A 144,179-nucleotide genomic window follows, 5' to 3' on the forward strand; every position below is an offset into this window, starting at 1 on the left:
AGAAACATAAACTATTAATTCTTCCAGTAAAACAAGCATGTTTATGTACAGGGTGTGTTACACAGATGTGTTCAGTGAAGCACTCATACACAGCTACTGACCAATCGTCTCATAAGTGTATGATGGGACGATCCTAAAGTTAACCATGTGATGGTGTGACCGCAGTGAGCTGAGAGTCTGCTGTATGAGCACAGCTCTCTCTCTCAGTTTTCATCTGTACGTGTATTATACAGAAACACGTGTTCCTCAGCCTCTGTTTGCTGTAGATCACAGTGTCTGCAGACCTTCTGCTCTCTCTGTCCATGTTCATCTACGAGATCATGGTCACTTCATCTGTGATCACAGAGGATCTGTCTTTGTTTAATTGTTTAATTAGTATGAATGTGCTCGTTTAAAGGTTCTGTTTAAGGTAGAGTGACATTGGAGTTTATTTTGGAGGTCAGATAGTTTTTGTGTTGCTCATCATGAGAGTCTTTGATGTTTGTGTCCGAGTGGTGATGGCAGAACTGATGGTACAAGCCTAACTCAGACGTCCTGATTGTAGCTTTTCTACTGAAGCTTTATCCAAATTTTTACAAGTTAGTACTGATCCCCAAATTTCACATCCATATAAAAAAATGGTTTTATTATTGAATAATATAATTTGATCTAAGTTTTAATGGGTCATTTTAAGTGACTTTATAGCATCCCTGGCTTTAGCTCAGTTTTGACTGAAGCGTCCCGAAGCGCTGCTGTAGTAGTGCTGTGCTGCAGGAGCTCTCCTCTGTTCCTGATCCTGGTCTGTTCCAGCAGGGGGCTCTCTCTCTCTCTCTCTCTCTCTCTCTCTCTCTCTCTCTAATGTTAGTGGCAAGTGCATTGCATTCTTTGAAATAGTAAGACAGAATGATGATATGATATTCTGAACACAGTTTTATTTTATTTCCAGGATTTGAAGTTTTTCAGATATAGGATGATTCAGAGAATGTAAACATGTCTATTCAGTAATGTGTCCATTGTTTTTTTTTTTTTTTTTTTTTTTTTTTTTTTTTTTTTAATTATTATTATTAAAAAAGTTGCTATTCTGCTCAATTTTTCTGAAGAGCAACTATATACTGTACATATGCAAAAGTAAAATATACAGTATCTGAAAATGAGCCATGTCACTGTGGTTCTGTGCTGTAGTTATGGTAAAACCACAGCACTAGAGAGTGTTACTGTAGTAACCTTGTTTTAAAGTCATGATGAACTGTAAGTAACAGATCTTTTCTACTGTATTCTGTCATATAACCTAGTGCAGTGGAGTATGAAAAAGAAAGAATGGTGCTACTGTATGTACAGTATCAGTTGTTGACTGGATGTTGAGATAATAATGTATGCAGATGATGGTGAGAGTAACAGCACTCAGTGATTGGAGAAGTCTAACATTTCACTGGAAAATCCAGTTATGATATTTTGATTAAATATTACACTCACAAGGTCAAAAATAACAAAATGAAACATGCACAGATTAATTGTTCACTCAAAGATATATAACATGCATTTAGAAAATAAACTTTAATTTCCCACGAAGTGCTTTGAAACCCAGTGTTATTCAGTGTGGAGGTAACACTGAAGCGTCCCGTGCCCCGCTGGTGTTGGGTGACGAGAGATCATGTTCTGTTTAAATCTCTGAAATCACTTCTGTCTGTCAGCTCCACTGAACTGTCTGAGAGAGACACACAAACTTTACTGCTATCTCTGCATGCATCCAGTGTTCATGTAAATATTTGTGACAGACTGACAGTAGCTACATTTCCTTTTGTGATATTTATTCATTTTTGCTAATATCACACAATTTAAATTAAACATTTTACATAATGTTTACCACAGTTTTTAAAGCAAAAATATCATTTGGGTAACACTTTAGTATAGGGACCATTTCTCACTTTTAACTAGCTGCTTATACACATGCCTATTATTAACACATTGCTGATTATTAGCACTTTATAAAGCACATGTTCTGCATGACCATCAGCCGATTATTGTAATAAACCTTCTTTCTATTGTATCCAGTCATAAGAATGAAGCTGCAGCCATCTCCAGTATCACTGTGTGAGCTCGAGGACAGCGTTGTGTGATCTCCTGGCTGTTGTGTGTGATCTGCCCAGTCCTCAGTTCACCAGAGACACTCTGAAGGGTCACAGTCATCCAGAGACCAGCAATAAATCAGCCCTCCTGGACCAGAGAGACACGCTGTGGAGCCTGGTGAGAACATCCAGCACACGTATCACATGACTTATACATTAAATACATACATACATACATATATACACACACACACACACACACATATATATATATATATATATATATATATATATATATATTAAAAAAAACAATGGCTAGCCCGGCAAAGCTGCATTTGTTAGCCGCAGTGGTCAAAAACACTGCCTTGTAGACTTAACATGAAACTGTTACTACTTTTTATCAATGGTTATGTGTATTTTGAAGTGTTGTATTTAATTTATTGCATATATTTATATATAATTATATTTACTTGTTTTTCATGAATGTATTTTATAACAACACAAAGAGCAATGTGTAAATTTTTCCAGATTTAGCCCTACACTTGTTCACTTTCATTTGTTCCCCACTAAATGTATTTTTTTTTTCACTTAATGTTTAGATTTTATTACATTATTGTGCACTCATGATTTTTCTAGAGCAACTTTCACTACAGAATTATCCACTAACCTTGTTAATAATAGTATTTTTGTCATAGATTATGATTATATATTTAGTCATTTGTTGTTTAATGAAGTTGTCTGTATTTAGTAGATTGTGTTTAACACATATAATTGTGATGATCAGGTCAACACGTTGAGGTATAGAAATTCTACACTGATTTAAAAACTGTGCTGGTATCGGTATCAGATACTCAGGATTTCTGATATCGGATCAGGATCGGTTCTGAGCCAGAACTATATTATTTCTGCTCTTTTTTGCTGGCCACTGGATCAGCTTCACCCTTATGTCAAACATGATCAACAATGCGTCTGAAATCACTCCCTATTCATACAGCAGGCCTTACTCAGTTAGCCTTCTGTTATAGTGGAGGGAGCGAATCAGATTCTAGAGAGCAGGAAATCAAAAGTGACAAATGTGTTCTTAATTTATTATTTGTACTGGCAACAGAAAAAGAGGGTGAATATCAAATGCATATGTTTTCTAAATGTGAATGTCTTTAATGTACATTTAACTACATGTCAGTTTGAATGTGTGGAACAGAGTGTCATCAATAACTCTGATCCTCACACAAAGCTTCCCGAGGGCGTCAGAAGACAGTGTCGCACACGGGTCACATGGACTGTGTCATGACACTCCCATGGGGTTTTCTGACCGTTCTGAATCTGAACCTGTTGAAGAAAAAGAAAAAGCTCAGCATGTTTCCTGCTGAACTGAATCCTTTCTCCTCAAGTGTTTGTTCCTGATGCAGATCACGATGCTCAGTAGATTTAAGTGCTTGTATTAATGCTATTCGATTTGATTACTAGCATGTGTACGGTGTGTACGGCCCTTAAGGCTGCAACAAAATCAAAATGATAAAAAGTGGATTTGAATAGTTTCTAGTGTTGTATAAAATCGACATCACGCAGACAGACGTGCTGATATCAGTCACAGCACTCCTGATCTTGTGATGTTTGACGGCTCAGCTCATTAAGAGTTTTCTAGTTTAGTTGCATTACTTCCCATGCTTTGGAAGACCAGTTGTAGCACCTGATTTACTGAGGAGTAATTCGATGTAAATGTTAACTGAAATGAATAATTGCAGTTTCAGTGTGAAGGGGAATCAGTGTGTGTAACTGCAGTGCATATGTTGCTCTTAGGCCCCAACACTAAGGATTTTTACTATCGGCCCAGTCAGGCGAGTGGTTCAGGTTGTTATTTGCCATGCTACATTTTTCCCTGAAGCTCAGGAAATACAGTCTCTGCTGCAGAGCGATGCCCTCTCTGTCTGAGAGCGTCACCTTCAAACTACACTCTGTGAGTCTGTCCAGTGCTCAGTGCTAGTGAGTGTGAATAATGCTCCTCTCATTAGCAGCTGTTCAGAGGTGGTACTAGGAATAGTTCAGTCATCAGACATTTCTGTGTTTATTTTTTTACAGTGGTCATCCATGAAGAAAAAGAGCTCTTCTCCTCCATAACTAGCTAATGCTTCTGGGTCCTCCGGTCACTCTCTGGGATCCAGCATGCTGTCTGGACGACATTTCTGCAGGCTGGCCATCACTGCGTTCAGGAGCTCTGGTTTCAGTCCAAGGCACACAATATAACACAACTATTTTGCAAAGGGAATCTTTTTTCCCTCTGCCATGTTTGTTGAAACTGGAAAGCTGCACTGGCTGGACGCTGTGTTGCAGGAGAAGCTCTGGCTCTTCCAGCGTTGGCACGTCTGAGCAGATCCTGCTGGAGTGTGAGGCTGACACTGCACAGAAAGTGTGATCCAAACCAGACTCCACACAGTGTCGAAACACTCAAACCGGAGCAGTCACCGCCGGTTCCACACTAGGTGGTGCTATGGGTCATTTTTGTTGCAAGATAGTCCACAAAGGCATTTTGATTCAAACTTTGATTTTTCTATTTAATTTTTTAAATCTATTATCTATATAATTAAGTGCTATTCTGTAGTGCTATTATAGATTACACTATTAGAAGAACAGTCTTAATCTTTTGAGAGTGTACACCATTCAGATCACAGAAACTGTGTACAACTTGTACAAATAGAAGGAACAATAAAGTGTTGTTAGCTTCAAATACAACAGAAGAGAAAGCGGGAGAAACAGTGAGCTGACGGAGTCTGTCTCTCTCTCTCTCAGGCTGTGCGCAGGTCTCGTAACATATGTTTGTGTGATTGAGAGAAGTGATGTAATTCTCAAAACAATGTTCAGAATGTTTCCAGAGTCAAGTCTATGGCCTCACTGCAGTGCCACCTCGTGTCAGACGGAGTGAAGCGCTGCATGTTTGGGTCAGCTGGATATATATATATCAGCTACAGTATGTCAGTTTTTTTAAGGAAAGAAATTTACATATGTAAGGTTTTTTTTAAGTTCTGTACATTTTAGGACTTTTTATATGGAAAACAAAAAGGTTCTGTCTACAAAGTAAAACTCTCACTTGGTTAATTTCTTAAAGTCAGAGATCAACCTTCTTATATTTTCCAATCTATTCATTATAAACAATATAACTATATATATATATATATATATATATATATATATATATATATATATATATATATATATATATAAATATTTGTGTGTGTGTGTGTGTGTGTGTGTGTGTGTGTGTAAAGTGTATAGGGTCACTAGTGACCTGAGGAATGGAATAATATTATTTTTCTTCCACAACAATAATTAAATATCTGATGTCTCAATAAGTGCAATTATTCCTCAGAGTGGAAATGTTTGATAGACAACGATGACATGATGTTTCACTTATAATTACTGCAAAAATGAACTGTCTTGAATGACTTTACTGTAGAGCAGCTACTGTACGCAGTGAAATCTAAGTCTTGCTGTCATGTGATGGTGAATAGTGAGCAGAATGTGGTTTTTGAGGATGAAAACGATAGTTTTGAGAATATGAGGCAGATGCTGAATGTACTGGAGAAGTGTGCTCTGACGATGACATCATCTGCTCAAACTGAACCCAACTTTTAAAAGGTACCGAAATATGCCTTATTTTATTCTTTTGTACTTGTTATTAAAATATCAGGAGAGTTTTATGCTATTATGCTTAAACTGTTCCTGCAATAATGTGTTTAATTACCCTTCATATTTCTACCTAAATTTAACATCTGCACTGTACTAAATATTTAGCTCTGGCTTTTATGCTTAACTTCAACTAGAAAAAATAAATATGTGTCCTAAAATATGAAATAAATGTCATAGAAAGCATTAAATTTAGCTTTCTCATACATGTCGACTCATTGTTAAAAACAACACCAAACATCGAGTTCTCATAGGAGACCATAGTATTCTATGTAGAGATTATAAACAAATTATTTTGAGTTTTAGTTAGTTTTGAGCATCAACTAAATAAACAATAATAAAGTTCTTTTTAAAATGAGAGTACACTGAAAGCTTTGAAAAGAATTATAAAAACATCAGTCACTGTTGTTGTTTTCAGACAGATGCACTTGTGGATTTAACATCTGTAGATGACCTAAAGCAAAAGAGCTTTTTCATATTTTAGAGCTCCTTGTATTTAACTGTTCATAATCTGTTTGAAAAAAAAATGACACATTATGTGTGTACATAAAATTATGTATTTTACAAGTGTCTTGTTTGTGATTTTTATTCATGTAAGCCACAGCTTCTGACCTTTAAATCAAAACAGACTCGTGATTTTATGACATCAATTTTCATCTTATCGGCATCATTTTTCATATAACGTACTGATAATATTGTGCATCCCTCCTATTCACTACTAGTTACAGCAGCAAATGAGCATCAGAAGAAACAGAACAACTTACTGAAATGAATCATGTCATGGATCAATCAGTATAAGAACAATAATGTCACATTTACCTCAGGGAAGACATTCAGTGTCCAAAAACTTGATTGGCCTTATAAAACATACTGTTTTTATACTTTGTTGATATGAAATTTACACCAAATTATAGAATGAGACTTATTTCAACAAACTGAAGTAGAAACATAATTATGTAATTCAAAAGTTGATGTAAACTGCCATTTATGTGAGTAAATGCAATAATTCCCTGTGGCTTGAATCTGAAAATGATGAGATAACAGTGGAGAAATCAGTGTTGTCACCTCTAGAACTAACAGACTTTGCTTATGGAGTGGATGGAGAGTGATGTCACTCGACCCCCCCGACATCATCTATCACACTACACTACTGCAGCGCAGATGAATAGTGCAGTTTAGATGATGATAATGATGGGGTTTTATACAGTGGCGTCCAAAGATCTGAGAGCACGTGTGAAAATGCTTGTTTTCTGATGGACTTGCAGAAAAAAAGTGTGCAGACCTGCAGCTCCCCGCTCATTCAGTCTGACGGCACCGTTTCTGAGTCCAGATCCTAACCTGTGACTCTATGGCTCAACCTCAGATGGCCAGACAGGGATGTGACACATTTCACTAAGAATTCTAATCACTAAAAACATTGATGGACAATAAGAATCCATGCAACTCCACCATTTAAAGAGGCAGATGACAAAACTGCAGCACGCGTTTGGTCTGGTGTGGACGCTAATTTAGTTAATGCTGTTAAGGCCCGCTGCATCGCCCATGTTTTTCCTGTGTTTGTGTCTGAGGGTGTCCTGACGGTGGCTGTCTGCTGCAGAGTATTCAGGGAGAGAGGCTCATCTATGTGCTCACGTTCTCCGAACCACACCACACACAGTCCTCCGATCATCTGTGTCTTCAAAGCCATGTTTGTCGGTTATTACTACGATTCTGAAGGATGTGAACCTTTGGGTAGATAGTGATTCACTTTGATTCATAATTCAGCTTCTCTGTTCAACTCTAAAGAGGTTTATGCGAGTTCAGAAGCATTTGATTCACAATGAAATTTGATTAGAAATTCTAGAACCAAAGCAAAAAACATCATTGGTTATTTGAAACGATACATTTTCACGCTTGCAGTGTACAGTAGATGATGTAACACCCAGTCCTGCAATTTACACTTCAAGTGAGCCATGCCACAAAACCAGACCCCCCTCTCTTATTCCCTGCAAAGCTTGCATGGTGAGAAGTGCTGACAGCTTTGATTAATACAAGACACTAAAGTGTGATCCTGTAACTTCATCTGATCCTGATCCTGTTTTCCTATACATATGCAGAATATACCAGAGCCACTGAAGAGTTCACATGACCTCATAATCGCATCAAACACTGTAAATCTGCAGTGACTTTCAACAATCTTTCAACATTGTTGTAGAATTGCTTGATTTTTGTATATTATATGTTTTCATAATTGGAATAACAGTGGTGTTTTTCATGCTGTCAAAAGGGCTAGTGAGAGTTTATCGTTTAGTCACTGTCTTGATTTGCTGATGTATAATCTAGCAATAAAGTAAACAAAGCACATGATATTAAGTTTGTTGTCATAAAGACAAATGGCAGGCAGTTTCTCTGCACACGCAAAACGTATACTCATTTAAATTCTATTAATGTCAATGAATCAGTAATGATAACAATTCTGATTTGTCCTCATTGCATATCTGATTATAAGTTCATACTGGCTTTAGAAGTTTAAAATGAACAATGCAATGCGAATAGTGCTGGTATTTCCTCACTCTCATGCTGTTTCAAACCTGTTTAACTTTCTTCTGTTGAACACACCCAGAGAGTGTCTCTCTCAGACAGCATGCCTTCGCAAATGCAGATCTCTTTCAAGGCTTATTGCGCTTGAATGCTCAAATACACACACGGTTGTGAGGGTTTTAAAATTAAACAAATGGCCAGAAGGGAAGGAGGTCTCCTGCACCTCTACTCTGTGGGGTGTCTCGAAGATGCCCGTGTGTGTTTGTATTGTCTGTTTCTCAGGAGATCAAAGTATCTGAGGTTCTTTCATCCTTACAAGCATATAAAAAATATGTATTGTTATCGTGAAATAACATTTGTCATACCATGAAATTAGATTTTGGTCATATTGCCCACCCCTCATTGTTCTCAAAAATATCTTCTTTTGTGTTCCACAGACGAAAGAGAGTCATAGAGGTTCAATGTAGGGCTGGGACAATAAATAGATGCATTGCAAATCGAGAAATGATTCTGCATCGATTCTGAGATCAGTGTTGGGGGAGAGGTGTGCTCTCTTTCACGGGATCCAAGAGGTGAAATCATTCATCAGTCATTCTGTCAGGAGCAGAGCAATTGCCAGGAAAAGACCAGAAACACTAATGATAGTAGTAATAAATGAAAAAAAAATCATACAAGAGGAAAGCAACATAAAATAACAAATATATAATTAAGTTAAACCGTTTGAGGCACCCAGTAATATCATTCCGGTCCATGTAATGCCACACAGTCCGTTCTTCAACATCTGACTCAAACCGTCTCCCAAGTGGGAGAGAAAAAGGGTCCCAAGTTTTGAAAAACTGAAATGGTTTGTTTTTAAGGAAGAAACTCAAGGCTTCCAATGGCATGATGTCCAGTACACTCTTAGTCCACTGTGTCTTTGTAGGCGGCTTTTCAGAAATCCACTGCAGTGTCTGGCAGTAAATAACTCAATTATGATGAGCTGGACCTTGGAAGAAGAGCTCCAGCTGTTATAGGAGAGAATACCTACAATACAGACCAGTGGCTCAGGCTCCTGAGAGATTCCCAGTATGTTGTTCATTCCTGTTCACAGCTTCAGGGAGATATCTGCATCATTTCTCTGAAGCTGCTAAATATATACAGTACACCGTCGTGCTCCGCCATCAGACATCAGTGTGTTAAGTGACTCATATTACGCTTTAGGTTCTGTAGCATCCACAGATACACTGGGGATCCCTTCTGCCAGGACAGTGATATAGCTGACCTCTGCACAATCACAATCTGTAGAGTGCTTTTCACAACACATGTTTCAAAGCAGCTTTACAGAAAACGACTGTTTCAGTGCTCTGTCTTCAGCTTTGATCTCTCTATGGTCAGAATAGGTTTAAGAGCAGGTGTGGCACAGATCTGTCCACTGTGATTTAGAGATCAGGGGCCGGCCGTATTCATGAAACACCTTAAGGCTAAAAGTAAAACTTGATGATTTAAGAGAAACTCTCAGGGGGTTTTCACACTAGCACTTTTGGTGGCAGCCGTGCTTGTTTGACATCAGAGTTTGGTTCGTTTAGATAATGTGAACGCTGTTTTCTGTACTCAGGTGTGCACCCACGAGTTCATCCAAACTCCGGTACGGTTCACTTCCGATGTGAATACAATCGTACTAAATCATCATCATCAAAAATTTGGTTCAGAACCCCCCCCCCAAAAAAAAACACCACACAGTATGAATACAAACCAGCAGGGGGAGGGGACCCTTACCAAAAAGTAGTATACTTCAAGTTTATTTAATTAAGTATACTTAAGTATAGTTCAAGTATATTTAGACTTTTTGTAAGTATAAGTCAAGTATACTTAAATGTCATTTTAAGTATATTTCTGAGAAGTACATAAAGCCCATTTCTGAGAAGTACATAAAAAGTAAACTAAAAGCATACTTTCCTATTTTTTAGTTTAAAAGAAGTATACTAATAGCACACTTGAATAAACTTCTTTTTCATAAGGGGAAGCACTCGAACTCGGTTTCAGACCAATCAAACCAAGTGTGAAAGCACCCTTAAAAATAATGGGCGTCAGTCCTAACTTTAGGACTCCTAAATTTGTGCTCTAAGAGTATTTCACAAAGCACTAAAAGCAGCTCCTAAATCTGCTAAAAGTTAGGAGTAGTTAAGAGGACTCTTAAGTCACTAAGACCAAATCACAAACCATTGCTGTCGACAATCCACCTATACATTTTAAACATTTTAGAAACATTTCATGAATAATTTGTCTTTAATAAAATTATGTCCTCCTTTTCATGTACAAGTTTGGCAAGAAGTAAACCATAATGAGTCTTTATAGCCTATTCCACACACATAAAGCTTGTGCATATGGGGTGCCGTCAAGCAGCAACCTCCCGCTCTCTCTCGTGAAGCCTACACGGAAGTGACTAAAACTGTAATTCATCGACTGGCCTCTTGAGGCTGGCTGCAAAAGGGAGTCAGTCCCATAGACTCTCCATGTTAAAATGCCCAACTTTACAGCAGAAAAAAAACTATGATTTTGGTCTATAAAGCTAATTTTGCATGAGGGGGGTGATTTTTTTTTTTTATAACTCATCCGTTTAAATTATATTAAGCCTTAAAGTTCTGCATAATTAAGGGCGTGGCCACTTGAGTGACAGTTGGATTGCCGCTGCTGACAATGCCGTCGCGCTAGGTGGGTGTAGCTTCATCAACCAGCTCCCGCCTTTTTGCCCATTTTCGATTATCCGGGAGAGTCGCACAGCCAAGATGGCGAAGGCCGGCTCCGCCCACTTTATACTTCAAAAACGCTCGTAGTTTTTGACGTGGTTGTGGGTGACACTACGTCCATGTTTTATACAGTCTATGGGTGCGTTTGTAAAATAAAATTAAAACTGGCCAAATTTTGTCAGATTTAACTACCATAACAAATACATTTAGCAAGATTTAACTAAATAAGCTTTTTGCAATATTTTTTATTACTATATTACTAAATTAAAATGTTAATGGTGTAAATGTTTTTTCTTATCTTTAATCTTGTATTTAAATCTAAATGTAAATTATATATATATATATATATATATATATATATATATATATATATATAATGCTGTTCTTCTGAACTTTCTAATATATATACAGTGATGGGCAGTAGCGTCGCTACAAGTAGTGACGCTAGTAGTTTAACTACATTTCTTAGTAGCGTGGTGCTAGCGTCGCTGCTTTCTTAATCAAATAACTTTTCAGTAGCTAAGCTCTTTTTTTTGATCAAGTAGCGTGGTAGCGTCAACAAAAGCTGACGTTACATTATCCAAAGCATTTCTGAAACTCAAGCTCAAATCGGAAATATAACTGCTAAGGATCACTGATCCTGGACCAGTAAAAGTGACGCCACCGCCACTAAACCTCGTAACGTCATTGGCTCCTCAAACTGTCAGTCAAACCTCATTATTCTTCCCGCCTCTCTCGTGAATGAAGTGCGGCGCGCAGTTTGGAGGATCTTAGTTTGTTTGCAGTATGCAGGTAAATAAAATAACTGTTGATTGAATAAGTACAGCGTTCAATAAGTACAGCGTTCTCTTTACTCAAGAAACACTATATTTATAAAGGCTAATGTTTTTTTTGTATTTGAGGAGCGGAGAAGAGTGTCTTAGCATTTGTTGTGAAGTCACAGTCAGATAGCTTGTGAGAAGCGCTGAATCTTTTATAATGTGATACTTTGGCCAAATAACAGAAAAAAACTGAGCGCCCACATAGCGACAGAAAACTGTACAACCTGCAAATTCATGATGCCCGTAGATGCCCGTACTGCCTTCGAATGTGTCCTTAATGACGGGGGAAAACATTCGAAACATTCCAAAACTTAGTATTTAAACTTGATTTTGGTGAAACGTTAATAATATAATGAATGACACATGCAACGATGCAAATAAATGTAGCCTAAGTTATTTGTAGGCCTATACATCTGTACAGTAAGATTTCATTAATGTTAGCTAATGTAACTAACATGAACGTACAATGAACAATACATTTATTACAGCATTTATTCATCTTTGATTATGAAAATACAGTCGTTCATTTGTAGTTCATGTTAGTTCACAGTGCATTAATTAATGACAACAAACACATCTTGATTTTAATAATGCATTAGGTAAATGTTGAAAGTATTGTTCATTCTTAGTTCGTGTTACCTACACTAGTTAACTAATGTTAACTAATGAACCTTATTGTGAAGGGTTACCATTTACATTTAGTCCTTTAGCAGACACTTTTATCCAAAGCAACTTACAAATGAGCACAATGGAAGAAATCAAAATCAACAAAACAGCAATGATATATAAGTGCTATAAAAAGTCTCAGTTAGCTTAACGCAGTACATGTAGCAAGGTTTTTTTTTTTATTATTTAGTGGCCTTTTTTGCTTTTGTTAATTGTATAATAAATAAAAAGAAAACAAAGATAGAATACAAAAAGATTAGAGAAGCAAGTTTTTTTGTTGTTGTTGTTGTTTTAAGAAAACAAGCAGTTAGTAAATAAATAGTTTTTAGAGTGCAAGTCTTTTATTTCTTGATTCTTGAAGATGGTTAAGACTGATTTTTGTTGCCAAATTGATTTGGAACAGCTGTTTAATAAACAACTAAACTGAACTATTATGCCTGTCTATCTGCTTGACTGACAGTTGTATTGATCACTGAGAGAGCATTGACTTGGTATGATGTTGGTTCAATATAAAAATGATTTTTTTTTTTTTAAATAGCTTAGATGTAGTAAACTACTTTTGCTGTGTTGCTGTAGCTTAGCTTGCTACATTTCACAGGGCTGTAGCTTTAGTGTAGTGAAGCTTCATTTAATGAAGAGTAACTGTTAGCTTAGCTTACTAAATTTTCCAAGTAGCTTGCCCAACACTGTATATATATATATATATATTAAATGTTCTAAAAACCAAACCAAATCCTGGCTAACCAAAAACAAACCATAAAAACTAGTGTTGTGGGAACCAAAAATTGTTAGCTTGGTTAGTGTTTGGATTATATCCACAAATTGAAAATGAAATCGCAAATATAATTTACAATTCCTTTTGAATATTGTCCTAAATATCATTCCATACATGTTTACTTTAAAGGTGTTGTTAAGACTGACGTGAACTTTCACAACCCACTAAAATTCTGATCCCAAAAATAACTTCACGGCTTTAAGTTGCATATTTTTAATAGTTCGTATGATTTTGGAATGATTATTGTTGCTGACTGTTTTACAGTAAACTCGTCATCAATCATTCATCGAAAAGAGGCGGAACTTAGCTGGAAACAGCAGCAGAGGTTCAATTAAAAATGAGCACGATATTGGTACAGAGAAGATCAGCGAGCCTCTAAAATATCTTTTTAATATCATCTAGCCTATTTTTAATGTCATGCTGAACTATTAGGAATACTCTCACAGATTTCTAAAGGCGCATATGTGCACGTTGGCGTATGAAGAGGGGTGATTCCGATACGGGATGTTTACGGTAACGCACATCAGCGCGAGCTTCATCACGGAGGAGAGGGCAACGCGGTCACGTGATCACGAGGAGTCCCGGACAGAGAAATCCGTGCATCTGTTCAGCGGAGACTGAGCTCGAGCACTTGAAACATTCACGCAGGCACAGTGCAGCTGTTCTTCAGTCGGATGTGAACGTGACGCGCTCTCCTGCAGTGCGCGGTGTCCCTGAAAGCGCCTGTGTCAGCACTGAACGCTCGCGTCGCGTCTCGCCGCAGGTAGGCTACTGTACGACCCGCTGCGGCGGTTTCCTCGTGACCACGGATCTATTATGCTTTACATGTTAGTTCAGTTATGAACTTTGAGTAGAGTTAGTGCTGATTTAGCCCGTGTTTGCGGTATCTCACTGAGCCTGTGCATTAATGCACGATTTCTCCGTGATTAAAGCGTGCTGTCGTGCACTGTTTGGCATGCACTGATTTCAGCATATGTGCGACGGACTGAAATGACGCATATGTTTCAGCCTGGGCCAGGGGGTCAAAATGTTAATGTACAGAGAGTTGCTTTAAGAGATGTGCTTATATCATTTAAAGAGACAGTTCACCGTTCCCTAAACATGACTTTCTTTTTTTAGATGGAACACAGTATGAGAAATTCTGAAGAATGTTCTCGCTGCTCTTTTACACACAATAGCTGTGTCTGAAATCACTCTCTCCTTCACTGTTCCCTATATAGTGTATGGCAGTTTAGTGCACTATATCAGAAAGGTAATTATCGCATATTTTATAATCATTCCCCAAATTATCATCACATCTCCATCATCTCTTGTAAGTGAACAACAACGCCACCTCAGTAAATCAGTAAAACATGGAACTGAGTTAATGCCTAAATAATATATTTCGTTTTAATAATGCATGTAATAGCCCAACCTTGAAAGAAGAAATAATAAAGATGTAAACGGCATCTCTCATTCAATCTCGCTCGCTCCCGCTCTCTCCTCCGTCCTCTCCGCATTGGATTGTGGGAAATAGTGCTTCAGCGAGTGTACATCAGTTGTACATAGAGAGGACTGTGGGTAAAAAGTAGTGAATGAATGTAGGGAATGAACTCGTTCAAAATGGCCGACACCCGATCTAGTGCACTATATAGGGGATAGGGAGCGGTTTTGCACACAGGTAATGAAAGAGTGAGACAGTAAGCAGGTAGGGAGGGGCTACTAGAATACAGAGCTATTGTTTACAAACAAACAACAAAGTTTAAACAGCTTTATGTCGCCGTCATAACCTCTGGCATGCACACTGATTCCAACAGATTGTGTTTTAGGATTTCTGAGCAAATATGCAAATAGTTTTTCTGCAGAACTATTTGTTAAATCTACTGGACAGTACAGCTTAGACCAGCATTTACATTCCACATCCACATAGATCTGGCCTTGCTTTACAAAACTAGCATTTTACAGTCCAGTCCTGTTGGGGAACCAGCATAGTTTTCACCACACATACAAAATGTTTGAGAAGCACTAGTGTAGGGTACTTGTTGTCAACGACAAAACAGTGTCAGTGAAGACCACACATGATATATATGACACATGTGATGTGTAAAAAAGAATAGAAGTGTAGAAGAAAACAAGAACAATGTGCAAGACCCCACAGCTGGGACAAGAAGCCCCTGGCGAAACTTTTGCAGAATGTATAAATGACTTTTGATGTCATATAGTTCACTCCATGTAACCCTATCATATTGCCCTTGGGGCTTCTTACCCCATCTTACCATCACTATATTCTTAACGTGCATCATCAGAAAAATGTGAAAACTATGGTTCAGTGGGTCTAGAACTGTTGCCTGTTGCACAGCAAGAAGGAGACAGATTTGAGTCCTGACTCAGCCGAAACTATCCTGTAGGGTTCACATGTTCTCCCCTTGTCTGCATGTTTCTCTGAGTGCTTCAGTTTCCCCCACAATCCAAAGACATGCAGCATAAGTGAGCTGTATGTGTGATTGTATGTTCTGGAGTGGACTGACATCTGTCCAGGGTTTTTATCTGCCTTTGGCCTGAAATGCTGGGATGGGCTCTGGCTCTTTCATGAGCCTACAGATGTGTGGAAATGGATGGATGTATGGACGGTTGTGTGTATTGGGGGCACATGGTAGTATCCCTACCCTTACCCCTATCAAGACATTTTATTCCGAACATGTTAGCAATGTAATTTTTTTTACATGACCACAAATTATTTGAATTTTATTGTGAAAAATTACAGTTCCTGTGTGACATTTATGATGATTTTTCGGAGCTTGGCAGTATTAATCACTGTTCACTTGAACTGTATCAAATCACGATATAGACTAGTATCTGTAAATATTAAGCCACAAAAGTCAATTTAAATAGGAATCCTGCTAGTTCTGTGTCTGTTAATGAATGACGCAGATGCATGGTTTCATGTAGACTACTACACACATAATGCACACACCTGACTCTCACAGTGATTTCTGCTCTGAGAATCTCTTCATGAGCATTTGTCCGTTTGATTTGAGTAAAACTAGCATCATATCACGTACACAGAACTGTAAAGGTGTTCACGGCAACCTGTCAAAATAAAAGTGTGGTTTGATTTGAAGACATTTTTCAGTAGAATGTACAATAGGTGACCAACCAAAATGAGCTTTCTACCGCCGCGAGTGCATTTACAGCTTTTGACCGCTGAGTGGTTAACCACAAGTTTTCAAACAAGCGCATCAAAGCACATTTTCGCGAATAGCTGTCAGCTTCGCCTCACCGATGTGTTACATTTGACGGCTGCAGTCAGGAAAAATGAAACTTTAGTTGAAATATTTAATATTCACAGATGAAAGTTTAGTCCTTATGAAGTCTTATATAAGTTATATTTTAAAAATCCTTTAAAGGAGCCATGTGTAATGTCTGGCAAAAAAATCAAGTCATACTCCACATTCCATACCAGATGGGGGCAGTATGCCTCAATAAAGTGAATTGGTCTACTCTAGAGTAACAAACGAGAAACGGCATAGTCTCTATGCTCCGCCCCTACCTTCACAACAACCCTAGAGCCATAGCCGAAGCCTAAAAGGACGTTTGCCTCCAGAGGAACGTTGGGTGATGTCAAGTGATTTTGAAACATGACATCTTCAAGCTACTCCCCTTCACCTTTACCAGTGAATATGTTCATATTCATTTTGTTCATATTACAATTTGAATTGTATATACACATTATTATAATTAAATTAATTTGACAGACAGCATTCTGTCAACATCATTGGTCAACATCAGACAGCTGATGTTGACCAAGCTAGCACCAACCAACGTAACCAGAGCTGCCAACTCTCAAGCATTCACCGTGAGACACACGCAATTGACTCTTTTCACACGCTTTCAAAAACTTGACCGCTCTGAATATAGTGAGTGAGTGCGCGCGCGGCCGGGGCGCTCTCTCTCTCTCTCTCTCGGTTTCATTATCATCGAAGACATTTCAAGCTTCTTAGGTAATGTTACACTTTTAGCATCAGCTTGGTAGAGACGGGCTTTGGTAGATAACAGGTGAAAACCGGATCGGATCTGTGGGTAAGTTATAGCTAGCTTACTATCAAACGCAGCTACGGTTAGCCATCGCTAACATTAGCACGTTTATCGAACAGCCTTCGATACATTTCTATGTTATAACTTCCCGAAAAAAATACGCAAACATATAAAACAAACTTCTAGCGAAATACTAACAGCATCTTACTTACCAATCCAAAAGAAATGTTGCAAGTTCGGAGTCAAAGCTCATTTCTTTCAAGTCCATCAGTTGTCTCCAGCGATGGAAAGCAGTGCCGATGTTTACTCTGTTTCGGCTCCTTTTCTTATCGGATTTGATTTGTGATTCCGAGCGCGGTTGCTTGACATCAGCTTCAAGTACGCCCACAACCTGTGCGAGTTATTCGTGTATTGCAGGTTGGCTGGTGGTTATGTTGCCCACATACCGCCTCCCATGGCCGAAACTGGTATTACGACACCTGTCGGGCCGTGGCTAGTAATGCTAATGCTAATTAAGGTTGATATCTCTGCAGCACTATAACTTGACATTTTTTTAATGACATCATCGCCCTTATTTCTTCTCATTCTTTTGATGCGTGTAGGTCATTTTTTGGATATTTTTACCTCAATTTTTACACATGGCACCTTTAATAAAACAGCATGCATTTTTGTCACACACATACTTTGTTATTCGTTACCTGTTCTTTATTTTGACAGATAACTTCTTGGGAAAAAGACATCTGTCTGTACACTGATTAAGAAATTGTTGCGTGTTTTATAAATTATTTTCTTTATTTTAGTAAAACGTGAGGCACTGTATAATTTAGCTCCCATTATTTAGGCCTATTTAAAACAAGAAACGAATAAATTAAACCTGAACGATTTAGCTAAATCACTGAAACGGATTAATAAAACGTCCTCACGTTTAAACTCAAGTTCTCTCATTATAATCAACGAAATACACACAATGTAAAAAAGAGCTTCATTAATTGACAACTTCAGTGATTTTAAAGAGAGCCTTCTTTTCTTGCTTTCATACAATTTAAGTAAAGTAAAAAAAAAAAAATGCAGCTGTATTTAAATGCAGGTGTGTATCATTTTCCTTAAAATATCAGAGTGCAAGATTTGCGTTGCGCGAATGATGTTGAGTGCGACTCGCAGCATTTATTCTTATTTGTTTACATGTTTTATCTTCATTACAAATCTTGTTTGGTTTTATTTTGGATAATTGCATGTAAAAAATTATTTACTTTGTAATGCATATGCAAAATGTGAAACTTCCATCTTATTCGCAGTCTATAGCATTTTATAATTATTTGTACAATAATATTTTACTTAACCTGCTTTATATCTTTATTATTTAATGCAAAAGATTTATTAAAACAAGTGTATAAGAGTCATTAATCCATTTGATCTTGATCAAGAACAACTAATGATCAACGAATTGGAGCAGCATCAGCCGTTAGATCATTTTAAAACATCAAATAGCCTTCAATTTACAGGTTATAACTGCATCTGTCTCGGCTGTAGACTTGTGAAGATTTGTTTTTAATGCTGATCCCATACTGTAACCTAAAAGAAATGTGCTCTGTTACTATTCATATTCAAGTGTTTGTGTGAAAATTATCAATGCGCATGCAGGACAGGGAGGGGCCCTCTAGATCACTTTAATTTTTTCCTGATAATGAAATAACTTAAAATTGGGGTGCCTCACATACATGAGAAATATATCTATTCTATCTATATATATTAGGGGTTGCACGACTACTGATTTCTGCTAGTCGATTTCTTATTTAAAAAATACTCGAGTTACTCGACTACTCGTGGTTCATGCTGTAAATGAAAAGACATGAAATAGTTCTTATCAATAAATGCTTATTAATTCATAGCAAAATGCAACAGTTACATATGTAAACTGTCAAAACTTTATAATTGTGACATTACATATTTAAATTTCACAGTAACAGCCAGTATTTGTATCTGTATTTGTATCTGTAACAATCACAAAATTATTTGTATCTACAGTCGTATAAAACCAGGTGGAACGTAGGCCTATAATTACTTGATAAGACCGTTATGACTATCTTTTTTTTTTCATGGTTATCACTGAACAAGTATGCCGTGTTAAACTAAAATAATTATTAATTTCTAAAATAATATTTATAATGCAAGCAGAGAGATGTCTTGACAAATGTTTAGTGATCATTTGAACACGACTGAATTAATTCAGTGCGCACATTTTCATTACGCAGAACTCTTTAAGTGAGTCTTTTTTTTTTTTACTTCACTAAACAAATGTGCACGTGCCACGCAAACCAGCAAAAGATAAAGATGCAAACATGTAGATCAAGTAGAAAATGTATCTTTATCTAAGTTGATTATTAGCCTACTCTTGAGAGAGAACTGGTTTGGTTTTTGAGAGACTGAGGCGTGCAACGCGGCTGTTTGATTGGTGAGCGCACTGTGCTTATTACATTCATTCGTATCATATCATAGCCTAAGGTTTAAATCATTGCCTTTTAAATATCTACAAATAATAGAACGTGTATGATGTATTATTTTATAGGTGATATTACTCTTGCCAAGCTCTGATTTCTGAGAGATGCACAGAGAGGCAACAGCAATGCGGTGTTTGAACTGCGCTCTTTTCGTTCATAAAGTTTACATTCATTCACTTCACACTCTATTGCGTGACTTTAGAGGTCTGTATATACTATTGCGCTGATCCCCTGGCTCAACTGTTATCTAGCAAACACCAGACTGTGCCAGCTTCAGCCGAATATTCAGGCAGAATTATTCCTTGTCCGTTATTCGTTTTTGAAGCCATTATCTGTGCCTTTCCTAATAAGATATTCGCCTTCGGGCACACCCCTAACTATTACATTACATATTTTAATTTTACATGCAACATAGATAAAGTCATAGAAAGTAACAGCTACACGAAATATTGTAATCCTAAAATTCACGTCGTACTTGCAAACTCTGTGCATGAATTATGGTTAATGCATGCTCTCAAGTAGTCGATCGTGTCCGACAGCGCCGACTAGTGGTTAAAGTAGTCGATCACTCGACTACTCGACTAGTCTATGCAAGCCCTAATATATATATACATATATATCTACAGAAAGCTTGAAATGTCTACTTTAAAATGAACAAATTAAAAACGAAAGCATTATGTAATCTGTGAAGGTTGCATTTCTCTTTAAAGGCACGTACAGTATACTGTGGAGATGAGAGTCAGCACTGTGAATTATTAATAAATAATTAGAATGTCTCCTTTTTCACAATTATTAGGCTACTTCTGCCTGTGCTTTGTGGCAAACTTAATGCATGTGCTTGAGCGCGGAATATATTAAGGCTCATTATGGATTATAGATGTAAATTTGATATAAATGTGTGATTAGTTGAATAATGACTTATATGAATGACTACTAGTAACTAGAAAAATCTAACGTGGGGGCAGACCTATTAAATACCCTCTAGACATCTCTGTTAAAGTTTTTAAAGCATTTTATACACGTTTGCATAAATTCTTCTTTCAGAACGGTCTGTAATGGAGAGATGCCTTAACATTGATTTTTCCTCTGAAACACAAAAATTAAAATTTAAATAAAACACATAAGCTTTTATCACTGGAGCTATGCAATCTGGACAATGGACCGTTCGACCACTGAATCCAGCAGTGTCTGACATAATATCGAAGTAAGTGTGCATCATTGATCATTGTTCTCACTACAATATTTTCTCATAGCATGATATCTGCAGTTTAGTTTAAAGATGAATTAGCATGCACCTATAGCACTCCTCGCTGTCATTAAAACACCATGCCACAGGAAAAGTGATCAAGCGCATCCACTAAATATGTACAGTAGGTGGACAACCAAAATGGGTATTACCGCCACAATTACAAAATCCTCATTTCCAAACAAATAACAATAAGTCAGTTGCGTGTTAAAATCATTTGTGAAACTACCACCAGGTGGCGCAAAGGGACGGATTGCGAACTGAATGTAATTGTAAAATGTTGGTTTGTAAACAGAGATGAAAGGACGAAGTAAAAAAACAATAACATTATAATATAACATTGTAATATCCTTAAAAACCATTCAAAAATTTACAGTGAGGTCATTTCAAGACATGGCTACAGTCTACGCATCAAAAATTAAAAGAAAGACCTTTACACAAAGGCTCTTATGCATGCTATTGTTATTTAACAGTCATAACATATATAAGCCTTTATATATATATATATATATAATATATTAGTGCTGTCAATCGATTAAAAAAAATTAACTAATTAATCGCACAATCTTTTGAAATTAATCGCGATTGATCGCAATTTAAAGACAAACTTTTTGGATATGTAAATGTAAAATGTAAATAATTAATGTAAACTCAAGACAAAGAAACTATTTAAATTCAAAATATGATTGTTTATTGGAATTTTTGTTTAACTTGTAACACAGATTTTCTCATGTAAACAACATACCTGCAATAAAACCATCAATATCCTCCAAATTAACTGTTGGCTTGAAAGCCATATTTATTACAGAAATAAAAAAACAGGCATGTAAGTGCCATTTGAATTTCAAAACAATCAATGCCAATAAAAAACAAAAATGATTTCCATGTTGAATTCTAAGTGGACTGCAAAAAAATTCCAAAGTGTAGTCATTGCAAATATGGAAATTGGAAAATAATAATAATAAAGGAATGAATACAAACACAATTGTACTCATTGTAACGTTGTATTGCTGAGAGTTGAGAACATTAATTATGAAGTAGAAACTATTTTGCTTAGTCCTCCTTTACATTCAGCCAGTTGCTGAGACAGACCAGTCTGTTGACATTATCAGGGGACAATGTGGCCCTTTTCTTTTGAATGATGTGACCTGAGAGTGAGAACAGTCTCTCACAAGGCACCGTTGTAGCAGGGGTTGACAGATACTTGCATGCTATTGGTGCCAGCCTTGCATGTGTTGCTTCTCTCTTTTTCCACCACTGTAGTGGACAACCCTTCATGTGCAATTTGGGCTCTGCTTTGTAGTGGTTAAGACACTGTTCTATGGACTCTTCCTCTTCATCTGACTCTGAATCAGAAGAAACCAGCAAGACGGAGATCCTTCTCTTCTTTGGTGGCTGTTGGTCTGTTGTCTCTTTAGACTCTTGTTTTCCAGGACTCTGTCCCATTAACAGCTTGCTTAGTGAAGCCCACACCTCATTCCTTTCATCTTTGGGAAGACACTTTAGGTCTTTAAACCTTGGGTCAATTGCAGTAGCGATCTTCAGCCATGTGAGATTAGTGCTGTCCTTCCTTTTAGATAGGTCTGAAGTAAAATCATTTTTGAATTTAACTACATAGGCTGGATCATCCTCTGTGGACTCCATAATTTTGAACAAGTGGCACAAGGCTGGCAATACCACTGAGCAGGAGATGTACTGCTCTCCTCCCAGCAGTTCAGTTACATATCTGCAATGGAAAGCACAAGATGTTGCTATTAAATGCAAAGAAACTAATTTTGTGCCAGTATGTAACATGTACACTTACACTCTCACACTCACTCATTCTCTCTCTCTCTCTCTCTCTCTCTCTCACACACACACACACACAAACACACACAAACACACACAATTGTATTTTATTTACATTACATTGTTCAACACCATATTTATTTCTTCTTCACCTTTTTAATAATGTTTTACACTAATCTTAACTTATTTTTATTTTACGCAGCATGCCTTGGCAGCGGGCACACAGGCACACACAGATTGGGGGATAGTGAAAACAGACAAGAGACGGAGAAAATAATATTAATCTACCTGCAAGGTTCAAGTAGTTCCTCCAGCTTTTGCAGTTTGGCGAGCTCCTGTGTGGTCAACATGGCAACATTGCTCTTTTGCTGAGCCAGGGTAGTGGTCAGTGGAGATTTGTTTCGCTGAATTCGCTTGACCATCTCTAGGGTAGAATTCCATCTAGTCGTAACGTCCTGAACGAGAGATTCTTGTTTCTGTCCACATGCAACTTGCTGTTCCATTAGTTCGTGAGCGTTGGATGGACTATGCTTAAAGTGCCCAACAATCTTACGACATTTAGCTAGGACACTTTCAAATCCACTGCCGTGAATGGAAACTGTGACAGTTCGTTGCAAAATGTTGGCCGTGCAGGGCAGGTGTTCAAATGGAAGTAGTCTCGCGGCAGCAACCATATTACGAGCACTGTCAGTGCCAAGTGTGCTTAACTTGTCCTCGATTTTCCATTCTCTTGCCACATCGAGAAAATGATCCGCACATGCCTCAGCGTACTGTCGTTCCTCAGTTTTAGACACGGTTAGTGCGAATGAATGCAATTTCCATTCTTTATCAACGAAGTGCGCTGTGATGCCTACGTAGTTGTCATTGCTCACAGAAGTCCAGTGGTCCCCTGTCAGTGCGATGTGTGTCGCTTGCTGTAACATGTTCATCCTCCGTGCCTTCTCATCGTCATACAAAGTGTGTATTTTTGACATGATGGTTCCTCTTGAGGGCATATTGTATGAGGCGTCTCCGGATGCAGTTCTAATGATGTCCCGCAGTCCATCGTCATCTACTATGTTGACGGGTCGGCAGTTTTTAGCTATCCAAATAACCAACGCATTCATTACCTTATCACTTACAGATCTTGTCATTTTACCACGAACGCACTCCTGCAATTTACATTGGCGAGGCCCCGTAGAGATGGTTTCGGTGGGGTGTTTTGCTTTTAAGTGATATGCCAAAGACGAATTACTTCTGTGGTAATTAAATTCGGCTTTGCAAAATGCACAGATTACTTTTGTTTTATCCACAGAACCATCCGGCAGAGTTTTATACTGAAACTTTCCGTCTAAAAGTCTTTCCTTGGTCTTATCCACATTTCTTTGCACGTTGAACACACATGGGCCACAACCGGAAATAAAAAAAACTGCAACCGTGTTAATTGCGTAAATTTTTTTTAACGCGTTAAATATTTCAAATTAATCGCATGCGTTAACGCGCTAATTTTGACAGCACTAATATATATATATATATATATATATATATATATGCGTATTAAGAGCTAAATGTTTTCATTTTGGTTCATTCTTGGTAAAAAAAAAAAATATTTAAATTTGCAGAGCGAAATGAGAACGGTCCAGTATTTAGAAATAATTCTTATTAACTCTGCTATTATTCTTGATTTTTCAAACTGCTAACACATTTTCGAATTATGCCTTTACTGTGTGACCAATAATTGAGTATTATCTGTTTAAGCTGTTTGATCACGCTGGTGCCTCACGCGCACATATTTATTGGAAACAGTCTTTCACCGTGCCATTCGGTGTGAGCAGCGGTCCACTTTGGCATATTTTTTTTCATTATGATTTTTTTCTGTCGATACTGAAACACGTGTGAACTACAACGTCTATTTTTCCTAATGAATAATAGTTTAGCTTCAAATGGGCAACATCATGAATATGGAAACGTTTGGATTTTTTTTTTTTTTTATTTGTTTATATCTAAGCCTATATTATTATATACTGCAATTATATTTATCCATTAGAATTATATATTTTTAATTCTTGTTCTGTTCTGAATTTTAAGGATTTGTTGTAAAGTGAAGGGAACTAAAAATATCCTGTTGGCACATTATAACATTATTAGGCCTGCCGTTATTATTTCTGAATGTAATAAAATGTGACTTATACATGACTTATATTTTTTCCTCTCAAAAACGTAATTTATTTTTAGCGTGTTTCTAAAAAACATGCAGCAAATGAAAATAGCCGATTAATTGGTTAAAATGTGTTACTGTGGGTTAACAAATTTACATTATAGTATACTTAGCAACAGAGTCTGGGCCTAATCTAGGCTATGTTGTTAACTATTTACAAGTTTCGTGTATGTTTTTGTCCAGCTTTTTTTTCCCATTGCATCTGAAAATTACTTTAAGAAACAAAAAAAGGCTCCTCCCCCCTAAAAATTGTGCATGCACATTCACTTTGTGTGCTCTGGCACTGAACCTGCCTCCCACGTTGCTCAGCTGCAGACGATTTAAAAATGTTTGATATTAAGGTTGTTGTCCCATTTTATACAGGAATTGTTAATTAAAAAAAAAAACTAATTATATTGTTAGTTTCACGGTAACATGCAATCAAGGTCTTCAGATACAATGTAAGACACAAGTTCATTTAGGCTATTTAACATGCACTGTGACATTTTCACTCGTTTCAACTTATAAACTCCTTAAGATTTTAAAGTCAGTTTAATAGTATTGAGATTCAAGTTGAATCTAGTATAAAAAGGTTTTAATTGCTTAAATTATTTCTATGAATTAAAGTAGCCTAACTTAAAAATATGTTATCATGACTTTTTCATCATATCATTTTTTTCAGTGTGATATGATATGATTCACTGAGCTGTATTCATTTTCCATTTCGGAAACCACTTTTTTCTTTTTTAAATCTATTAATCGCTCACATATCTCCTACAACTGAGGTTTTTTTTTTTTTTTTGAGGAAGGTGTCACTGTTTGGGGGGGGGGGGGGGGGGTTGTCAAAAGATAATTATATCATCATTAGGCGAATTAACTTCAGAAATGGAAAATAATTTTTTTATGTCATACAAAAAGTGCCATCGGCCTGAGTAAATTTTACCATTATAGAATTGGGACTTTACAAGGGTAGTACATTAGGAGGTGAAAATACTGAACAGTATTTATTACAACTGAAGGTCTATGAAACATTAGTCAATAAAGCATTTTTTTAAACAATGGCACTTAAAGTTTTGAACTAAACTATTATTTCAACCATATAGCCTGTGAATAAATAAAATGCATACTTTTCAATGAAAGAACACTTAGAGAGTGTAGGTTGCTTCTGGTGTTTGGATTTGTACTTCAATATAATGAGCTCCAAGTTTAAGGATAGCCTACACTAGAGTTTTTTTTTTCTCTCTCTCTCTATTTAACAGCATTAACTTACAATGAAATATGTCTTGCTTCAGGTAGACTGAATGTTTTCCTGCCTTGCTAAATGTTGGGCTCATGATCAATGAGTTGTATTCGCTCAAACTGATTTTATAAAAACAAACCGCTGAAGGTGAACCTGGCTGCAGTTAGCGCGAGTCACGCTCGCTGTGAAGCGGGAGCAGCTGACGGAGGATTCCGTTTGGTCTTAAAGCCTTCACAAATAACAATGATTTTCGCAAAAAGAATGATTAATTATCAAATAAGAATTTTTTATTATTGTGGTCTGGTGAAAATAATAATATGGGCTGCGAGAAAATAATGAATAAAAAGAGTAGGGCTGCTGTGAGTGCAGGCAGCGCATTTCAACCCAGTAACATGAGAACACACCGTTCCTCGCAGCCAAAAACAGACCGAGTTCAGTCCAGCTGGAGGGGGCTGGGGTTTGTTCTGGGGTGCATTTCCCAAAACCATAGTTGCTAACCTGTTAGCAACTTAGTTGGTTGGCAATGGGAAATTGCATTGCAACCAACAAAGTTTCTAACTTAGTTAGCAACTATGGTTTTTGGAAACGCACCCCTGTATAGCTTGTGGGGGTTGAAATACAGGTGTGAATCTCTTGTTCTTTCATATGAACAGTGTCTTATAAGGGTTTCAAACTTGCAGAGAAGGTTTAGGCAAAGTAGGACAAATGCATCGTTTGGTTTGGCTTTTGTAATTTTTGCAACTGCATACAGAGTATTACATACAATATTATATGGCGTCTCAGAGAGAGAGACAAAGAAACTGGTGAAAGAGACGCGCATCTGCCAAAGAGACAAAAACTTCTGTTCTTAATGTATATGTTTCTTTGTAGCTACTATTTTCAGTTTTGAACTGTTTTAATTGTACGGGGCAACGCTGCAGTCGTTTTGGCAATACAAACGTAAAAATATATTGTATATAAAAATATATAAAAATATATAATTTAATATAAAGTAATAAGAAACTGTCCCGAGACGTCATGTAGGTCTAATTATTTTTAGTTTCATTATTGGGCAATTCGTTACTGATGTGACATTCGCAGTGAAAACCTGGGGCCGGATTCACAAAAATCTTGAAAAACTCTTAAGTTCTCAAATATATTCTTAAGAACATCTTATTTTTTTCTTATCTGAATGAATACATGACACACATAAACTCACACTTTATTGTCTTTTTGCACTTCCTGCAGATTACCCTAACAATCGTAAACAAGCACACTATTTTGTCGTGTTTTTGACTGGCGCTTAGCTTCATGTTTTTAATGCGGCGTGTTTTTGAACAGTTACTTTTAAAATAGTCTGTCTCAAGCTGCAGCAATATGTTTCATTCATTTTTGTGCTGTTTTTGTGCTCTCATCTGAGTGAACGCTTCCGCTATGTGTGTCCGTGCTTCTACAGCAAATGTGTCCTGCTCATTCATATGTGCTGTATACTGCCAAAGATTATGTTTTATTTATAAACTAAAATTAAAAACGTTCAATTAAAGCTCCCTATCTGACTCGTTTTAGAGTTGCTACTGAGTTTTAAAGTCAAGGAAAAGTAGCATCACACACAGGCTAATCATGACTGATCATTGTTTATATTATCAGTCATCGCTGTCACTTCAGAAAACTCATGCACATCCCTATTAATAGTCCTACTATGTATAGCTAGTGTTGTAATGCTTAAATGTAACACTTATTGAAATAACCCAATAAATTCATTAAATAATTCTTACTGTTTGGGATTTAAGACAAGTCTGGGGCTGTCCTAAATTTACGAAGTTATTTACAATGATTTGAAGAAGATTCTTTTCAAGAATTTTAATTCTTCTAAAGTTTTGTCTTAACAACAACTTTAAGAAAAAAGATGAGAATATTCTTAAGATGAATTTTTCGGAATACAAAATATTCTTAACTTTTTTCTAAAGTTCAAAAATAAGAAGAAAATGGCAGTTAAGAAGAAATTTCTTCTTAAGAATGTTTTGTGAATCCAGCCCCTGCTTAATTATTTTTGGTATTGAAGTTTTAATCAGGCTTTTTGTCCAGACGGGCAAGTAAAATTCTCTCTCACTTGCTCCTTTAAGAAAATTTACTTGTTTATCGAGTCCTGTGGTTCCCCACAGTTTACTTTGGCCCTACACATATTATAAACTGAGAATTCACTCATAGTGAAGAACTTCCAGGCAGACTACACGTTATGCAGATGTGAGCGTAGCTGTGATGTGTTTGAATGAATATATATGTATTGCGGAAATTCCCTCACCGCGACGCCCTATCCAGAACAATAAACTGCAATGTCTGTAATATACACTGAACAAAATTATAAACGCAACACTTTTGTTAGTGAGCACTTCTCCTTTGCTGAGATAATCCATCCACATCACAGGTGTGGCATATCAAGATGCTGATTAGACAGCATGATTATTGCACAGGTGTGCCTTAGGCTGGCCACAATAAAAGGCCACTCTAAAATATTTGTGAACAATATTTAAGAGGAATAGGCCTTTACGTGTACATAGAAAAAGTCTTAGATCTTTGAGTTCAGCTCATGAAAAAAAGTCCAGGTGGAAGAAGGTGATGATGAGGGAGGGAAGGAAGGCCAAGGCCACAGAATGGGAGATCATGTCATCAGTACCTGATTTTCTGTAAGGTCCTACAATTTAAACTTTTCTTGTGACCATGAGAAAATAATGTTATTCCTGTTATTCCTGTAACATAGATGACATTGTAAGGACACATGATCAATAAAAATTACTTAACTGTAAACATCAGACTGCAAAATATATACTTAGAGGACAAAAAATAATAAAGACAGCGGGGATTGTGGGTCAGGAAAAAATATGATGGTGATGGATTCAAAAAGTCACAGATGATTTTTGCAGTGGTAAGAATACCTGAAGTATTAAAGTGCACATAGCAATTTTTGTTATAGTAATTTACTGACACAGTACGTAGTAAGAAGTATTAATTAAATATCATATTTTACTGATGAAAATAGCGTTGTGGTGCCCAGTACTGGCTGTAGTGTAAATGCTTCTGTAGTTATTGCAGTTAGCCTAAGTGCAACAGTCTTTCTCCCTAAGGTGGATGGTGTTAGGGAACTGAGGAGCCTGAGGAAAAAAACTATTGCACAATCTTTTTGTCCTGATCTGTATGGTATGGAATTATTGTGGGATGGGAGAAGAGCAAAGAGTTTGTGGGAGGATATTTTGTGATGCTGTGGACCTTGAACACACAGCACATTTGATAAATGTCTGAAATTGTAGGGAGAGATGTTCCAGTTATTCTCTCTGCAGTTCTTACAATGCATAGCAGGGCCTTGCGAAGCATGAAGTTAATATGCTCTCAATGGTTCCTCTGTAAGACATTCAGAATGGAAGGAGGCTTGCCCTTCTTAGCCACTGCAGAAAGTGGAGACATTTCTGTGCTCTCTTGGCCAGTGAAGAGGTACTGAGGGACCAAGTTAGATTGTCTGTGATGTGCAGACCCAGAACCTTGTTGCACCTGACTGTCTCTATAGGAGACACATTGATGTGCAGTGGAAGGTCGATGCTGTGGGACTTCCTGAAATTAATGGATTATTTTTTTTTGTTTTGTTAACATTCAAGAGACAGATTGTTGTACAGGATACAGTTACAGAGGGAGGTGCTGATGTCGAGTGAGCTCAGTTTCTCTGTGAGGTTCTGAGGATTGATTGTTTTGACTGCTGAACTAAAGTCTATGAACAGCATTCTGACATAACTGTCCCTCTCCAGGTGTGAAAAGACCAGGTGAAGGGCAAAGAACACTGCAGTGTCAGTAGAGCAGTTGGGTCGGTATGCAAACTGGAGAGAGTCCAGAGAGGTGGTCAGCGTGGACAGCGTGTTTCTCATTATTAGACCCTTGAAACACTTCATAATTATTGTTATGAGTGCCACAGGGCACTAGACATTGATGTGGGTCACAGTGAACTTTTTTGGAACCTGTATGATGGTGGTGGACTTGAAGCAGACGGGAATGACAGAAAAGCTCAGGGAGTTGTTAAAGATGTTTTAGAACATCAAACCCATTAATCTGCACATTGTCTCAGCACACTGACAGGATCTTGAGGCCATGACTTCACACTGTGTGGACATGATAAAGCCTTGTGGCCTTAAAATAAAATCTTAGAGCCACAACATATTAAATTGTGATACAGCAAAACTTCAAACATCAAAAGAATCAAACATGTCTGTTGAAACTTCAGTTCTGCTAAAAGTCAAATGGTCTTTGCACTTTGCTTGATTTCACAAACGCTCTTATGCCTAAGATTTAGCATATACTTGCTCCAAAATCCCAAACCTCTTTAGCCCTGCTCAGTGACATTACATATATGATTTTTTGCATAGTATTGCATTTAAACGCTTATAAAATAGCACCCATGATGTTTTATAAGATGCAGCTATTGAATGTGCATATGTGACCTGAACTCAAAGTATCCTTTAGGTCGCGGGCAGAGTGAAGTTTTGATGGACCGCATGAAGATAATAAAAAAGCGCCTGTCCATGAGCTTGCAAAGTGTACGGCGTGTGGACGAGAGTCTCTCAGAGCTTCCTGAACATACCGGACTGGATGAGCCTCCCTTGTCACAAGACAGTGGTGAGAACAAGCTTTTACATAAACTATGCATACAAACACATTCACACACTCATTTAAAGGAAGCATTTGTACACTGAATATTGTTCACAGATATGCATGAATGCTCTTAGAAAGGATGTGTTAAAAAAGACACAAAGTGTGTTGAATTCTTACAGTTTAAGGACAACATTTAATTTGGGCAGATTCACTGTGTTAATGATTTTGCAAATATAACAATAAAAACCAGAAGTAAATAAGTAAATATCCAACACTGGACAGAACTGTTCTTTTTCCATTTCATCATTAGGCATCATGGTGGCACATAACTCCACCTTCTTATAATTTACTTATTTCCAAACTTTGTATCTTGGAGTGATGTTGATCTGGTCATCCCAAAAAAAAAAAACTGTCATCTGTCATCTTCCTTAGCATTCAGTGTTGTCTTCTTCTTCTTTAATAAATATTTTAACAAAATTATCTGAAAATGCAATCAAAAATATTTTAATGCATACCCCTAGTATCTAATAATTTTACAGAGATTTATTTAAACTGTCCTTATGATTCACTGAGGTAGTTACCTAACTGATAATAAATGATCCATTAGTGCTCTTCATGCCCCCTAAACTTTAAAAGGGACAACGTTACCTGATTTCAAGCTGGAAATAGAATAGCATTAATCCTTTACTTTGGTGGTTAAAGTGCCTCATTTTAAATATTGGCTTTCATGCAGTGTGTAATGTAGGTGTATGTTAACGTAAAGGATCTGCAAAGTTGTAAAGTTGAAAGAGCACAATAAATAAAGTTATTTTCTCCCAAAAGAAAGAAAAGACTCTGAACAGCTGAAACGATTCGTCATTACTTCGAATCACACTTCCGTTATGGCTACACGTCACAGGTAGGGATGTAACAATTCACTCAACTCACGATTCAATTCGATTCACGATTTTAATTTCTTGTTTAGAATCACGTTTTTTTTTTTTTTTTTTTTCAAAATGAGATTTAAGACAAATTATAAATTAAATGTGTAATTTTAATTGCTTGGACAAAATGCTGCACATTTCTTTGTAAAATTGAAATATAACATTATAATAATATACTAATATAGCACTTGCATATTATTGCTCTTATGTTGGTTTTGATTGCTTCTATTGTCCTTATTTGTAAGTCACTTTGGATAAATTACTAAATTTAAATATAATGTAAATGTAAATAACAAAACTAAACTGACATTTTAAAACAAACTCAAAATCAAATAAGTAAGTAACACAAATAAAATAAATCTCTACATATAAACAAAATAAGGCTTTGTCTGTGCTCTTTTCATTTAAAATTAGAGGCAACCGCTACATTTTAATCATCATCCAAACAAAGATGCAGCACACATGCACCATGAGAAGTTTTTAATCTAAATTAGATTGTATGGTTGGTTTCTGCTGTAAACGAAGCAGCGCTGCACTTATGAACTTTAATATGCATTATACAGAGGTAAGATGAAAAGAAAAAATACCATCTAAACTTTTCTAAAGACAGTAGGTTCCCCTCAGACACGGATTCATATAAACTCCTACCCCTAACTGAATCGCGATTTGTTTAGCAAACTCAACCGATTTGAATTGTCACATATTTTAATCGATTTTCAACCGGCTCACAGTTAATTGTTACATCCCTAGTCACAGGGTAACACATTTGCATAATACCAGCCTGTGTTCTACGTTGGCCCTCTGCAAACAGTTTGACCCACCCTCAAACACTGCAGCTTGTTTGTGTGGTTAACATCATGTTGAGAAGATGCTGTGTCCTATGCTGTGAAAGTAAATTTGTTTTATGCGCTTGCTCTTGAAAGATAGCTCAGTACTAGGGCTGGGCGATATGGACAAAAAGTCATATCCCGATATATTTAGGCTGAATATCGATATACGATATATATCCCGATATTTTTTCCGCAAAGTGAGAGCAAATGTTCAGTCAAAGTCAAAGCCAAATATGACGTCACAAGTAGTTTTATTGAAACCGGCCATTTCAGTGAACAGTTGCAAAATCAAATGAATAAATAGTAAACAGGTTTCTTCACCTGGTTCATAATTAAATGCTCAGCTGTTCAAATAACAATAAAATGTAAAAAAAAAAATACTGTATAACAATAGGACAGGAGTACCTTTTTTGAAATCAAAGCTCCATAAGGTGCACATTTAAATAAAAAAAAATCTTAAAAATAGCCTATAAAATAAAATAGGCCAATCTTTTTCCGAAATAAATATATTTACATGAGAAAAGTACAATATCAAAAATTTTTAGTTTTACAACTATAAAATGGCTTATTAAAATCCAATAACAGATTTTATTCTCCTTTCTAACAAATCCACAGATGCAAATAATGAACATTACAAAAGAATATGACAAACCCTAGTAACTTAAGGGCAGCATTTACATATAAAGAAAGAACAAAATAAAGTGCTCAGTTTAAGAACATTTTTTTTATTAAACATCAGCTTGAGATTACCTTTTCCTTTTTGTTAACTCAATTTCTTATCTGAACAGTCTCAACCAGTTGCACAAGAAACAGATTATCAACTCAATAAACATTTTCCCCCCTCTTTTTTTACTTTGATAAACAGTAATGCTGTCTTGAGGTAGACATTAGAAGACAGACAAGCGTGTCCTCCTTCGTTTAAAAGATTTTGTGCGAGAAACACCAGCCTGTCAACAGAATCCGGCTTCAGAGATGCTCTGTGGCAGGTCACGATATTGCCACTACAGCTGAAAACCCTTTCGGAGGGTGAACTGGTAGCTGGTACCAAGAATACTTTTTTGCCAGGTGGCTCAGAGATGGAAAAAAAACTTGATGATCCTTCCACCACTTGAGAGGATCAGTGTCACTCTCCACACTTGCGGACTGAAAGTAACTTGACAGTTCATTTTCAATAGCCCCCCTCTTGGTTGGTGCAGTGGTGGTGGCTGTGCGCTTCTTGAAGAAGCTTGCCAGTCTCTTAGCTTTTGGTGCTACTGCTGCTTCTCCATCTGCAGGCTCAGGCACAGTGGGCACACATAGGCAAGGCGGTTGACAGCTGCTCTGATCAGCCAGTAGCATCTCCACCTCCAAGACAGCTCTGTGCTTCAGTGCATCGACTTTTTCACTTGGGATGTAGGTGGCCCTGAACCAAGGATCCACAAATGAAGCCATCTCCAAAAGGTCAGTAGTGGCTGGGTCAGAATATTTGCTGTTGAGGTACTCAACAATGCTGGTCTTGATCGATTTACAAAGCTCGCTATCACCCTCTTCACATGCCAGGAGACTTTCGTTAAAAAGGTGCAGCACAGGTTTCACATATGATAGAGTGACGTACTCCTCACCTGATAAAGCATCAGTAAAGTCCTGGAGAGGTTTCAGGACCTTTTGGACTGCTTCTAGGACCTCTAAGTCCTGCCAGGTAGGGACAAGGTGCCTGGTCTTTTTGTCATTAGACAGGACTTTGGCCAGTGCTCCTTCCTGCTCCAGGACTCTCTCTATCATCTGCTGCCTGGATCCCCAGCGTGTGGCAGACTCGATTATGAGTTGGTGACTTGGCAGACCCAGCTGAATCTGGACTTCAGCAAGATGTCTCCTTTTCTTCCAGCTGTACGAAAATCAGCTTACAATTCTTTTGCACAAAGAAATGGCCCGGGTGACACGCTTGTCATTCATGCCATGTCCTGTCAGAATCATAAAAAACTATTAAACAAATGTGCTTATGCGAGAAATTTGACTCTGGTTTCACTTTAACACATTCATACAACTAATCCAAAATCAAGCTTTAGAAATATTCTACATTAATATTATTTTCTCGTTTCATAGTTTATTTTTTTAATCAACACCAGTACTAATCATAAATATCAAATATTATATTAATTTTTTTCTGAATTTTAATCATGTAAGTGATTTTTATGTAGTATTATTTTTGTATAATTTATAAATGATGACTATACTGTATGTACATTTACTCGTGTTCCGTTCTTGTTGTTGTTCTTAGTATTTAATATTTATGCTATTTTTTTTAATGATACTTCATATTTCTACTCCACTAAAAACTCCACAATGTTTAGGCATCTGTGTCAACATTAGTTTCTAGTTACTTTGCAGTTTGCTATTTTCAATCCAGAGAAAAAAAAATATAGTCTATCATAATAGCTAAATATATGTTACCTTGATGATAACAACAGGCTAACCAGCATTTTAAAGTCATAATTACCTCACCTTTACCAGCTGTAACATTAAAGTGGTAAATACATCAATGCATCACTAATTCTTATCCAATAACGGAAACCTAATAAATATGGTTCTGAAATCTACCATTCTGTATTGTAAATGATTTTACATTTAGCACTTTAAGTTTTGTGTTTTATTAATCTATTTAACCTATATTTAACAATACATACTGCATGTCAACGGACACCTGGCCAAGACAGCAGCATAAAACACAAAGTTGCAGACAGAAACACAAAGGAAAATAAGGAAAAACTAACATTTTAATATGTTTTTGATTAAAGTAAAATATCTGAATACTCCTTACAACACTGCACTCACCAATAGCCAAGTGCAGTCTGTGACCGAAACACTGCATCCTCAGCCACTCGTTCAGCTCAACCGCTTTGACGATGTTGCTCCCGTTGTCGGTTGTTATAGCAACCAGATACTTTTCTTGGAGTTTCCAGCTTGCAATTGCGTCCTGCAGGGCCTCAGCTATGTGCTCACCGGTGTGATCCTGGGGGAAATAACTTGTTTCCAGACACGCTGTTTTCATCTCCCAGTCTTGAATGAAGTGAACTGTCATGCTCATGTAAGGCTCACACGTCCTGCTCGACCACATATCGCTGGTCAACGCAAAATGGGTCACGTTAGCGGGCCGGTCAGCAAGGCTCTGTCTGATTTCAGTGTACATTTGTGGCAGTGCTTCTCGTGCAAAGTAGTTGCGACTGGGAAGCTCATATCTCGGGTCCATAGTTTTCAGTAGCTTTTGGAATCTGACTTGTTCCACAGTTGCAACGGGGACCATATCTTTAGCAATGTGATAGGACACCGCTTTAGTTATAGTACACCACTTGACACTTTTCTTTTCATAAGGCACATTGCGGAAAAATGAAGTTTGCAGTGAGCTTTGTTTCGGGGCTGGAGCTTTTTCGGGTTGTCAATGGCTTGCGGCTTTGGCTTCTGCAGCGCGCAGTTTCAAAGACTCTTTGCACTGCAGTTTGTGCCACTGTTTTAGGTGGTGAAAAAGATTTGTAGTGCTTCCACCCCTGGCTGTAACTTATTTATTGCACTCCCTACAAATAACGTGATGTTGTTGCTCATCTGATACTTTGAATCCAAACCATCTCCAAATTACTGAGCCACTGCTTTTTCTTTTACTAACCAATTCCTCTGCGCGCTCCGCAGACGTAGTTGCTTCCTCCATGTTTGTTGAAGAGTGGCTCTGTGCCCCCCCCCTCTAAGAGGAGGGGCGGTGGCGCGGGGAGCAGCGCAAATTTGAACTATATCGATATATGCGATATGGTGTAATTCCATATCGCGTCTAAAAATATATCGATATATTTTTTTATATCGATATATCGCCCAGCCCTACTCAGTACCCAGTTTATTTGAACCACCTTGCTCCACTGAATTACAGCCTGTAAGGATAATAAATAATAGATATTTATATTTTATATCGGGAGGTCAAAATACAGAACTATGGCAATGGGTGTCAGAGAGTCACAGTCACCGCAATCAACACAGTCATCAGCACCGACCTTTCACAAGATCACAATCACCTGCTTTCTAATTCCCTGCACCTGCGCAGCTCATTAAACCACCCTATATCAGTGCTCACGACTCTCATGCTCATTGTCCGGCCTACCGTTCACAACCTTGAACCTAGCCAAACTCTCTATTGACTTACCTGTGTGTTTCCTTACCTCAGACGTTCCAGTTTCTCCACTGCTCCACAAGATCCGTGCATGAAATCAAAGAACTTTCACAGCAAGCTAAGCCTTCAGAACCTTCTCCTCACGCTTCACTTACCTCTCGTCCTCACCTGGCTCACTCCATAGTCTCCTAAATAAAAATCCTTGTTTGACCTCTACCTCTGTGTTTCCAAGCCTGTGTTTGTGACAGAAGGGGGTGACGTAGTTCAGTGTGTCGGCTTTCTGCTCCAAATCTCTCTCTTCATCGTGATGTAGCCACAGAAGTTTACCACAGAGCGATCAAAGGTAGCATTTCTCATCTCCCTGTTAAGCGGTAACGCGTTGCTGTGGGCAAAAGCGATCTGGAATGGCCACACAGAGCGTGCTCGCCGCCTCGCTAATGACCTGTGTCTGTACTGTGCCTCTCCAGATCACTTCATCAAACACTGCCCCGTGAGACCTTCATGCTCATCAGTGAGTACGATTCAACTAGAGCCAGATATTTCCACATTGTCCCTTCTTCCAGTGCAACTACTTACCCCAGAATCTTTTGTTTTAGTCTCCGCTCTTGTTGACTCGGGCTCCTCTGGGAACTTCATATCCCAAGCCCTAGCTTACACCGTAAGTGGCAGCCCCGGTAGCTCCGAGTCGAAACGTTTCAGGGAAAGCTGCTTGGGCGTGGAAGGGTTAAGTATCGGGCTCCCTCTCTGAAGATGAGAATTGGATGCCTCCACGAGGAAACCATCTCATTTCTGGTACTGGAGGGACCCACGGTGGATATCATCCTGGAACGCCCCTGGCTTAACCAACATTCTCCATAGGTCAGATGGGATCCTTGTGAAATCACTTGTTGGAGCGAGACCTGTTTCGAAAACTGTATGTCCTCAGTCCCCAAGCACTCCAAGAAATCCTCACAGATTCAAGTATGTTCCACCCTCGTTGAAAGCCCTGAGCCTCTAGGGAAGTGTACGATCCCATCTGACTACCAGGCGTTCCAGGATGTGTTCAGTAATCAGGGAGCCACCCGCTTTCCACCGCACTGGCCATGGGACTGTGCAATCGATCTGCTGCCTGGAGCTAAACTCCTCAAGGGTAGAGTTTACCCCTTGTCCATCCCGTAGTGCAAGGTGATTACATCAAGGAGGCTCTCCAGCAAGGTTTCATCCAGCCATCCACATCTCCGCAACGCCACCTCAAACTTCTTCTTCGTGGGCAAAAATGATGGAGGCTTGATACCATGTATCGATTACCATGCCCTGAACTCACATATGGTGAAGCTGCCATATCCACTTCCCCTGGTCCCAGCCGCCCTCGAGGAACTCCGTGGAGCCCACATATTCTCCAGGCTGGACCTGCGGGGCACGTATAACCTCATCAGGATCCGGGCGGGCATTCATCACACCCTCAGGCCACTACAAATATCGGGTCATGCCGTATGGCCTATCAAACTCACCATCCGCTTTCCAATGCTTCATGAATGAGGTGTTCCAGGAGTTCCTCCACCAGTCTGTGATTGTCTATATCAACGACATCCTCATATACTCCTGAAACCTGGCTAAATATCGCCACCACGTTACGCAGGTCCTTCAGCGGCCCAGAGAACATCACCTATATCTGAAGTTGGAGAAATGTGAATTCCATTGCTCCACAGAACAGTTCCTCAGACACAACATCAGCCCCGATGGTATCCAAATGGACCAGGGAAATGTAACTGCCATTCAGCAATGGCCGCTTCCACAGTCAATGAAGGAACAACAGCGTTTCCTAGGATTTGCCAACTTCCATAGATGATTCTTTCACCTGTTCAGTCGAGTCACAGCGCCCCTTACCTCCATGCTATGCGGCAAGCCTAAGTCTCTGTCCTGGAACCCCGATGCCCACGAAGCCTTCCACCACCTGAAGGAAGCGTTCAGCACAGCCCCCATCCTTTGTCAAGCGGATCCTCAAGTCCCCTTTGTAGTCGAAGTGGAAGCCTCGACCACCAGAGTTGGGGCCGTGCTATCACAGTACCATGGTGGGCCTCCATCCTTGCACATACTTCTCCCGGAAGCTGACCGCTGCAGAGCAAAACTATGATATAGGAAACTGGGAATTGCTGCCAATCAAGTTAGCCCTGGAGGAGTGGCATCACTGACTGGAGGGAGCCTCTTTCCCATTCACCATCATAACCGACCACAAGAACCTACAGTACAAAAGAGATGCACAACGCCTAAACTCCCGTCAAGCCCGCTGGGCCCTGTTCTTCACACGCTTCCATTTCATCATCACCTACCGTCCCGGAAACCAAAACCCCAAGGCAGATGCACTCTCCTGTTTACCCTCAGGTCCCTCAAGACCTCATTTTCAGCTCTGTCCAATAGGAGCTCACCGATCTCATCCATGACGCCACCCACAACGAGCCAGCTCCGCAGGGAGGCCCAGAAGGGAAAAAATTTGTTCCATTCTCCCAGCGATTATCCCTTCTGGGCTCAGTTAATGAAGTACTGGGTTCTGGACACCCAGGCAGCCAGCGAACCCTCTCGCTCATTCAAGCTCGGTACTGGTGGCCCAGTATGGCCAAGGATGTCATCAGGTACATCCGCAGCTGCTCAGTCTGTGCCATGTTGAAGTCCCCTCGCAATCTTCCATCTGGCAAACTGGTTCCCCTGCCTTTTCCCCAAAGACCCTGGTCTCACATCGGAGTGGACTTTGATCTCCCAAATTCGGAAGGCCACACGTGTGTGCTTGTGGTCGTGTTTCTCCAAGGCATGCAAGTTGATACCCCTAAAAGGCCTTCCCACTGCCCTTGAGACCACAGAGAGTCTCTTTCACCATGTGTTCCGAAATTACGGCTTACCAGGGGATATTGTCTCAGGCCGGGGTCCCCAGTTCATTTCACATGTGTGGAATGCAGTCTTTCAGCTCCTAGGAATTACAGTCAGCTTATCTTCCAGATACCACCACCAGACAAGTGACCAGACTGAGCGAAAGATCCAAGAACTCAGACGATACCTTCGGTCATACTACTCAGATGGTCAGCACAGCTGGAGCTGCTTCCTCCCCTTGGCCGAATATGCCCAAAATTCCCACAGGCAATCCACACCATTTCAATGCATACTCGGTTACCAGCCCCCGCTTCTCCCCTTGATGGAGCGAGAGAGTATGGGTAGCAGCACACATACATCTCCAGCATGCAGTGCGGAGGCACAAATTTTTTGCAGATGTCCGTCGGTCAGACCCCCCTCATTTCCAGCCAGGTGATCAGGTCTGGCTATTGACCTGAGTCCTCCGCCTCCACCTGCCATGCAAGAAGCAGAGTTCCCACTACATAGGTCCCTTTCCGATACAGAGGCATGTTAATGACGTCACATATCAACTCCAACTCCCGGCAAGTTACAAAATATATCCCACGTTCCACGTCTCACTCCTAAAATCTGTCTCACCTTCCATCACAGGATTCCCCGAAACGGATGCACCTCCTCCCCCAGAGTTTTTGGAAGAGGCTGCAGTCTCTTGCGGCGACGGGGCGGCTGGCTTAAGTACCTGGTGGACTGGGTGGGTTATGGACCAGAGGAAAGATCCTGGGTGGCCCGTCACAATATCCTAGACCCCTTACTTCTGAAGGAATTCAATTGCAATCACCCAAATTGTCCCGCACCCAGAGGCCGTGGCCGTCCCCGTCCCCGTCACCGTGTTAGGGCATCAGGAGCCGCCCCAGGGGGAAGGGGTAATGTCAGAGAGTCACAGTCACCGCAATCAGTCATGAGTAATGATGTTCACAAGATCACAATCACCTGCTTTCTAGGTGCTTAATGAGCACCTGCCGCAGCTTTTTAAGCCTCCCTATTTTAGTGCTCATGACTCTTATGCTCATTGTCCGGTCTACCGTTCACAGCCTTGAACCTAGCCAAACTCTCTATTGACTTACCTGTGTGTTTCCTTACCTCAGATGTTCCAGTTTCTCCACCGCTCCACGAGATCCCTGAACGAAAGCAAAGAACTGTCACAGCAAGCTAAGCCTTCAAAAACCTTCTCCTCACGCTTCACTCACCTCTTGCCCTCAACTGGCTCACGCCATAGTTTCCTAATAATAACCCTTGTTTGACCTCTACCTCTGTTTCCTAGCCTGTGTTTGTGACAATGGGCTTATCATTTCTGAATGCGCTGTACACGGTCGACCAATAACAACAGACCGGGTCATCTGACCAATCAGAGCAGAGTAGGCTCAGGGAAAGGAGGGGTTTAGAGAGACTGAATCTTAGAACTGCTTTGAACTAATTATTTGAGAATCACTGGGAAACAGGATGATATTAAATGCACCCTTTTTTGACCTTGCATGAATGTAAACCTGTTGTAGGAGACTCCCAAAACAATATAAACTAACAAAAAAAAATTAATAACATTAAAAATTAAATAAAACCAACACTTTAAATAATAATAGATTGGCTCTTTCATGGACAGAATCAAACAACAAAGAGGATGGACAAAGTATAGATATTTGCTAAATGTGACATGCATTTTTTAAAATAAATGTAAACCCCTAATACCAGTTATCTGATCAGTTTAGTAGCCTGTGTGATGTTTCCAACACACATAAGACTGGCTAGGAATATTAGACCAACTAGCTTACTTCAGAAGAGGCAGATTACCTCATCAATCTAACTTGGTTAATATATTGTAAGACGATACAACTGTCAGGAGTATGGACTGTTTGTGTTGTGTTTTTCTTCCCATATGCTCCGTGACCTAGTTTTTTCCTCTCGTTTTGATTAGTCATTTGGTTCAGGTGTGTCCTCTTAATTAGGTTTAATAAGGTTTTCGCTTAAAATATGCGATCGGCAATCGGCCGGTTTTTGGTATTTTTTCGGCCGATTTTTCCGGAAATGCGACTGCGTGCACAGACTACATTGTAATCATTCGCTATCATGTCATTTGTGTGGAAGTATTTCGAAATCTGTGCCCAGGACACGGGCAGCCGTTCAGCACTGGAAGTGCAGAGCTACATGTCTGAGGCACAGATAGCAGGAAGTGAACAGCCGCCGATGTACTGGCGCACAAATAAGAGCCCCTTTCCTGCGCTCGCTGAAGCTGCGCGAGCGTACTGTACCTGTCCGCGCCCTACACAAGTGCAGACAGTGAAGGGATGTTCAGCTCAACTTCTCGCATGTTGGATGAGAAACGAAACGGACTAAACTGTGACAAAACTGAAATGCGTTTTTTTTTTTTTTTTGTAAAGTAGAACTTGCATACACGTTTTAAAAGCCAGAAGAAAACGTCAGTTCTGTATAAGATGATTTTTTTTTACCTTAAAATTACATTGACTTAATTTGATTTAAAATTCACCTGCTGTAGCACACTGAAAAAAAGTGTTTCATTCATCCAATTAAAATTTTTTAGGGTAATGATTCACATCTATATTTTTTTAAATTAAGCCAATAGTTATTTATTTTTCATTGGCTCCAGTAAAAAAAAATACAGATGTGAATCATTACCGTATTTTTTTTTTTTTTAATTGGACGAATGAAACACTTTGCATCTTTGTTTTATTCGCACCAACATGATTTTAACATTTTGGAATATTTAATTTATATAGCATACTTTTATTTAGTCTCAATGGTAAAGACCTTTTTTATTTAAAATCAAATTTAAAAATAAAAACAAATACTGAATGCTGATTAAGAAACATCTTCTTGAATGTGTGTTGATTGTGTTGTTGCCTTTAATTTCACATGGTTACCGTTAATCTTTTCATTTAAGTCCAGTTTATGTAGTTTCAACCCAATTCAAAAACAAAAGCTAAATGCTGATGTCTGTACCATCTATGTTTGTATTGAATGTAGGCTACTTACTGTGCAGTCACTGCCGTTAATTTCAGATGGTTACGGTTATTGTTTTCAATAGCCAAAAGCCAGTTTGGCCTATTAAATACCAAATAAACATCTTGTTTATGTATATTTTTTCTTCTTTCTTGTTTGTTACTTAAAAAAAAAAATCGGAAATCGGTATCGGAATCGGCCAGTTTGCTTATAAAAAATCGGTATCGGAATCGGCCATGAAAAATCATGATCGGTGCATCCCTACTCTTAATTACCCTCATTTAGTTCAGTATTTAAAGTGTTGTCTGTTCCTTATTTCCTTTGTCCGGTGTCATCAGTTATACGTCTATTGGTGCTACATGTGTCTCCTGCCTGCCTTGTGTTACCCTTTGGATTGTTAATTAAAGACTGTTATTCCCGCCACTCCTACATCTCTGTGTTCCTTGCTTCTCACAGTAAGCAACCGTGACAAAACACTGGACCAAGCAAAGTATGAACTGGGCTGAGGAATTAATCTGGAACATCCAGTAGGATGTACGGCCTTTGGAGCGAAATGTGGACGAGTTCCTGAGTGTTGTACATCTGGTGAGCTGGAATGATCAACCATTTAACAAATGGTTAAATGCCAGCTTCCGAATGCGACTCAATGATGATAATTTGTTTTGGTTCCTGTCTTCAGATGATTGTTATAGAACCGTAGCTGACTTTATTAATTATGTCCTTGATTTAAATGGCTCTGAGTTCCTTGTTGATGTGGAGAATAGTCTGTCCCCATTCGGTGGGCTCTACAGCTCACCATCTACCAGCACCCTCCACATACCGTTCTAAAGATCCTGCTCCCTCTGTTCCACCCGTGCTTCCCTAAGCCCTTAGGTGGGTATTCAAGAGCACAGGGATGCCCCTGGAAGCCAAAGTGGCGGATCAAGCAGCTATCTCCTTCACATCAGTCCAGAAGAGGAGAAGGAGAAGACTAATGGCTCTAACCCCTGACCAGAGTCGAGAGATGGTTCTAGCCCCTGACCAGTGTCGAGAGAAGGCTTCTGTCCCCATGTCCAGCCCAGAAGGGGCTGTTGTTCCCATGTCCGGCCCATGGAGGACCGCAGATCCTGAGTCAGGCCCAGGGAAGGCTCCTGTTCCCATGTCAAGCCCAGAGAGGGCTCCTGTTCCAACGTCCAGCCCAGAGAGGGCTGCGGTTCCCGCATCCGGCCCAGAAAGGGCCTCAGATCCCGAGTCTTGCCCAGAGAGGGCTGTTGATCCCAACTCTGGCCCAGGGAGGGCCTTAGATCCTGAGTAAAGCCCAGAGAGAGCTGTGGTTCCCTTATATGGTCCAGGGAGGGCCTCAGTTCCCGAGTCCAGCCCGAGAGAGCTTGTGTCCCCAAGTCCAGACCGGAGAGGGCTTGTATTCCCGAAAGCAGCCCAGAGTGGACTTCTGAGCCCAGCCCAGAGCTGCCTGCTCCGCCACGGCCTCCTGAAATGCCTGTTCTGCCATGGCCTCCTGAACTGCCTGCTCCGCCATGGGCCTTTGAGCTGATACCTTCTTGGAGGCCTCCTGTCCCATACAAGCCTGTCTCTAGAGGCCTCCAGAGCACCCACCCCCTTTGTATTTGGCGCGAGGACGCGCCTTCCAGGAGGGGGAGGTAATGTCAGAAGTATGGACTGTTTGTGTTGTTTTTTTTATCCACATGTTCTCCGTGACCTAGTTTTTCCCTCTCGTTTTGAACATTTAAAGCCTTTATAGACATAGTGTTTCTTGAGCACCTTTCAAAACTCGGACTGTATCATTCTCCCACTCTGCTCCCTTGTTTACTTTTGAACTCCATCAGCGAAAAACTAGAGGCCGGTGCTTGGAATGCCTTTATAAACAAACTGGACTTATGGTACATAGAGAGCTGTATAATGGGCAAGTTCATCTTTATAAAGATGCTGTTTTTGCTGTCAAATATGATTTTTATTCACATCTAATTGAGTCTGGAGATGGTAATACTAAAGCTTTGTTCTCCACTGTAAATCGTATTCTGAAACCACCTAACAGCCTTCCTGCACATCTGTTCTGCACTGCTAAATGTGAATTTCTGAATGAGTGATGAATGATGAATTTGATGAATGAGTCTTTTTTTCAGTGACAAAATAAGCACTATACATCAACGAATGGCCTTCTCGCTAAACCCATATTTTAATTCATAATATAGTTTTTCCACGTATTCCCGTCTTATTTTTCTTTCTTCTGTTACCCTTGCCATCTGAATTAGAAATATTATTTACAAATATAATTCTTCCACGTTTACCTATTCCCATACCAACTCATCTAGTAAAAGCTTGCCGGCAGTGCCGGCATTGTTCCATCATCTTATAAAATAGCTGCTATAACCCCAGTTCTTAAAACTTGGTGCAGACCCTAACAATTTAGATAACTTTCTTCCTTCCTTTTATTTCCATAATTCTTGAAAAAGCAGTTGCAGCACAGTTCCATGCTCTCCTTATTAATAATAATATATATGAGTGTTTTCAGTCAGGATTTTGTTCTAAGCACAGTATGGAAACTGCCTTGGTGAAAGTAACTAAAGATCTGTTAATGGCTGCTGATGGTGGGTCTTTATGTATTATTGTTCTGCTTGATTTGAGTGCAGCTTTTGACGCTATTTCACAGAATATTTTGTTGAACCATTTATCTACTATTGGTATCTCTGGTATTCCTCTCGCCTGGTTCACTTCATACCTTTCCACCCTTTTTATGTTAGCTGTGGTGTCCCCCAAGTTTCTGTCCTAAGTCCTCTATTTGTTTCTAATTTATCTTTTCCCACTTTGTAATATCTTTTCAGTTACACTTTATTTTAAAGTGTCCTTGTTACAGCGTAAATATAACTTAATTAGTACTGAATAATATGAATTAACTTAATGTACTTACTAAATGGTTAGGTTTAGGATTAGGGTTTGGCTCAGGGTTACTTGCATGTCATTATGCATAATGAGTTATTATAATAGTAAGTACATGTAACATGTAACAAGGACACCTTAAAATAAAGTGTTACCATCTTTTCTAATTTTGGTATTAAATTTCACTGTTATGGTGATGATACACACCTTTATGTATCACCTAAGCCAGACTCCATTCTTTTCCGCCTGTCTGTCTTACTAACTGTCTTCATGAAATAAAAATGTGGTTCTCTGCCAATTTTTAACAATACAACAAGGCACTGAATTGATAGAAAAGATATTCGTAGTGACATCATTGCTTGATGACATCAGGAAACAATAAATTGGCTTATTGAACCGGTTCAATGAGCCAAACTGTCCGAAAAGAACCGGTTTGCAGAAATGAATCTGACTTTGCATCACTAGAGAGCTGTAAGGCCAATGATTGCACCAAAGTATACAATCCAATATAAGTGTTAATACCAACCCAATAATCTGTTTCGGGAAAGTCCACAGAAAAACAACTCCTCAATCCAGTGAAATCACCTGCATAGTTTTTTCTGTTAGTGGCTGTTCATTTGTTTGTCATGCTGCTCCTTTATACTGGTGTATTTCCTGTTTTCTGTCATGTGAGCAATTTATACCATCAATTTCTTAAAGACATACACACTTAAAATGAGGGATAAAAAGTTAATAAAGGGGTAAATTGAGCTAAGAAAACATAAACCCTTTAAAACTCTAATATAGCTTACATATCCATACAACAATGCACAGATTAAATGGATAGTTCACCCAAAAATGTAAATTTCAGTTTATTTACTCACCCTCAGGCCATCCAAGATGTAGGTCACATTTTTCTTCAGCAGAACAGTAAAGATTTTTACCTGAAGCCATGCTCCTTGGTGATTCTTAAAATGCAAGACTGTGGCCACTGTTTTTAGAGAATAAAAAAAGCATATCATGGAACACAAAAATAAACCTTGTGGCTCCTGGCAATACTTCCACAGACCAAACTTTTTACTTCATAAAACCTCAATATATCATCAGGAGCCACTGTTATGATTTCCTTTAAAATCAGTGGCAAAGTGAAAAAATCATTGAATTCTTTATAAAACATACTTTGTAAAACTCCCATCAGAGCCAGGGGCCTAGCTGCATTTTATTGATTTATGCCTATTTCTGCATTGAGTAAGTCCTAAACTAGGGTGAATAGGTCACAACTATCTAAAAGGATCTTATAAAGTGTTCAACCCAGCTACTCAACTTTGTGATATTTCTAACAGCCTCTGTTGCTCATGTTGCCAACTCTCAGAAATGAATGACATCCAGTTGCTTTGCCATTGCAACTCAGTCATTGTGTGAATGTCCCCTTTTACTCCAGATCAGGGATGGGCAACTTTAGTTCTGGAGGGCCACTGTCCCGCAGAGTTTAGTTCTATCCATAATCAAACACAATTGTCTGCAATTTTCAAGCAATCTTGATGACCAAGGTTAAATTTTTCAGATGTGTTTGATTAAGGATGGAGCTAAACTCTGCAGGACATCTATTGGTAATGACGGAACTTGCTGCCATAGTTGCTTTTGGGAAATGCACTCCAGGACTGGAGTTGTCTATGCCTTGTCAATGCTCCAGATACCTAAACTTTTATGTACCTAATATGTACATGGTTATGTTTGTTATTTTTTTTCACATATATAATGTGCAGTAAAATAAAACAGTAAGACATCAGAGTTAAAAACGTGTGTGTGTGTGTGTGTGTGTGTGTGTGTGTGTGTGTGTGTGTTTACAGGTGTTATCCATCATAAAATGTGGTCAGATGGAGAAAGTGATCAAGCTTCAGGAACCTCTTCTGATGAAGTTCAGAGTCCTGTTAGAGTGCGTATGCGCAACCTTCAGCAGCGCTTCTCTAATGAGGTAATGCATGTACAATCTCAAATTAGTAATAAACAAACATTCCAACAGGTAGACACACACTAAATGTTGTTCCCAAATGATAAATTAAGTTAAGCACATGCTAGATCTCAAACAAGGTGTTCTGCTATTTTCCCTGGAGAAACTTACAGCATGCAAACCTATGGTTCCTTAGTGCCAAAGGGGGTTAAATTTCATTATATTTTTGAATTTCTGTATATTTTTGTTGTATTTTTATATTTTTATTTATATTTATATTATTTATAAATATAAATAATATTTTATTTATATATATATATATATATTTTTTATTTATATTAATAAATATTATATATACACACTAAAAAATCTTGTCGCCTATCCAAGTTGTAGGAACAACAAATAATAACTTCTAGTTGATCATTTGGAATCAGAAGTGGCTTATATGAAAGGCAAAGGCCTCTAGATTACGCTTATTTTACCAAAATAAAATCTTATCACGCCTTGATTTTTAATTATTTAATTAGGATAGAAAGGTCAGACTTTGCTTAGACAAAAGTCTTGTCACTTAACAGAAATAATGTACAGTACAGAGCATAAAGTCATGGTGCAGTGGAAAAAAAATTAATACTGTGTATGACTCCCATGAGGTTGGAGGACTGCATCCATACGTCTCGGCAATGATTCAAATAACTTATTAATAAAGTCATCTGGAATGGCAAAGAAAGCATTCTTGCAGGACTCCCAGAGTTCATTAAGACTCTTTGGTTTCATCTTCAATGCCTCCTCCTTCATTATACCCCAGACATGCTCAATAATGTTCATGTCTGGTGACTGGGCTGGCCAATACTGGAGCACCTTGACCTTTGCTTTCAGGAACTTTGATGTGGAGGCTGAAGTATGAGAAGGAGCGCCATCCTACTGAAGAATTTGCCCTCTCTTGTGGTTTGGAATGTAAATGTCTTGATACCTCAGGCTGTTGATGTTGCCATCCACTCTGCAGATCTCTTTCATGCCCCCATACTGAATGTAACCCCAAACCATGATTTTTCCTCCACCGAACTTGACTGTTTTCTGGTTGAATCTTGGGTTCATGTGGATTCCAATAGGTCTTCTGCAGTATTTGTGACGATTGGGATGCAGTTCAATAGATGATTCCTCAAAAAAAAAAACCCTCCCACACTTCCACAACACACCATCCCTCCAACAAGCTGTCCTTGGCAAATGCAACACGATTTTTTAGTTGTATTCTGTTTAATGCTGGTTTCTGAGCACTAATTCGGGCATTGAGACCACTGCGTGAGAGAATTCGACAAACTGTTCTTGTAGATACAGAGGTTTCTGGTGACAAGTTCTTATATAGCTCTACTGCAGTTGAAAAAGGGCTGGCCTCTCGAACAGTTGTCTTATGGGGCCTGCTTGACCTGGGCCTGTCATGAACTTCACCAGTTTCTTCAAATCTTTTTCTTATCCTCTCCACTTGACGTTTAGATATATTAAAGATGTATGCCACCTCAGCAGGAGACCTGGTCTTCAGGCTCTTGATGATCAGCACTTTGGTCTGTGGTTGAATATGTGGTATGCTGTCAGAGGTCAGGATACATTTCAAATGAAGGTTGGGTGTGCTTGGGTTCTCCTTCTACACACCTGGGAATGTGTTAATTACAGTATTTGTCACAGGTGATGCTCTAATCTGTGATTGGTTCAATCCTTTAAAGATGTAAATAAGTGTAAATAACTTTAAATAAGTGTAATCTAGAGGCCTTTGCCTTTCATATAAGCCACTTCTGATTCCAAATGATCAACTAGAAGTCTAGTTATTATTTGTTGTTCCTACGACTTGGATAGGCGACAAGATTTTTGTCAGGGAGTGTATGTGTGTGTATATATATATATATATATATGTATATATGAATTACTGTTTTAACTGTTTTTTTTTAAGTTTTGAGGTCTGAAGCATACAATATGTTTTTAAAGTACAATGACCTCTTATATGTGAAAAGATCAGGGAAAAGGTGATTTATGAATAAGAAAAGTGGTAATGTTTAATTTTGAACTTTCATTTTAAAAGTATTTTTTCTATATAATTTAAAGGGTAACCCCTGATATTTGGACAGGGTGTTGAGGCCATCAGAACATCATCATCCGCAAACAGCAGCAATGCTACCCTAAGGCCCCCAAACTGGACACCCTCTGACACTTGGCTGCACCTTGAGATCCTGTCCATGAATACAACAAACCGGACCGGAGACAAGGGGCAGCCCTGACAGATTCCAACACTAACTGGGACTTACTGCTGAGAATAAAGACACAGCTCTTGCACTGATTGTATAGTCACCGGATGGCCCGCATAAGCAGTATCCTCAAGACACTCCGAGAAGCATGATCATAGGCCTTCTCCAAGTCTGCAAAACATGTAGACTGGACAAGCAAACTCCCATGCCCCTTTCCAGGATCCAGATATAAGCACGGGGAAGTCGTGGCCTAATGGTTAGAGAGTCGGACTCCCAATCGAAGGGTTGTGAGTTCGAGTCTCGGGCCGGCAGGATGGGGGGAGTGCATGTACAGTTCTCTCCACCTTCAATACCATGACTTAGGTGCCCTGAGCAAAACATCGTAGAACTGGACAAGCATAAAAATGGCTGCCCACCCTCCGGGTGCCCCTGTTGTTCACAGGTGTGTGCCTTTGCAGCACTCTGGCATAGGCTTCTGAGTATGGGTCACCATACTTGGCTGAATGTCACTTTCACTTACTAGGGTAAAGATCTGTTCCACTGTTCTGGGACAGAATGCCTTTGCAGCACTCTGGCATAGGCTTTCCCAAGTAGGCTGAGAAGCATGTTGTCTTGATAATCGGAGCATACCCTCTTTTCACCTTTTTAAAATATAAGAACCACCAAACTGGTCTGCCTTTTGCCAGGTCCTCTCCTGGTTTGATTATGGTTTGCACAATTTGATTATATCCAGAGCCTTCAGTATTTCAGAACAAATCTCATCCACCCTGGTGCTTTGCCACTTTGGATACTTTTAACTACTTCAATGACTTCTTTCTGGAAACAAGGCTATGACCTCCCCAAGTCCTCTAGCCCTCTACTTGTGAGGGGAAGACCTCTGTGTTCAGAAGATATTTATAGTGTTCCGTCCACCTCCAATATATATTGCCAGGTGAGGTCAGCTTCCCCTGCATAAGCCATCAGATGGTTTGCCAGAACCTCTTTGAGGCCAGCCAAAAGTATGGCTTCTCAGAGCTCTTCCTATACCTGATTTTTTGCTTCTGCAGTCCTCCTAGCCTGCTGAAACCACAGGCTAATTAATCCCAAAAGGTCTCCTTTTTTTGCTTAATGGCCTCCCTAATTGTTCATGTCAACTGATGTATTCTTGGGTTGCTGCCATGACAGGCATCAACAACCACCCTCCAGCCAGAGCACAGAGCCGCTGTTGATGACTGTACCCACTCTTACTCCATTTCTCCAGCTTTCCTTGGGATAAGAAGAATAGCTTCTCTTGAGGTGGGAGGTAAAGGACTTTAAAGGTCCCAGTTCACACGCTTGATTTGTTTGTGTTTCCCATTTCGTTTGCCAGCCTTTAGCCTTAGGTGGTCTTCTACCAGGCACACTTGTGAACCACCATATGTTCGAACATGGTGTTTGTTATGACCAATGCCATGCACAAAAGTCCAACAACAAAACACCACTCAGGTTCGATCAGACAAGCTGTTCTTTCTGGTTGTTCCACTCCAGATCCCTCAGTTGTCACCAACATTAGTGTTGAAGTTGCCCATCAATACTATGGATTCAAAAGGCGGTACCCTTTACAGGGCCCCACCCAGGGTCTGAAAGAAGGCCAGATATAAGCACAGAACACAGTAAGAGTCTTCCACTCTTCTTCCACGTTTCACTGTGTCATATTGAGGCAACCCTATCATCCATTGGTCTAAACTCCAAAACAATAGTGTTGAGTTGGAGACTTGTGATTCCCACACCTGTTCGCACCTCTCACTCTGGTCAACTATAGATGGAGAGAGTTCAGCCCCTATCCAGGCATTTACTTAAAGAGCTGTGGCTCTGTGTATAGTGAGGCCGACTATATCCAGCTGGTATTTGTCAACTTCTTGTTCCAACTCCCTCTCCTTCCCCACCAGAAAGGCCACATTATGCATCAATACCTTGTCTGTTAGTGCCCAGTTTTAGTCCTGTGTTTTTGGAGATTTTAGTTTAACCAGTTCAATCAACACTTCATTCCTTAGTGAATGCACTTTTCACACTCTTAAGTGTCTCTCTTTATATGAATGACTTTACAGCAGAATTTACTGATGTTTGTCCCTCTTGAGAACTTCCACACAGAATTGGCTACTGTTTGTTGGCAGCCTTTCATTGTCTTCCTTTGATCATAGTTTTTGCTAATGTTATCTCACAATAAAGTTGTATAAGTGCACTTCCATCAGCATTCCTTTAAGATATATCCATCAAGAGTGCTGCCCCAATCAACTGCTCTTTGGCACATTATTTATTTCCTTCCCTTCCATTTCCTTTTCAGGATATCAATAAACGTCTCTCGCTGCCAGCAGATATTCGTTTGCCAGAAGGTTACCTGAAGAAGTTTGCAAAAAACAGCCCCCCATTTGACAAACCTCTAAGTCGAAGATTTCGCAGAACGTCACTTGTGAGTTTTTCTTTGTCATGATCTATTAATTTGACATCATCAGATGTTTAGAATGTATTTCAGTTCTGTACTATATATATATATCAAGATCTGTTCTGTCTTGTTTTGAACAGCATTATTTGATATGGTAATTTGTCATAATCTTGAATTTTACCTTGAGGATTGAAGAATATTAGTATTGACAACATTGACAAATTGAAATTAATATATTTGTTAATAAATATTTAAAATAAGTGGGAGATGAAAGGCAAGGTGTTTTTTTTAATCATTATGAAATTAAGATTGATCATGGTGTTAATTATTCAGGCAATTTGTATCAAATACACTATATAGAGGTCTGGTCTTCAGAATGGTAGTGAATTATTATCAGTCATTTGTTGCAAAATTAACAATTTGGAAAATAGCAAAGGTTCCTTTCAAATCAAATAAAAACTGACAATAGAAGTACAATCAATGGCTGTTTTGCATAAAATAATTTAAATGAATTTTAAAAATTTTCATACAGTGTCTCCACATAAAGAGTCAGGTGTTGCAGTTGATTGGTCTTAAATTTTGATTTAAAGAAATGCTTTGACCTTAAAGGTAAGATTATGATATGTGGATGTTTAGAGTATTTATTTTTTTAAGTGGATCATAAAACTTGTTTTTTTTTTTTTGCATTAGGCAAGTTACACCAATTTCAAGGTCTGTTCACATGAAGATGAATGATTGGTGCAAAATTCTGTGCGATTAACATTTTAATTTGAAAGAACAGTGTTTTTTTTTTTTTTTTTTTTTTAATGGAGAGGAGTCTTCTCTTTTCCATTGTTATAAAACTGCAAAAACCGGCCAATTAATAAGAGTCATGGTTTTAGTCGTGCCCAGAGGTGCTACATAAGCGGTTACATAAAACTATAACTTGGTGGCACTATGAACAGACTATTTTGCGAAATGACAGTGAATAGCACAGGAAAAATCTGGTACTGGCTCTCTTGTCTTAGTACTCTTGTATTGGGTATTCTCTAATAAATATGAGTCTTCCTGTGGTTACGTGACCAAAGACGGAAAGGACTAATGTTTACCTGTCCACATTTAGAGCTGACATCCTGGGACTCTTTTTTTTTTTTCGTTTCATTTTTGTTGATTGGCGAGAATGGATTATGTTTTCTTTAGCTGGTGTGTAATAGCATGTATCCATTGCTTTGTTGTGGAGTACTGGAAGACACTCCAGGGATTCTTGGTCCCCAGAAAGTATTTGTATATACTGTATAATGGACTTTTGAGAAAGTTTGAATACATGCACACTAGGGATGTACCGATACTGGTATCAGTATCAGGCCCGATACTGCGCTCCTTTACTCATACTCGTACTAGAAAAAGTGCCCCGATACAAAAAGCCGATACCACACAGCGTGTGAACAGAGCTGTGTCCAGAAAAAAAAAAAAACATAGAAAATAGAACAACAGAGAGTAGAATGGAGTTATTAGAGATTAAGGATGTCTATGGAGTACATGTAAGTAATTAATATAATGCTAAAGATTCAATAGCCACCTGTATAGCGGATGTGTGCGTGTTGATAAGCCGAGTGCAGAGTGGATTGAGCGTGCTGCAGCACAGATACGCAAGCTTGTTGAGTGAATATCTGACAGACATTGGAAAGTTTGTAGTTCAGTTGAATAGGTCAAAAGTAAGTAAAACAATGCACAAGTTACTAATGTTATTTGACGGTAAGGAGAGCGAGAGAGAGAGTCCGAGAGCGCACACTTCTGTTGCATGATCTTGATTGCTTTCCGCTCCATTAGCGCATGCATTTGGATTAAAACTAAATCATAAATATAAAACAAACAAAAATTATAGGGGCATTCAATATAAACAACATTTATTTTAAACATCAAGCATACACAACTTTATTTAAAGCAGAAGTGAAACTTGCAGACTGTGTGAAATGCGCTAGGCTGTAAGTCTCTCCCTCACTCTGCACCAATACAAACATGTGCGCTGCGTATGTTTAGCTTGCTTTAAGGCCAAAGTATACTTCGGTTTTTACTCTTACACAAGGATCTGTGTACACTGCGCATAATGCAAATTACATAATCAAAATACTATGCGTGCACTCTTAAAATGTAAACGTTTTGTTATTACAGTATTGAGCTGCTGCTCTAATGTGCCATTAAAATGAACAGTGAAAGTAACTAAAGCTTATTCAATACATTTTAACATGTATAATTACGTGTGGAAATAACTGAAGGTAATATTCGTCTGTTAAATGAAGCCAGCTAACATGATTCATATTATTATTATTATTATTTTGTTTCTGTACCCAATATTTAAAAAAATACAAATGCTGTTAAAATACAGGTATCAGTATCGGCAAGTACCAAAAATGAAAGTATCGGTATCAGACTCGTTCTGAAAAAGTAGTATCGGTGCATCCCTAATACATACACAACAATGTATTGCCTTTTTGTATTTCAGTTGTGATAGCATTCATTTATTGCATTCTATACTGTATTAATTGTATAATACACTTTTAGGTGTTTTCGCTACTAACGTCTGTTTTTACTCATTGTGCTCATTCATTCATATTCACAAATCCCATGATTCGTGTAAACTTTGCAACAACCACACAGAGAGTTACATAGTGGTGGCCTATACAGAGACCTCTTGAGGTTATTTTGTATAAAATAACACACAAAACTATGAAGGTTAAAGATCTGTTGACCAGCCTGTTACGTATGGATACCAGTGATAAAGCCAGAAATTAAAAGGGTTGTTACAAGCAATAGACATGATGTGAATTTTTCTACAGGACCGTTTGTCAGAAGACACAATACTGCAGCAGAAATAATTTCTATTATTAGTTCTATGTATATTTCAGACAGTGAACAATCTTACATATGCACAAGGGGCAAAAATAACATTGTATTTAAATGTTTAAAAATGGTTTGCAGAGCTCCCAACTTATGCGGCTTCACATGGCAGATGCTAAACCAGAATTCAGACAATGAACTATCTGTGGATGATGATAAACGTTTTCGTGATTGTTGGGTATGTCCAAACAATGTAGACAGGGATTGAGCTACTTAAGATATATTTATTGGCCCTTAAAGAACAAATTACAAAAATAGACAGTCTGTACACAGTACCTTTAACTAGGAAACCAGTCTTAGGGAAGTTGTGGATGGTGGCTTGACATGGATCACTGGCTTAGCAAGAATGAAGAATTCCTGGAGAAACTTGAGAGGGCGGTCATAGATTGTTTGCTTCATTGTGATGAGAAATGGAATAGTCAGATGAAGAAAAATCAGACAGACTTGTAGTCGAACACTCTTCAGGTTCTTGCTCTGTTTAAGCAATAAAAAGCACATCCTTGAATAAGTGCTATAGCGTATTTACTAAAACTGCTTTTTTTACTATTTAAAAACAGTCAGAGCTACAACTTGGTATTATGCGTAGGCCACTTTCTATCCGAGATCTTACAAAAGCTCTCATGGGTGCTTTTCTTCCAGATGACAACCTGATGAAGGTAGAGGATAAGTTGAGGGTGCAGGCAGCTGAGAGATTTTGCTTTCGACTACTGGGCCCTCTGATTGAAGTGGAAACCTGATATCTCAGAAGAGGAACTGGTGACCTGCATTCTCAATAACACCCACACTAGGGTTGCTGACACCCAAAGAGGTTCAGTGAACACAGTGGAAGAAGTGTTAAAAATTTAATCCTTGGTGGAGAAGAACTGCATGAGAGCGAAAGGCTACTGACAAGAGGTGGGAAATCCAAAAAGTATAGAGAAGACAAACAAGAAGCCATCTGACCGTAGCTGTTCCAAAAATCTGACCGTGGTCTCCATAGCCCAACATCATGACTTCACAACACTACTCCTGGTGCCCATTATAGTGAAATAAAACGCAATAAAGCAGTGTTGCACACTGAAAGCACCTATAGAGACAGCTAGGTGAGGACCCTCCATCAGTCACTGCTCTTTTTCCACAAATATGTATTATGGTTAATGAAAGACAGGTTTACAAAGCCAGACGCAAGTCCATTATCTACACATGTCATGGGTACAGTCTGTTAGGTGGACACATACATTATGAAGCACACTCACCTGACTCTCCTGCCCATAGCAGGCTTGGATTCCTTGGTACCATGGGTGCTATCCTGAATGTCAGAATCAGCCTCTATGGCCTAAAAACAAAGATAGAGGGTATACGTCTACCACCCTTTCCATTTTACACATTTACTGAACTATAATGAATCAACACTGGACAGACTGGTGCTGAATAATGACACTGTTGTCTTTTTAGAGCTGTTTTACATTTCTAAATCTAGATTCCTTGACTTCAGAAGTTGGTCCAGTCTCCGATTCAGACAACTAGGAGGAGCTAGAGAGATTAATGTCAACTTTCCCTAACATGACATATAATCACTTTGCTAAGATACTAGATCATCCAGAGGAATTGAATGAAGAACAGGTAGACCAGGTGTTAAAAGACATTATCAACATCACTGAGCCTTCTCTCTCCCATGCTCCTCCCTTGTTGTCGTGGTCTCCAAACCTGATGGTTTGTACAGGTTCTGCATGGACTTCCATATGATCAATGGCAAGTCTATCACTGATGCGTACCCAATGCCACTGATACTTGACATCCCTGGATCAATAGAAGGGGCCTCCTGCAATCAGAGTACTGGCAGGTAAACATTGAGGAGATGAGTAAGGAAATTACAGTATTTATAATAAATAATCAGCTATACCAATTCAAGTCTATGCTGTATGGACTCCGCAATGCTGCTGTCACATTCTGGAGGCTTTTGAAAAAGGTTCTAACAGAACTGAGTGGAAAGATTTGCTTTGTTTTTATAAATATATGTACATGAATATATAATATATGAATGCTCTCTAGCAGGATCTTCAAGATCCACTGGTCCTCACCCAGTTCAAGATTTTCCAACCATTCCAGGTCCACATGAACGCTAGTGACTTGAGACGGAGCAATCCTCACTCTGTGGAAGGAGAGAAGGTATTAGCCTAAAGTTAAAAGGCATTATGGGCAACAGAGTGGAATTTTTCCACCTCTGAAAAGTGTTTAGCAGTGGTGTGGACTATGGAGAAATGGAGCCATTAACTGGAAGGAATGGAGTTTGAAGGCTTCATGTTATTACAAACATTCATGCCTCTAAAAATAGAAGCTTCTCCCTGTTTCTCCATCAACCATCCTAAGTGTGCATAAGTGTACATTAGCCAATATTTCTTAAGCCCAAATCGATGACAATACCAAAACTCACCTGTAGTCTACTAACAAGCTGTGGTATCTCCATACCCAGCAGCCTTCCCAGAGCACCAAAGTCACAGAGCCAGGACATGCATTGGGAATTGACTTGATTGGGGTGTTCCATACCAGTTAAAATAAATAAAAAAATAAAATCTAAAAATAACAATGTAAAAATCCTCACATTTCCATACAAAGAGGAAATCTAAACCAAATGAGGGCAATGTTGCTTGGCCTCATAAGGAAAGCAATATTTATTCTGTCTTCTTTAATTCTTCCTTAATTAATGTAAATTAATTGTATTGTTAATTATTGTTATTGTTCTCCCCTTGCTTGTACTTAGTCGTCCCTCATTTTCGTTATATGGTCTTGTTCTTCTGTGTTGCAAGAGCCCCACGACCATTAAGTGTGGTCACTTGACCAAAGATGGATGGAAGGACTAATGTTTACCTGTCCATATATGGAGCCATCATCCTGATACATGGAAGAGTGTTTTCCCCTCTCATCCATCGGTGTTCTCTGTTTTGTTTTAGTACAGATTCAATTTTGTTTTGCTGGTGTTGCCTCGTTGTAGAATACTGGAACTCTGAACTAATTTCAATTACTTTTGATTTTAGACTTTATCCTTGTTCCTTCATCTGACACCCTATTCCCTTTTCTATGTTCTATTTTCTAGGTTCTTTGGTTCATGTGTCATGTTCTGATTGGTTGGTTCTTGTCATGTGACCCTGATTGTTTGCTATAAGTAGCCGTCATGTTGCCTTTGTGCGTTGTCGTGTATTGAATGTATTTATCCTGCTGTCGATGAGTGTTTAAGTCATAGTCAAGTCTAGTCTAGTCTGTTCAAGTTAAGTTAAGTCTTCATTTGTTTCTATTTTAGATTACACTTTATTAAAATCTGCACTTGGATTCACTACGCTCGCCTACAGTGGATTATCATTGCACAGACGAATGCTGCAAGGATTCTTGCTCTAAGAACAATGAACTGAAAGTCACGCAAAACATTACTGGCTGTTTGAAAACATGTAAATGCTGTTTTTTCATAAGATTAGAAAGTTGCAGTGCTGCCCTTGTGTTTTTATTTCAACATTTTGTGTATGAGCAGTCATACACAAATACTGAGACAAAAATAAGAAAATCAATTAAAAAAAATACAAATAGGGTATATTATCATCTTGATAAAGAAATAGCATATTATACTGTTGTCCTTGTGTACTGCTGTATTTCTGAGTGAAATTGCATTTTCATTCAGCCCTTTTTCTTTTTTTTTTTTTTTTTACATTGATTGCATGCGAAAATGGCACCGATATTTCATGCTGGTGTGAACAGGCCTTAATGCTGAAAAATAGTGTAGTATAAAACAATTGTTATATTAATTGTTTCGTATAACTTATTCTACACACCTTCCTTCCTTTTTTCTTGTACATAAATATAATAAATCAATATATAAACACAAAGAACTCTGAAAGTCAGATCTCTTAAGGTGCGTTACACTTTCTTTTAATGTTTACATTATGTCATAGACAAAAAATCATATGCCTTGTCTTTCATTGAAACCCCATTGCTAACAAAGTCCTATTGATGATACATCTCTTTGTCACAACCAGCTAATTACTGAGATTTGTTTTCCTTTCAGTCAGAAATCGGATTTGGCAAATTAGAGTCGTATGTCAAACTGGACAAAGTGGGAGAGGTGAGATACTGACAATCTCAAATCCTCTACACACTACACGATGTTACCACAGTTTGTGATACAGGTTCAAATTAAATGAATTAAATGTGAGAGTGTTTGACATTTCAGTAGACGTGTTTAAAATGTTATAAATGGAGTGATTCTTATGTTGCCTTGTTTCTTTTGATCAAATTGTAAAAAGAAAGTTACTTTTAAAAGCAATGCATTACAATACAGCATTACTCCCTAAAAAAGTAACTAATTGTGTAAAAAGTAACTGGTATTACTTATTTGGAAAATTATATTTTTAAAGATATTTTCTTGGACATTAAAAAGTAATGTTTTAGTTCCTTGAAAAAGTAATCTGGTTGCGTAACTCGCATTACTTGTAATGTGTTACCCCTAACACTGGTTAAGACAGTCTTAGACTGACACTACATTGTTCTTTTCTGATAATTTTACAGCTTGCCTTTTTATATAAATGCAAAGGCCATTACACATCATTAATGCCACTGAACAGCATATTGTATGTGTTTGTCGGTGTGCAGGGCACTTATGCAACAGTGTTTAAGGGTCGTAGTAAACTAACGGATAATCTGGTGGCTCTGAAAGAAATCAGGCTGGAGTATGAAGAAGGCGCACCGTGCACCGCCATACGAGAAGGTACAGTGCTTTTAGGATGCATTAAATAGATTGAAAATAATTAAAAATGTGTTTACAAACGTCTTTAGAAATTTGGATCCGTTTCTAATGAATGCCGTATCATTCATCAAAGAATCCTGCATGCAATCCTGCATAAATTTTTCATCTTTTGCTTTCTGAAGTACTTACCATAGGTATTTGGCTTGTAGGTCACTTCTCACAGACTTTAAGATCTGTTTCCAGAACAGATCAACAACTCAAACTTAGTTCACCCATAATGCTATCTCAGCTTCTGGTTGAATCTTTATTTGGGATATTTACCATGTACAACAACACCTTCCGCTTCACTCACTATGCATTTTCCCTCATATAATCCGTGATGATGGATTGACTCTGATGTACTCCACATCTTCTTGTTGTGCATCAAGTCTGTCCGCTTCTCTCTCTATGCTGGTTAGATCCTTCCTTCCAGATTACAGCCCTCATCCCTCAAATTAACATAAAACTGATTTGTTTGTGGAAAAATTATTGCGTTTGGCTATTATTAAAATCAAAATTTGACTAGATAGCATTTTGTGACTTGGAAGATATACAAGTGTACTCCAGACTCTAGTAATTCTTAATGCATGTATATTGCTATTGGGATTTTTTAACACAATTTTCCAAGTAGACTACAGTAACAGTGCCAGGCTGTAAGTGTAGAGAATGATCACTTCTTATGATGTTTTAATTTATACTGATTTGATATGATGATATTTCTCTCTCTGTTAGTGTCTCTTCTGAAGAACTTGAAACATGCCAACATCGTCACCCTCCACGACATCATTCACACAGAGAAGTGCCTTACTCTAGTCTTCGAGTACGTGGTGGGTGATGTGCATGTCTTTTATTCATCTTCGTATTTCTGTCTTTTTGTCCACCTAATTCTAAGTCATTTGTGCTCTGTGTCTTTTCCAGGAGAAGGACCTCAAACAGTATTTGGATGACTGTGGGAGCATAATGAGCGTTTATAATGTAAAGGTTAGGGGCGAAGACATATATCTGCCAGCTATAGCTGTTTTTTACATTTTAAAGTTTAGTTTAAAATTTGTATGTTTATTATCCTAAACAAATAATACTATAAAAGTAATGCATGAGGGAAAGTCATTAAAAAAGAAAAATGTATTTTGTAGAAGAATTTGGCCACAGAAACAAAGGCATTGATTTAATAAATTAAATAGATAATCAAATGAATTAAAATAATTAATTAAATATATCAAATAAAAACAGGCAACAAAATGGAAGCAAAACAGTGCCTAGTGCATCAGCCTTTTCGCAGTAGCTTTCAAAGTGAAATGATTCTTCACTGCATTCATCACTGCCGTCAATACCAGTGAGGTTTGTCATCATTCACGTCAAACCTTGCACAACACAGCTTCTTCTGAAGAGACTAAGGCTTTCTGTGCATAATTAAAATTTCAGTCTGTTTATCATGCAAATCCATTATATGGCTTCAGAAGATGGAATATAGTGCACAAACATTATAGTGCAAAATATGGTGTACCTTTTAATACTGTAGGTATTACAGCCAGGAGGATACAGAGCGAAACTAGCAAAGAAACAAGAAAACCGGGATAAAGATATAGCAAAAGAAACAAGAAAACAGCGGCTGCCGTGTAGATAAAGGATAAACAAAAGCAAAGCCATATACACACATTAGCCTCTGTGTAGTCTAGTTCATTGTTAAATGCAGATTATTCAAATATTTTGGAAGATAAACACCCAACGGTAAGAACCTGATTTTGAAATTTGCTTTTTTGTACTCTTTGTTGCCACCTTATAGATTTTCCTGTTTCAACTATTGCGAGGTCTAGCTTATTGCCATCGGCAGAAAGTTTTGCACAGAGATCTGAAACCTCAGAACCTTCTCATCAGTGACAGGGGAGAGCTCAAACTTGCTGACTTCGGTAAGCCCAATCACTCACATACACAAATATTTATCTCTTAATTAACAGAAAACATTGAATAACTTACATTAATTGTACAGTGGAGTCTAATGGTTTGTTTGTGTCTACTGTAGGTCTTGCACGTGCAAAGTCAGTGCCCACAAAGACATTCTCTAATGAAGTGGTCACTCTCTGGTACAGACCTCCTGATGTGCTGCTGGGATCAACAGATTACTCCACCTCTCTTGACATCTGGTGAGATGCACATACACACTTACATGTTCAGGCCACGTGTATTGCTCTCATAAACACAAGTGATGAACGTTTGTAGGAAACTTCATACCTTATTTTCAAGTTTGGATAAACTACCGTGATGTATTATTTACATGGTAGTTATTTAGCTCAAAAGGGAAATATGAATAAATAACTGGTTATAATTAATTATAAATAATTAGTTCAGCTGCCAGAAATAACAGTAGCAGAATCATTATTACATCAACTAATCTGTTCAGCGTAATTTTTTATAAGCTCTAAGAAAAGTGATTTTTTTTGTGGCCACAGAAAATTACTTTCTTACAGTACTAATCGATAAGAGCATGTAGCAAGATCACACATACATGGCTAAACTGGAAAGTGAAAGTAAGAGTAAATGAATATAACTGGAACAGAAACAGGAGAATGATCCTTTGAAACATGTAAGACTCAGAGTCAGCACCCTGTTAACAAAGGGATCTACAGCTTATGCTATTAGTTTAGACAAATGCACAATACTTGCATTGCCTTGGCCATAAGGCATGATATATACCATCATTGAGGACTGTTGCACTGCAGCTGTCTTCTAGCCATGTTTCATTTAGAAAATCAGGTTGTTTGTGGTTATTAAGTCATTGATTAGCAATGATTTATTTTTTTAGTGAGCAAATGTTTAAAAATGCTAACTTGATGGCAGTGCTTTGTGTCTCAACAGCAATCTTAGTTTGATGCATAATAGGCTGCAGATTAGATTGGTGAGCCTTAGGAGTCCTTAGACTTCCTATGACGTGATAAAACTGAAATAGAGAAAGCTACAGGCACACTGAGAGCTGCTATCAGTTGTTTTTGGTTCACCTACAGCAGATGGAGGGTTTGGGCCCTGGCGTTGTGGCAGCGGTCGGAGAGCTCTCACAGGAGCAGGGCCCACAGGCTTTGGTGGTTGGGGGGCCCGCCATTTTTTAGTTGATATCTGGGGGCTTGCAGCAAAAGACTGGGAGAGTCTGGTCCCAGCACAGAAGTGGAGATGCTGAAGAGAGGGATAACGTGTCTGGTGTTGTCTCTGGCTCTGGTGTTTCCGGTGGCTGAAATATGTTGTCCTGCCATCCCTGGCTGTTTTCCAGACAGTCGTCCTTGGGTGCTGAGTCTTATAGCTGTTTTAATGCATCACAGTCTGTCTGTGAGGAGCTCTGTGGGCAGGGCTCAGCCGGGATAGTGTCCATCAGCAGTGCTTGTTGTGGCTGCATGGTGTTATCAGTGTCCTTGTGGGATGTCTCAACCACATGATGATTCAGAAGCTGATATGAAGTCCTGTCGTCACTCATACTCTGTCCAGGTGTGTGTGTGTGCCATTCAGGTTGAGTAGATTGGTACATACTACTGAAGGATGACGGAGGGAGAAGTAGATATTGTCCTTTAGCACTCTTGCACCAAATTTATTTTAAACAGGTGTCTATGTCCCCAGAAAAGACTGAAGTTGTCGATGAAATTGACTCCTTTTAAACTGCAGATTCTTTGGAACCATGTGTTCAGCCCAAGCAACCATGAAAACATATTTGTTCCTCTTGCTGGAAGTGGTCCACTGATGAACGACTGAACTTTAAGTGTTTGAAGTGTTTCAAAGAGTTCACTGAAGTCCTTCTTAAGGAGTTCTGACTGCTCTTTCCGAATATCATTCTTCCCCACATGGATGATGATTCGATTTGCAGTCTTGTGCTTCATCAGAATGTTCTGAAGTTCCTTGTTCACATCAGAAACCATTGCTTGAGGAAGGCAGCATGTTGTTGTATTTCTGCTACTAATGTCACCCACTATCAGAGTCCTGGGCTCGTCAGCGCTCAGAGCTGAATGCCGCTGTCTGCTCGACCTTGAGCACCTGTTAGTAGCGGTGTTAGCAGCTGGCTGATCCGATCCATGTTTAATCACATTTGGGGATTCCTCACCCGCATTCATTAATGCTTCAAATCTGTTCTCAAGATGTATAGGGGGTGGCAGAATACCAGTATTCACAAGCCTCGTCATAGTCGAATCTGGGGTAGAGGATGCTACGGCAGCAATACGAGAAACTCGTGACAATCTGATGTCTCGTGTTCCTTTGGGTCTCGCTCCCTGTTTGTGCCATCGATTAGTGTGGCGATCAGTTTCGGCTTGTTCCTCTACACTTGGTATACACTGTTGAGATTCAGAAGATTCATGGGACTCACCGGCTGTATGCTGAGAGGGTCCATGACGATGGTCTGCTGAGTGTTCCGCCTGTTTTGGAAGTCCAGCAAGGAACTTTGTATCAAGAACCACAATCCTTTGTAGAAACTTGCAGCAGTTCATACAACAAGTATATTCAACAGGAGGCATTTTCTCTCTCTTCTGTTTGAATGTAGGCAGTTGTTTTTGTTTTTTTTATAGTATTATTCCAGTCCCAAAGAGTTTTTAGTTTTAGTCTTTGTGCCAAAAATGTGTTGTTTGAGCACTGTGCTGATCTGCTGAAGTAAAAATCTTAGAAAAATCAGAGAAAAGTAGAGAAATAGGGAGCAAAGCGCAGAGCAGTAAGCAAGAATCTCCGAACGGTAGCAAAGAAGTTAAATGAGCGTTAAATGAGCATTCGGATGCAGTCTCAGATGAAAGTCTTGATGGATCAATAGTTAGATGGTGGTGAAGTTCTGATCAAGTTCTTCTGGGTTGAAGATTGACAACTTAAAGCTCCAATATGTAGGAATTTTGTAATAAAATTTCAGAAAATAACTTGCACAGTGTGATATATTTCCTCCAGTTGTGTACTTACAATATCTCAAAAGTCTCCGAAGATTTTTTATTTCAGAGAAATTCCGATTTTTAAATAACTGGCCGTCCCGGAAAAAATATGTCGCCTCTCAGTGACGCAATGTCCGCTCTATACTTTTTTTCCGGTGTAGACCATGTGATGTTCCACCACACCGGAATATCACATGGTCAAATGCGGAAGTGGTGGTTATGTTATAGCCGCGCGTATGGTTTGGTTGTCGTTGTTATGGATCACGATAACTCTTTGGCGAGTAATGAAGTGCCAGTAAAATGTAAGTTATATTGCTCTTTGTACTAAGGTAAGGATTTTTATCACGTGTGGTGACCGAGATTATGGCAGTACAATTAAATACAATCGGATATGTGTTGTTAAAAATATATTTAGTCATTACTTGCAAATGTTCGTTCAAATGGGATAATATAGTATAACATTTCAGGTTCCTTGCAGTTCATTAATTATGATGACATAAAATAATACGATCATATATACAGGTAATACAAAAACGAATAAATTACCTCATCCGTGATCATGATTCGTTTATCCAATTTAGATACATTGCTATGGTGAAAACGCATTAAAAACGACATCTCCCATCGTCACCTGCTTCATAGCGTCATCAAGCTTCGCCTTTGTTATTGTTGGAAATGCGCCCTCTTGTGGTCAATTACAAAAGTCACATACTGGAGCTTTAAGAAATGTAAGTCTGACTCGATTGTGGTCAGGAGAGTTCTCTCCCAAGTAAAAGTTGAAATGTGGCTTGTTGTAACTTTGAGGTCCAGCAGTGTTGAGGTCCTGTCATTCATGAATTGAAATTTCTTAAAAATCTGAAACTGCATTTCATGACCCCTTTATGTATGATGTTTATGTTGTTTTCAACGTTGATTTATAAAATGTGTAGTGTTTTTGCACCAAAAAATGTCCAATACTTTTGTAAAAATTATAATTTTCCATGCCCATTTTCACTCTGACTCTAAAAAAAAAAAAAACCTTCAATTTCAAGTGGCATTACCTCTCGTAGAAATAACTTCATCACACCATATCCACACTCTCCTTTACAGCATGTTGTGCGTTTTCATACTCGAGATGGCAAGCACTGTGATAGAGCCAAATATGTTTGAGCCCAAGAAAGAAGAAATTGAAACAATGTATCCACAATTACAATGTGTTAAGGGCCATTAGATTTGAGTTCTGAAACTTGTAGTATGTTTTATTGTAAAGTAATCTTTTATGTATAATGATATAGACCATTTCTATTCTCCATTTTATGACCACTTAAAAAAAAATAAAAAAATAAAAACAAGCCTTTGTAAAGGCTACAGTAACTGCAGTTTTGTTCTTTGGCCACATAAGTACATCTTGTGTGGACAGCAACCATGCATTTTAGTACTGCAGGTTACATCTTACAGTAAAACGAAATTCCCACACCTTTCATAGCTTTTTCAGCTCTGAGACTCATCACAAAACAATGTGAAGTCATGGTTATCTCATAAAAAGGCCATTTGTGTATAACTTTTGCCAATATTGTCACACACTAACAATGATTTGGTATACTTACATTGTCCTACTTTGTACAAAGAAATATGTCTCCTGACAGTTCCCTCCCAAGTGGTTCCATTGTTGTTAGAATTAAGTCTGAGAGTTCACTTCTAATCATCAGGCAGTTACTCCTATTTAAATAGTTTGGTTCAACTTACTCACCTGGACTTGGACTTTAAATTCAGCTTTACTGTTGGGATGGTATTGTGCAGGTGATGAGCAGTGCCTGGTTTCCTCCAGACATGACACTTAGAATTGAGGTTCATCAGACCAGATAATCTTGTTTCTCACAGTCTGAGAGTCAGGGGGACATGACATCTCTGGGAAACCACCCGGGTGGTGAATGAAGTGATGAAGTTTTGTATCTTCCTAAGTATACACTTACTAAGCTTTTTGTATCTTGTGTCTTATATTTGTCAGCCTTGTGTGCTAGCTGCAGAGTTACCTGTTGATGCACAGCGAAGTTCTTCAACAGTGACTTGAAGACTTGCCGGAGACAAAGACTTGGCAGAGTCCTTCTTCAACTAAGTTTAATGAAATATCAGATAGAACAGGGACTTGAAGGTCACAACTTTTTCTGGCAAGAGTGCTTAGTGATTGAGCAGCAGTTTTTTTTTTTTTTTTTTGTAGTCTCCCCTAGATTTCAGGGGAAGTCATGGCCTAGTGGTTAGAGAGTTTGACTCCTAACCCTAAGGTTGTGGGTTTGAGTCTCGGGCCGGCAATACCGGCAATGAGGTGTCTTTGAGCAAGGCACCGAACCCCCAACTGCTCCCCAGGTGCCGCAGCATAAATGATGCCCACTGCTCCGGGTGTGTGTTCACGGTGTGTGTGTGCACTTTGGATGGGTTAAATACAGAGCACAAATTCTGTATGTCACGTCACTAGATCTGTGCCTCAACACAATCCTGTCTCTAACCTCTGCAGGCAGTTCCTCTGACCTCATGGCTTGGTTTTTGCTCTGACATGCATTTTCAAACTTAATTTAGACAGGTGTAAGAGAAACAGCTCAATTTATGTTTTAATAGGGCGTTTGGACAGAATCACTGTTTTACAGCTGATCACTGAGTCGGCCAGCGATTCATTGAACGAGTCGTATAACATCAACTCTGCACTGGGTATTGAAACACAGGTGAAACACTATCAGTTTGCACAGTAACAAGATCGGCAGTTTTAGACATTAACTTGTAACAAAACACAAGATGCTTCTCTTTTCAATATAAATAAGGCTTTATTGGATAAATCTAAGAGGATATAAACTAATCTAACACATTAACACACATACTCACATATTCACACAAGTTGCCGAAAGAGAGAAAGTGAGGAAAGAATGAGTTTAAGAGAATGAAAATGTGAAATCCCAAGTTCATAGCAATATGTGCAATTGCATAGACATGAACAACCATCAATCACTTAATTAACCCTCGCACTGAGTTCCTCAATGAGGTTAAAATTATATTAAATGCACCAGTTCAGCTCAGCTAGTAAATGGAGGTACTTGTGTTGCCTGTGTAAAGGGGTTGCCTTTGTTGTTGCCGAAAGGGGGTTTCCCGAGGTTGGTGATTGGCTGGAAGTTCAGTAGTCGTTGAAGTGATGTCTTGGTAATCCAGTGGTTGGGCATTGCCTGAAGATGCAGAGTTGTGGGCTGATTGAAGTTTTGAGGTGGTCACAGACTCGAGGCTGGAGTTAGTGCAACCTCCACAAACATAATAATGTACCATGACGATGATAAATTGAAATAAAAATAACTACTGAAAACACACTGACTCACGCCCGCTCAAAGCAGAGCACAGCACACGACTCCCTCTCGTGACGTAATATGACGCAATGTTAGAAAAAAAGCGTTTTTTGAGAAGTGTCAAGGAGACCGTCACTTTTTCTTCTAAATTTGTGCCCTCACGTCTTGTCAATTTTTTTTTTTTAAATCCTGCATTAACAGTTCATATGGCATTTTCATACAAGGTTATATATTAGATATTTTTTTAACCTGCAGTATGCACTTTAAGCTCTTCAGCTCATTCCTTGCTACAGAGAGTTTTGCTGGCATTGGTTAATCTGGAAAACATGTCTGCTCTTCTGAAAGTCAGAGACCCTGTCCACTCTTTTTTTGGCCTGAATTGGGCCTTTTATACATTTCTTAAAAAGACACTTCATTCTTTCTGTCTCTCTGCTTTGTTTTTATTAATATAGGGGTGTAGGTTGTATATTCTATGAAATGATCACAGGACGTCCCCTCTTCCCTGGGTCGACAGTGGAGGATGAGCTTCATCTTATATTCCGTATACTGGGTAAGAGCTCTGGAGTTATGCACTCACTAAGCTTTTCGGTTTTTAGCTCACTTGTCCCAATATTACCAGTGGTTTTGATGCAACGAGTTTGTTTTCTAACTTACTGATTCACAGCTAAACTGTTTGATTATGTTTTTGATTTGTTCCTGTTTTATTTATGTTTTTCACAGTCTATTACTACATACATCCACAATGTATTTTTTTCTTTTAATTTAGCCTTTTTTGTTCATTGTTGGCTTTTCATACTACAAACATGCTATTGCATATTATATGTCAATTTGGACCTACCTAAAGTGGACCTACTTTATATTAGCTGTCTTTAACAAGTATTATAAATACAACTCCCTATTCAGAACACTGTGACAAAGGGTTAAGTAACATAAAAAGGACACGTAAAAACCAGAATGCAGTTTTTTTTTGTTTTTTTTTTCATGATTTAGTACAGTATGTCCAGACCTGTTTCTGGAGGGACACTGTCCTGCAGATTAAACATCCAACCAAAATCAAAAGCACCAAAACCACATAATCAAGCTCTTCAGACTCACTTGAGACGTCCAGGAAAGTGTGTTGAAATTGGTTGACGCTACACTATGAAAGACTTTGGCCCTCCAGGAGCAGGATTGGACACCCATGATTTATTACAAATGTATAATACCAAACTCAAAAGAGAACAGATGTCAGGTAATTTACTTTTCAATCTATAGTGTTTGGTCCGATGGGCTGCACATGCATGACTCAGGCTCTGTTATAATATTGTGTCTGTACTAAGTGTATTGTGTTGTATTTGTATGATTTTTAACTTTTTTGCTTTTTAATGAAATAAAAAGTAAAATATGGTCTACATAATGTCTTAGTAATGATACTGATGTCATAATTGAGTTTTAATTGAAAGTTTAATTTTCTGCCAGTGTAATAAGCTACAAGACCCAATTACAGTAGAATATGGTTTGCAAAGCCACAACTTTTTTATTTAGATCTCAAGCTGACTCTAATGTCCTGGAGTGTAGCTGAGAGTCTATTTTGATTATAATCTTGTATGTCATCTCCAGGTACTCCTACTGAGGAGTCTTGGCCAGGAATCAACACCAATGACAACTTCCTTTCACACAACTTTCCCCATTATGATGGGGAACCTCTGATCACTCATGCACCCAGGTGTGTGTGTCTTTTGTTTTCTGTTTCTGTTTGTGATAATCCTTTCGGTTTGACAACTGTTGTGATATTGTATATTTATGTGGATCTGTAAATGAACTTTATTGTTAAGTCCTAGATAACATTTTAAGTAGGAAATAATTCCTAGTACCCTCAGCTGGAGAAGGTGATACTGAGGAACAGTTAAGATCCATGTGCAGATTAGATTATTTAATTGGTAATCTTTCACGGTCCTTGTACTTTTTACCTGTTTCATATCCTATCTGAAATGGAATAACGAGAAATGGAAATTTGTTTTTGTTTAGTTTAAAGGGGTCATATGATGCTGCTAAAAAGAACATTATTTTGTGTATTTGGTGTAATGCAATGTGTTCATGCAGTTTAAGGTAAAAAAAAACACATTATTTTCCACATACTGTACATTATTATTGTATTATTATGTCCAGCCTTCTGAAATGTGTTGATTTTTACAAGGCTCGTCGTTCTGAAAAGTGAAGTGTGCTCTGATTGGCCAGCTATCCAGTGTGTTGTGATTGGCCGAATACATCAAGCGTGTGATGGAAATGTTACACCCCTCACCATACTGTGATGTGTGTCCCTGCACGACAAGACAAAACCAATTAAACCCATATAAATGAGGCATTTGTTGCATCCAGTGGGGACATAATTACTGATTATAATGACTTATACTGTCTTTTTACACGTTGCATTACGTATTGCACCACGTAAACATAAAACCCATGTTTGCATTTGTGATCGGAGAAACAACAAAAAACAAGTGCTACTCTACACTAGGGGTCGAACGACTTCTGATTTTTTAAAAGTCGACTTTTATATGATGAAAGTCGAGTTGAAGTCGACTAGTCACTGATGACGTCATTAATGAACAAATAAGTCTGGAACTGTGATAAACACCTTGTGCACAGCTATGGCATATGACACAGCACTGCCCACGTGGCTATTGCTCCTATAACAGCTCATGTTTATCAGTTATTTTTTCTTTGGGTTGTTATATTTCTCACAGATTTCTGCTTGTTCTAAATCAGATACAGATAAAGTAGCACAGTGAAGATTGCATTTATACGAATGCATTAGTCAAGTCAAGTTAGTGAGAGCGATTGTGTGTGTGAATTAATTCTACCTGGCAGCATCTCTCTACTAGTAGTGAAGCTGTGGGGTTTAGTTATATTATTTAGTAGAAATATATTCTTTAACTTTTCAGTTTCTAAGCTATTTTATTGAGAAATCACAGAACAGAGCTGACAATACATTTCCGCGCTGAATGATTCTGTGCACGCGCGATGTGTGCGTGATGTACGCGCTACTGTCTGTAGCCTATGTGTGGTCGTTACAGTGCAGCAGCGCATTAGATTAGAACAGCGATTAACTGACCTGTACAATAAGCGGTTTAAAACATGCATGCTCCTGTTCAATTTCGAGCATCCAGTAATATAATCACACGTCTTGTGGAGCTTACAGAGTATGCAATGATTTGTCATTTTAACTGTTTGGAAGTCCTTCAAAAATTTATTATCCTGTTGTGACCTCTATAGGACCAGAGACTAGTCGACGTCTAGCTTAAAGCGTCATGGCAGAGCATTGAAGTCGACTAGTGGATTAGTCTGTGCAACCCCTACTCTACACTGCTCAAAACTCACATCTGAATCATCAGTGGCAAATTCTTTAAATATGTAAATGTACTTACAGGCTGTGAGTCAGAAGCACCAGACTGTCCTTGCAAAGTTGGAATTGCCCCACTTTATAGAAATATGCACACATCTGAATATTTGGGTTGAATTGTTCTGGAACAGTGTTGTAAATACAACTTAACCACTGATTTCTAGTTATGTCCTCTTTTGGAAGACCAAACAAACTAGTTTCGCTTTCACAACGAAACACACAGCGTCTCCACGACATGGCGGCAGCAGCAGCAGCGAGAATTAAAGTTACGCCTTCTTTCTTTGTTTGAACGTTTGGGTGGCGTTATGCAAATCTTCTCACATCGTGACGTAGACATGTGGGGGAGTGTTGGAATGAGCCGTTTTAGGTAGGAGTGGTTGACTCAACTTTTATAAAGAATATCTCTTTGGATTTGAGACTTTAGACTTTGCAACTTTACAGATCTTCTTTATGCACCAAGAGCTTGTAACACTCCAAAGAGAGAGGAAAAATTGAACTCGCATTATATGACCACTTTAACAAATGGACAATGAGATTTGTGCTCAAATTTATTCAGGTTTATCCATCTTTCCATTTCTCATTATTCCATTTGAGAAAGGATATCAAATGGGTAAAAAGTACACAGACCTTTTACACACAGAAAACAGTTAGACAAGAGAGACAAGTGAATAGCAAATGGAAAAAGGAATATGAGAAAAGGAATGACACCAAATTACTCTATTTTTCTATAAGTACTTTTGTTTGCTCTAATGAAATACAATGCAAGTGATTCAATCATAAATGTTAAATCAGTTGAGAATTCAGGTGATATTACTACTAAAATTTGTTATCATTGAGATGGGAAAGCTACAGCTATAATATGTTTTGTGTGATTTTGTTCTACAGGATCACCAATGACGGTCATGATCTACTATGCCAGTTATTACAGGTAAAGTCTGCATTTGATTTTACCCTTGCAAAGAAATACCTGAGACATCAAAAAGTTTTTGATTGATGTCTACTTTAATGATTTACATTTTACTTCACCATTTTAGTATATTCATTATTATGAAAGATGCTCGAGTACTTAATAAATTGAGCCATCTATCCATATTATTTTTTTTACAGTCAGTCAAGACTAATAAAGGAAATTCAGGATTATTATCTGCGCTGTCATTTATACGAAGTTCATCTGCGTATGTTCAGTTTAATGTTCTGTTACGGTTTAGATTTGTGTTCCCAGTTCCTGTGTTTATTTCCCGTCTTCCTTAGTTTACCTAGTTTATAGTAGTTTGTTACCATAGTAATCTATTGTGTCCACCTGCCCCTTGTTAACTCACTCATTTAGTCTCTGTGTATATATTCTCCCTGTACATACTCCCTGTTTTGTTTAGTTTGTTGTCAGTTCTTATGTCAATTTCAAGTGGTTGTTCTGTTCTTTTGTCTTTATTTCTCTCGTGAGTAGGATTGATTTGAATTAATGTGAGTTATTGTTAAACTGCTGTTTCACTGCTGCAACTAGATCCTGCTCAAACTCATCCTTGTCAGACTCTAAATATGGATCTAGCAGCAGTTTTTCTTGGACTAGAAACTATTCTGTGTTCCATTATTCAAGATGGCTGGAAAATTGAGGAGACCATGGAATATTTGGAATATTGTCACCAGACCTTGTGGGATGACTGTACGACTGTTTTTGTAGAGAGTCGGATGGGAACATTGGCCAAAGGATGCCAGGACAAGATTCCAGCAGGCCCCTGACTAAGTATCTGTACATTGTGCTTTGGCTGTGTGGTTCACAATTTACCGTCGATGAGGTGGAGGACAACATCACAACACAGCTATAGCCCACTCCCACCATCTTGACATCATTTACCCAGAGTCAGAGCCATTACCTACCACAGACCCAGAACCAGAGACTATGCCTGCCATGGACCATGTGGTAGAGCCATTTTCTGCCAATCCTCTCCAACTTTTTAGTTACTCCATGTAGATACTCTATTTAAATACTCTTTTTAGATTCCACCCAGCCTTGAATCTCCTGCTCCACTGGTTTCACACAGCCCTGAATCCCCTGTCAGCCAGTTCCAAGTCTCCTTCAGCAACATTGTTCTTGTCCAGCCTCCTTTCTCCTTCCTTTTTAAATTAAAGGCAGTTTTTCAGCCATGTCTCCGCTGGCTCCCCTCAGCCAATTTGCCAGCTCCGCCTAGGTGAGTCAATCCCCTGGCTTCACCTCGAGCCTCTGAGCCCTAGACTCCCCTAGACACCCTGTTGACCCATTGGATCCCTTTGTATCCACCATTGCCCATCATCTCTCAAGCTACACCAGACTCCATTGTTTCTCCACCCCTTTGGCTCCCCCGGCTCGGCCTCAGTCTGCCAAGTGCCAGCACCACATGTTGACAATGGTCTGTCTAATACTGGGAATATATGTGAATATTATTTATGTACACTTATGATGAAATGTTGTAGGCACTCCTAGAACACCTCATTAATGAAACCCTAGAATACAGAGGGAGCACTGGCCAGGCCATATGACATGACCCGATATTTGTAGTAGCTAGTGGGTGTGTGAGAATTGTTTGGGGAACATAGGAGTAGAAAGCTTGGTAGGTGGAGACCACAAAAGTGGAGGTGGATCGGGAGTGTGGTGGCACAGAAGATCGATTAGAGGTGGAGCTTGCAGCAGAGATGAAGCTATGCTGCTGTGTTCTGGATCATCTGCTGAGACTTCACCAGTAGAGCATTGCAGTAGTCCAATCTTGAAATTACAAGAGATTGGACAGGTAGCTGTGCTGCATATTCTGACAGGAAGAGTCTGATTTTCCTAATGTTGTACAAGCGTGTACATACACTGCCTGTGCAGTAGGACTAAAGCCCCGAAGTACCGTACCTGTGATCCCCAGAAAGAGTGGACAGGAGGATATGTCAAAGGCTGCAGGTCAAGCAGAATAAGAACATATGAGTGTTCAATCAGCTCTCTGCTTTTCTGTCACGGAACAGTCTACTTGAAAAGAACCAGTCTGGGTTCAAAAGTGGGCACTGAGAGTGGAGGCAGCCCTGTTGACCGTTGCTGAAATTCTTCGGCTGGTAAGAGTGAGCAAAGGCTGTAGGCTGGGTGGAAGAGTACTTTGGAGATCTCATTCTCTGAAAAAGGACAGAAAGAAGAGAAGTGTTGGAGAGAATTTTGACTGTGAGGATCTGATTTGTAATTGGATGAGTGAAGGGGGGCTGCATGCTGCTTAGAGCACAATATTATGTAAGGATGAGGAGACGGGTGATCAGGTTTAGGTGATGTATTGAAAGGAGGTAAGCCAGAGAGGTACAGGTTTTTCACAGGATGGTATTAATTACAGGCAGTAGAGGCAATAGTGTGGAACACAAAAAATACAATAAAGGTTAATGAATAACTAACAATAACTAGGCATATACAACAATAAAAATCCATTGGTTTATAAAGGCAGCCAAAGCAAGCTAAATCCTCATCAGTAAAATTTTTCCATGAAATATACAATCCAAGAAAAGAAAATAAGGTATCACGTTGTACATTATAAGCCATTAGCAATCATCTAACATGATAAACATCACTCCATATATGGATACAATCGTGGCACATCAAAGTTATCGCTTGTTTGGCATAAACAGCTTGAAATATCAAAACCACATCACAAACGTATCATTGAAAACCAAAACAAATACATTTAAATATAGAAGAAATAATGTCACATGGAACAGCCTTATTTGGCTAAACTAACAAAACAACAGCTGCAGGCATGTCTAGACATGTGCGTGTGATGCAATTATAAATAACTCAATACCGATCTCAATAAACACAATAATAAAGAAAACTGACTTACTTGTAGGTCAATGACTAACACCTCAAGGTAACTTCTGCAGCAAATATGACAGGAATGAATGACCTTTCAGCGATCAGCCGAATACAGAGTTCAGCAGGCAACAGCGGCTTAACTCACGAGACTGCTCAGCCGGATGGTGACGTACAGTGTCAGAATAAAAGCCCTCTCTCAAAGGAGTCTTTCCAACAAGAAGAGTGGAATTTGTGTGGGGGAGGATGTAAAGAACTCATTGCTGATGGTTGCCAACTAATCAGTGAAGAAGCTGGCAAAGTCATCAGCATTCGGAGAAGAAGTGTGAGGAGGTGGACAGATAAGAGTGGATAGAGTTGTGAATAATTTCAGGGTGCCTAAGGTGTTGCTGATTTTGTTTTGGAAGTAAGATATCTTGGCAGCAGAATCATTAGAGAAGAACGAGGACAGGAGAGAATGGTATTTGCTCAGGTCAACAGGGTCTTGTTGTGCTGTGTCATTTCCTCTCAGCAGCTCTGAGCTTAGTTTGAGAATATAGAGATGAGGGATGAGACACAGAGACCACAGGGGAAAAGTTCTGCTATACTGCCAGACAGTGTCTATGATTGTTGTAGTCCAGGGTTTTTTTTTTTCAAACCTGTCCTGGAGGACGCTCAGGACTGCACATTTTGTATTTCTCACTTGTCAGACACACCCAATTCAGGTCTTGCAGCCTCTACTAATGAGCTGGTTGAATCTGGTGTGTTAGTTGAGGGAGACATAAAAATGTGCAGTGATGGAGGGCCTCCAGGACAGGTTTGAAAATTCCTGTTTTAGTTTTTGTTACTTGGTTGTATTTGTCTTCCACTGTTTTGACTGTCTCTGGTGGTGAAACAGTGAAATAGAATGCCTTCCATCATTCATAGACCATGTTTACACCACCCATAACTTAGACTTGTAGTACAACATAACGAAAGGTTTCAATTTGTATTTTACTGCAGTATTGACAGTAAGATCCCATTCGTAGACATGCACATAGAAAAGAAACTCACACTTCACACTAGATGTATGTGTGTTTTTTAGTTTGAAGCACGACGGCGTATTTGTGCGGAAGTGGCTCTCCGGCACGTTTATTTTAGAGACCTGGGAGAAAAAGTTCAGGACCTGGCTGACAGTAAGTATTTCATACTAGCAATATTTCAATCTTATGATATATCAGTCTTATAATATTATTGTTATTATTATTATTATTACTATACTGAACAAAATTATAAATGCAACACTTTTGTTTTTGCCCCCATTTTTCATGAGCTGAACTCAAATATCTAAGACTTTTTCTATGTACACAAAAGGCCTATTTCTCTCAAATATTGTTCACAAATCTGTCTAAATCTGTGTTAGTGAGCACTTCTCCTTTGCCGAGATAATCCATCCACCTCACAGGTGTGCCATATCAAGATGCTGATTAGATAGCATGATTATTACACAGGTGTGCCTTATGCTGGCCACAATAAAAGGCCACTTTTTAAAGTGTTGCGTTTATAATTTTTTTCAATGTATTATATTATAGTGTTACTGTATATGGTTATTTGTGTAAGATGTGATGCTATGTACATAAATTTGCAAGGACAGTCTTGACCAGAACAATTTTTACACTTTTATAAAGTCATACATTCAGAGCTGAAATGTCATGTCTGAATTAATTAAATGTTAAATTCTGTCACTCCAGCTACCTCCATATTTTCTATCAAGGAGATTCGGCTTCAGATGGACCCAGGAAAACACTTTCCAGCTCAAAGAGAGTTGGGTGAGTTCAAATATTTACCTGGATTTTGAGTTCCTTGTACATGCTGGGGGGAAAAAATGCAGAAGGTAACCCTATTTTTATCTCTTCTCCAAAAAATCAGCTGAGAAAGTTATTGACACTGCAGAATTAAAACAAAAAAAAAATATTGCATTACAGTATTACAAAATATGATGTCAAATAGTGTGTAAATCATTCAGTTTACTAAAGTAACACACTAGCATTGATTTGTTGTTTACTGATGATCTGGGGTCTCATTTATAAACGTTGCGTACGCACAAAATAGGCATATTTTCCACACACATATCGGGATTTATAAAAAATAAACTTGCCGTAAATATGTACGCACCTTACGGACATTCTAGACCATGCGTACGCACTCTTTTTCTTGCGTGAGAAAAGTAATGAAGTAAGCAATGATTTTAAAATCTGTTTTCATTTCAATATACACATTTACTTTAAATATTACACTCTCATTAATGGAGATAAGCATGAAAATACATAAAGTCATTATGCAGAAGTTAATTTCAATTTTTTCTATTATATTTAGTGTTCTATTTACACTGAAACAAATATAGGCTAAAAATTAGTAAAAGATATTCACCTTATCAGCAATATGCATAAATTAAATTTGAATTGTTTAAAACAATTGAAATACTATTTGGCCAGTGGAAAAGAATGAGATAATTTATTCTAAAATATTTATCTGAGAACTATTTTAAACAGTTTTGTTTTTATGGATTTTTATATATTTATATTAACAAGGATACTGGAAGATTTTTAGCAATAAAAATTGTGTATGGCACAAATTGCATGAATAGTTCATATCTCATATTTCCTTAATGTCTTGTACCTTAAACTGTGTTAAATATGGTGTCACATGGATGGGAATATGCATGGAAATGATATGCAGATGAGGTTATGCATAGTAAAACTAGGCGTTGTAAGCTCCATATATAGTGATTTCGGGGAGCAGTTGGGGTGGAGATGCATGTACACACAATCTTCTCCTGACTGGGATTTATAAAGGGATTTTTGCACAGGTTCTGGCTTTAAAATCTAGCTTTTGTGCATACGTACACTTTTAGGATGAACTCTACATAGTTTTATAAATGAGACCCCTGTTGATTAATGTTTTGAAAAGTAGGTGATGATAAACAATAGGCAGACAACAGCCAGCAGCAATAAATAAAATTACGCTTGTTAACGTAATATAGTAGTTTATTTTATTTTTTTTAAACAAAAACAAATAATAAACTTGGCAGATATGTTGAATCCTGCTACTGGAGGACCACCTTCCTGCAGAGTGTAGCTTCAACCTAGAAGTTTTTGAGTAACCAAACAGTGACAGCTGTGGGTACAGCTCAATTGGGATATTTTATGCCAGGTTCACACTGCATGATTTCAGCCCTGATTTTCACTCGCCAACAGTTTTGCCAAAATAAAATGTGAATTATCCAGATTTGTCCACAACTTATAGTCCTGCACTGTGAAATGTGTTATGACTGGAAATTATATCAGTGATGACCTACAGCCGATGAGAGAGCACAACAGGGCAAGGGAGAGGACAGGGGGAGGAGTAATGTGTGACCCTGTTGCCGATCTGCCGTGTAGTGTGCACACAAAAGCAACTCCTCCATCAATAAAGTGGATTCAATGCTAAATGCAGTAAAAACATATTGTAAATAGATATATTTAATGCTCTCTAGAGCACAAATACTAATAGGCAATGGATATTACCCCAAATCTGTTTCGCCAATGTGTTAATATTACAGCTTCAACTGAGGGTCCTCTTGCTTTCTTTTGAGGTGGTTTGGGGATTATTATATTTGTGGGTTCTTGGCATGTAACACTGATCTGTGAACGGTGCGTTTTGTCTCTCTCACACACAAGATACAGTAAGTGCAAGCAGCTTTATCAATAAAATTGTTTCGGGGAAAGCAACTCATACATGAGTAATTCACATTAACATGCTCTCTCTTCTGCTGCATAACAGTAATTGGAAGGGAAGAAAAACTTAATTTAGAAAATTGAACTGTAAATAAGCGGCCATTCACCATTTTCTTTTTTAAAACATGAAAATCTACTTATATCCATCTCTGTAGTTGTTTTCCTATGTGAGCAAGCCATTGATGGATGTAATTTACCATTTTGTTGATTTAAAAAAAAAAAGGTTAAAACGTGACACCTTCAATCTGCTCTCACTGATCGTAACTTTTTAAGCAATGTTGCTTAGGCACTTTCTCATTGAGAATGGGAATTGCTGTTTCCCTCTGCTGGAAAACATGAAAAGTAGGTCTTACTCTCATAGATCTAGGTAAGGCAAGCTGGTATGTAACAGGGTTGACCCGTCTGGTGATTTTCAATGGGCCAACATATCTTGGGGCATGTTTTTTGGATTCGACTCTTAAAGGCAAGTAGTTAGCAGAGAGCCAGACCTTTTGTCCTATTCTGAAATATGGAGTCACCCTCCTTCTCTTGTTAGCTTGCTTCTTGTAGTGAGTTGAAGCATGTTTCAAGACCAAGTGATCCCTTTTCCATGTCCTTTTGAAACGTTCAATGAGTTTTTTACCACTAGAGACTCCTACCTCTACTTCCTTGACTGAAAAACAGTGGTGGCTCAGAACCGAACTGACACTTGAATGGAGATAAGCCAGTGGAGGAACTACGTAAGGTGTTATGTGCCAGCTCTGCCCAAACCAGGAGCTGACTCCAGGAGGATGGCTGATGGGATGTGAAGCAGTGAAGGTATTTCTCCAGTTTCTGATTTACCCATTCTGTTAGACCATTTGACTGGGGGTGAAAACCTGAAGAGAGACTGACAGAAGAGCCAAATAGAGACCAGAATGCGCTCCAGTAGCGAGACATGAACTTAGGACCCCGATCAGTAACAATATCCACTGGTATTCCATGGATCCCTACAACATTTTGAAGAACAATCTCAGCAGTTTCTTTAGCAGAAGGAAGTTTAGGGAAAGCAATGAAGTGTGCAGCTTTAGAAAAATGATCCACCACCACCACAACAACAGTGTTACCTTCAGGTACTGACAAGTCTGTAGACAAGCCAGTAATAAAATCCATGGATATGAGACCAGGGATGCTGTGGGATTGGCAGAGCCTCTCCTGATGGCAGACTGGGAAGGCCTGCACAAAAGATTGGACCTCTTTTGACATCTCTGGCCACCAAAACCATCTCTGAATAAAATCCAAAGTCCTCTCTACCCCTGAATGTCCAGCAAGAGGAGAGGTCTGGCCCTATTGAAGAACCTCAGATCTTGCTTCCTTGGGAACAAACGAGCATCCTGTTGGAACCTCACCTGGAATATATGCGCCATGTAGTGCTTCACGCACAGAATCTTCAATGGACCAACGAACAGATGCTGGAATACGATCTTTGGGAATATACAGTTCTGGGGAACGGTTCCTCTGGGCACAATCATACTGACATGATAAGGCATCAGCCTTAACATTCTTTGATCCAGGTCTTTAAGAAATCACTAAATTAAAATGGGTAGAAAAGAGGGCCCACCTTGCCTGCCGAGGGCTAAGGCGCTTTCCCTGCTGTAGATAGGACAAGTTCTTGTGGTCTGTACACACAATGAATAGATGCTTGGACCCCTCCAACCAGTGGCGCCACTCTTCTAGTGCAAGTTTTACAGCTAAATGTTCTCAGTTACCCAAATTGTAATTTCTTTCAGCTGAAGACAGGCTTCTGGAAAAGAAGAAGCATGGATGAACTTTATCAATGATTGATCTCTGAGAGAGAACTGCTCCTACTCCCACTTCAGATGCCTCCACTTCAACAGTAAAAGGTAATTCATGGTCTGGGTGTACCAGAATTGGAGCAGAAGAGAACAGTTTCTTTAGTCTGTCAAAGGACTTCAAAGCTTCAGCAGTCCATTGAATACGAGTGGATGAACCCTTAGTAAGAGCAGAAATGGGTGCTGCAATTGTACTGAAGTTGTGAATAAACCTCCTATAGAAATTGGCAAAGCCAAGAAATCTCTGTACCTGCTTCAGTGTTTTGGGCTGGGGCCAGTTGGTGATGGCAGATACCTTGCTTAGCTCCATCAGGATGCCTTCTTGAGAGACAACATAGTCTAAGAATGAGACTTGGGAAACATGGAACTCACACTTTTTTCTAGCTTTACGAAGAGATGATTCTCAAGTAGCTTCTTCAGAATTTGTTGGACATGGTCAATGTGTTCCTGTAGAGAGTCTGAGAAGATTAATGTCATCTAAATAGACAAACACAAAACAATTTAACATCTCCCTCAAGACATCTTTAATGAAGGCCTGAAAAACTCCTGGGGCATTTGCTAACCCAAAGGGCATGACTTGGTATTCCCAGAAGGCCAGTCAGGGTACTGAAAGCTGTATTCCATTCATCACCCTCCTTAATGCGCACCAAGTTGTATGCACTTCGCAGATCTAATTTTGAAAAAAAAATCTTAGCATTCTGAAGCAATTCAAAAACAAATGACATAAGCGGAAGAGGGTAACAATTCTTGATGGTTATTTTATTAAGCAGAATAGTCTATGCAAGGCCTAAGGCTAACATCTTTCTTAGTAACAAAAAAAGAAACCAGCACTAGTTGAATGAAGCGAATGAAGCCAGTCTGTTAAGCCTCCTGAATATATTCATTCATGGCCTTAGTTTCAGGGACAGAGAGAGAATATACACTGTGTTCCAAATTATTATGCAAGTGATATATCAATAGGATTTTGGTACAATAAAGAGTCAGATTTTTGTTTGTGTTGTTTCTCACATCTTTTTAGATAACTGGTATCAATCTCAGACAGGTTTGGTCAATAGTTTGCCAGGTCTTCTGAGGTAAATGGAAACCCTACTTAAAGAGGTTTTTTTTACATTATTAAGCAAGTCACAGTTCTCATGAAATATGGTGAGGAAGAAAGATCTTTCTGAAGATGAAAAATATGAAAAAATGCAATGTCTTGCAAAAGGCATCAAAACAATATTTCATGAAAAGCAAATAGAAATTATTGAACTGTCAAAAGATTTGTGAGTGACTTAGAGCACAGAAGATCTTGGTCAGATAAAGATTTATCAAGGAAAGTTTCTGTCAAACAAATTAACTGTATTGTAATGCCAGCTGTAAAAAAAAGCCAATGCTGAGCAGCAGACAGGAGTTTGAAGCTACTGGAGTCTCAAGATCCTCTCCATGCAGACTGACAGTTGTGTGTAAAGCTGCATTTCAGTCACTGCTAACCAAACCCCACAAAGAGAAGCCTGCCTTCTTTCTGCCTCACTGCCACTGACTGGATGGTCAAACACCTGCTGAAGAGTGTCTGTGAATACCTATAGATTTGAACAAATGGGAGACTGTTGTCTCCAGAGGGCTGAGGCCCAATCCAGTGCATGGTCACACAGCACTGAAATTACGTAAGCAATCTTAGCATTCTCAGAAGCAAAGGTGGAGGGTTGAAGTTCAAAGATGAGAAAAACTTGAGGCAGGAAACCCTTGCAGGTACCAAGCTTACCAGCATAATGCTGAAGGGCTGGAATCTTGGGTTCCCGGGACATTGATACAGCTGATGGTGGAGGGTCTGGGGCTGGTGCTACCTCATGTTCTCTAGGCAAGAGTGCTTGGAGTTGTTGCAGAGATTCTCCAATCTGGCATCTCCAGCATCTGTCAGCCTCTGAAGCTGTGTCTCATGTGATCCAAGCAAGACACTCTTGTTTGCTGATGGCTCTGCTGGGTCCATCATGTTATGGCTCAGTCTTGCTGTCATGACAGGGACTTGAATCCAGAGTGTGTTGTTGGAAGATCAGAGTGCTAACCACTGTGCTATGGAGCAGTGTGGACCCAAATTTGCAGAGAATTACAAGAGGCAGGATTTGAGGAAAACAAACAGTCTTTACTTAAGGTCCTTGTTGAATAAGCACAACAAATCAAGTATCAAAAGCTGGGCTGAGAAAGGTACAGATCCACAGTGACTTGCAGGCAAAATGTCCATAAACAAAGAATAGTTCCCAAATATGCAAGTCAAAAAGATCTGGGTAAAAGTCCTTTTAAATAATTCAAGCATGGGTCCCAAGAGAACATGCATTCACCAAAATTTGCCTAGACAGAAGAACTTCAAGTCTGAGCAAAGTTACAAACAAATGCAGGGTCATATACATACACACTCACTCTAACAAGCCGGGCACAGGTGATATCATTGAGCTAATAATAAGCTGGAAATCAGGAGGATGTTGTGGAAGGCCTTCTGCTCGCCGTTTCCCTCTGCTGGACAGACTGTGGTGTGACAGGTTACCCATTGATGGCAATTGGTAAAGGCACAGCTAAAGGGATTCGCTGCATTTGGGGTAAAAACCACGGAATCATTTATTGTGTAAGGTGCCAAGAATGTAAGGAGATCCGGGTTGCACTGTCTGTTCATTCACACGCATCTATTGGATTGGCAGGTGCCTTTAGTGGAGTCTTTACCGATTACCTCCATTGTTGAAAGCATTTGGCACAATCATCTGTGATTGATGTCACTTCCCAACAATACCACACCCCCTGGTATAGTCCCACCCCTGACACTGACTGACAGATTTCCATGTAAGCCATTGGAAATTCAAACATTAAAGAACTTGCGATTCCATTTGAGTTTTGGTAGGTTACATGCACGACACAGAGAGAGTGAAAAACAGGCGTGGTAATTAATATTGCTAAAGATTTAGCTAAAACTGATGGTCTTCATCCCTGTGAAATAGATTAGTATACAATCATTTCATTATTCATTAATGTATTTATTCATTCAATTTAAGTACTTTTGCTAACAATTTCAGTTATAAGTTTATCAGTGATAGTGGCTAAAGTGGCTGGATCAGTTTGTTCCTTACTGTAAGAAAAACTCTTGTCAATCTGTCATCAGTAGCCATTTTTTCTGTTGAGTTTAGTCATTGAAATTGACACAGAGTTAGAGCATACTCTGCATGAAGGTGGCCCTCAAGGAGCAAGACTGGAGACCCCTGAGGTAAGAAGAATTAATTATGTCTTGTGTCACGGATGAAAACTCAAGGTCCAATTGTGAATGCAACAAACAAGCAGGGAAAATAAAGCAAGGCAAATGGTTAGATGTTGTCATGCAGACAAAAGCAGGCACTTGTTGCGTTTCCCAAAAGCAACTATGGTCGCAAGTTCCATCTTACCAATAAAGTTAAATAGAACTAACGACCATAGTTAGCTAACAATGCTTTTGAGAAACGTACCCCCGATTATCTCGCCCGCACCATGTTTGCTGGACAACACTGACAACACACAGACACACAGAAATGAACATACAGTCCATGAACCATGACAGTCTTGGTTTTGATAAATAGCATGTTCATATAAATTATAGTATAAATATAATAGCTGAGTTCAACAAGAGCATCATTTATGTTGAATTAGGGTTTTATCTCATTATAATACAAATGTTTATTTTCAAAGTTCATTTATTACACATTTATTACACTCTAGTCAGCGTTAACTCTATTGAATAATTTTATATTTATTTTGTTAATTATATCAGCAGTAATTAACAAATTGCTATGTGAGTCCCAGTAAAAGTAATTTATTCGTTTTTTTAATATGTCATTATATATTTCAGCGGTGGTCCATCGAATGGGATCTGCCCCACCTGAACATTTTCTCCCTGAAGGAGTAAATCGTCTTCTACATCCTGCCCCCCTCTCTTCATAGATTAGCTCATATGGTAACCACTTTCCTTGCTTTCCTTTGTTATGTAACATATTTTGTTCTCTGTTTACAAGGTTTTCTGCAAGTATCTTTTTATTGTCTAATTTTATTTATTTATTTATTTGCAAAATTGTCTTCTGTATGTAAATGTTTGAAATGCAGTGAATTAGGGAAATTATGCATATGATAGGCATCAAGCACCAAAGATTTATTAGTTATCGTTTCTTAGGCAGCCCAATCAACCATAGGGTAAGAAGTTGCCAGTAATGGCACGGTCTCTTAATGTCATCAAATTTTGTAATTGTAACTCAGTGTGTTCAGTGTTTTTGCCTGGTTTCCCACTTTACAGTGGGGCCAAGCCTGAATCAATGTACTTTCAGTATCAGCCATATTGGAATGTTCACCATCTTGGATTTTAGCTAAATGTTTAGCCAAATTTTAGCTGCTTTTTCTTCTCCAAAATGTTCTCCAATGTTGATCCCCCCCACATCTTACCACTGTGTTTGAAATGTATTATAACAATAAAATGGCCTTGCTTGTACAAAACCATACAGATTTTTATAATTTAGCAATTCAGCAATCACTTGGCAGTATTTGATGGTGAAGATGCCAAACAGGTAAAGAAGCGGCATCTTTTCAATACTTTTGAGTACTGATGTACAAGCTGGTATGCATCTTTGGAAACATGCCATGAGAATACCTTAGCAGTTTCACTGCTCCTTCTGCAGTCAAAACATCACCAGGATGCTTCTCAAACAGAAGTCTGCATCTTAGCAATGATGCATTTCTGGGCTGCTGTGTCAAGCACTGCCAAAAGCCATCTCAATTTGAAGTATGCTTTGTTTGGTGTCCTTCATTTAGCATGTTTTGAAGGCACTGAACAGGTCCATTTTCATTATGTAATACATGATAAATGAAAATGTTGAAGATGAAGGCATTATGTAATATTATAAATGAACTGCCCATGATGTAAACCAATGGAAGACAACAGATAGTTGACATTCACTGTATTGCATTCATAGAAAGTCAGTTAAGATAAAGATGTTAAATGTATTTTTCCTAAATTAATTTTAATAGTGTTTTTGTGCTGTGACCGCAGGGGTGGAAATTGCTATGACACAGACACGTGGAATTACAAGACCATCTCATTTTAGTGTTCAGTGTTGAGAAGGACTAGGATGCAGCCTGCTGTTTGGGAAGTACCCCACATTTAGATCTTCACACCATGACTTACAACAATACCAATACATGTACAGGCTTCCATAAGCCTGTGGGTCAAATCAAAAATAAGCCAGTAGTTGTTTGCCATTATTACCATTTTGTTTAATGTTATGCAGAATACTTATATTTAGTACTTTTTGATTGACTTTATCACTCTCTTCAGCTCAGGGGAAGACTTATCGACAAAGTGTTTGGTTTTAACTCAGATTGGGGTTTATGTGATGATGTAACATTAGTGCACAACTACTGCTGAGATGAATATAGCAATGCAGATCACAGGAACTTGACATTTGACTTGACACTTGACAAAGAGCATGCAATCAACATAGAAGAGAAAAATTCAAAGTATCTGAAGTATCTGAAGCGCGGTGTTCATTTATACATGTAAATATGCTTAGGATTGGTTTCACTAATATACATTCATGTGTGCACATATGCATACTCTGGTATAAAGTATTGTAATTAATTTATAAACTCAATCATAAAGTGTCAACGTAAGGCTGTGGAAGACAAATCAGAGTGTGTTAGTAGTAAAAGTTAGTAAAAGTTGGCCGGTTCAGTGCCAGTAACGAGTGATCCATGAGCCGTCATCACTGAGTATGTTTACATGCACTTATTTGAGTGAATCCAGTCTGATTGCAGCTTTCAAAAGTAATATTGGTTACACTTTATTTTAAGGTGTCCTTGTTACGGTACATGTACTTACTATTATAATAACAATTAATTATGCATAATTACATTCAAGTAGCCCTAAGCCAAACCCAAATCCTAACCATAGAGTAAGAACATGTAGTTAAATAATATTACTCTGTACATATATGTATAATTACACTGTAACAAGGAGACCTTAAAATAAAATGTAACCATAATATTTTATATTTGAATATACATAGGTTTTGCTATTTTGGTTAGATGCTTCTGTATTTCATTGGCTCTGTACTGTACTCTGCACAATGACAATAAAGTTGAATCTAATCTAATCTAATTACACAAAAATGTTGTGCTTTCTTCCCGGGTGTGTTCTGTTTGAAGCAGAATGCCTGACGTGCAGAGGTGGCATAAATCAGGGTGCAGACTATTCAGAACAGTGTTTCGAAACTCCAGTCCTTGGGATCCACCTTCCAGAATGTTTTACACGTCTCCTTGTTCAACACACTGATGAGCTGAATCAGGGGTTTCATCAGCGAGGCATCTAAAATGGTCTGGAAGGTGAGAAACGCTGAATTAGAACACACCGGTTGAGTGAATCATAACAAATCATCAGCCAAAAGAGGAAGTTTCTCAGCTCAGTTAACGAGTAATGTTTTACAATATGGTTCAAGGTTCGCTAAAAATGAATGCATTCAATGTTATTTACTAATAAGGAACTACAATACTTAAAAACGCTGTAGTCCATTTGTTTTACAGTCCTTTTCTGCATATACACACTTAACTATGCTATACTATCAATTAAGTATAGTAATTACAATAACTGGGTAATAACTAGGTACTAACCCTGAACCTGCATGTTAAGTCTGTGTAGTTACTGAATATTATCAAGCACTTTCCTGGTAAGTACACTATTCATGCACATAATGTAAAACAAGTGCCAACCAAAAACCTGTATGTCGTTAAAATGGTTAAAATAGTTAAATTCATCATTGAACTACATTCTTTATAGCATTGGTTTCCTCCACTAAAGTCCTGCACATCAAATCTAAAATAAAAAGTTTTTTTATTCATATGCAAACTGCTTATTAGATGCATAATTCATAAAGTCAGTTGACTTGACCTTGAACCCAGTAGTAATATCCATCGCCTTCCAGTCAGAACCTAGTCTAAACGCTATTAGAAAATCCTTCCTCCTTTACCTTATAACTTTCCTTAGTTTTTCTGAGTTCATACTTTTATTTCTCTCTGCAGATTATACTTCCAGATCATCTACATGAAATGACTTTGTCATAAGAGAATCATAAGGGAAGTAGTAGAAAATGTTCTCATGGTTTGAGGGAGTAGTATGTCCTCCTAAAACATAAAATATCAACATCTGTGAGTTTATCAGTGTCACAGCACAGATTTTTAAAACCAGCCTGGTTTGCACATTCAGAGTAGTCTTGCAGAGCTAAAGATGAGCCCAAAGAAGCATAACTACATGGTGTCAGTGCTTCATGAGATAAAACCTTCAAAGCCACTATGACACCATAATCTGTAGTCTTAATCTGTAAAACCATATTGTATAAGTACTTTATTATAAGCTGAGTCTTGTTTCAAAGGCTGTTGCTCGGTAGAGTCCCCTCTAGGCTCCTCATCGTAGAGGGAAGATTCATAGGACATGCAGGCCAGTGCTATGGCAGCATGTTTCCATCACTGCACCTCTCTCTTAACCTTGTGTGAGTGCTCATCCAACCACGTCCAAGTCGATTAGACTATTGATAGAAATGGCTCATTCTTTCAGTTGATCAGTGGAAAATACTGCTATTTGTTTTGACTGTGCCCATATGCAAAAATTTGTTATTGATTTAATCTAATGTTGCATGTGACTTATCTTTTATGCATTTTTGGAATGTTACTCCAAATTAATTAATTAATATTACTCAAAAGAAATATCATATAATTAGTTTATGTTCTTGTGGGGAAAATACTATATATACAAATACAAATATAGCGGTGCTAAGTCTTTCTTGTCTTTAAGAATGATTTTGATAAGCTGTTAAAACTATCCAATACTCCCCAAATTACAAAGCTGTAAAAAAAAAAAAAAAAAAATTACTTTTCCAACATTTCCGGCCTCATAAATCTCTTTTTTTCTCCATCTCTGTTGACATGTATAAATATATATGTGTGTTTAGCTGTGATCCTGGTACTGATTATTTAGAAATAACTGCATGAGCGCTGATAGTGAGAAGGTAGTTTCTGAGGTGAATTATACACAAGTACACAGCAGAGGAACAAATCTTCAATGACTTTACTCCCAACTAAACTTCACCACAACCAGAGCCGAGAATTCCAATAATAATTGTTTCAAATAAAGTATAAAAACCAAGTAATTACATGGTTTTATTGAACAAACCTGTTAAAATAGGCTTACATAATATTATATGCCTACACAAAATATGAACAAAACCAACGTTTATGATGTATTATAACAAACACCCGCAGAGGGCGCCAACAGCCTGGCAATGCTTCACTTTGCAGCGTGATTCAAGGACGTTTAAATCCATGAAATTTGTTGTAATGTAATATGTTCCTCTTATCAGACAATGCTATACATTGACTATATGCAGTCACTTCCAATCTGCTGCTCTGCCAAATCATATAAACAAGACATCGTCTGACAAAATCCTTATACATAAGCTAAAGCCAACAGCCAAGCTGTGATTTCAGCTAAATTTACATGTGAAATCATAACTTAAGAACAGAGAAAACATTACAAGTGACAAAATATCTGCATTTGGTTTTGCTTGAAACAAAAAAGGAAAAGGAAAATCTGAAAATATATTCAAATATTGCAAAACAAACAAACAAACAAAACCCTGCAGTACTAGTCACAAAACATTATTAAAAGTTGCAGCAACAATGAGAAAGAAGCAGAGCCGAGGAGCAGGATGACACCAGGGTGGCCGGCGGAGGAGAAGACTAGGGTGTGCGGGTGGGAACTGGATCTGCAGACCACAGATCTTTGAGGTTCAGGTCCACTCCTGGCTCTAGGGTGGACTGATCAGCGCACTTAGTCTCCAGGGCCTTGATGGTTTCCGGCTCTGGTTCCTGGACCAGCTTTGTGGGTATCTCGGGCTCGCTTGCTGTGAGGGCCTTCGGTTCTCAGGTAGGAGGAAGGAGACACAAGGCTGGTGAGTCCAGAATAAGGAACGTAAACAATGATTAACACTTCAAAATAGACTTTAGTGAGAATAATGAGGTTCAACCAATTCTGAGTTGACTAACCCTGAGATGTGAAACTGAGTTTTCGGGTTCAGAACAGCTGAATTAAACAGCACCGCGACTATGAAAAACCATAATCAATGGAGCTCCGATATTATGATTCACCATGGCAACAGCTCCCGCCAAAAAAGACGTCCACATACTTCTGAGTCAATACGTAAATTCAATTCTTAATCACTGTCATAATATCAAAGGTGAAAACTGGCAGAATGGTAAATTATTGAAGTAATATTAATTTTCATGGAATCCTACAGGCAAAAGAAACAGAAAAAGAAAAAATAACAGCTAAAAAGAAGCATAAAAGCAATTAAATCAGGTAAAGCTTTAAGCATAAACGGTTCATGAGTGTAGGCTTCATGACTTTACAAGCATATGACATATATTTATTAAATATCATTCAGTGTCTATTTCAGTGCACAGCAGCTTTTTCCACATTGTCTAATGCTCTTTTCACATAATTAAATGTTCTCTAATCCAAACTGATGCATTTCTTAATTAGAGTAATGAAATTATCCTTTGACTTCTACTCAGCATATATCTCGATTTAACCTTCCATATCTGGCATCCTTCCATCCCATACAGTAATCAGCTTCATTTTCCATGTGTTTGTGCTCCGAAAACTACACAAATATTATAAGAGAGAGTGAGAGAGACACACTTTCCTCACCGCTCTGTGTACAGCGTCTTCACTAATGTGCTCTGCTTCTCTGACGTTATTCAGAAAACTACACAAATATTATAAGAGAGAGTGAGAAAACTACCATTTAAAAATGCTACCGCTCAAATAAATATGCATGTGAATATGGCAAATAAAATCTGAATAATCCTCTCCTGATGTAAATGTAACTCCCTACGAATCAATGCAGGCTCCTCATCTACAGGATTCAGTATAAGAGGACATGCTTGTCACTTTCACACTGTCCGCAGGATGAATGTACAGCACTGCAGAAAATGCTTTTCTTACTGTTTTTGTCTTGTTGTTTCCAGTCAAAATATCTATAGAATCTTAAAATGACATAAGGTATTTAGTCTTTTAACTGTGTTTTTCTAATTTTGCAAATTATCTGCCAATGGAGAAAGAAAAATAATCTGGTTTCCATTTGCATTATAATTTTTTTGTTTTAAGTAAAATGGACTTAATTTAGTTTCCAAAATACTCAGTAAGAAAAGCATTTTTGCAGCGTGAATGAATGAATGAAACATCGCTTACACTTTAAAGGGGGGGTAGATTGAAAGAAACTCTGGGTTTACTGAAGAAATCCTGCTCCTGACCGGGTTAGGGTCACAGTGTCACAGTTACCACAGGAACTGACTCCGAGTATAAGTTACCTCTCTTTCAGAAACGGGCTTGACTTACCCTGCTTTCTCAGGTTTGACAAACCTCTCATTCTGAAACAGAAAACCCAGAGTTTCCCTCGTTTCAGGGCTAACATACTCAGAGTTTCACTTAACCTCCTTTCTGAAACGTGCCTCTGCTACATGATTACCCTACTTTCAAAGCATGAATTTGATTTAAACAATAGGTCTACATAATATTCACATATGCAGTTCCTAGGGGATGTATTGTATTACAGCTACAGCATGAAATATACTACTATTTAAACCTATTTTATCTCACAATTCTGACTTTTTTTCTTGCAAATGCAAGTTTATATCACCTGTTTCAGACTTTCTTACTCAATTTAACTCAACAAGTGCGAGTTTGTCAGTTCTGAGAAGTGTGTGATATAAACTCTGAGGATGAACTGTGGGACCCTCCTACTCTAGCACTCTCTATTCTAATTCTATTCTCTAAAAAATAAAAAATAAATAAAAAATAAACCTGGTGTGTGGAAATTCAAAGAAATCCACGTGGTGACAGGGATTCTGAGAAAAAGTCCACATATTCAGTTTTACTCCACGTGTTGAGAGCTTCTAAGAACCCCACACATGCGAATTAAACCCATGTGATGAGAGCGATTCTGAGAAGTCCACTTATCCAAGATGTATCTTACTCTGAAGCCACGTATTCAAAATGTGTTCTATTCATAATAAGTTTCATTTCAAAAGTTAAAAATTAACATTTCATGGTAATGATCTGTCTCATATATATTAATAGGTTTCATTTTTATATTCAGCAATGTTTTTGGTAAACTTTATGATATATTTCATATGTAATTTCACAGTATTTCTAACTGCGAAGTCAGCTGAGTCTGCCTTACATAAGGAGTTAAACTGCACGTATTGTTCTTTTGTGCCAATATTTCTGAGAACTATTAGCATGATACTTTGAATCTAAAAAGAGGAAGAGGTCCAAAGTCGAGATGCTGACTAGATTATTTTTAAAGATCATGTGTTATTAATTATAGTCCAGATGAACCAGAGTCCAGGAACAGTAGTATATAAGATAGAGAGATGCACTCTGCAAATTAGTATAGGATTAACTTTCTGAGACTCTCTGGTCTCTCTGTCTTTTCTTCAGCTCTCACTTCCTTTTTTTCCTTTGGCTTCACTCAAAAACTCTTCTACTCAGACTTAGAACTCTTACAGGTTTTTATTCAAATTCAGATACTTTGATATTCTGATACTTTAATATTTTAATACTTAATACTTTGGTATTTTTGATTTAAAACAAATAACTGTTTATGTTTTACTTACAATTTTACTAATGGTTTGATTAATACTAGATGGGTACAATCCATCATAACTGGATTGTTATTAAAAGTGTACTAACATTGGATTTACATTTTCTATATTTGAAGGTTGTTATTAATATCAAGGATTTTATTTCCAAGTTATTAAGGTTGTCCTTGTCCTCTTTAGTCCGGATGACATGGCGTCTCAGTTTTCCAAAAAGAACTTCAAATTTTGATTCATCATAACGCACTGTAGATGATGATAACTTCAAACTCCATTCAAAATTACCCTTGGTCCAGAGAAAACACCTGCGCTTCTGGATCATGTTTAGATATGGCTTCTTTTTTGACCTGTAGAGTTTTAGCCGGCAATGACGAATGGCAAGGTGGACCGTGTTCACCGACAATGTTTTCTGGAAGTATTCCTGAGCCCATGTTGTGATTTCCATTACAGTAGCATTCCTGTATGTGATGCAGTGCCGTCTAAGCGCCCGAAGATCACGGGCATCCAGTATGGTTTTCCGGCCTTGACCCTAACGCACAGAGATTGTTCCAGATTCTCTGAATCTTTGGATGATATTATGCACTGTAGATGATGATAACTTCAAACACTTTGCAATTTTTCTCTGAGGAGCTCATTTCTGATATTGCTCCACTATTTTTCGCCGCAGCATTGGGGGAATTGGTGATCCTCTGCCCATCTTGACTTCTGAGAGACACTGCCACTCTGAGAGGCTCTTTTTATACCCAATCATGTTGCCAGTTGACCTAATGGGCTCTATCATACACCCGGCACAATGCAACGCCAGGCGCAGCGCAAGTGTGTTTGCTAGTTTCAGTCCGCCGCTGTTCGCATTTTCCCGTCTAGCGCCACATTGATTAATTAGCAAATACATTTGCGCCCATTTGTGTGCCCATGGGGTGCTGGTCTAAAAAAGAGGTGTGTTCAGGCGCATTGCTGGCGCATTGCTATTTTAAGGAGCTGAAAATAGACTGCACCATAGACCAACTCAAACCTGGTCTAAAGTCTGGCGCAATGTTTGTTTCTTTGTTATTTAAAGGGCGTATTAGTATAGGCGGGTCCACAACGCGCGTACACGCAGCTTATTAAACACAGGGATGCACAGCAGCACACAAACATGCCAAATTGCAATGCATAAGAATTTTTAGTAGGCTAATTAAATATAAAAATGCCTACATGTCATAATGGATAGTCATCGCATGTATCAGAGTTAGGCTATCTATTTGCTCGCACACGGGCAGCTCTTCATCTTGGAGACGTGTTCTGTCTTTGCGCTTGCAAAATTCCGCCGTGTACATAGCAAATCCGTCATGGCACGAGCGCAACTGGCTCTTAAAGGGAATGGAAGATGAGACTCTGATTGGTTTATTGCACTTTACACCCCAAAACACCCATTACTCATTAAGAGAATAGGGACAACCCATTTAGACCATGCGCCCGGGCGCGCCAACCGTTTTTCCTTCATTAAAATAGCAAAAGTGGATTTGGACACGCCCTGAGTGCACCTGCACTGTGCGCTTTACACTTTGCATTTAGATCATTAAAATAGGGCCCTATAAGTTGCAAATTGGTCCTCCAGCTGTTCCTTATATGTACATTTAACTTTTCCGGCCTCTTATTGCTACCTGTCCCTTTTTTGGAATGTGTAACTCTCATGAAATCCAAAAAGAGCCAATATTTGGCATGACATTTCAAAATGTCTCACTTTCAACATTTGATAAGTTATCTATATTCTATTGTGAGATTTGTAAATTATTCCATTCCTTTTTTACTCACAAAATGTACATACACCCAACCAACTTTTAATCAATCTTGTTTGTAATAAAAAAAACCTGTACTGTATTAAGCTAACTGAGACTGTTATAGCACTTGTGTATCATTGCTCTGTTCTGATTGATTCTGATTGCTTCCGTTGTCCTCATTTGTAAGTTGCTTTTGATAAAAGCATTACTACATATAATTTAATAAACTCATGATTTTGAGCCAAGGGAAAAAATAAAAAGATTATTTTACTTACCAGAACAGAAATATAAAATACAATCTCGGAATTGCGAGGGGAAAAAGTCATAATTTTGAAATATAAACTCAAAATTGCATTTGTTTTATTTTTTTATTCTTTCATTCCATGGCTTCCATAGACTGCTACATTAAAGCTGTCATTTCTGTCAGTTCGTCCGCTCCTCCAGCAGGCGGCAGCAGAGCACCATCAAGCAGGCGCAGCGGCAGTTAAAACACACAGAGGAAGCATCTGCTCTTGTGGTCTGCTCGATTCCGCCTCAGGGCTGTTTTGTCTGTGTCGTGGCTCCTCTGCTCTCTATGATGAAATATGATATCAAACACACTGCCTCTTTTCGTGTTCATTTAAATATATTAATAGCCACAAAAAATGTAGTTCGGGAACGTACATACATTACAGTGAAACGAAATATTATATCAAGCAGTGCCTCTTTTCTGTTTCATTTAAAATATTAATATGCTCACAAAAATGTGGTTCGTGCAATGAATACACGCATTACAATAAAACGAAATGATATCAAGCACCACTGCCTTGTCGTTTTGTTCAAAATATAAAACACAACCCATTTCGTTTTCATTTTAACAATATAAAACATTAAGAACACATCCAGGGATCTGAACTGTACTTGGCTAGATGTGAACTCTGAATTGGAACAGTACCTGGGCGACAACTGATGACGTTTCACGAGTCCACAAGAACACAAGTACAGACAAGAACGCATATTGAGAAACGTTTTTTGTCTTCTCCCAGCTGCAGGTTTGATGTAATTTGGGTCGCGTGTAGTGATGGTCGTTCTTGAAAGAGTCGTCTTGGGAGTGAATCGTCCTGGCGCACATGCGCAGCATCCTGTGTCTTCTGTACTGAGTTAGTTCACCTGATTCAAGACCTCGGCTCTTCATCACGTGACAGACCCATACTTAAAGCAATAGTTCACCCAAAAATGAAAATGTGATGTTTATCTGCTTACCCCCAGGGCATCCAAGATGTAGGTGACTGTTTCTTCAGTAGAACACAAACTGAGATTTTTAACACAAACCGTTGCAGTCTGTCAGTCTTATAATGCAAGTGGAAGGGAATCACGGCTAAAACATACAATAAAACTTAAAAAAAAAAAAAAAAACATACACAAATCCAAATTAAATCCTGCGGCTCGTGACGATACATTGATGTGTAAAGACACAAAACGATTGGTCTGTGCAGGAAACTGAACAGTATTTATATTGTTTTTTACCTCTGATTCACGCAATATAGGAACTGTTAGAACTGTCCTGTGTTCGTTCTCAGCAGCAGGCGCGTGAGGCATGACTACTGAAACTAAGGTCTGAATCCAGAATCACACCAAGATTCCTGACTTGATTTTTAGTTGCTTGACCCCTAGAGTCAAGGTATGCATTCACCTTGAGAACTTCATCTTTGTTTCCAAATGCAATGACTTCAGTTTTTTCCTTGTTTAACTGAAGAAAGTTCTGGCACATCCAACTATTAATATCATCAATGGGGTTAGGGCTGTAGTCATTTGGCGATAAGGCTAGGTAAATCTGTGTATCATCAGCATAGCTGTGAAAGGCAATTTGGTTCTTTCTCATTATCTGACTTAGTGGGAGCATATACAGGCTAAACAAGAGCGGTGCAATAATTGAGCCTTGTGGGACTCCGCATGTCATGGACGTCAACTTAGACTTATGCTCTCCTATACTCACATAATAATATCTCCCTTCAAAGTATGACCTGAACCATTTGAGTACCATCCCAGAAATCCCGACCCAGTTTTCCAGTCTCTCTAGTAGTATGTTATGATCGACAGTGTCAATCGCAACACTGAGATCTAGCAATACCAGCACTGATATTTTGCCAGAGTCAGAATTTAAGCGAATATCATTTATTATCTTAATGAGTGCTGTCTCTGTGCTGTGATGCAGTCGGAAACCAGATTGGAAATTGTCCAGGTATCCATTTGAGTTTAAGTATTTGTTCAGCTGATTAAGGACTACCTTTTCTATAATTTTGCCTATAAAAGGAAGATTATATATTGGTCTATAATTGCTCAAAATGGTGTTATCAAGATTGCTCTTTTTCAGGAGGGGCTTAACAACTGCAGTTTTCAGGGAGTTTGGAAAAGTCCCAGAAAGAAGTGAGGCGTGCTTCTAAACAGTTAAGCACCCTTTTGAAAAAAAGATGTGGGAAGTGTGTCAAGATAGCCGGTTGACTATCACCCCCCATTTTAGGTGCTGCACTATTTCTTCCAAAATTTTGCTATCAATTGCTTCAAAAATAGACATAGTATCTTTTTGATATTGCGGCCAAATCTGTCTGACCTCTGCATAACTTGAGGGTGTGCTAATCTCCTTCCTGATATTAATGATCTTCTCAGAAAAGAAGGAAGCAAACTCATTGCATTTGCTGTCTGAGAGCATTTCACTGGGAATCTGACTTGGGGGGGTTTGTCAGTCTCTCAGCAGTAACAGAAAGAGTGCGAGTGTTATTTAAGTTACTGTTTATTAGGTTTGAGAAGAAATATTTTGGCTTTTCTGCATTGTCTTTTCATAGTCTGAACTGCTGTTGATTTAAGGAGCTCTTGTAGAAATGAATGTATTTTAGTCTAAAAAGGGATGATTTTATTACAATACCAAAAAAAATGAAGAAATGTTTCCTTTTGTTTTTTGTTTTGTTTTTTTTAACAATTAAAACGGAGACCAGAAGAGTTTTTGTAAATTTTCTTCAGATATAATAGTGTGAAATAGATTCTGTTATTGATATTAAAAAAAGTTTGTGAACCCCTAACGAAGTACACTTAAAATACAGATTGTTACATACAGCAGACCAGTCTGCATGATCAGTTTCATGGCCTAAATACCTTTCCCAAACACTCTTCAAGTTCTCTAAAGAGGAAGTACATGTGTTAGACAAGGGATCATATACAACAGAATTATTAACCCCTTGGAAAAAACTGTTAGTCTCAATTTGTCTCCAAATTTTTAAGGTCAAATCCCAGATTGCCGTTATCAGACAAAGGTTTTATAAAATGACGCAACTGAAGATATTTGAAAAAATCAGATTGTGTTATGTTATACTGATATGATATTTGTTGGAAAGATTTAAGTGTATTACCTGAGAAAAGGCAAGACACTTTTGAGATCCCCAAGTTAAACCAGAAAGAAAGACCTATATTGTGCAAAGAGACAGGAAAGCAATAGGGGACAACAGGGAAAGATTGGCTGGACTTTACTTTACTTGGCAAGTTCTGACATCTCTCCATGCCAAAAGAATGTTTAAAATAATAAAGTCTGTTGAAATACTTGTACTTGTTTTTTAATATTTATAATGAAAGGCAGAAATTTTATTGGAAGGGAAGCACCAACCGTAGCTTCCATATTAAGCCACATAGAATCAGTGCTTTCATTGTACCAACTGCCCACATGCTTCACCTGTGCTGACCAGTAACAAAATTTACAGTTTGGTAAGGCGACACCTCCCTAATCTTTTGGTTTCATAAGTTTATTAAAATTAATATGGGGCATTTTTTGGTTCCAAATGAATTTAGAGAAGTGTTACTATCTTTGAAAAAATGGTAAGATAAGTTAAAGGGGGGGGTATTGAAAAAAATATAAAAATTTAGGAAGAATATTAATTCTAATCACATTAATTCTGCTCAAAAAAGAAATGGGGAATGTACGCCAAGTATTCTGATCACGTCGACAAGAGCGTAGTTTTTATTAAATAGGTCTTCCAATACTGGTCTAATAAAAATACAGAGATATTCAAAACCATTTGTTGTTATTTTGAAAGGTGAAAGTGATAACCGGTCAATTGAAATAGGAATATTGAAAGGGAGAGCCATAGACCTATCTAAATTAATCTTATATCCAAATAAATTACTGGGTCCCATGTTATATTGAGTGGCCCTCATACCTGTGTACTTACATAGTAACTAGATGTGTACGTAGTGTGGTATTACAAATTTATAAAATATTAAGTCTAGGTTCCAGTGTAATGATATATAAACTGAAAAAGTTATGTACATTGTGTTTTACATTTTGAGCGAAAAAAGGATGACATTTCTAAGAAGATCAAATGAGGAAGCCCAGGTGTCTGAGATAATGACCTTTTGTCTTTATACTCTTCCTGACCATTTGGCTTTTTAAGCTCAAGGCACAGCTGTACCTTTGTCTTTGTGATAATATGAAAGTATGGCGATACTGTCAGACTGATTGGATTAGCACCTATGCATTTGAATGACACTGTTATGCTGATGAATTCAAGGCTGGAAAAATGCCGGTGTCGGGCTGATTCCTGTACTTCATTTGCATGCTATGGGTTAGATTGTCTCCACCTCTTCTGAATTTACCCCCCTCCCCCGAATGAATATAAACAACGAAGCATTACTGCTTTAGTTAGACTTGGATGACTGCAGCGACGCACAGCGAGTCCTCAATAAAAAGTAACTTCTGTATGAAAGATATCCCAACCTCTCCTGGTCTATGCTTCAACAAGGAAAAAGTTTCCAACAGTTTTGGTGCCATGACCCGGATAAAGGCTCCTCACCTGAATCCAGATCGAAACTTCAAGCTCAACAAAGATCTGACTTCGTTCCAGACTGAATCTTTCTGTACAACCAAGGGTTGGAGAGTGCCACTCTATCCAAAAGAACCTTTAAGACCAGTACAAATTTGTTATCCTCTGCGCCGTCAGAGAAGAGTTAAAGGGGTAATATGATGCTTTTTTTTAAAGATCATTATTTTATGTATTTGGTGTAACAGAAAATGTTGATATTACTGACTTTAATGTTCAAAAAACACATTATTTTTCAAATACTGTACATTATTGTAGGTCCTCTAAGCCCCGCCTCTCTCAAACACATCATTTTCAACAAAGTCCCTCCTTTTGACAAGCGCAGTCTGCTCTGATTGGCCAACTGACCCGGTGCATTGTGATTGGCCGAACACCGCAAGCACTCATCGGAAATGTAACACCCCTTTCCATAATCACGAGCTTCAGCTTTCAAAATAAATGTAAAGACAGTTAATAATGTCCTTAGTTTTACCATCAGTTCAAGCTGAAAGAGGAACAGAGTCTCGTGACAGACACAGTGATGAAGCTCGTATGTGTCTGCAGTACACAAGCCATGGACGGTTAATACTACTGACTCCACTGTGTGACCCTGTCTCTCTCTCTCTCTCTCTCTCTCTCTCTCTCTCTCTCTCTATCTCTCTCCACATTTGAACAGTCAACAGCAAATACTTAAACTAATAACAAAACATACTTACAGTAGCTGATTCAGAAGCGCCAGATTGTCGTAGTAAAGTCAGAATGACCTCCTCTCCTAGGTTCATGAAACGGTCGTCTATAAAATACGTTGCTGTTCTGTTGTAAGTAATCTTAAAGATTCCTAAATGCATCTACTTTCGGAAGACAAATAAAGTGGTTTTTCTTTCTCCTAGATACACACAGCAACTCCCTGACATGACTGCTTCAACACTAACTGTGTTACTGAAACCACACCTTCTTTCTTTGCGTGAACATTCAGGCTTCATTACACAAATCTTCCAACACAGTGATGTAGAGATGTGGGGGGTGTTAGAACGAGCCGTTTCAGGGGGGCGTGGCAGAGTCTTTACTTTGATAAAGAATATCTCTTTGGATTTGAGACTTTAGTCAGCTTTAGACAGACCTCTTTAACAGACAGCTGTAGGGTTTGGTTAACTAAGATATCCTCTAAAAATATAATATATATATATATATATATATATATATATATATATATATATATATATATATAGTATATATATATATATATATATATATAAATATACTACCATTCAAAAGTTTGGGATCAGAACGATTTTGAATGTTTTTTACAGGAGTTTCTTCTGCTCAACAAGGCTGCATTTTTTTTTTTATCAAAAATACATGAAAAAAATATAATATTGTGAAATATTATTATGATGTAAAACAACGTTTTTCTGTTTTGATATACATTAAAATCTAATTTATTTGATGCAAAGCTGAATTTCAGCATCATTACTCCAGTCTTCAGTGTCACATGATCCTTCAGAAATAATTCTAATATGCTGATTTATTATCATGCTGGAAACTGTTGTGCTGCTTAATATTTTTTTGGAACCTGTGATACTTTTTTTTCAGGATTCTTTGATGAATAAAAAGTTCAAAAGAAAAGCATTTATTTAAAATGGAAATATTTTCTAACAATATACACTACAGTTCAAAAGTTTGGGGTCAGTAAATTTTTATTCTTTCTTTTTTCGAAAGAAATTAAAAGTTTTATTCAACAAGGATGTGTTTAATTGATTAGAAGTGAAAGCAAAAATTTATATTGTTAGGAAAGATTTATATTTTGAATAAATGCTGTTCTTTTTAACTTTTTATTCATCATAGAATCCTGAAAAAAAGTATCGCAGTTTCCAAAAAAAATATTTGGCAGCACAACTGTAACCAATATTGATAATTCTAATAATAAATCAGCATATTAGAATGATTTCTGAAGTATCATGTGACACTTTATACTGGAGTAATGGCTGATGGAAATTCAGCTTTGCATCACAGAAATAAATGATATTTTAAAGGATATTAAAATAGAAACCATTATTATATATTGTAATAACATTTTACAAGATTACTGTTTTGTTCTGTATTTTTGTCCAAATAAATGCAGCCTTGATGAGGCTAGTGTATATATATTTTAGAGATGAAGGTTGATGAACAAAGAAACTCAGAAAATGTTTAGAAAGAATGCTAGACTGATCCCCACAACTGAAAAAGGTGGTCTCGCGACTCTTTTGTGGTCAGATAGTGAATTCAAATCACTGTTAGGAGTGCAATGAACCTAATAGTTACTGAGAAAGTTAGACAAGAACTAACTCAGAAATATGAGAAATAGAGGAACAGAACAAAGAGCTCAGAGCTAGAGTATCCTCTTTGACTAAGAAATTGAACTGCAAAAAAGCTGCAGCAAAAACTGATGTGGAAGAAGTAAGTCAGCCTTATAACTATTATCCTGACTAAGCTTTCTTTGAAACAGATGTAGCCATCCAGTCAGTAACTGATGTGCCTGTAGATTCAGTGAAGGTATGTGGAGCTAGGAGAAGATCTCAGAGAATTGAGGGAACTGAAAGTGTTCCTCCCAACTCTTCTGTTGTCCAAGTACAAACTGTTGCCAATGTTCTAGGACCTAAAGATATAGAGAGACTATCCCAGAGCTTACCCTCAGCACACACACATTTTACTGAATTTAGAAGAGCACTGATCAGCAAAATGCATTTCTATGACATGTCGTTAGCAGAAGTCACACAGCTGATGTCACAAATTCTAAATGAATCTGAATTCAACAGTTTTGAGTCTGCTCTTACTTCTGAATTACAACATGCCAGTAAAGATGAATTGAGAGAGGAAGTTCTGAGAGAGTTAAAGAACATTGTTGAACCAAAAGTGAATTGGTCAAAGGTCACTAGTTGTGTACAGAAGAAGGATGAAACTGTGAGTGAATACACTGAAAGATTTTGTCAGTCAGCAGTAACTTACAGTAGAATAGTTGATGATCCTGAAAGTGTGCTAGATGACAAGGGACCATTAGTCCACATCTGGTCAGATGGTCTTATAGCTGAGTACAGAAAAGCCTTACCATTCCTAGATCTAACTTGGTCTAACAAAACTCTCAGAAGTAATCTAGACAGTTTAGCTTCATGGGAAAGAGATGCGGATGTTAAGGCAAAAGTGAGAGTAGCAGCAGCTACGTTTAGCACAAGGAAACAAGACAATAGATGGCCTAAAAGAGAGGGCAGTCATTACTGTGGTAAACCTGGACACTGGATGAAAGAGTGTAGGAAAAGCAAGAAGACATTAAGAGAAATGAACAGCTTTTCTCAGCTCCTACTCGGTCTACTTACCACTCTGAAGCAGCCCCTCCCCACTTCACCGAACTGTTGGAGCAGCTTGCTCAGGTGTTAACTGTTAGGGCTGTGAGTGCTTAACTACCCCAGTAATGTACAACAAAGATGAAAGATCCTTTGTAAATAAAACTACAGGAAGGTGACTGTCACTTCCTTTCATTGAGAGAACGTTAAGTACACTCACAGTCTTCAAAGCTATATTACAGCACACTCTATTCACTCCTATTCTCTTTGGGTGATGATGTTTATGACTGATGTTCCATTAGATGATGGAGATGTCGCACTGTAAAGCTTGCACACCAACTACAGGGAGAGACTAGGACACACACATCCGATGTGTCTCGCGAGATCTGACGATATCCTCCTGCAGACCTTTCAGGTATATTTGCATTACACTGGCTCTTTCCCCAGTGGTCTGTAATGTAAGGTATGTAAGATATTATGTTCACATCAGGCAAGTGGCCGCATGATAAACAGGAAAATTACGCAGTGAAGTCCTTATCCAGTCATAAAAGCAGAATTCACAGATTAACGTGGAGATTTCAACGTCTTCCGAAACACTGAATTAATTAACCAAAAGTAGGTAATTACACTTAAATCACGACATGGACTAGTATCTGTAAATATATTAAGCCGCCAAAGTCGATTTAAATCCTGCATGTTCTGCATGTCTCTGTTAATGAATTGCGCAGACGTGCGGTTTATACACACACACACACACACTGAAGCTCGCGGTGATTTCAGCGTCTGCTGTCTCTCTAAATGAGGACGTAAACACATGTAGAACATCTACAGAACTGCTCTGAGAGTCACTTCAGGAGCATTTTACTGTTTGATTTGAGTGAAACTAGCATCATATCACATACACAGAACTGAAAAGGTATTCACGGCAACCCGTCAAAATAAAAGTCCGGTTTGAAATAACAACAATAGAATGTACACAGCCTCCTACTACTACTACTATAACTGCTACTACTAAAATGAAACAAGCATTATTTTAAAGGAATAATCACACAACATTTCTTCCATGTTTTAATTTTAATAGTAAATCCCCTTTGTTTGCCAAAAAATAAAGTTTGCTTAATTTTCAATAATTAAATGATAAATGATGAAATTAATGTTTTATGCCTTAATTTGATAACCAGAAAAATGTAAATACAGAACACATAATTTCTGAGGGAAAAAAATTCATAAGGCTACTTTAAGAAAAAAATAAATACATAAAGTTGTGTTATGCATTCAAATAGTTAGACATGCTAAAACAGAATTTGGTAACAATAAAAAATATAAATAATATGGTAAATATGAATATGAAGATAAATATGAAATATTTCAAAGGACCCTAAACATGTATTTTTTGTTAAACTTTTAATAAGTTGATGTGAAAATGTATATACAATTAAATAGGAGTTGAGAAAAATTAAATGGAAAACATTTTTTTTTTTTATTCAAGCGGAAATCAGTTTACTAAATAATAAACTTTACTGACTGCTACTTTAAAGGGATATTATTTGTTTATTATTTATTTTTATGTATACTATTAAATTTTGTGCAATTACTTGCCTGTCAGTTGAGTTTGTGGCAAAACCTTCTGCAGTGATTACATGTTGTTTATACCTGCACAAAATTTATTAAAGTATTTGATTTCATAAAGTATAAAAGAATGCCCGGTAAAAGAGCCAGCCCGGTAGTAAACCTGAGGCTACTATCGGGTGGGATCTCCGCTGGGAAGTCCTCAACACCATCATCGACCCTCCTTCCGGTGAAACTGCGGTGGAAGAATCACTCTCACGAATGTCACGCCCTTCTGGACTCCGGAGCCGAAGGTAATTTCATCGATTCTTCCCTGGCACATCACCTGAACATTCCTGTCCTGCCTGTGTCTCTCCCCATCCACGTCACCGCACTCAACGGCCAGGAACTGCCTCACGTCACACACCACACAGAACCCATCACACTACTCACTTCTGGCAATCATCGCGAGACCATATCCTTTTTCCTCATGGACTCCCCTGTTGCTCCCATTGTATTAGGTCACCCCTGGTTAACTAAACATAATCCACGAGTGGAGTGGGGTTCCAACACAGTCACATTGTGGAGTGAAAGTTGTCATGAGTCTCGTCTGGTTTCTGCTTGTCCTGTTGTCCCTGTTTCTGTTTTTCAGAAAGAGAACATGGTATTGCCAAACGTGCCCGCAGAGTATCTGGACCTGAAGGAAGTGTTCAGTAAGTCCCGTGCTGCTTCTCTTCCTCCTCATCGTCCCTACGACTGTGCCATAGATTTAGTGCCAGATAAGTCTCCGCCTAAGGGCAAGTTAGTACTCTCTTTCTATTCTTGAGAAGGAGGCCATGGAGAAATACATTTCTGATTCCTTAGCATCTGGGTTCATCCGTCCTTCCTCTTCTCCAGCGGGGGCGGGATTCTTTTTTGTGGGTAAGAAGAATGGTTCTCTGCGACCTTGCATTGATTACCGAGAGCTGAACATCATGATAAAGAACACCTATCCATTACCACTCATGTCTTCAGCTTTCGAGAGATTGCAGGGAGCATCTGTATTCACAAAATTGGATTTACGTAATGCTTATCATTTGGTCCGCATCAGGAAGGGGGATGAATGGAAAACCGCCTTTAATACCCCCAGAGGGCACTTTGAATACTTGGTGATGCCGTTCGGGCTCTCCAACTCGCCCAGGGTTTTCCAAGAACTCGTTAATGACGTGTTGAGAGATATGGTAGATCAGTTTATATATGTTTACCTGGATGACATACTGATTTTTTCTTCATCTCTCCAGGAGCACGTTCAACACGTCAGACGAGTGCTCCAGAGGTTACTTGAGAATGGGCTTTTTGTCAAGGCGGAGAAATGCGTATTCCATGCACAGTCTGTTCCCTTCCTAGGGTATATCGTCTCGTCCGAGGGAATACGTATGGACCCTGACAAGATTAAGGCTGTGATAGATTGGCCATCTCCAGATTCCCGTAAGGCCCTACAGCGGTTTCTGGGGTTCACCAATTTCTATCGGCGGTTCATTCGCAATTTCAGCCAACTAGCCTCACCTCTGACAGCCTTGACCTCTCCCAGTACTCCGTTCAGGTGGTCGGACGCAGCTGAGGCTGCGTTCACTAACCTCAAAAGCCACTTCGTTTCGGCTCCCATCCTTGTGGCCCCTGATCCCACACGGCAGTTCATGGTGGAGGTTGACGCGTCAGAGGTGGGGGTAGGAGCAGTGTTGTCCCAACGTGCTGTTTCGGACGATAAGGTACATCCTTGCGCGTTCTTTTCTCATCGTTTATCTCCTGCCGAACGTAATTATGACATTGGCAATAGAGAGTTGTTGGCCGTCAAATTGGAGGAGTGGCGTCACTGGCTGGAAGGCTCAGGGGTACCTTTCATTGTGTGGGCCGATCATAAGAATTTAGAGTACATTAGAACTGCCAAGAGACTCAATTCCAGGCAGGCTCGGTGGGCACTTTTTTTCGGTCGCTTTGAATTTACTTTATTGTACCGCCCGGGTTCCAAGAATGTCAAACCCGATTCTTTGTCACGTCTTTTTGATCCCTCCGCCCGCCCGGTGACTCCCGAGTGTATTTTGCCTGAGAAATTAGTGGTCTCAGCACTCGTATGGGAGGTTGAGTCGAAGGTCAAGATGGCCTTACAAGGGGTAACGCCTCCGTCCCGTTGTCCACCGAACCGTTTATTTGTGCTGGAGGAGTTAAGGTCCGAAGTCGTCCAGTGGGGTCATTGTTCTAATGTAGCTTATCACCCAGGGATAAGTCGAACTAATGGGTTGGTGAAACAACGATTCTGGTGGCCACGTATGGCTCGTGACGTTCCCGATTTTGTTTTGGCTTGCTCAGTTTGCGCCAGTGGTAAGTCATCTAACCGGCCTCCTGATGGGCTTCTTCAACCGCTGTCTGTCCCTTCGAGACCCTGGTCCCACATCGCTCTAGATTTTGTTACTGCCCTCCCGCCCTCTAATGGCATGACAGTCGTTTTGACCGTAGTGGACCAATTCTCGACAACCAAGGAGACAGCGGTCACTGTCCTAGATCACGTCTTTCGGCTTCATGGACTCCCGGTAGACGTGGTTTCTGACAGGGGATCTCAATTTATATCCAAATTTTGGAAAGAGTTTTGCAAATTGCTAGGAGCATCAGTTAGCTTGTCTTCGGGTTATCATCCCCAAAGTAACGGACAATCTGAGCGAGCCAACCAAGATTTAGAGAGGACGTTGCGATGTTTGGTCTCCAAGAATCCTTCTTCCTGGAGTCAACAACTCTCTATGGTGGAGTACGCCCACAATTCATTGCCAGTGTCAGCTACGGGCCTTTCTCCATTTCAGTGTAGTGTAGTGTAGGGTACCAGCCACCAGTCTTTCCCAGTCTGGAATCTGAAGTCGCGGTCCCCTCCGCTCACGCGTTTGTCCAGAGGTGCCACCGCACCTGGACCAGAGCCCGCGAGACTCTGCTCCGGATGAGGGAGCGCACTAAGGCTAAGGCCGATCGCCACCGGTCAAAGCCTCCCTTTTACGTCGTGGGTCAAAAGGTGTGGCTTTCTACCAGTAACATTCCTCTGCGTTCCGTTTCTAATAAATTAGCTCCCAAATTTTTTGGCCCGTTTACTATCACCAAGATCATTAGTCCGGTGACAGTCCGCCTCAAACTACCTCCTGCGTACAAGAGGATACACCCCACCTTTCATGTGTCCAAAATTAAACCCGTGTTTTATGCACGTATTAATCCGCCTACTCCGGTTCCCCCGCCGCCGCGTCTCGTAGAAGGGGAACCGACTTATTCGGTAAATCGTATTCTGGACTCGAGACGGAGGGGACGAGGATTCCAGTACCTGGTGGAATGGGAAGGTTACGGTCCGGAGGAGAGGAGTTGGGTACCTGCTAGGGACATATTGGATCACTCCCTTATTGATGACTACAATCAGCAGGTAGGCCCTTCTGGGAACTCCAAGAGGAGTTCTTAGAGGGGGGGGGGTACTGTCACGGTTGGTAAACCGTGATCTCTGGGTTTTGCACTTTGTGGTGAAGTCGGTGTGTCCTGCGTCTGCACTGATTAGTTGTGGGCGTCTCCGTTTATTGTATCAGCAACAGCTGCCACTCATTACTCATCTCCTATATAATGGCTTGTCTCACGTCTTGTGTTTGTGAGATCGTTGTTTAATGTCGTTTCCCCTGTCTGTTGGCTTCAGTGTTGTCTGCGTTTGGATGTTCGTGTTTCCCCGGAACCTCATCCACTCTCCGCACTATCACTCTGCCACAAAGACTTACCTTCGGCTCTATTCCCCGCAGTTCCTGTGCCATCCTCTCCTGCTGCCTTCTCACCGTCATCATCCAGATTCCTCACCACCTCACCACCATCTTGGATTGTCGTCTTCCCAGCATCATTGTCTCATTCCTGTTTGTTTGTTTATTTTCATTAAATTGTATAACTCGCTATTGTTTCCAGTCCTTCATTCACCCCGCCGTCACATTGTAACACTCCAAGGAGAAAGGAAAAATTTAAATTGCATCATATCACCCCTTTAAAGACTCGGAGAAGGCTTTTAATTCCTGGAAAGAAATTGCAATGAAGCTTGATGTCTGCAACCCGGAGTTATGCAAAGTGATGTGGAGAAACATCCGAGACAAGTTTTCCAAAACAATGAAAAGAATGAAAGGAAAGAGTGGGGATGAAGCAGCGAGTAGCAATGTACCCAGGCTATTTTTGGAGATGTCATGGCTCAGACAGTTTGTCGGTGCCAGACAAAACGTGTCCAACATACCATGTTTTGAAAAGGTAAATTTGAAAAGGTAAATTGTCATCTACATGAGTTATATATCTGCAAAAAATCCACACTTGTTGGTGCTTGTGTAACGCAGTGCTAATTTTTTTTTCTGATTTACTTTCATTAAAAGGTTATACTTCTATGTACTGTAGGGTGAAAGTGATGACTCTCTAAAAAAGTGGTGGCTAATGAATCGCCTATATCCACATCGTCTCCATCCACAGCCCCACCGTCATCATCATTTGGTCCCACCAGTGACAGTGAGGAAGATGAGCAGTGCTCAACCATTACCCTGGATGACTTTGGCACTTCAGTACTGAAGAGGTCAAGTACTCCAAGCAGCTACAAATTCAATGATCCATCTCCATCTTCACCCCCTTCTGTGCCATGCAACAAAAGGAAAAGGGACAGTGCAGATGATGGCATTGGACATCTACTTACTTTACTTGAAAAAGACAAAACAGACAGTTTTGATAGGTATTCACAGATTGTTGCAGATTTCATGCACAAACTACCGCCACGACATACCGCCATTTTCAAAAAACGTATACAAGACATTATGTTTGATACTGAGATGCAGCTACTGGATGAGCAAGACAATGACACAACACGGTTTATTTTTTGTAAGCTCTCTTGTGTAAAAAATTGGAAATTGGTGTTTCAAATAAATGTAGTTACACCACACTGCTGCAGCTGTTGTTTTTCAATAAGGCAATTTAAAAGTTGCAATAAATGAAGTGCCAAAAGAACATACAATATAAAACTTTTGGATTTCTCAGAATTACATCATGACATCACACAAAGTATAAAAAGGCGTAATAAATTACCCAGTTTAATAAATGAAATGGGCAATATTAAAGTAACAAACGGGTTTGTGTTACTGAGAAGAGTCCAAATTTTTTTTGTTGTTTTTCACATCATGCTAAATTTTTCAGACTATGAGCCATTCACACTTCTCATAGAGGACTGGTTATGGAAATAGAATGATTCTTTTGTATTGCAAACACGATACTTCATGAGTTCACACTTACATATAATAAACAGAGTAAAGGGTTATGCGTATTTGGCGTGCCGTCCGGGGAGAGGGCTCAGAGGTTGGTACTTACTCCCAAGCCCGGGGTACTCCCCCTATCCGGGGAGAGGGGTCCATGATCAGCGTTTAGCCCGGACCCAAGTCCCCCCCCCCCCCCCAAGTGTTCCTCCCCGTGCTGGGTTAAGAATGGGCTGAAGGTGAGGAGTCGGGGTGGTGGAGGGATGCTGAAAGACTAGAAATAATGAAGGTAGGACTGCTTTAATTATTTATAGGGGTTCTCTCTTGTGCTGATTGGATAGATGGATGTAATTACTGATGATGAATTGGCCGTGTTAATTATCTGCGCGTGCTCCTCCCGAAATTTGTTAATAAAACATCACTTCATGAGTTCACACTTACTGAGTAAAGGGTAAACTGAGTAAAGGGTTATGCATATTTGGCGTGCTGTCCGAGGAAAGGGCTCCGAGCTAGATACTAACTCCCGAGCCCGGGTTACTCCCCCTAATTCGGGGAAGAGGGGACTGAGCACAGCGTTTAGCCTGGACCCAAGCGCTCCCCCAAAAATGCAAGTAGAACAGGACTGCAGCCAGATACTTTTACAACCCCCCCCCCCCCCCCCCCCCCCCCCAAAAGCAAGGCTTAATGTTAGAGGGGTGCTGGACGTCCTTTGGTATACATTTGTTGCGGTGGTATCTAGGAAGAGAACTTGGCTTCTGTGGAAGCGTTCACTGCTGAACAAGAGAGATAAAGGCTCCTGTGGGAGACTACTATGGCAGCAGTAGAGAAAGATAGAAAAGGCTCCTGCGGGAGCGGCTACTGCTGCGCCAGTGAAGAAATAGAGATAGAGGCTCCAGTGGGAACAGGCACTGATGCGGCAGTGGGGAAATACAGAAAAGGCTCCTGCGGGAACAGACACTGCTGCGGCAGTGGGGAAATATGGAAAAGCTCCTGCGGGAGTGGGCACTGCTGCAGCAGTGAAGAAATACAGAAAAGGCTCCTGAGGGAGCGACAGTAGGGAAATACTCCTCTGGGAGTGAACACTGTCGCAGCAGTAAAGAAACATAAAAGGCTCCTGAAAGGCTCCTGCGGGACCAGGGTCTGCTGTGACAGTGTGGTAATAAGGTAGGGTTCCTGCGGGACCGGGGACTGCTGCAGCAGTGTGGGAATTAGGTAAAGCCCCTGCAAGAGCTCCCTCTTTGATATGGAATCGGTCTGACTGCACATAGGTCTTGAAGGCCTCTGCCTTCTGACAAAATCTGTGTCCTGATGTTGCTGGCTACAGAGGGATGGTTCCAAGGTGAGAGTGTTCAGAAGGATGGGTAGGGGTGTGGCGGAAGATAGAGAGAAGGAAGGGCAAGCATACGAGGAGGAGGAAAGATAGCTGCCGGAACTGCTTGCGGAGGCATGCTCACACTTAGGACAGCTCCGGGAGTTAAAGAAAGAGGGGAAAAGGGAGGGAGAATGGTGGGCTTCGGGGCCTGTGCCATTAGCTGAGGCATGCTCACGCTTGGGACTGCTCAGGAAGGGAACGCTGAAGAGAAGGGGGGGGGGTGGCAAGCGTCGGGGCCTGCGCCATTAGCAGATGCAGCCTCACGCTAGGTTTGGACTGTGGGGCTGCAGGCCAGGTGTAGGGGAGGGGGTTGGTAGAGAAAGGGGTGGTCTGCACCACTAGCGGAGGCATGCTCACGCTAGCATCTGCTACAGGAGCTGGAGGCCACTGAAAAGGAAAAAAGGGGGTAAGTAGTATAAGGAGGAAACTCTTTAACTTCCTGTCTGTAAGCAGACTCGTCACCGTCCTGAATGAGGCCGATGAGTCAGGTGTCGTCTGCAAACTTCAGGAGCTTGACAGAGGGGTCATTAGATGTGCAGTCGTTGGTGTACAGGGAGAAGAGCAGTGAGGAAAGAACGCAGCCCTGAGGAGCTCCAGTGCTGGTTATACGGGTGCTGGATGTGTATTTTCCTAGCCTCACTAGCTGCTGCCTGTCTGTCAGGACGCTGTTCCACTGACAAACTGAAGAGGATCCAGTAAGGGTCCAGTAATGTCCTTCAGGTGGGCCAGCACCAGTTTTTCAAATGACTTCATGACGACAGACGTTACAGCCACAGGCCTGTAGTCATTTAGTCCTGTAATTTTGGATTTTTTTAGGATGGGGATGATGGTGGTGTGTTTGAAGCATGAAGGGACTTCACACAGCTCCAGTGATCTCTTGAAGATCTGTGTGAAGATGGGGGCCAGCTGGTCAGCACAGAATTTCAGACAGACTGATGTAACACAATCTGGGCCTGGTGCTTTTTTCATTTTCTCCTTCCGGAAGACCTGGCGCACCTCCTCTTCGCTGATCTTAATTGCAGGTGTGGGGGAGAGGGTGGTTGCAGGAGGTGTGAATGGTGTGAACGGTTGTGTGGAGAGGTGTTCAGGGCAGGTGATGAGTGTTCTTTCAAACCTGCAGTAAAACTTGTTCAGATTGTCTTCCAGTTGTTGATTCTCCACAGTGCTGGGGGATGGTATCTTGTAATTGGTGATCTCCTTCAGACTTTTCCACACTGATGCTGAGTCGCTGGTGTTGTCCTGAAGACAGCAACTGCATCAGTGGAAGAGGACATGCAGGCCTGGATGGGGTGGGTGCATTAAACATTAAGCCTAGTGTATGATTGAGACAGTGTGTGGGTCTAGTGACTTTTTGCTTGACCCCAAATAAGTTTAGTAAATCTGTAAACGCAACTCCTAACGAATCATTTTTAATATCAATGTGAATGTTAAAATCTCTGACAATCAATGCTTTATCAACATTGACCAGTAGGTCTGAGAGAAAATCTGCAAACTCTTTTAGAAAATCAACATAGGGCCCTGGAGGTCTATGCACATTAGCCAAAAGGAAAGATAGCAGGGATTTTTGTAAGCATAATATTTAGCACAAGCACTTTAAATGAGTTAAACCTGTGTCCTGTTTTCTGAGTAACATTAGGAATATGGGTAACACTTCACGGTAAGGGTACATGAATTACCATGAATTCATGCATAAATTAATGTGTGAATTGTGCATTACTTAATGCATTAATATTTCATGAATTATCAGGAACTAACATGAGTTCATAGTCTTTCATTCATGACTTCATGGATGAACAACACCTTAATTAAGACATTAAGTAAGGTGAGTACGTCATGATCATGTGTAATAAATCATAAATCATGATGATGTTTTCTTTGTTCACAAAAAACAAGGTCTTTACTATCCATTGTGGATAAAGATATGCTTATGGTACATGGTTCAAAAAAGCATTATTTCATGCATGTAAGACTATTTGAATTATTAAAGGAATATAAAAAAATCCACATTACCTCATGCATGCATACAGGCTAGAACAGTATAAATTAATGTGAGAACTAATGTTTGTCATTAAATATGATACGAGTTATCAAGCATGTTCATATCTTCTTCATAGTAGCCTGCAGTTAAATGGACAGACCCCAACATTGGCCAATCACAGCACATAGTATGTGAATTAGTGTGTTGAGTTTTCATTTACAAATGAAACTACGTGAATGATTAATTCCTCAACAAAACACTATAGTATTTATAATCATGGTCCATTAATTATCCAAAATAAAATTAAATATATGCTAAATTTAAACTGCATTCCAGTAAAACTCAAGTCAGCATAATCAAAGCTTTATTGGCATGTCGAGCATTTACAGTAGGCTATTATTTACAAAACTATTCAGAACATTAAGTAAAAAGATCGAAATGAAGGGAAAAAATTAATATAAACGAATATAAAAATATAACCAATAATAATATGTCACGGTTATGATCTGTTTTGGTTTAGTTTCTGTGTCTCCATTATCCTGCCTAGTTAGTTTCTATGGTTTTTGATTAATTAGCCCCACACCTGTTTCTGTTTCTCCCTGATTACGTTCCCAGTATTTAAAGTCTGTGTTCTCCATTATTCCTTTGTCTGCTATTGATGTTTTCTTTGTTTAGATTTGTGTTTGGTTGTGCCCTTTCTCTCCTGTGGATTATTAAAATAACTAACTATTTTGTTATACTCCTTCATCGTGCGCTTTGCTTTACAAACCTACACGTAAGTTTAGCAATGTTTTTCTTTCTTTTTGGTTTTGTTTTTCCCCTCTCTCGGGTATGGATTTACCAGCTGTCCAGCTCCTATGCCTGGAGCAGTTGGACCGTTCACTGGAGGACCACACCAAGGACTTTATCGAGCTGGGATGTCTTACCCACTTCCCAGACCGCTCACTCTGTGTTTTATATTACATCGGCCTGAGCGAGCGGTGTAAGGCACGCCTACCAGCGAATGATCCCAAAGAGGATTTCGCCACTTTCGTGGAGTGGGTGCTGGAGAATAATGGATCACCATTCACCGTCTGCCCCGCTGAGGAGGATATCTCCAGCCCCACTCCTGAACCAGGAACCAGAGACCAGCCAGCCGTCATCCCACTGCACGGAGTTACTGCCTGAACCCACTGCAGACGGAGAGCCTGAGCCCGCCTCAACTGAGCCGATCATCGCCATGGAGCCTGAGCCTCTAGCATTGTCTGACCAATTGCGTGAGCCGGCAACATCGTTTGTTCCCGAGGGAGTTTTAGTGGAGATCGAGGGCTTGGAGGGAAGCCCCGCCCACACTCCCGCCACTGAGGGTGAGCTGCAACTGATCACTTATATATGAGGAACTTATGGACATTTTCCAGATGGATTTAATAGATTGGTTTGGGGAGGCATAACCCAATTCTCCTGTGTCTCTGCTGGTTCCGCCCAGTCCTGAATCCCCTGGTCTCCATTGGTTCCGCCCAGCCCAAGTCCTTCTGTGTTCCCTTCACTGATCTATAATATAGAACTGGATTGCTCATGACGTCATTAAAGTGAAGCCACCACGCCGCCATATTGGTAATCCCTAGTGTGCGTAAACGTTCTATTGAATTAATAGGAAATTGTATGATTTTAATGAGAAAACATCACCTAACAAGTCAGCGTTTATAAATCCTAAGTATTTCTGTACATTATTACAATGCAAAGACCCTAGGCATGTAAACAGTTATTTTTTTAAATGTCAGGAATTTCCCCTACTTATTAAAAAGCTACGTTCATTACAGTAGCGAACATCATGAACATGACAAACATCAGACGGACATGACCTCAACATATAAAACAAACGACAAAGTACTCATTCTGAAATCTGAATTTATTCAGAGAAATAACTGACTATATACAGTACGGATTTAAAGACATAAAGCATTATTTCCAAGATAGTAGCCTAAGTTAACTTCATTTCATTATAGAGCAACATTAACAACATAATTGTATTATTCATTGTAATATATTCAAATACATTTCTGATACTAATACGTTTAATAATTCCTGGATAATTATGTTCATAAAGAAATAGGCTATATTTTGTGTTGGATCGTTACCTGTGTCATCAGTGCGCAGCAGACACACCCACCTAAACGGTTTAAATATATCGCTTATACTGCCCCAAAAGACCGCAAACACTGCAGATAACATCTGAAGTAAACATTAATTTACATACACATAACATAAAAACTAGTCCCGTTTGACTGATTTGCTTCAAATCGGGTGATTTTAGGACAGCGGTTTGAATGTGACTCAATGGTGCTCTCTGCCGGTAGGGATTAGTAAGATGGCGGATCGAACACTTCCGGTGGCTTCACTGCCTGCTGGCAGTTTAGAATGCGATGAGCGATTCAGTCATATATATAGATCAGTGGTTCCCTCCCAGCCTCCCTCTCCCGCCTCCTCTTAAACCAGCCAGTTCCTCAACCCTATCTCAGCTGGTGCCTGTCAGTCCCTCAGCTCACCCTCAGTCAGCTCTATCTGGGCGCTCTGATCCGCCTCGGGACTTCCAGTCTCCAGCTCCGCCCTTGGTGTGTGGATCCCCTGTCTCCGCTTCCAGCCTCTTCCAGAGCCCCGCCTCCGCCTCGGTTGCCTGAGCCTTCAGCACCACCTTGGCCCTCCGGATCCTCCGTGTCACCCTGGCTCTCCATCTGCTCAGCTTCATCCTGGGCTCCTCATTCATCGGCTGAGTCTCCGTCAGTTGGCCCCCTGGTGTTGGCAGCTCTTTCTCCACCATGGCTCCTCCCGCTGTCGACTCCACCCTGGGCCATCATCCTGGCTGGCCTCTGGGGTTCCATCTGGCTCCTCCTGCTCCGGGCTCCTCCCTCCATCCACTCCACCTTGGCACTATGGTCTGTGCTCCCTCTCCATTGCCTGCCCCTTGCCTGCCCGACGCCAGCCTCCTGAACCCCCACCCTCCCTCCTCTGGACTATTTCTGTCAGTGTGGGGATGCACCATTCTGGGTGCGGGGGGCGAACTGTCATGGTTATGATCTGTTTTGGTTTAGTTTCTGTGTATCCATTATCCTGCCTAGTTAGTTGCCATGGTTTTTGATTAATTAGCCCCACACCTGTTTCTGTTTCTCCCTGATTACATTCCCAGTATTTCAAGTCTGTGTTCTCCATTATTCCTTTGTCTGCTATTGATGTTTTCTTTGTTTAGATTTGTGTTTGGTTGTGCCCTTTCTCTCCTGTGGATTATTAAAAGAACTATTGTTTTATACTCCTTCGTGCACTTTGCTTTACAAACCTACCTTAGTAACTTAATAGGCTAATAATAATATACAAATATTACGGTGGGAAAAGACTATCAGTTAATGGACTTACAAGACTGTTGGATGCATAAGAGTTTTCTTGTAGCCCTATTTTATTTTATAAACTTTATGTAACATTTATTCATGATAAACTTCATTTGAATCCTGACGATCGCATGTAATACAGTCCATTAGCCAAGGCCTATGGTTAATAACATAATTTATATAATAAATATAATTTCTTTCATTTAACAATTTTTATTGACTTTCTATTAAACCATGTAACTTTTTTTACAGCACATATTGGACCAAATGTATACAAGCAAATTATGACTGTGTTATACAAATATTAATCCCTATGAAGATACCCCCCAGCCCAACCCACCCAACCATCCCAGTTTGGCCCTCTAAATCCAGATCTCCCCAGGAACGATTGTCCATTGAAGTACTGGTCTGACTAAGGATTGCAGAAGGAGCATATACAATACAGAATAACATTGCAAAATACATGATTACCAGTACAGTAAAGGAATGAGTGGAGAAAAAAAATAAGAAGGCAATGGAACAGTAATAATAATGATAAGATATCTAAATAAGACCAGTCTAATATGTAGTATATAAATGATTAAAAAAGGGGGGGGGGTGCCGCTTCACTCTGAGGATAACAACTTATTCATCCATATTTAATGGTGTTTGCAAGCTCTCATAAAATCCCAAAAAGGGGGCCCAGACCTTCCTAAATGTTTGCAGGGAGCCTCTAAGGGTATATCTGATCTTCTCAAGCTTCAGGAAATGCATTACATCTTTAACCCATCTTATGAAGCTGGGGGGCACTTGCTCCTTCCAGGAGAGCAGAATGAGACGTCTGGCAATCAGGGAAGTGAATGCTGTAATGGGGCAAGTTTGGGGGTGATTTTCAGAGATAAATCCAAATAGGGCACATACAGGATTGGGGGAAATGTCTTTCTGAAGCATCTTAGAGTAAGCACTAAAGATATTGGCCCAGAATGTATAAAGTTTAGGGCAGGACCAGAACATGTGCATATAATCTGCTGGTTGCCCCTTACAGCGAGGGCTCGCAGGGTCTACATTAGGGAAGATTTTCACCAGCCTTGTCTTGGTCAGGTGTGCTCTTAGAACTATTTTAAGTTGTATCACACTATGTCTGGTACATGGAGAAGATGTATGAATTGAATCAAGCACAGCCTTCCAATGATTATCTGTAAATTCCTCTCCAAGATCATTCTCCCAAAGTCTCCTGACCTCCTGCAAAGAATGCGGGGAGACATTGCATATGCTATTATAGAGATTCGAGATTAAACCTTTGTGTGAAGGAGACAATGAAAGGATATAGTCGACTGTGTTTCTAGCTGGAAAATTTGGGAAGGAGGTTATACTTTTCTGGACAAAGTGTTTAATTTGGAGAAATCTAAAGAAGTGAGACATGGGTAAATCAAATAGTTGAGAGAGTTGGGCAAATGATCCGAACTTGCCATCTACATAAAGATTGGAAATAGACTTAATACCCTTCGAGGACAAAGTTCCGAAGGTAGAGTCTGAGAGGGAGGGTGGGAAATTATAATTATTCATTATGGGAGAATGCACCGACGTTATCTGGAACTTAAAATGTCTTCTAAATTGAGACCAAATTCTAATAGAGTAGTAGACCACTGGGTTAGCGCAGAATTGGCTTCGAGGGGGAGGAGATGGGGCACAAAGTATGGAGCCTAGATCAAATGAACTAGAGGTAAACTCCATTTGCAACCAGGCCTCGCTCCCACTGGAACCCCCTCTCCCCATCCAGTGTAACATTGTCTTTATATTACATGCCCAGTAATAATAAATAAAATTAGTTAGAGCTAGGCCAGCTAGCTTTTTAGGTCTTTGGAGGGAGCTTCTTTTAATTCTGGGTGATTTACTGTTCCAGATAAAGGAAGATATACTACTCTCCAATGAACTAAAGAATGATTTTTTTTTATCAAGATGAGGATATTTTGAAAGAGGTAAATAAATTTTGGTAATACAACCATTTTGATAAGATTGATTCGGCCTGCTAGGGACAGTGGGAGATTCATCCATCTAGTCATGTCTTTTTTACATTTTTCAAACAAAATATTAAAATTCTTAGTGAAGAGGGACAAAAAAGCAGGAGTAATCTCTACCCCAAGATATTTAAAGCCCTTATTGACAATTCTAAATGGAAAATGTGATGCAGGGATTGAAGTGGCTCCCTGATTGAAAGGGAACATCTCACTTTTTTTCAAAATTTATTTTATAGCCAGAGAGGCTTCCAAATTGATTTAGGATATTGAGAATGGAGGGAACAGAATTTAGTGGGTCTAAAACATACAAAATAATGTCGTCTGCATATAGGGATAATTTGTGTGTAAAGCCCCAATGCTCTATGCCCTGGAAATCCCCAGATTGTCTAAGAGCAATGGTCAGTGGTTCAATGGCAATGGCGAAAAGCAGTGGAGACAGACTGCAGCCTTGATGTGTGCCTCTGCCAAGAGAGAAAAACTCTGATTGCTGTCCCTTAGTAATTACTGTGGCTGTAGGATGAGAGTAAAGGAGCTTTATACAGGATATGAAGGTATCTCCAAATCCGTATTTTTTAAAAGAGCCTCGTTTTCTCTAGACAGGGTCATGCAGGTTGACTTAAGGGTTAGTAGTCTGTTATCCATATCATTAAGTGACGTTTCCATCTGTGGGATAGTCTGGTCATGTTGGTCAATAGTTGCTCGGTCAGCAGAGAGTTGGGCAGATAGTTTTGCAATAATGCGGTCCTCCATCGAGTTGAGAAGTTTCTCCATATCTGCCAAGGTTAGTGGCGCGTTGCTAGCAGCATGCTGTTCATTTTGGTTAGCCTGCGTACCAAAATCTTGGCTATCCTCCGAAGGTTGGTTATGCTTTTTGGTCGGTTTCCCCATATTTAGTACACTTCCACACAGGCTTGCTCAAGTCAACTGTGATGATTAAATGTGTAATAATCGAAATTTGGGTAGGATTTCAACAGCGCTCTCCCAGTTTGCGACTTACTCTCGCACAAACCGGAAGTCATAAATACAATTTCTTAATTCAAAATAAAATATTAATGAATCCATCTCTGATAATCCCGGGTTGCTATGGTCACGCAGGTTTGTTTACGCATTAACAAGGCCATGAGGATTGTCAATACCTTGATAAAATGATCTTGTGGCCATGACAACACGTTCCCACGAGTTATGTTGTGGCCACGACAAAACCAAGTGAACCAAAAATGTCACCTTAGGGGCACCGTAGAATACTGATAAACAGTGTGTTATTAAGGATGGCATAATTGTGAAACGACGTGAATATAAAAATGAAAGTTCAAGCCTTTGCACACAACGTACTGAAGTGTTGAAATTGAAATATATCTGTACCTGTATATCTGAAAACTCTTTACAAAACCATAAAACTTGTTTACAAAACCATAATGGATTAGCAAAAAAAAAAAAAAAAGGGAAAAAAAAAGTTGAAATAAACAGCTTGGTCTTTTTTAAGGTAAGGAGACACCTTTTAATGTAGCAAGCAACTGATGTAGACTCATTAAATATTTAATGTTGAACAAAAATAAACTGATCAAATATATGGTCTGCCCATTTACCTCCAAGCTACTATGAAGAAGATATGAACATGCTTGATAACTCATATCATATTTAATGAAAAACATTAGTTCTCACATTAATTGATATCCTGTTCAAGCCTGTATGCATGCATGAGGTAATGTGGATTTTTGTATATTCCTTTAATAATTCAAGTAGTCCTACATGCATGAAATAATGCTTTTTTGAATCATGTACCATAAGCATAGCTTTATCCACAATGTATAGTAAAGACCTTATTTTTTTTTTGTAAACAAAGAAAACATGATCATGCATAATAAATCATAAATCATGATGATGTACTCACCTTACTTAATGTCTTAATTAAGGTGTTGTTCATCCATGAAGTCATGAATGAAAGACTATGAACTCATGTTCGTTCCTGATAATTAATGAATGAAGTAATGCATAATTCACACATTAATTTATGCATGAATTCATGGTAATTCATGTACCCTTACCGTAAAGTATTACCAGAATATATATATATATATATATATATATATATATATATATATATATTGTTGCGACACCGCCACCACGACCAATGAGACGAGGCTCATGCTTATAACAGTAGCCTGGATTAGTAGACTCATTTAGCCCAAAATAATCTTTAGGTTTAAGCCAAGTTTCATTAAGGCAGAGAACATCAAAGCTATTATCTGTGATCATTTCATTTACAATAACCGCCTTTATTAGAGGCCAATAATCCCCTCTAATGATTAAAGGAGCCCGAGCTTAAGAAATTATTTTTGTTCACTTAATTTGTGATTTTCTGGTTTAATCATGATCAATTATTTTTGTCTAGATCCTATATGTAATGGGACATGGTTGGGGCACAACAAGTCCCAGCACTATATAAGGAAGTAGTGAAGTTTGTTTGCTCTTTAGTTTCCACTTCTTGGATGTCAGATTTTGCAGATTTAGAAATTCGAAGAATGCTTTAGCCAGTGTTGCCAACTTAGCAATTTTGTTGCTTTTTGTTACTTTTCAGACTACCATAGCAACTTTTTCTTCCAAAAGCACCTAGCAACAAATTTAGCAATTATTAAAAATTTATTTGGGAACTTTTGATAAGTGAAAAAAAGAGAGAAAAAGGCACCATTTTCTATCCAAATTACACAAAAAGAGGAAACCAAAGATGCCTAGCAGTACACACATCACATGAATTGAGTTAGCTGCTATTTGCAATTGTTGAATTTAATAATAATAATAATTTAATAATTGTTCATTTATGATAGTAGCTTTTACCTGTGATTGGTGATCAGTTAGTACACTGTAAGGAAAATGGAAAAGATACTAGTAATTTTCCAGGACATTATCCATTGTCCATTGTAACCCTGTAACCCGAAAACACAATGCATAATTTAAAATGCAGGTAAAAAACAATACTGTCATATTAACATAGTAGATTGTGCCCTGTTTTTACAGACCTTTCTCAGAGTGTAGCATATTAACTACTTAAAACACTGCTTAAAGCATAATTGTTGAAAATGTGTAGAATTTCTAGTTTACTATCTATAAAAAATTTTAAAATTGTAATCATTCAAAAATGTTTAAGTATTCAATAATTCAGTGTATTTAAAAATACAGTTATTTATATTTTAATATATATTTTATGCATATTTTACATGAAATCTAAATTAACATATAAAATCATTTTTTTGCAGAGATTTGATGTTGTGACAGTTTTGCGTCGTGATTACGCAATGATGTCATTGCGAAATGACATCACAATGTCATTTAGCAACTTTGAGCAACAAATCAACCTTTCTCTGAAAATTAGTTGCCAACACTGGCTTTAGAACTTTGAAGGAAAGGTAGCGGACAAGCAGTAATGATAAATACTGTTGGAGCTTCATCGTTTAAGGAGGTAGTAGTTTCATGATTTGACTAAGTTGTTGTTGGGAGCATGTTTTAATTATATTATTTTCTTTTGTTTTTAGCGTTGTGGCTGGATTATTGCCTGACTGATTGTTGCCTGAGTGTCACAGTCGAAAATAACGGATGTTAGAGGTATTGTGTTTAATATAAAGGGAGCTTATGTTTTTAAATTATGTGTAGTATTTATAGTGAGTTTGTTTTATTTTATTGATGTTTTTATATTGTAAATTTCTTCATGGTAATGGACTGTGTTTTCTCTTTCAGGGATGCACGGTTACCATTTACTTTAGATTTAATACTTTTGTTATTGTCTTTAATTTCTTTTATTGTTTGGACATTGGACCCACACTGGCCGAGGTGAGATCAGGCATCAAAGAAACTGGGTTAATAGTGATTGTTTTATGATTCTGACTGGTTGTTTGTGTCACTTGCATTACCCACTGTTAATTACGTTTTTTTTGTTGGTTCTGTCATGGTTTCTGTTGAGTTTCCTATCCCGAGGGAAATCCATATAACATCTAATGCATATCCTTTATTCTATCTTTAACAGCTGCAATTCATTTGCCCTTACCTCAGAGATCCGGAAATGTGACAAGACCTGGCACCCAAGTCTGCTCAGCTGAGTTCGGGCTTCTTGAGGCTCAAAGGAATTGTTCAGTTTCAGAATAATATGTTACCCATAAATAAATTACTCAGAGACTTTTCATTTAATAAAATTTTAACGCATCACCATTTGTAATGGCTTTGCTTTATTAGTAGACAATAACTCATGAGTAGTAAAAAATGAAAGTAACAGCGAGTAAGTGCGGACCATCGGAGTGCGGCCACGCACAAATCTCTCCTTGGGCTTTTATAGCCTTGCATAAAATTTGCATTAACTTACCTGCATTCCTCCTTATTTGGTTGCCTCGTACATTCATACACAAACAGAGTACATGACCTTTATCACACTTATCACAGAGTGTCAAAAGTTCAAATGGAAAAACTGCAGGGGCTATTAGTAAAACATGTAAATGCACATATTAATTTTAGCCTTCAAAAATATCCATAACACCTCTAAAGCATAGTTATAAATATACATTGTCTCAACCACAGAAGTCACACTTGTATAAAGATATAGTAAAATTAGTACGGTTAGATAAAGATTCCATCTCACAAGTATATTGTGAGATCAAGTCAAGTCATGTCAAGTCTGCTTTATTGTCAATTCTTCCACATGTACAGTACATAGATACATAGAATTGAAATTGCGCTACTTTTAGACCCATGGTGCATACAGATAACACTAACAGTAGAGCCAAATAATACAGATAGATACAGATTAAATATAAAATACAACTATACAAATAAGGGCATGTAAAAAAAAAAAAAGAAAGAAAGAAAAGAAAAGAAAAATAAAGTTAAATAAAGCAGCACAAGGCACATGGCAGATAGAGTGCAAACCAGTGAAGTAAACAAACAGTGCAGATAAAAAGATTGTAGTGCAAAAAAGCTTATTCAGACTGATTAAAGTGACAAAGAGCTCAGAGAGCAGTTCTTTATTTAAACTGACTGATGAGGTGGTAGAGTGACGTCAGTTCTGTGCTGAATGAGGTAGTGAGAAGACCAATGCTGAACAAAGTGTCTGGTGCATGTCATCGTATGTTACTTGGAGGGGGGAGTGGAAGGACCTGGGGATGTGGGATCTGGGGGGGGGGTTCAGAGTTCAGTGGTGCCTGGGGCAGAAGAGGGAAGGGGGGGCAAGGTCGTGAGCGAGTTCAGCTTCCTGACAGCCTGATGGATGAAGGTGTTCTTCAGTCTCCTGGTCCTGGCCTGGAGACTCCGCAGTCTCCTCCCTGATGGCAGCAGACTGAAGAAGCTGTGTGACGGGTGAGTGAGATCACCTGCGATGCAGAGGGCTTTGTGAGTGAGACAGGTTCCGTAAATGTCCTTGAGGGAGGGGAGAGAGACACCAATGATCTTCTCAGCTGCTCTCACTATGCGTTGCAGAGTCTTCCGGCAGGACGCGTTGCAGGCGCCATACCACACAGTGATGCAGCAGGTCAGAATGCTCTCGATGGTGCCTCTGTAGAAGGTGTACATGATGGGTGCTGGGGCTCTAGCTCTTCTCAGTTTGCGGAGGAAGTAGAGACGCTGCTGTGCTTTCTTGGCCAATGCTGCAGTGTTTTCAGTCCAGGAAAGGTCCTCTGTGAACCCAGGAACTTGGTGCTGCTCACTCTCTCCACAGTCGCACCGTTGATGGTCAGAGGAACACACACACATACTAATAGCAGGCCCAGACAGGAGGAGGATATAATAAAGGTACACAGGACCTACAAATTCCACTCTTTTATTAGCCCCAAACATCCCGTATGTAGTATAAATGTGAGGGGGGTGCACAGTGTGTGGTCATTGAAATTTTGTTCTGATATATGGAAATGAGCAGAAAATGTTTCAAGGCCAATAAGTCTGAGTTTGAAATAATAATTAATCGTATCACTTATCTTTTGATAAAAATTTAAATGGGTCCCACAGACCCGAACACCATACAGGGGTTAAAGATATACTTCACCCAAAAATTTCAATTATACCATTACTCATTGATACTTAGAAAGGGTTTCTGTTGGAAATCCTATCTCTGTGTTTACTACCTAACAGTCTCTCTTTTATTTATTACTTTTTACATTAAAGTATTTTAAATGATGGAAAATTACTCGCCTGCTTCGCCAATTGATAGCTAGTAACAGTTTCAGTTTCCAAATCCAAATTTGTTTATTCATTTATTCATTTAACCAATCAATAAATTTTACATTTTGAATCCTGCACTACTCTTATGATTTCTGTAGGATGTTATGGAACCCTCAGGAGTGTACCCTGTCCTGCGTGGTCCCTGCACTGTCCTTCAGGATTCCTGCAGGATTTTTTTATTTATTTTTTTGTAAGGGAAGTTGAGACATTTTTGAGTGTGGTCCTAGAGGGTGGGCTTTGGCAACACTGGGGTGGTTTTTCCAGGATGCAGGGTAACATGAAAAAAGGAAGGATGTAAAAAAAGGCTGGAACAAACTCTTTCCTTGCAATCTTGAATTATTCGGAGAAACAGAGAGAAGTGAGTAAGAGTAGTACTTTTTAAACTATTTATAGACAGTAACATGATCACTGTAGCGAACTTGTTTCCAGGGTCTGTTCTAGTGCTCACATATTTATGGACGTGTAAAGAATATGTGTGTGGGTTGTAATAGGCTTATTATAAATTTTTTTGAGACTATTCTCAAACATTCCACCGAAGATAGCAAAGTGACAGAAAAGAGAGCAGGCGGATAGTAATGAGAAAAGGAGATTGGCTGAATATTGTAGATAGTTTGTAAAGTACACTGTATTGGTCCAAACCTGAGGAGTTTTTTCTACATCGTGCGTGCATCTCACTGTAAGTAATCAGATTATTATTGGACATTCTCTGCAAATGTAAAGGCCTACACTGTATTTGTGTTTACATTTAATGTTGTTTACATGATTCTGCTGATATGATATTACTGCCATTACCTATTTATTTATGTCATTCGGTGACAGTATAAGGCAGGGGTGTATTAACATATAGGCTAGCCTAGGCTGCAGCTTATGGGGACCATATGATCAGATTTTTGCAAATATTTTGCAATATATTGAAATAACATGTAATTGATGAGATGACCCATGATAGATCACCCTCTATATCACGAAGATTTGGAATTTCCAAATAGTGAATTAAATTATTATTATTATTATTATTATTATTATTATTGTTATGCTACTTTATTATTAAATTAATACTACAAATAATTTGCACCACAGTTATTTCATAGCTCATAAAAATTTGCGGATAAAGATTAGATAGTTTAGCTTACTCATTAAAGATGCTTTTAAAGCATTTATCTCTTTTATACAATAAATAATTGGCATATAATTAAAATGATAATTAAAAGCCTATCCGATCCCTGCAATCATCAGTTATCAATAAAAATACCAGAGTTTCAAAAACAACTTGTTGAACACTTCTCTTCTTGTTTAACTACGAATTGACCACAAGAGAAATAGTAAGAAAATAAAGTAACACAGGCTATGTACCGCTATCTCTGTGTTGAAGTAGATTTGTCTCTTGAGAGAATATACGCTGTTAATGCCACATTAGATGAATAAAAGTTCTTATTACTTTCATGTGACTGATGATGTTGCTCCCTGCGACTAGGGAGTATGCTACACAGCTATAATTTTTTATCACATACTGTATCAGAGCAGCGGTTCTTATTCCTGGTCCTATAATATTCCTATGATGCACGTAACCATGATTCCCCAAGAGGGGAAGACGCTGCGTCCTCTAGCGGACACTATATGTGGACCGCCGCAAGGACCGGTGTCTGATGCTTGTGTCAAGCAAATTAAATTAAGATAATTTAAAGATGTTGTGAGACATGAGAAAACCATAAAATAGATATTACAAAAAATTGTTTTAGTTTAGTTTAGTTTTTATTTTTGGGTGAACTATATCTTTAATTAGTTTTTATTAATATAGTTTTTTTTTTTTTATTATTAATATGTGAATATGAAATTATTTTTTAATGAAATGTCACTCTAAATAAGAAACTAAAAGTGCCAGTAGGTGGCAGAAAATGTCTCGATGTATAAGTCATTTATTCATTCATTCAATTCGTTCAAACAGCTTATTTTAGGAATGAAGTAAACGGCCTTCTTTATGAATTGGCCACTGAATATTTGGTTCGCCCGATTCACTCAAAATTCAGATTCAATCAGAAAATGTGTTATTATTATGCTATTTTAGACACACAACAGACGCACAACAGTTCTGCTGTGGCTTTAATAGATCATATTTGCATCTGCAAAACTGAGGAAAAACAGACAATATTGTGTTTAAAATATAACACAAACTTCTTATTTACTGAATTGTTGAATAAATTCACTTTTGTAACTTTTGTAACTCGTTTGATATTGCTCTTGCTGCTCGTGTCGCTTATCATATGATATAAATATGAGACAAAAACTCATACAGAGGGTTTTTTGGCCCAATATCTTGAATTTTAGGGGAACATAATTGCATTTATGGACTAGTAGTTTATTATGTTTGTAAAATATTTTAATCGCATTATTTTTCCATAACTAATTAAATTAACGTGTTAAACTGACAACCCTATTATTATTATTATTATTATTATTATTATTCTTTAAGTGCATTTTCATTGTTTAGTACTGTTTTCCCATTTTTGTAATAACGTTCAGCACTATTTTATGTCTTATGTTTCTTTCCATTCAGTATCCAATTTAAAAAATATCAGTTGATTAACTGGTTACCTGCCAACCTTATCGTTATCGGTCCAGTAATGGTCAACCTCTAGATAATAATCAGAAATGTTTCTTGAGCAGCAAATCATCATATTAGAATGATTTCTGAAGATCATGTGACACTGAAGACTGGAGTAATGATGCTGAAAATACAGCTGCACATCACAGAAATAAATTACAGTTTAATTACATTCAATTTACATTTGAATTTTTCAATAAATGTTCTCCACAAAAGCTTGGCATGAGATGCTCTTGGACTCTCCAGCATGACAATGACCCTAAGCACAAGGCCAAGTTGACCCTCCAGTGATAACCGCAGAGAAAGGTAAAGGTTCTGGAGTGGCCATTACAGTCTCCTGACCTTAACATCATTGATTCCTCTTTGGGCAGATCTCAAGCATGCTGTTCATGTGGCATGACCTGGAGACATTTTGCCAAGAAGAATGGGCAGCTATAAAACCACCTGTAAGAATTCAGGGCCTCATAGACAACTACTGCGTAAAGACTGCATGCTGTTATTGATGCTAAAGGGGGCAATACACAGTATTAAGAACTAAGGGTATGCAGACTTTTGAACAGGGGTCATATAATTATTTTCTTAGTTGCCATGTTCTGTTGTATTATTGTGCAATCCATTTATAACTTGCAGTTAAATATAAATCCCATAAGAAATAAAAGAAACATGTTTGGCAAGAAATGAAGCATCACACAATGTTTTGTCCGTCTTAATATTTAAAGTGTAAACCTCAGTTGTGCAGCACTTTGACAAAAAATTTAAGAAATTGTTCAAATTTTATTTAATTTAGATTTTAAAAGATACAATTTTGTGAATTTATTTGGAGGGACTATTAATGTGGGGGAATCCACATTTCATAGGGCATGTAAATTGTTAAAACAAACAAACACACACACACACACACACACACACACACACAAAAAAACAGTTGGTTAAATTGTTAAAGACTGTATGAAATGTATTGATTAAAATCCTTTTTGATTATTTATTTCCACCATGCAGACACAACAACCATTGCTCATTGACACAATCCTGACTGAGCCCTGCCCACAGAGATTATCACAGACAGACATCGACGTATTAGAAATCCTCTAAGAGTTAACACCAAAGACAGCTTTCTGGAAAACAACAGGACAACACATCACAGCCTCCAGTAACACCAGAGCCACAGCCCTCTCTACAGCATCCCCAATTCCGAGCTCAGACAAAATGGAGGAACTGGTCCATGCTGGAACCAAACTCTCCCACTCTAATGCTGCAGGCCCCAAGATATCAACCAAAAAACATCGAGCCCCGCAACCACCAGAGGCTCCTGTTGTGATAACTCTCCAGCCGCTGCCACGACGCCAGGGCCCACCCCACCCTCCATCTGCTGTAGGTGAACCACAAACACTAGAACAGTAACAGTGTGCGTGTAGTTTTCTCTATTGCTCAGAGTGTGTAAAGAGCACCTGAAAACCAACTTGAGTAAAAATACAGATACCTTACAGTGAAAATTACTCCATTACACATTACAAGTCACTTATTCTGAAACAACATGAGTTAAAGTCTTAGAGTATCTGATTTTAACAGTACTGAAGTATTTTGACATAATACATATATGGGCTCAAAGATGCACGTCAGAGACATGCCAAGTGAAAAACTGTAACATTGTGGAAAAGCTGCAGAAAACAGGCAGAGGCCAGGATCTATGTGAAGGTATTTAATGAAAAAACTAGAACAAACACAAAACCAAAAGGAACAAAGACCAGCATGACGGACAAACAGACAACCATTACATTCAACAACTCACAAGAAACTAAACAAACACTAGAGCTGTATATACACAAGCTTTACAAGATAACAAGACACACCTGGGGAGACTAATCATGGACAAGCAATGAACAAATGGATTATAACTGGCTACAAACACCACGGGAGACAGGAAGTGATATAAAAGTCCAAGACAAGTCACAGAGAAAATGTAACAAAAACACTTGATTTGTGAAGAGAGCAATCACATTTATTTTCTAAAACCAAAATAAAACTGAGCACCTCAAAAATGCAAAAATAAAAGAAATAAACAACAACAACGACAAAAAACTATATCCTTCAAAAAGGTCTATTTAGTATAACGGATAAATAAAACAATATTAAGTCAAATTAAAAAGTCAAAGCCTTTTTGCACTGCATGTGCTGGTTTGGGCCTCGTTGCCGGCTGCAGTCAAGTCCTCATCTCATAAAACATCTGTGATTCACAACTCACATTCATGTAAGTATGGCCTTGTTGACTAGTTTGGGTGAGTAAGGGCAAAACTCATAATTCAATTCAATTCAATTCAAAACTCATAAGATACAGTACTTTCGTTGCCCTCTGGTAGGACGTCTCACATCTTTTATTGCAGAAAAAGTTAGGGGCCATGCAAAATGTAATGTGCAGTGTTGGGCAGTAGCTAGTTACTGTAATAATATTACTTTTTGCAATAACTAGTAGTCTAGCTAATTGCTAATAAGATTTCAGTAATAATACTACAGTTACCATCCATAAAACAGCTTGTTATTTCGTTACTTTTGATGCATCAACCTCTACTGATTTGAAATCCAACAAATCCTAGATTTATTTTCATAATTATCACAACTCACACAGGCACATGAAGTCAGCAGAGCATCAGGAAAGCTTGGAATATGGAAAAGCTTACATACAGGGGATGGAAAAGATGGCATTACACTGATTTTGTCAGGAGAAAAGCTGATCTGAACACAGTTGTGGCATTACTTTACTCTGGTATTACATGGCTTGCCCACCCACATCCCTCTGATCCCCATATAAATTATATTACTATAATAAAAAAACTTATGAACTTATGTGATTTTACACATGATTTCTTCTGATAAAATACTTTATGAAATATGATCTTATTTGGGTAACAAAAAAAGTATAGCTCCAATAAGCTTCAAGCTACACAGGACAATTAATAAAACACTTTTACTTAAAAGTCACTATCAATCACCACTGAGTGTTTATAAAACTTCTGACTGCGATCCAATGCAGATTTTGGTCAAATGATGAGACAGAAATATATTGTTAGTAATATTTTAGAATAATTTTATGGGGAAGATACAAAAATGTAACTTCTGTGGGGCGTGAAAGGAAAAGTAATGTAACTAGTAGTGTAACTAATTACTGTTGCCAGATAGTAATAAGTAAAGTAATATTATTACTTTTGAAAGGAGTAACTAGTAACAAGTAATTAATGACATTTTTGGCATAACGAGTCCAACAGTGGTAATGTGTAACTGCAGCACTCATTACAAATATAGTGGAGTAAAGAGTACAGATACTCATTAAAAAATGTAGCGAAGTAGAGAGTAAAAGTTGCTAATATCTTTGATACTCAGTAAAACTACAACGTATCCAAAAAGATACTCAAGTACAGTAATTAATTACATTTACTCAAATACTTTACATCTGCCATTTCTTTTTTTATTACTACGTGACATAACAAGCTGACGATCGGCCATCGGGCAACAACGGGCCGTTTTTGTATGTTGGAAGACTTGGTTTTCTGGTGGGTTCCACACCATCGGCTCTATTCAGCATGTAGAATTTGTGTCAGTGAGAGAGAGAGAACTCTGCTGTTAATTCTAGTCAATGAGTCAGTGCACAAGAATAATAGCAGAACAGTGAACAAAGAAGTCAAGACAGATTAAAACTGTTTTAATATTACAACATCTTACCTGTGTTCCTGAGCGAACATTTTATTTATTTATTTATTTAATATTAACACGAGCGGAGTGGAATAAAGAAAATGATCAGCATGATTGGCAAAATAGCAAGCACTGTAAACAGGCACTGCTTTGTTTACGGTTTGTGCATGTAATCTTCAGTGCTGTTTCCCTTTTTGAATGAAGAATATAGACTAAAATAGAATGGAATTTTAAAGGTTAAGGACGTCTATGAAGTACATGTAATTAATATGCCAAATCAAGGAAGTCAAACAATGCACAAGAAACGAAAGTTATTTACGGTAAGGAGAGAGAGGGGAAGAGCAAGAAAGAGAGAGAGTGTGCGCACTTCTATTGCATGATCTTTATTGCTGTTCACTCCATACTAAATGGTAAATATAAAACAAACAAAAATTATAAGGGTATTCGCTGTAAACATTTATTTTAAACATCAAACAGACAACTTTATTTAAAGCAAAAGTGAAACTATAGCAGTCTGTGTGAAATGCACAAGGCTATAGGCATCTCTCTCATTCTACACCAATACAAATTGCACCTCTTTTGTTTACTTGACATTAATTGCATTATACGAGTCTCTTTGGAATATAAGTCACAGAACGTTTCAGATGATAAAAAATGCAACTTATATTTCAGAAAATATTCATCACTGTTACAAGATTTATGTTGGCCTATAAAAAGTTTCACTGCATCATTACAGGAGAATGTTGTGATTACAGTACTGAGCTGCTGCAGTGGAGCCGCTCTAACGCTATTTAATTAAAGATGAAATACAATAGAGCAATAAAATGAACAGTGAATGTAATACAACTTTGTGAAAATTACTGTAGGAAATATCTGTTTTTTTTTGTTTGTTTGTTTGTTTTTGGTTTCTGTACCAAATATTTGTAAAAAAGTGCGACTTATACATCAAACTAAGATTGGTTAGGGGACAAAAAGTAATACTGTTAAATTAGAACTTTTAAACATCCACTCACTTAAAAATAAAACAATGACATTATAACCACAAAAAACATCTCGGTTACATATGGTAACCCTCGTTCCCTGAAGGAGGGAACGGTGACGTCACGTCGGTGACCGACTAATTGGGATATCACTTCGATAGACCAATCTACTTCGAGTGTAAATTAAACGAGCCAATGCACACTGGCATGCAATTATTGCATCCACCTGCCGCTGATCACAGCGTGAGTATAAGAAGGCAGCAGGTGCAATGCATTCCAGGTTTTCGCTGAGGAGCCGAGCCGGCGACCTGGCGGCTCAGCGGTGGTACAGCAACCGACGGTACGTGACGTCTCCATTCCCTCCTTCAGGGAACGAGGGTTACCATACGTTACCGTGACATTCCCTTTCCCAATTAGTTGGTCATTGACGTGACTTCGAGAGTGACCAACTAATTGGGATTCCTACCAAAGTGCCATGGGTGCTGCCCCTTCCAGTGCCCTGTGCGAGCCGCCTGCGCCCCTATTAGGTGTAGGCCGGGGCTCGGAACAAGTAGTTCCACTCACCATTGTCAAAGCACTACCTCACTGGGTGAGGTTGGATAACACTGGGAAAACGTACCCGTTCTGCTTGGAACAGGGATGCTGCAGAAGCCCCATCCTTCCCAAAGGAGTTTTCGGAAGCAAATACACATATAGCATCCGTTTAGATGTATATGGAGAAACTTGAGGTGATTAAAACCCTCTTGGGAAGGCAGAAGTCTGCCAGGGAAACATGGGCTCTAAGGCTATACCGTGGACTACACGCATACGAGTACCACTTAGGTCTCAATATGGAACCCAGCCTTCCACGGTTCTCACGGATTCATCATGAAGGCCTGGTGCCGGACGTTCCACCGCGTCCAGCTGCCTAGGGTGATGGAGGATCTCAACAGGGTCTACAGTACAGACACTCTGGAGCAGCTTTAGCACGCCGACACTAACCGGGGCCTCTCGGTGCCACTACCCGTTTGAGGTGAGAACACAGGAGGATCTCTACAGCTCTACACGAAGTCTATAGAACCTAGCGAACGTGTTAGAGGTCACCCAGCCCGCAGCTCTGCAAATATCTGTTAGTGAGGCACGCATATTTGCGTAGGCCCCGCGGCCAGCTGTGTGCCAGGGCGTCTGTGCCAAGACTCCCCTCGGTCAGGAAGTAGAACAACTGGCAGTGAGAGGTCTCTGGAGAAGCAAACAGGTCTACCTGAGCGGGCCTGTCCAAACCCCTGAGACTGCATGCCCGTTGTATGTGGCCCCCCGGCCGGTGGTGGAGGCATCCATGTAAACCACAGCATGCCTGGAGATCTGCTCTAGGGGCACCCCTGCCCGGAGAAATACAAGATCTGACCACTGGGTGAGGGTTTGGCGACAGGCCAGTGTAACTTGGACCCAGTGAGTGCCGCACTTCCACGCCCACCTCAGGACTCGGCCATAAAGCCAGTGCTGGAGCGGTCTCATATGTAACAGGCTGAGCTGTGTAAGTGCTGCTGCAGCCACCATATGCCCCAGGAGCCTCTGAAAAAGTTTCAGTAGAACCGCTGTCCTGCCCTTGAACGTATTCAAGCAGGCTAGCACCGACCGCGCACATTCCTCTGTGAGGTGTGCTGTCTGTTCGACCGAATCCAACTCCATACCGAGAAAAGGGATCCTCTACGTCGGCGAGAGTTTGCTCTTTTCCCAGTTGACCCGAAGGCCCAACAGGCTGAGGAGCCAGAACACCAGGTCCCTGTGCTCGCACAACTGATCCCGAGATTGTGCCAGTAACAGCCAATCGTCTAGATAGTTGAAAATGCGAGCAAGGGGTCTCCACGCCAGGAGGAGGCAGACTTAGGACACAATTGCATCACTACCGCCCGCTCTACTAAAGGGATTCCCGAATACCCCTTCGCTGCACCGCCATCGAGGGTGGTGAGGGAGGACGAGCCCACCGGCCGGTTTCTGGCAGTAAAAGGTGCCATCCATGACTTGGTGAGCTCATCAGCGCGCGCCACCCCGAGAAACCAATGATCCAGCCTCGAAGGCTTGGGATGCCGTGGAGGATTCCACTGGAGCCCTACCCTCTCTGCGGCCCAGGAAAGCATAGCTGCCATTTCGGGATCCGATTCAGGCTTTGCCACTGTCCCGGAGGGCGGCAGCGTGGCCGAATCTTCATCCGACAGCTCTCCCTCCCATGCTGAGATCGACATCCGTCGGGGGGAGGCCCACTGGATACCACTGGTACGCTCCTTGAAGAGGGCCCAGTGTGTTCCGTGGGTTGCTCCACTGGATGAGAGGTGCATATTAGATTTTTTCATCTTATAGTTATTTGTTGGCTGACTCCACCCAGGCTATGAGTAAAATATGGTGACATATGCCATAAAGAAGGTCACATTCTTCCACTGGCAGGGGATGAGCGGGGCTGTGTGTTCCGACCCCAACACGAAACCTACAGAGTGTGGCTGCTAAGGTAACAGCGGCGGTAGAATTTGTCCGGTTAAGAGGTGTTCTACCACTGAAATAATTTTAGAGACATTATTTTAAGGTCGAAAAACTACATAGTGTTGCTTTAAGAAGGATGTGTTGTTTTCACATGAAATTTTTTACACACTAATGTTAAAACAGTAAACACGTTTATAAATGTAACATAAATGTTAATTTAGACAATGAAATGACCCATATTTCAAAATGTTTCACTTGGTTTCATACATGCAGTCAGGAATTATGGTTTGGGAAAAGTCTAACTAGTAAAATGTGAACAAGTTATGTCACAATAACACAATAACAGCAGATGCAAGGAAACTTAGGCTACTTGTCAGAATGACATTTTCCACTGGATCTAGCTGTGCAACACATTGCGTTGTGTTCTTGTTTGTTTACACGGAGACGATGTGGGCATTTACATGCACATGTGGATGTTTAGAATCTGAAAAGCACGATCAGCTCGTGGACGTGACAGCATTTGAGATTAAGCGTTGAGACGGGAAAACTGGAACTCGTGTTGGTTTAAACTTGTGTTTTGGGACATGTCCCATTACGATTTATTGGTTTTAACAAGCCACCAATAAAAGGTGACCAATTACCAGTAGAGACGAACAGGGTCCTTTACATGTTCCATTAAATCCAATACAATTCACATTATAACCAATAAAACCATTACAAATTCTGTGATGGCTTATAATGTTTGTTTGTTTTTCAATATAACAGAAACACTTCAAACTATTTGTAGACAAATATTAGGTTTGTTTTCCTGCATCACGCAGATTTTATACAAATCTTTAGAAAAATGATTTATGATGCACTTCAAATAACACAATGTTGAAATGCTTGTGGAAAATACAGTTAAATAGTAGCCTATTACAAGTAATATATCATATTATGTATTTAAAAGTTAAATTAAAATGTATTCAAATTGTATTACAAAACAGCCTAGTATTTATTCACAAGTACAAACAAGTAAAACAGAACAACATATTGATTTTAAGTATACTTATTACTAATGCATAGGGTGACCAAACGTGCCATTTTCCCAGGACACGTCCTTCCAAGGATTTCTATATTGCCTAAAATATCAAGGTTTTGGCTTTGTTTGCGCAGCGCAGACCAATTGTTCTATGTCAAAGTACCGTGAGAGCTCTAGAGAGCAGACGGCTTCTTGTGCATATCGGGCAAACAGGTCTGTGGATGATGCAGTCAACACGGGACTGCAATATATCCGATAACATCTGGACAAATCTGGGACTTGTGTGAGGACACTATTCAACACTTTCATCCCAAAACTTCTCCTGTCCGAACTAGTTCTCTGTGCCCACCTCCATCTGTCAGAGGATCAACAGCTTCCTGACAGACAGGCAGCAGCTAGTGAGGCTGGGAAAACTCACATTTAAGGATTGCATTTTCTCTCTACTGCTCTTCTCCCTCTACACTAATGACTGCACATCTACTGACCCCTCTGTCAAGGTCCTGAAGTTCGCAGATGACACAACACTAATTGGCCTCATCCAGGATGGTGACAAGACGGCTTAAAGACAACAGAAAGGTTACAGTACTGGAACAGCCCCTCAATACACTCCCCATAATACCGTTGAGACCTGCAGATTTCGTGGGGTTCACACTACAATGCACAAAGCCGTCTTTGCAGCCCTTAAATTTTGTGAGGTACTGGATGACCTGACGTGCTGGGGCCCCCATCACTGACACATATAGTTAGAAAATAAAATTCTAAAACTATTTTGTCAGTTTGATCGAATGAGTCAAAATGTCCATGTCAAAAATATTGTGGTTGATGTTCTTCTCTTGTTCTGTGATGTCATTGTTTACTTAAACTAGTGCCAGTCTTTTTCATTAATTGAAATAAAGCTGATATAAAATTAAAACATTGCTAAGTTAAAATTTGTAATAAAATGACCAAAGTATATAACAAAATTACTAAAACTTAATAGAAATTGCATCACTTTTGCTACACTGGGATTGTAGTTTACATGTAGCCAGTGACATGAATGGAGTAGATTAACTTTCCAACTCTTCATTATAAGATGGATGGGTTGCTTCAGGACACAGAGCAGCTGAAAAGTCAAGTTCTGACTGGTTTAGGTGAGTTTCAATGCCATTTTTAAAGCTCTTGAACAGAAACCATCTACCGACCAATAGCAGTGTGATGGAACTTCAGTTAAAGAGGTTTTTGTTTGCATTCATGTAGAGATTCAGCAGGAGGACATTCGAGGGCCGGTCTCTGAACTTCAGGCACAGGTGCTTCCAGACTTTCAAGACAGGTGTGTCTTCAGCTTTAATTTTTATGCTGTTTTCTAATTGCTGATTCTCTCATTGCATTTGATCTGTCATAATTTAGAGTTTATTTCAGGTCTTAAATGTCCAGCTAAAACAATATATATATTTTTTTTCAGTGTTATTGAAGACCCTGTGAAAAAGAGAGGGGTAGTGGACAAACAGGTGGTGGCGCTCGTGAAAACCTTGTGAGTTACTCTATGAAAAAGACCTGAAGGGCTCAACCCTGACACTGACTTTACTTGTGCAAATACATCATTCATGACTGCAGAGACCTGTTACATGAAACAAGTTTACCAAATAAGCCGGGCTTACTTCAGTTAGTATGACTCATTGTCATATGATTTTGGATTCATAAAGCAAATTTAACATAGATCAAGCTCAGTCACTCCAGCAGCTTATGCAGGGAAACTAACTGTCAGGTTAAGCTGAGTCCCTCTAACACTGACCAATATGAATGCAATGAAACTACGGCTGACTCTCTCACATACAATTATTTGACTTTATTAACCACTATCAGCCCAAAAATAAAAGTATACTGAAAATGTAACTTAAATAATACTAATAAAATAAATCAAATATATAGGCTACAACCGACAGTACTTAATGTATTGTGCCCAAGATTTAATGACATTGTTTTAAGATATATGAAATCATTTTAACATTTAGTTGCAGCCTATCTCTCTGGTTTTATGACAGCTGTACCTTTTATTAGTAGAATAAAATAATCACAGTGTTTTCATACACAAATTATACCTGACACCTACATGAACACTTTACAGATGGTTTTATAAATTTAAGTTCTTCTCTTCAAATGATATTGAAGTTAGAAACATGTATACTAATGCTGTGTAATTTTATAGACGGTTGGATGTTTTTCAAGTGTCCAATATTAAGCCAACTTTATGCCAGAAGAGGACACAAACCTGTGCCCTTTGTTTGTTTAGTAGCAACATAAAACTTTTAGTTAATCTTCGTATCGGCATCCTTCTGTCTCGAGAGACAATGGAGTATCTGTGCCCGGGTCAGTCAGTTGTGGAATTGCAGTGCTTGCTGTGGCTAAACAGTCCAATATGAGAGCGGCAGAGTCTGTTGCAGTTACTACAGGTGAAACCTGAGACCGCTTCTGTGGGCACTGACTCTGCTCTCTGGCGTCTGTGCTGCCTTTTCTTCTCCCACTGTTCCTCTCTCTTTCCTTCACTCAGCTTGGTGCTGGTCCTTACAGCGAGCCACCAGCCGACACGGTCTGCGGTAGCAGCTTCCAAGTCTGCAGGATTCAGGGTTCTGGCTTTCAGGTCACGCTTGCAGATGTCTTTGTACCGGAGCACTGGTCTGCCTGTTGGTCTGGTGCCAGAGGCGAGCTCACCATACATGATGTCCTTAGGAATCCGGCCATCCTGCATTCAGCAGACATGGCAGAGCCAGCGTAGGCATTTTTGTGAAAGGCGCGTATGCATGCTAAATGTTTTTGCCACGGCCAGCACTTCAGTGTTTGGGATACGGTCCTGCCAGGTGATACCCAGGATCCTCCTCAGGCAGCGCATATGGAAAGAATTAAGTCTGTGTTCTGGCCATGGCTACCGATGCCTTGCTGATTCTGGTGTTCAGCTCGTTGTCCAAAGTGAGGTTGCTGGAGATAGTGGAGCCAACATATGTAAATTCCTCCACTACCTCGAGGGTGTGATTGCCGATGGAGATGCAGGGAGCGCTGCTGACATCCTGGCCCATGGCGTTTGTTTTATTTAGGTTGATAGTCAGCCCAAACTCATCAGAAGCACAAGCGAATCTGCTGATGAGACGCTGTAGTGCTTCCTCGGTATGGGTTGTCAGGACGGCGTCATCAGCAAACAGCATCTCCCTAATCAAGACCCTGCGCACCTTGGTTTTTGCACGCAGACGTGCAAGGTTGAAAAGGTTGCCATCGCTCCTAGTGCAACTGAAGACACCATCTTCTGACTGGCTGAAGGCTTGGCGCAGCAGCAGGGAGAAGAAGATGCCGAACAGTGTCAGGGCGAGGACACACCCTTGCTTCACGCCGCTTCGGAGTGGGAAAGGTTCTGAAGATAAGCCATCGTACTGGACGGTACCTTTCATTTCATTGTGAAAGGAAGTGACCATCTTCAGAAGCTTGGGGGGACATCTGATCCTGTGCAATAGGGTGAAGAGGCCTTTCCTACTGAATGCTCTGACAGAGGTTTAGCTAATGCCTTCTATGAAGGCTCATGCTTGTAGTCTAGCAGAGCTGTACGTTTGGCTGTGATGGCTGGCTTAAGTTCGGTTATTCCTATTTCAAACCAGTCTGGATTTTTCTTCTCCCTCTTGCCGAAGGTTGCCATGGCCGAGTTATAGATGGCGTCACGGATGTGGCTCCATCTCTCTTCAGCGCTGTTGCCTGGGCAGTCCTTGAAGGCCACTTCAATGTGCAAACTTCTGGGACTGATGCCAGGGCCGTGTTAGTACGTGGCAGTCCTTTCTGCTTGGAGTTGTGGATCCGCTTAGGGTGAAGGCATCCCAACCTGTCAGTGTCACAGTTGGCGCTGTGGTAACTGCGGGTAGTAAGAATACAGTTCAGCAGGGGTCTTCTGGTAATGACAAGATCCAGCTGGTGCCAGTGACAGGATCTGGGGTGTCGCCAGGACACTCGATGGCAGGGTTTGGTTGAGAAGAACGTGTTTGAGATACACAGGTCATGGTACGAACAAAGTTCTAACAGTCTCTGTCCATTTTCGTTAAGCTTGCCAATGCCAAAGTGGCCAATACAACGGGGCCAGGAGTTGTGATCAGCTCCGACCCGGGTGTTCAAGTCCCCAAGTAGGAACCTGTGGTAGGGATCTCTCTGATGGTGGTCTCAAGCTCTTCATAAAATCCGTCCTTTGACTCAGCTGAGGAGCAGAGTGTAGGAGCATAGATGCTCAGGATGTTAACTGGACCTGAAGAAATAGAGGGCTGGCTGTTTGTTTTTTTTCCTTCTTATTTTGTCTGGTGCAGGTTTTGCAGTCTGCTTTTCAGTCATTTCCCTAAGCTCCAGGCACCTGCTGAAGCAGACAGACTGTGGCGGGTCAGCACCTTACTGACTGGGGGCTGCCCAGCTTAAGGTGGGCATTAGCTGACCAGTGGGACATGATGATCCCTCCCACCATCGGAGACAACCCGTAGCGCCCGAGCTTACGCCAATCCGCTCTGGGCTTATAACTCGTAACTGCCTTCTCCCGTGTTGTGTTGTCGCTGGAACAGCGATACTGGAGTGACCTCTCCAGGGCACAAGCCTGGGCAAAATGTATGGGGATCCTGGGATGCCCAGTGGTCGAGATCCCCCTCTCCTCTTCACCAATGCCAAAAGCAGCTCATCCACCTAGTGGTGCAGTGTGAACACCACCCCCTCACATGGTTTAGCCCGCCAGCAGAGGCGGTTTGCCGGGGTGTGGCACATGGAGCCAACATGTGAGAGATTTAAGAGATGGATGAGGACCAGTGTTGCCCGTCCACCCTACCAGGTAGGGTGCAGCTGCCGGACAGCAAAGGTACTACCTCTGTCCAAACCCCCTACACCCCGTTTATCTTATATAACACTAAAACAACAACAAATAAATGTAACTTGTGATCCATAAACAACAGAGCCAGCATTGTGCTCTCTTATGTTCTGGAAGCTGTCCTCCGTAATTTATAATTTTAACCACTCTAAGGCTACCTCCACATGAAGCCAGAGCTTTCCCTGTCCGATATTTTTTTTCCCCTCGTCTCAAGAAATATCTGTGTCCACACGAAACCGACACAAAATGATGTAGTATACATGCCATACCAGTATGTGGTGCTGTAATTCTGCCACAGAGATACACTAAAACCAGAGAAGAAGACTTGGACTATGAATAAACCTTGTGCCTGATATACAAATGAACATGGACCAATACATTCATTAATCTGTGTTAATGTTAGTTAATAAAAAGACAATCGTTCAGTGTTTGTTCATGTTTTTGTTGCTGTTACATGATGTAGCGGTGTCTGACTAGGGACGAGATGTGGGCTGATGAAGTCATAGTTTCAGAAAATATATGGATTCGCCGTCCACATGAAAACGCAAGGGCGGCGTTTTCAGATTTATCCACTCTGAGACCCGGTTTAAAAAAATATTGGTTTCACTCTCCCAAAATGCTGGATTCGTGTGGACGAAATGCCTATAAGATACAAAATTTATGCGTATACGGCTAAACATGTCTCTGTGTGGACGGGGCATCCGCAAAGCCAAACAAATGGGTACTGGCATAGTGACAACAGTCTTAATTTTCTCAAGCAGTCCCCCCCCCCTTTTCGTGTTGTTCTGTGGCAGGGGATTATCTAAATTTCATTCGCTGTAGTTCTTAAAAAGGTGAATCCCTTAAAATATCTTCCTTCAGAGTGGACTTTGAAAACTTTGAAACCATGCAGATTTATTTTTACAGTTCAAACATCAACATCATCATCTTTGTCCCACAAAGTTTAGTTCCAACCTTAATCAAACAAACTTAAATAACACACCTGCTTGCAATTTTCAAGACTTTGATTAGGTTATTAGAGTTGTAACTTAACACTCATCATTGAATTCTGGGTGGTGACTTCTTTTTGACACACAAAGTTATTCATTTTAGGCATTCACTCAGCAAATAGTTATGTTTATTAAGTATTGAGTTATGTTTAGTGTTTATATAAGTATTTCTAAACTGTAAAAACAATCCCATAGTTTTTACAAAATAATTTTGTTATACTGACAACCACCATAATAATGCAGTGGATAAAAGAGAAAGTCACATGAAGAATCAAATTTCATCACAAGTAGCTTTTCCACAAGCTGAAGTACAGTATATACAATACTATTTTCATGCAAACACAAAACACCATCATGGTAACACACAACTCTTAAATAATGCAATAAACATTCATTAAACAACAGAAGATGTAACATAAACCCTAATGTACATTACTGATAACATGATTATACTTTCAAATGTGAAGTGTCACACAGGGAATTCTGGAAATATAATTTTTACCATTTTTACTGTAAATTATACGCTGCTTTGTTTTGGGTTTTTTTTTATTTCTAAAAATTGTAGAGTTAACAGTCGTACTGTAAAATTACATTTAAGGTCTGGTTAGATCTTTTTCTTAGACAATTTTTCTTTGTATATTTCTCTGTATAATTTTCGTAACATTTTTATGATATTTTACAGTTGAAAATACACTCATTTCTTACAGTGTAAGTTATGCTTGTTATGTTTATATAAGCATACAGCAAAACCCCAGTGTTAAATTAACTCTCCTCAGAGTTTATTTGAGTTCACACTGTTGAAAGTAGCACTGAAGCTGTGTTAAAGTAAATGAGATAATTAAGTGATTATTTGAGTGATGACTGACCATTAGTGAAGACACCTGATTAAAATAAGCAGAATTACTAAAGGAACAGTCACAGGTGCTGATCCCCCATCTGATCTGGATATAGAATCGATCCGTATGGCTACGGTGACCTCTGAATAAGAATGAAAGAGACTAATATTAGCGTAGATGCCATTCTTCTAACGATGTAGTGAGTACATTGTGAGTTATGGGAAGTGTTCTCGGTTGACCTAATAAATGCAGCCTAACAATTCTTTAACGGCTTTGAACTGTAGAAATGCGATAGTGTATTATGTGTATGCCAAGTTAAAGAGATGGGTCTTTAATGTAGATTTAAACTGACAGAGTGTGTCTGCCTCCCGAACAATGCTAGGTAGATTGTTCCAGAGTTTGGGTGCTAAATAGGAAAAGGATCTGCTACCTGCAGTTGATTTTGATATTCTAGGCAAGGCAAGGCAAGGCAAGTTTATTTATATAGCACATTTCGTACACAATGGTAATTCAAAGTGCTTTACATAAATAATCATGAAGAAAAATAATAACAAAAATAAAACAAGCAATTTTAAAAACATAAAACAAGCAATTTTAAAAAATTGCAAATGATTAAAAATTGACTTATTTAAAATGAATTTAAAACAGTTAAAAATAGAAAATGATTTTACATAGAATACAGTGAAAATATAAAATACAGTGCAATCAATTCGGACATCGCACAGTGCTCATTCAACAAATGCACAGCCAAACAGATGAGTTTTGAGTCTAGATTTAAAGATGACTAATGTTTTAGCACATCTGATCTCTTCTGGAAGCTGATTCCAACTGCGGGCGGCATAGTAACTAAAGGCGGACTCCCCTTGTTTTTTGTGTGAACCCTTGGGAGTTCTAACTGACTCGATCTTAATGATCTGAGTGGTCTGTTAGGTTTATATTCAGTGAACATATCTGCAATATATTTTGGTCCTAGGTCATTGAGTGATTTATAAACAAGTAAAAGTACTTAAAAATCAATCCTAAATGTAACTGGAAGCCAGTTTAAGGACCTGAGGACTGGTGTGATATGCTCAGATTTTCTGGTTCAAGTCAGAATCCTGGCAGCAGCGTTCTGGATGAGCTGCAGCTGTCTAATGGTCTTTTTGGGAAGGCCGGTGAGGAGACCATTACAGTAGTCAACCCTGCTGGTGATAAAGGCATGAACAAGTTTCTCTAAGTCTTGACTGGAAACAAAACATCTAATTCTTGCAATGTTTTTTAGATGATAGTATGCTGATTTAGTTACTGCTTTGACATGACTACTGAAACTAAGGTCTGTCTCCAGAATCACACCAAGATTCCTGACTTGATTTTTAGTTGTTTGTCCCCTTGAGTCAAGGTATGCATTCACCTTGAAAACTTCATCTTTGTTTCCAAATGCAATAACTTCAGTTTTTTCCTTGTTTAACTGAAGAAAGTTCTGGCACATCCAACTATTAATTTCATCAATACATTGGCGATAAGGCTAGGTAAATCTGGGTATCATCAGCATAGCTGTGATAGGCAATTTGGCTCTTTCTCATTATCTGACTTAGTGGGAGCATATACAGGCTAAACAAGAGCGGTGCCAGAATTGAGCCTTGTGGGACTCCGCATGTCATGGACATCCACTCAGACTTATGCTCTCCTAGACTCACATAATAACCACTCCCTTCTAAGTATGACCTGAACCATTTGAGTACCATCCCAGAAAGCCCGACCCAGTTTTCCAGTCTCTCTAATAGTATGTTATGATCGACAGTGTCAGACGCAGCACTGAGATCTAGCAATACCAGCACTGATATTTTGCCAGAGTCAGAATTTAAGCGAATATCATTTATTATCTTAATGAGCGCTGTCTCTGTGCTGTGACTGCAGTCGGAAACCAGATTGAAAATTGTCCAGGTATCCCTTTGAGTTTAAGTATTTGTTCAGCTGATTAAAAACTACCTTTTCTATAATTTTGCCTATAAAAGGAATATTAGATATTGGTCTATAATTGCTCAAAATGGTGTTATAAAGATTGCTCTTTTTCAGAAGGGGCTTAACAACTGCAGTTTTCAGGGAGTTTGGAAATGTCCCAGAAAGAAGTGAGGCGTTCACCACTTCTAAGAGATCTGCTTCTAAACAGTTAAGCACACTTTTGAAAAAATATGTGGGAAGTGTGTCAAGATAGCAGGTTGACGATTTTAGGTGCTGCACTATTTCTTCCAAAATTTTGCTATCAATTGCTTCAAAAATAGACATAGTATCTTTTTGATATTGCATCCAGATCTGTCTGACCTCTGCATTACTTGAGGATGTGCTAATTGCCTTCCTGATATTAATGATCTTCTCAGAAAAGAAGGAAGCAAACTCATTGCATTTGCTAACTGAGAGCATTTCACTGGGAATCTGACTTGGGGGGTTTGTCAGTCTCTCAACAGTGGCAAAAAGAGTACGAGTGTTGGTTTAAGTTACTGTTTATAAGGTTTGAGAAGAAATTCTCTCTAGCTGTGGCTAGTTTCACATTAAAAGCATGAAGGCTGTCTTTATAGATGCTATAGTGAATTTCAAGTTTCTTCTTCCACCACATCCGCTCGGCTTTTCTGCATTGTCTTTTCATAGTCTGAACTGCTGTTGATCTTCTCCAAACTGATTTCTGTCTGTTTGTTTTCTTACTGACTATTATTGGAGCAATATCATCAATAACATTCTTAACTTTTGAGTTAAAGAAATCAAGGAGAAGATCAACAGAGTCTGCAGAAATGCTTGGTGTTAAAGATATAGCCTCCATAAACCACACACTAGTGTTCTCGTTAATGCATCTCCTTCTGACAGAGACAGATCTAGATTCAGTGGTAGCAGAGATCAATATATCAAAGAAAATACAGAAGTGATCAGATAGTGCTACGTCCTTAATAACAATGGATGAAATGTTTAGACCCCTACTAATGATTAAATC

General features: G+C 39.1%; 1 protein-coding gene across 4 annotated transcripts; it reads left to right on the plus strand.

Moving 5' to 3' along the window:
- Positions 1-13,528: 13,528 nt before the first annotated feature.
- On the plus strand, positions 13,529-86,593 carry LOC109082322 (cyclin-dependent kinase 16). 4 transcript variants are annotated; one of them, XM_042763251.1, is made up of 17 exons: positions 13,529-13,997; positions 30,679-30,831; positions 47,225-47,349; positions 51,862-51,987; positions 58,871-58,927; positions 59,455-59,569; positions 60,320-60,414; positions 60,506-60,568; positions 61,371-61,494; positions 61,608-61,728; positions 68,225-68,322; positions 69,372-69,477; positions 72,040-72,082; positions 76,020-76,110; positions 76,666-76,743; positions 84,343-84,447; positions 85,531-86,581. In XM_042763251.1, the coding sequence occupies exons 2-16, from the start codon at positions 30,702-30,704 to the stop codon at positions 84,432-84,434; spliced, it is 1,464 nt and encodes a 487-aa protein (XP_042619185.1). In that variant the 5' UTR covers positions 13,529-13,997; positions 30,679-30,701; the 3' UTR covers positions 84,435-84,447; positions 85,531-86,581. The 4 variants fall into 4 exon arrangements, with proteins under 4 accessions (XP_042619185.1, XP_042619186.1, XP_042619184.1 ...); XM_042763250.1 differs by having other exon boundaries at positions 13,530-13,997; positions 84,343-86,586; XM_042763252.1 differs by lacking the exon at positions 30,679-30,831 and having other exon boundaries at positions 84,343-86,587.
- The last annotated feature ends 57,586 nt before the right edge of the window (positions 86,594-144,179 follow it).

This window comes from Cyprinus carpio, chromosome A9 (genome assembly GCF_018340385.1).
Source record: "Cyprinus carpio isolate SPL01 chromosome A9, ASM1834038v1, whole genome shotgun sequence".
Lineage (NCBI taxonomy): Eukaryota > Metazoa > Chordata > Actinopteri > Cypriniformes > Cyprinidae > Cyprinus > Cyprinus carpio.

What these genes read in the sequence shown, in the direction of transcription:
- LOC109082322 (XM_042763251.1), top strand. Translation starts at nt 30,702, where the DNA reads ATGGACCGCATGAAGATAATAAAAAAGCGCCTGTCCATGAGCTTGCAA. An exon ending in CTGATCACTCATGCACCCAG is followed by an intron (nt 69,478 to 72,039) that starts GTGTGTGTGTCT and finishes TTTGTTCTACAG; the next exon opens with GATCACCAATGACGGTCATG. An exon ending in AGTTCAGGACCTGGCTGACA is followed by an intron (nt 76,111 to 76,665) that starts GTAAGTATTTCA and finishes CTGTCACTCCAG; the next exon opens with CTACCTCCATATTTTCTATC.